The 144,179-nt window shown below is 41.8% G+C and overlaps 3 protein-coding genes across 8 annotated transcripts in view; 2 read left to right on the forward strand and 1 right to left on the reverse strand.

Moving 5' to 3' along the window:
• The first annotated feature begins 4,041 nt into the window (after window positions 1–4,041).
• LOC308113163 (metabotropic glutamate receptor 7-like) lies at window positions 4,042–87,757 on the forward strand. Of its 3 annotated transcripts, none has more exons than XM_080469196.1 (12): window positions 4,042–4,106; window positions 4,492–5,575; window positions 40,871–41,087; window positions 49,210–49,345; window positions 49,926–50,080; window positions 56,779–56,916; window positions 58,799–58,845; window positions 58,942–58,999; window positions 68,368–68,507; window positions 74,154–75,089; window positions 81,763–82,015; window positions 86,589–87,757. In XM_080469196.1, exons 2-12 carry the CDS (start codon window positions 5,072–5,074, stop codon window positions 86,636–86,638), a joined length of 2,634 nt encoding a protein of 877 aa, XP_080325322.1. In that variant the 5' UTR covers window positions 4,042–4,106; window positions 4,492–5,071; the 3' UTR covers window positions 86,639–87,757. The 3 variants fall into 3 exon arrangements, with proteins under 3 accessions (XP_080325322.1, XP_080325321.1, XP_080325320.1); XM_080469195.1 differs by having other exon boundaries at window positions 4,492–4,627; window positions 5,033–5,575; window positions 58,799–58,999; XM_080469194.1 differs by lacking the exon at window positions 4,042–4,106 and having other exon boundaries at window positions 4,304–4,627; window positions 5,033–5,575; window positions 58,799–58,999.
• An 11,571-nt stretch (window positions 87,758–99,328) lies between these two features.
• On the reverse strand, window positions 99,329–118,709 carry LOC308113874 (dystroglycan 1-like). Of its 2 annotated transcripts, none has more exons than XM_080470405.1 (3): window positions 118,578–118,709; window positions 105,121–105,699; window positions 99,329–103,245 (listed from the first exon to the last, which is right to left on the reverse strand). In XM_080470405.1, exons 2-3 carry the CDS (start codon window positions 105,553–105,555, stop codon window positions 100,936–100,938), a joined length of 2,745 nt encoding a protein of 914 aa, XP_080326531.1. In that variant the 5' UTR covers window positions 105,556–105,699; window positions 118,578–118,709; the 3' UTR covers window positions 99,329–100,935. The 2 variants fall into 2 exon arrangements, with proteins under 2 accessions (XP_080326531.1, XP_080326530.1); XM_080470404.1 differs by lacking the exon at window positions 118,578–118,709 and adding an exon at window positions 112,148–112,467.
• Window positions 118,710–132,225: 13,516 nt separating this feature from the next.
• The window catches only part of pcbp4 (poly(rC) binding protein 4), a 38,457-nt gene continuing 26,503 nt past the window's right edge, over window positions 132,226–144,179 (forward strand). The window contains exon 1 of one of the 3 annotated variants that reach the window (XM_080468929.1): window positions 132,226–132,575. The gene's annotated coding sequence lies outside the window, so the exon portion shown is untranslated. The remainder of the gene's footprint in view (window positions 132,576–144,179) is intronic. The other 2 variants (XM_080468927.1, XM_080468928.1) reach the window with 2 other exon arrangements.

The following is a 144,179-nucleotide window of genomic DNA, read 5'->3' on the forward strand; positions in this document are numbered from 1 at the left end:
CAAAAGGTCGGCTAATTAACAGACACAAGGCGGGAGGCATTTTCTATCACAATCAAATTTGTGGCCTAAGTCCTCCTGGCTAACAAACACAGCTGCACCCACTTATCATGTGTGCCCGGTGGAGCGTGAAGTTAGCCATCAAAACAAAGACCCAGTCACCCTCTAATAGGGTCTCTGGAAAATTCCAGGACTGTTGGGTAGGAGGTCAGCGCCGTTGGGTCCATTACTGTCATATATAATACCTCTAATCATTATCGGTACCCCAGTGGCTACCAATCAGGAGCAGGTACATGTCAAGTCCATCGGAAAGAAAACCAACAGTAGCTCGGAGGTAATATTTTCTGACATTTCTTTTTCCCTCTTGAACTTCTTTGTGTCTCAAAGGCCTCATCCCCCCGTAACTTATAATACAAGTGGACTCTTTGTCATCTAACCCATGCATTTCAAAGATAGCCCTGAGAGGAAAAACCTCTTGTTACCAGGCTCCCCTCTCCAGTTAGGTATTCCAGTGGTCACTCGTGCATTATCTATCTATCTTTCACATTTCAGAGTGTGAATGGGGACTGGGCTCACAGCAGCAGCTTTACAGAGACATAATTAGAAGGGAGAAGGTATGACAGATGGATTACAATCGTAATTGAGAGTGTGGAGAGTCTATCGTGGTAGCTGCAGTGCACCTGCTTTGTCTCTGGCATAAACAGCAGAAGAGGTAAGAATTTGTCTTCCCATACAAGCGTGCCCATGGAATTACAAATGCTTCTTTTTTCTCCTCCTCACAGACACGATTCTGCTTGCAGATAAAGAAAAGCTTAGATAGCTAATTTTATTATTCCAAAGCAGATGGTACAACATGAGACAAGGGGGCCCAGCAGCTCACTGACCTTCATGTTGCTAATCTAACATTGCCCCTACATTGATCCAACATTAACTCTTCACCTCTTGCAGAATATGCATGACTCCAAACAAGCTGGTGGCCTGTTTGGCTTCGAACAAATCACTTCGACATGCAATTACCTCCTGCTCCGAAGTTATTTCTTTGCGGCGGATACACCCACCCTTTCATTTAAGTCTGGGAATTAAACAGGTTTCCAGGTTAATTAATTTGACAGACAGAGCCTATTGTGCCCAGTGTCAGCCCAAAAGGAAACCTTATTGCCTCTTGTCCTGCAGGTCGACTTTTTATTGTTGGCTGATGTGTCGTTCTTTAAAGGAGCTCACAGTGCCAGCCCTGTAATTGACTTGAAGAAGACCGCATCGAGTAGACATGTTATTGAATGCTTGAAACAAAAGGTCTGGCTCTTTCATAGGAGACCATCATTTATCTAGCAGGGTGCTTTTAAATGCTGCACACCGCTGGCATATGGAAAATATGGCTGTATTTGGTTGTTTGGTCAACCTTATATCAAAAATAAACGTCTCGCCGGGTATGTCCTCACTCCTCCTTCTTCTGCTTCATCACATGATGAGATTGAAAGGGAATTTCTCCGACTGTGCGTGCGCACGCGTGCCTCCGTATCAGAGTGAAAGTGAGGGAGGAGGAGGAGAAAGAGAGAAGACCCAAACCAAAGTGTAATCTCAGTCTAAATCAAACCGCCTCCCTGGGGGAAAGGCCCCTCTTCCTGGGGTTAGTCAGTGAATTAAATCATGGTGAGGGCCCCATTTTTCAAAAGTAACCTTTCCGTTGACAGTGTAAGTGGGAGTCAGGCTCTCTCTGCAGTCCGAGAAGTGGAATTAGTGTTGTGCGTTGCGACACCAGTCTCTCAGGGTGTCATTTGTTGGGGGCTGTTGCTGCATTTTTCCAGGCCTGCCTGTCTCTCTCAGTGTGCTCACAGCGGAGGTGGCCATCTGCCTCCCTCTCCTCTCACGTCCCTGATTTCTCTCCTCAGCAGTCTCTTCCCAGCAGTTCCCTCACACTTTTCAACGTATTTTTAGAGCATCTCATGAATTCTGGCCCCAGTGTACAGTGTGTGCGCCCGAAACCACATTATCATGGTTTGAGTTGGACATGCACGATTCGCCTGTTGAAAGATATTCATGAACTCAGTGTGGCTAATGGAGATAAATACAGTACATGGTAGGATTAGGCTTGAATTAATCTCTATTCAACTTAATTAATTAGAAATTTGTCCATCCAAGCCTGTAATGTCAATAGGACAAGTTTCAATTAGAGCTGCATCGCCTTTTCTAATCTTTTAATTGAACAGAAACTAATGAAATGAACATGTTAATAAAACGGCATTTCTATGCCTCACAATCATTTTTATGATAAAACTACTTTCTGAGGCTGCTTTTATTCAACGATCAATCAACTCAGATAACGTACTAAAGTAATCCACGTTCTGTTGCCTGTTTGGCTTTTCCCAGGGTGCATCTTCAACAACTGCAGTGTTATGATTGCGATTGTTAGATGCATTGTTAGAGGATAAAACTCCTTTGGGACACAATCCTGCACGTTATCAAGACTTGGCCAAACCTAAAATCTCTAATCCAACAATAAAGAAAAGGTTAAAGTCCAGGTGATCTAAAGACAATGTAGTATTGCCAGTTGCCACTCACTTCAGCTGGTCTAATGGCCGACTGAGGGGGAAATAAAACATTGTGTTTGCTTTCAGGGATTGTATGAGCTGCTCTGCCTCTTTTGTGCTCGTGTTCAATCATAGTGGGCATATAGGCTTTCAGAAATAGGCGCTCTGAATCTGCCATTGAATGAAATGTAGCAACATTTAGCTTAAAACAGTTCTGCAGTTGTTTCTGGTGTTTATCTGTTGGTGTGGCACATTGTTCCCTGAAATTAGGTCAAAGCTTCCACAAACATTAATGTACCAGCGGCATAATTGTGGAGATGAAACAAGTGTGGGACGAATTCAATAACAGCAAACCTCTTTCAGAGCTGCGTCTGATCTGCAAAAGTTGAATATTAATAATTATTGTTGTGAGGCTCTGTGAGAAACATAGTTTGCTAGAAGTTAAACAACATACACAATACCTATCCAGCTGTCTATTTTTAAAAGACATTAAACATACACACAATTAACTTAAACCAAACATCCATACTGCTTGACCCAAATTAGGGTTGTGGGGTGCTCAAACCAATCCCAGTATACTGTGGGCATGAAGGCAGGCGGCAGCCTGGATTACTAACTGCAACTAAGTAACCTGTCAGGGCGATTTAAAACAAATTCCACTCCACAGGCAGGTGACATTAAGAAACACTGTAACAGCTGATTAGTGTGAGAGATTCTCACACAAAATACTTTGTCATTTGTATTTCTATGTGCATTCTTTAATTGTTTTAGAGGGGTTTTTTTTGTATAAATGGTCAGTTTCTAAGGATACATGAAAATTATGGCTTTCTCCTCATGAATTATGTATTCGCAGAAAGCTCAGCTGGTAGCTTTTTTCACACTGAAGCAAACCCACCAAACATGTACTCATTAGCACATTGACAATGATCATTGTTTCTTTATTGAATATGATCTTTAGTTTGCGTTACAAGCAAGAACTACCTTCTTAATTAATGCCTCAAATTGCCAAGTGAGTCCCTAGTTAATGCATGCCCAGGAATACAAATTATCATAATCTGCTTGTTTGTTAAAGAACCATCTGTGCAATTAAATAGTTTGGTGATGATGGTGTTTTGTTTGTGAGATGTGAGGACTCCCTGCTCCTACAGGTGTGGCTAATTCTCACCGCTGCGTGTGCGTGTGTGTGTGTGTGTGTGTGTGTGTGTGTGTGTGTGTGTGTGTTCTGAAGAAGGGTTGCCTGGGATACCAGTCTGGACCCCTCCAAACTAGTCTGCTCTGCTCCCTCCCTCAGTCTCTCTGGTTTAAAGGTGCATCAGTACTCAATCCAAAACTATTCCAGGGGGAAAAAAAGGCACTTCAGTCTTCATACCTGCAGCTCCTCTTGTGTTTGCATAATATATGTATGGGCAACTCTGCCACCACAAAAAGCACAAAAAAAGGGAAATACTAGACCCCCCCCCCCCCCCCTACTGTGCTTGTGTTTGAGGGGAATAAAGGAGGGAGGAGACATGAGATTATAGAGCTGAGATGCAGCACGCAGAGAGGCACTCAGAGGAACGATTGTCTTTATCATTCACGTCTGTAAGTGCATTTGTTCCTCTTGTTTACCTTCTCCCGTGTCTCCAGATAGAGTGATAACTTCCTGGAAACCTTGCCATGAAGTGGTGCTCATCTCTTCTCTCCTTCCTACCAGCTGAATGACGTCTGACTCTGGAAAAAAAGAAAAAAGAAAAAAAAACGGGGGGGCTGAAACTCGGCGCACACAGTGAATCCTCGCTGTGACTCATTCATTTTGTATAAATGCGACCGGTTGCGGAGGGAGAGAAAGAGCTGGGGATTTAATTAGCTGGCGTTTCTCAGCTCTCCGCTTAGTGGTCGCACATTTGCGTCCAGACTAATCGTTTTTTCTTTCTTCTATCTCTTTTTTTTCTCTCTTTGGGGACTGTGGAGATGATTTGCACCCCAGGGAGACAGACAGACGCCGTCCCTACGTGCGCTCCCCCGGAGTTGTTCTGGACCAGAAGAATGTCCCCCACTTCTGCTGGTCCTAACATCTGAGCTCTGTTCGGAGTCGTCCCTGTGATTTGCTTCGTGTTTTCTTGGTAGGTGATCGCGGTGTATACGGCTGTGAAGATATGCCAGTTCTCAGCAGCGGCTTCATTGTTTCCTCCCGCTCTTTGGATCGCGCTCTAAATGGACACAATTAGGCCAGTTCATCTGCGGCGGGTGTTCGTCTTTTCTTTCACTAATACTGTCTGACAAATGGATGTAGCCTCCCTTTTCCAGGGAGCCGAAATACCGTCAGGGGCTTCACTATTCAACAAGCTGCATCGCTCACTCCTGGCTGCAAGACGATGGGCGCAGTTTCCCTGATCCTTCTGCTGCGTCTCTGTTCTCCAGCCCCGCTTGTTGAATCTGCTCCCTGCTGACAAGAATGGGTTCGTTTTAAACTAACTTTGTCTTTTTATTTTTTATTTTTGTTTATTTTTGATTTTTCTACACTATAGGCGGATTGCACGTTTCCATCCTTCCTTTAAAACTTGAGCATGGCTCGTCCCGGTGGACGCGTAAAGCTGAGCTCCGTGTGGAGGCTGTTCTGGCTCATGAGGACTGTGGTGGATTTCGCGCTGCCTCAGGAGACTTATGCACCTCATTCAATACGGACAGAGGGACACCTGACCCTCGGTGGACTCTTCCCGGTGCACGCCAGAGGGGCGGACGGCACACCGTGCGGGGATCTGAAGAAGGAGAACGGCATCCAGCGGCTTGAGGCCATGATGTACGCTTTGGATCAGATTAACCAGGAAGAGCTACTCTTACCCAACATCACCCTCGGCGCCCGGGTGCTGGACACTTGTTCGAGGGATACGTACGCGCTGGAGCAATCGTTAACTTTCGTGCAAGCCCTGATCACGAAGGACACCTCCGACGTGAGGTGCACTAACGGGGAGCCGCCGGTGTTTGTCAAGCCTGAAAAAGTGGTGGGAGTCATCGGAGCCTCGGCGAGTTCAGTATCGATCATGGTTGCCAACATCCTACGCCTCTTTCAGGCAAGTGTTTGAGCCCCTGCGCGAGTTTGCGCTTTTAAAATAGGCACGACATTGTGTCGTGTATTTTCTTTCTTTCTTTTTTTTTACCTAAGCTCCCGTAAGAGCCAATAATCTGCTTTAGGGAAGAGTGAAAGTGTTGCGCCTCCTCATTGCTACCCACCCAGTGTCAGGAACCAGGCGCAAAGGGCTGCAAAGAGTAACCAGGGGCAAAAAAAACAAAAAAAAAAAAACGTAACTTGGCTCATATTCATTATTAGGGGCATGATCTATTTCCAGACGATGGAATTAGATTTCTTATGTGGATCCCTGTGTGTGTTTTCCCCAGACTTCTCTCCGTCTAAAGACATGCTGCATAAAAGAAAGGTGAAGTGAGTTTGGGTGTTTCTTTCCAATCCACTACACTATGTGGATGAGACAGCTCAGTGTGCTGTTGCTTGTCCCCGGTGGTGCTGAAAGAACAGCTCCCGTCTGTTCCAGTCTCAATCCGGAGTCTGGATGAGTGGGCACTGACAGCCTGACACAATCACACCCAAACTCAACAACCCCCTCCTGAGAATAACAGGCCTGTTCCATGTGATTGCACATGATTATATGAGCCTCTTGTATGGTGGAACTGCGGGCGATTTTCATGAATTGTTTCGAACCTGAAAGCCATGATTTATGGTCCAGTTGGCCTGCCTTCCTCTACAGGGGGCCCTCTCTGCAAAATCAAACTTGTTGAAAGTCTTTGTAACACAATTGAGCCTCGTGACTGCAAGTAAATGAAATCAATTTGCACTCCTTATATCAAAATGTCTGAATTTGGGGTTATGGGAACACTTTTCTATAGTCTTGCTGGCTGTGAGTCAACTGATACTGTTGGCCTACTGCTGGTGGTGCAGTGCAATAGGCAGGCAGGGCACCAATACAGCAGATTAATTATTTAAAACACATCTCCATAGCAAAATATCTAATGACTTGAAACACTGCGTGAATGTTTTTGTAAATGAGCAGTTTTCGGCACAGCGTCCTGTCATGTGAGGACAGTGGAGGATAACTTGAGCTGCACTGTGTTGCTGATAATGATTTGTGGTTTGCTTGTAAGTCACTGTCTTGTCATTAGTGTTCTGTTTCAGTTCAATTAGACGAACCATGGTCCTTGCTGTAAGTAGCTGTTTAACTGCAACTGGAAGACCATCAAAGTACTTAACAAGCTTTTAGCCTGCCCCATCTTCCCCCTCTTCCTTTTCTTTGCACTCACTAACACTTACACACCACACAATTGTTTATTTATTCATTTTTCTTTTTTACAACAGTTATGCTCTGGGGTTTTGTGGCTGCCTTGGCTCGAGAGTTATACTGATTGGTCCCCACCACAACCTTCAGCCTGGCTTTGGTTCCTATCCACACTTTGTAGGCTGAGTTAACATATAAAATTTTCATTAATCCAAGTTGGTAAAAAACCCCTCCAGTTATGCTTTGAAGCATCCTCACTACACTCATTATTTTGTTGCAGAACGCAAGCGTTCTAAGGCCTCCTCGTTTTCATGCAAGCCGTGTAACATTACCGTGTGTGCATTGACAAAATTTAGGAGGTTTAAAGAAGGTGAGATTAGCCCCCAATTCTCTTCATTCTCTCCTCCTCGCACCAGCTGTACCAGCGTGTCAATCTGTCAGAGTGTAGGTGTAGTTCACACACGGTGTGGTGCTGGAGCTCTGGCGTAATCAAGCTGGAGGAATCTGTGGATTGACAGCAGTTGTCATGCGGCTCTGTCCATCACTCTGAATTCCCTCTCATTTTCCCCCAAAGTGCAGAGAGATAGATTTAATCACCACTTTCAAATCTGCACACCTGAGAGCAGATAAATTCAGTCTTCATTTGAGCCTATTTGCCCCCCAGGCACACTCAAGGTTTTCAGTGATAGATGTGCTGATGGTATTACAGATAGTAAAATTACAAAATTAAATGTGAGGCCTCATGATAGCGTGTGATCAATACATATCAGAATCCAGTGCGCCCAGCCTATTCACCTCCATTAGTCTGACAAGATTTGATTGGTGTGCAGCGGCAATTACAAGTTTCTGAGGTTGTTTTCAGCTGCAATCTGTTAACTTTCAAACTGCTACAGTCAAACGCTTAAAGAGAACACCTGGTCGGATATAATTAAAGAGAGGAATCAGACTTTTCTTTTCCTCAAGTGAAAATGAATAGACATTCGAGGGCTTTTGGGCAGAGTGTTTAACTTCTTGTCATAGCCTATTATCGGATATGCTCCATAGTGAAGGAATTCAATGGCCATTGACGTTGAATCATTACACTTCAAGCCTGCAGACAGTGACCTCTCCCTGAGCTGTCCTCCTGGCCTACTTCCCACATTGTTCTCAGTGAATATCACCAGGTCATTTCGTGTCTCTCTCCTGTGATAAATGAATCATCAGGGAAGCTAAATAACGATTATAGCAGTTATTCCCAGATTCTAAATATCATGGCTGTCTATCGAAGACATGAGGAGCTGCTGAACTGTTAATGCTGGGAAATTGACACGAGGGATAGATTTTTCTGAGGACCCAGGAGAGTTGATCAATACTGTTGCCATGGTGAGGCCGATTTGCTGCTAAGATGTTTTTATTTCAGTGCCTCTCATGCTGTGTTGGAAATGAGAAGCAACAATGCCACAGGAGGAAAAAAAATCAATCAGCCCAAACTTTTTGAATAGTTATCTGGAGCCATGATCTGGTGCGTTGTTTTTGATGAAGCATCCAGTCGTCACCCTCCATTTATGAGCAGGACGAGGAGTAGGAGGAGGAGGAAAAGGAGGAAGCAGCTGCAAAGAAGATCGGGGAACTTTGTTCATTTGTACATTTGAGCTTTTAAAATGCATCATAAATTGATTTTTATCCAGATGACATTTATATCAGGGAGTGTAACCTGGTATACTCTGTCACGTCTCTTCTCCCAGAAGGCAAGGCAAAACTTTGTGTTGAATGCAGGTGAACTCCGTCTTGTCCTTCTGTCTGGGGAAGCGGCCCCCTCAGACTAGCTGTCTAAGTGAGGCATTGACGTCCTCTGCTCTCACAGCCCTGACAGGCTCCGGTCGGCTTTTTATCTCTCCTTTCTCACAGAATCATCACTGTGACTGATTTGAAGGAGATTGAAGCCTTGCCGTGTGATCTATTCAGCTGACAGTGGTAAAGATGGACCCCAAAGGAATATGAAGGCTGCGTGTGTGTGTGTGTGTGTGTGTGTGTGTGTGTGTGTGTGTGTGTGTGTGTGTGTGTGTGTGTGTGTGTGTGTGTGTGACAGAGCAAGCACTAAAAGTGACACCAAAAAGGGGTTGTCATTTGTACATAGATGCATGGAGCGGCTCAGGTCAATTTCTCACATCCCTATGACTGCACTCGGTGTGATCATAAAAGATGCAGTCGCTATGTCAAGTATGCCGCATATGGGTAAAATCACACACATATCCACATGAAACTATATATATATATGTATATATAATGTGTGCACACAAATAGCCCTATTAACATTGCTGAGAGAGTGAAAACACAACTGTCTTGCGGATACTTAATGATCCACACCAGTGGTTTCTGTGCCTGTATTTTCTTCTCTCCATCACTTGCTAATTGGCTTTTGTTCAGGCTGTGACATGGAAACCTAACTCACTGCATTTTAACTTTATAACAAGTAACTGAAACATGGATGACAAAAAACAAACAAAAAAACAGCACTTCGTTTCAAACTTAAGTTCAATATCTGAGTCACCTCTAAACCTTTCCAGACTACAAATAATAAGGCCAAACTTGTTCCTGTATGAATATCACTGAATAGGTCAGCCGAGTGAGTTTTGTTGTCTCATTACTGCACAGCTTGTTACACGTGCGGCAACTGAATATAAGATAGGAGACTGCAATTGTAAAAACAGATCTTTAAGAACATTTATAATTGCCGTTATCATTCAAGAACAGAAAGTAAAAAATATTGGACATTTTGAACAACAACATGTGGATACACTTCAAAAGTTTGTATTATTCCTGTTTAAGTGTTTCATCTGGCGAGTGCTTATTTTTGCTGACTCCCACATTTCATAATTCATTATTTCATGAGTAAACAACAATCAAAAGAATACATAAATAAATAAAGTACCCACAAAAGTGAGGAGATTTGTGTTGTAACAACATTTTGTGGCCATAAATCTTATATGATTTTTAAAGTCTGTTAATTTTCCTGCCAAATATTTAAGTAAGATGCAACTGTGGGATGAGGAGCATAATATCGTTGATGCTGTGGGATAGATCCCATTTTTCAGCCAGTATTTGTTGCCAGTCAGCCAACATGGAGGTGTTGGTCACCCTGGCACATCAGCACAACCAAGCTGATCCCGAAAGTGTTTAATGGAGTTGAGGTCAGAACTGCTGGCAGGACATTCATCCTTTTTCACTTCCAAATCCTACAGCTCGTCTGAAAACCTCTGCTCCGTAGGGGCGCGCGGCATCATCTCTGAGGAGAGAGTTTGATTGCTTAGGATGAAGATATTGGTTGCAAAAAATCCTCTTGATACTCCTCTGTATTGGGAGATAACAATCACTGTCAATATCTGCCGGCACCAGAAGCCTCAATCAAGAGAGAGACAGCAAGAGGAAAGAAAACCTGAATGAACCGCGTGGCTTTTCACCAACTTTGCTCTGGCTGAACATCTTATTCCCGCTTGAGTTCACCTGACTGATGCACTTTATTGAAAGGACTCATATTTAGGGTGTTTTGTGGAAATAAAGCATGCATATTATAGGACAGAAGGACCAAGTGATGCAGAGAATGATGCAATAGGACTGTAGAGCTTTTCTGGAAATCCAGTATGGAGAAAATTACACTTACAGAAAATCCCATTTGTGGAAAGTTGCAAATAAACCAAATGCAATAGTTGGGCTTTTCCATGCAAGTGCCTTGAGATGACTGTGTTGTATTTGGTGCTATATAAGTAAAATTGAATAGAATTAATGTTTCACACTCTATGAATAATTTTATTGTACATAAGAATGTCTTACAATGTTAATCATTTACCAATGCATCTTTAAATGTTCTCAAAAGTAGAAAAACATCCAGAGATCTTCTGAAGATGTATTTTATTTCCATTGGTAACACTACGGTTAATGCTCATGAAAAAAAAAAAAGATCTAGACAAGAAGGACAAAATTAGTTGGTTTTTAAAACTGGAAAAAAGTACCTGGATATAAACACGTTGTTCTGTTGTAGATACCGGGAGAAGTAGATGAAACTCAAACATCTAACGGGAAGTAAGAATGATGAATAGAAAATATGTTTCCTGAAAGAAGCAAAGAGGCCTGTCTTCAGAGGAGACAGGCATGATGATGGATAATACAGAAAGAAATGATCCAAAACACTGTGACTCTGCAACATCATTTTCAAATAAACTCAAAACCATAAATTAGTTTTCTTACAGCAAACTAAGAACTTTTCCAAAATCTCACCAACTCTTTTCAGTGCCTAAATCAAACTGAATAGCAGCTGTTGAGAATGTAATGAACATATCTATTCTTTGTTATTGACAAAAGTCCCATACAGCTGTCACTGTTATGCTCTGCCAGTCATTAGGTGTAATGACATGTTGGTGCTGAAATGGGCACATATGGTGATATATGTCATTTTGACATCTATTATAGTGGGTAGAAATCGATCTGTTTTGTCGTTTGTACATTTGGTTGTCTCAGAATAATGATCTGTGTCTCTTTTTCTCACAGAAATGTACCCTCATCTTATAAATGCTTGTAGGTTTTCACTAAATACAAATGCCATAAATATACAATTATAATTCCTGTCCTGTGTTCGTTCATCTGATGGACACAAGAAGCCTCAGCTTTCCCTGTGGAGTTCACCCACGGTGTGTGTGTGTGTGTGTGTGTGTGTGTGTGTGTGTGTGTGTGTGTGTGTGTGTGTGTGTGTGTGTGTGTGTGTGTGTGTGTGTGTGTGTGTGTGTGTGTGTGTGTGTGTGTGTGTGTGTGTGTGTGTGTGTGTGTGTGTGGGTGTGTGTGTGTGCGTGTGTCTCCGAGTGTGTTGAATATTGGATGAGGATTGGCTTTCAGGCAATGTGTGACTTCGTGAATCTGCTTCCAGACCCTTAAAAATGAGACTCGGCTCAGAGCTCAAATGTTCCTCCCTCTCAGCAGACGAATTTAAAATCGGCCTCCTACTTTTAAACTCAGCACAGTGAAGCTCAAACACTCAACCAGAGGAACAAGGAGAAAAACACATTTTTGAGTAGAAGCGGGAATTGGGGCTTGATCTCACATCCTCTCACCACCTTTTCATTGTTTATTGAATGTCGGAGTCGTTTGCAGTTGATGGTAATGTAAATTTCCATGGAAGACACGGTCGTATTTATAGATGAGGTGCTTGGACACATCAGACTTCATCTGTGAATTTAATCATTGATTAACTGCGTGTGAGGAGAGTGCATCTAATTATTCAGTCACTTGTCACACAGGTAGAAGTCACTACAAGTTGCCTCAGAAAAACACTTTGTAGGTAAATTGTACCATATATGTGAGGAAAAAAATATGGATTAGTTAAAAATTGAGGAAATATAGCCATACGTAGAATACATAAATATTCAGTATTGATCTAATTGTTTTCATTCAACACAAAGTCCTTCGGAAGAAGAGTGACTCTTCAGACATTTTCATTACATCATGATAATTTATTCTTACTATAATAGCATCCTTTAAAAATAATGTAAATTGCCCAGCAGACTGTAAAGCGTTGGTGAGTCATCACTTACACAAACACAATTATGCAGATTTTGTAGTAAAGTGCAAGTTATCCGGTTCATGATCTAAATTGTGAGTTTCTGTCTCACATAAAAACAATGGGGAAAAAAATCTAAATGCACCAAAATGCATCTGGAAGTAAGTAAATTAGTTTATGCAGCATTTTCTGATAAAACGATAAATATAAAGTATGCATGCATTTTATTTTAATTTCAGTGTTCAACAGCATCATTAGTACCAGCGACATTAACATATGCAGAGAGAGTTGTGTAACTTCAACTGATAATGGGACACATTTGATCCTTCCCCCCCCCCCCCCCGCGTGAACATAGTGAATATATTATCTATTGTGGAGTGAATGTCTCCTCTGGTCCTTGAATGAGAGGCCTGCTGGTTTTCATTCCAGCCATGTAATCACATGCTGACTTATGGCCGGTTCAGACCAGAATTGCCAGGGTGAAATTTACTCACACGCTGAGGCTTGTGGGACGGGAAATAACGTGGGCAGAGTTGCGAGCATCAGCTGTGGGTGTTAACGTCACTGAAGGGCTAACAATAGCATTCCACAAGTTGAGAATGATACACCTTTTTCCGTTTCTTTTTGGGGTTTTTTCCGTGTCCTCCGTTCTTGTACTCGTGACCAGCCGCACAACACAAACCTGTTTATTGCCCCTGTTCTTTTAGCATGTGGTTATACAAACAAGGATCCAAACGATCAATACTTACTCAAGGAGAGGTCAATCCTACCTGCCCTTTCAAATTGGCTGGAGATCGGTGAGCCTTGCCATTTCCCTCCCCGGGGTATCGAACACATTGACCTCTGGGAGAAGTGAGCAAGGCCTGGATCAATTTATGACAAGGACCCAGTGTGTCTCGTGTTTGTGACATGCCAGGCGATGACGCGCGGCGCAGGTGATTGCAGCCACCTGAAATGATTTGTTTGATTGGCAGCAGCTGGCGATGGAGAGCCGCTGCTTCCGCTGAGCGACACTGTGTGCAGATTTTCACGTTAAAGTTGTATTTTCCCGCTCATACTGTTGTGTTTACAAGAGGAACGTAGGGCTACTTTCGGAGAACGAGTCGTACTCGAGGAAAATGTGTCAAGCTGTTGTAAAGGCAGAAGTGAAAGTGATAACCACACAGAGGAATGTTGCCTAACAGTGTGATGTTCTTGAATCTCCAACTTTTTTTTTTTTGTTCCATTTGGAAGAAACAATGTTTTGAGGGAGCACTGTTCGGTGGAGCCGGTATATATTCAGACACACAAACACAACATAGCATGAGCTACTGATGCAATATTAATAAAAGGAATAAAATATCCCTGCGTGAGACAAGTCGCCATTGCTGTTGACATGGGGCCGTTAGGTCAGCTGCCTGCCACGGAGGGAATTTAAGAAGCCAGGCACGCCTGTCTCTGTTATTCCCTCAGGCCTGGAGCGATGGTGCACTTTATTATTCCCTGACATAATAGTTTGCTATACGCATAAATGTTTCTCAATGTAAACATAGATAACACATTCTTATTCCCTTCATAATTTGCTTCCAGACATTCGGCAGATTGCTGTTGTATTGTGATACAATATATAAGCGGCAAATGTTGATTTTGTCCTTAATGAGGTGCCGTCCTTCACCTAAACACATGTATGGCATGTCTGATCCACAGTTGCTGCAGCATGACTCTCCCAGTGGGTTTGTTATCTTTATTTTATCAGCCTTATAATGGTGGCGGGTGGAAAGGGCACCTGCTTAAAAGCTTAGCCCCGCTCATGTTGAGGTCACAGTCGTGTCTCCGGGACAGCTCATTGTCAGCATGACTGTAAAATGTGACAAGAATAGCACTCTTAGACTTTGCTGGAAGTTTTCTCCAGTTTATCTGGTGAGCAGAAGGAGGCATGGAAGAGGAAACCCCATTACGTCCGATCCTCTTACAGAGACGAGTGGAGAAGCATGAGGAGGTCTCTTCTGGTCGTTCTCTCACTCATCCCGACAAAATGGACAGAAATGTCCTCCAGACTTCAACAGAGAACGACTCAGATTGAACGGCGTCAAGACGGGGCTTCAGGACAGCGTTTTAGTTCGTTTCAACGCTGTGATCTGTGATCTGTCAGGTGTGATCTGGGACTTGTGATCTCTGATCTGGGATCCATGCAGCACTGCAGAGTCTGAGTCACAGAGTGAGCCAGCCACGGTGGACTTAAGTGCTGTTTGACTAAATAACATCTAAGCCGGTTTGTGCTTAAGAAAACTCACACAAGCTCAAAATGTCTGCAGAGATCAATAAGAAATTTGCCTTTTAAATATGATCTGTTTTTCCTCGGCACTTGTCTTGCAGTTCCTCAAATCCTGGTAAATGAGTTAAGTGAATTTGTTAAAAGGCTGCCTTCGGTGCTGCCTGTGAGAGTGTCTGCCGCTTCAAAAGGAGGCATGTGTTGTGGTTCCTCCCAGGCCTGGATTCAGTGCTTTGTTCTCTGTTTTATCGCTTTCTCAACACTTTCCCCCCATCCAGCCCTGAAATCACATGGCACCTTAGAAATTATATTGCACTTAAGACTAATGCCATGGATTTACTTGTCAGGGAGAATTCCCTCTCATCACACAGAGGATGCTCCATTTTAGGGAAACTAGTGCAAACCGAAGGTAGTGAGGGAGACACTTTTTCTCTAAGTATTTGCTATTCATAAGCAGCGTACAAAATCTTTAATATATGGTTTATAGCACTCTAAAATCAATGTACAGTGTTATAATTATGAATCTGTTCGTCAAAGTCTTCCTATGGTCGCCTATACGTGTAGGGTCATGCTGGCAGATAAAAAGAGAATAAATGACTGTAATAAGCACCTAAAATTGTCATTACATCTGCCCGCAGCGCATCTTATATAGTGTGTCATAAAGCATTTTTTTTTATGATGACTACAAATACCATAACACATCATTTAAAGTGGTAGCAGCTTCATAGTGCTGGGAGCAGATTTTAACCACGTTAACATGCAATCATTAAAATGAAAGCCCACTTCTACAGAAGTAAAAAAACCATTAATTCTATTTTATCATTTAATGCACGAGATGAAATCAAGTAGGATGAAAGGACTGTACCTAATGTTGTGCTACCGTGAGAAGTTTTAAAGGGGCAGGACTGATTAAGTGAGGTTTTTTTTTAAATATAAAAACAGAACTGCAACTTTGCTTTTAACTAATCTTGACCTCAACCATTCACATCCATCCAGAGTCGGATTCAAACAAGTGAACCTCCGGTCACAGGCTAGTTTCTTTCACTTCTGGACGTGTTGGTGGAAGAACTTATCAAACATCTCAGTGCTCCAGCAAATAAATCGGAATGTTGACAAAATACAAACACGACATGGGAGATGATCAGTCACAGAGTCGAAGCTGAAGGTAAAACTGAGAGCAAAGCAAACATTTTCAGACAGAGTAAGTCATAGTGTATATTTTCTCTTAGCATGAACTCCTTCCAGATATTCTACATGAAGGACAACTCTCTTAATCAATAGTGTGTGATATTTTATGATACATGTCCCTGGAATATCAAGGTTGTGTTTTTATAGGCCCTTAATCCCACATCATTTACATTAAACATAAATGAAGAATAGTCCACTTCCCTTTACTTCGTATACTTATACAAAACTTAAATAATTTATCATAATGTGCATTTGTTTTACAGTACACGACTTGGTTGCTTTATATTGCATGATCCATTCAAGTATAAATAAAGGATTCAATTAATTCTATCGACAATGTATTTTGTTCCTATTCTTTAATGTTTCATGTTACCCGTGTCAACTTCAAGGTAAATCCGGTATAACACTGAATATTATGGAGCCCACAAAAGCTTGAATAAAATATAAATGTTCTGAAACAAAGGTATGTATTTCCATAAATGTCTAAAAGAAAGATGGATGCAGAGGGAAGTTTAATAAAAGGCTCAAGAACACAGGTATTACAATATCTTTACCCTGACAATCAGTGAGGAGCTCAGCATCAGCATACATTGAACAGTGACCAAAATCAATATTTATTGGCTTTGATTTAAAAAGAAAATTCAGCAGTTTGCTGATGAGCAGTTTTATTTATACATCTTCTTTCTGTTGCGACCACTTCTCTCTGAGGGGAATCATCGTGTTGGTGGTGTGTGATGTGTGGTTGACACCCTCGTTTTGTATGCGGTGAGTGGACGTGAATTCTCTGAGCATTTTCACCACTTGAGAAGCCTCAAAGTGCTTTCATTCATTCATTCGTGCACACACACACACACACACACACACACACACACACACACACACACACACACACACACACACACACACACACACACACACACACACACACACACACACACACACACACACACACACACACACACACACAGTTGCTCGACCTCCATTGGGAGGACAAACTCAGGGTTCAGGGTCTTGCTCAAGGACACTCTAACATATGGGCCGGGGGAGATGGGGGATGGAACCGCTGATCTTGGGATTGGAATATGACTTGATCTACCAACTGAGTCACAACCACATTTATCATACTGGAAAAAATGGTGGTCCAGGAGAGAGAAGTCCAGGTACGTCACTTTAGGGACCAAGAAAATTTCATAAACTGCTTTAATGTTTTACCTTGAACCAAATCGGTCAACTGACCCAGATTAGATTCCTACAATAGGTCAACAAAATGTCATGAAATATGTTTTTCTGTCAGCACTGACAGAAAAACATATTGTTGGTGGTAACCCCCCTCCTGTCTCTGATCATAAAAGGTTGTTTTTGCTGATCTGATGTAGGCAAATATCATTAAAGTCTATTGCTGTCTTTTTACTGAACTAAAGGAGGCTCAACCAGCAGCCAAATGCATCGACACAGTTCTTACATTTGGCTTTTGCACATTTTCACACTCTCCATTTCACAGTTCACTCTCATTTATGCAGAAAAGCTAATGCAACAATACCCTTAAAGTAGAATACACTTTGTGCAGCATGCTTGAAACTTAAAAGGGGACAGGAGGTGCTGTGCTCACATGGCTGTCTCGCTGTCCCTGGAGGCTGGTGGCACGAGGCTCTGCTTAGACTGCTTGCCCATGTGAGGGCTCTAATGTAGGCATGCCACTGAAGAGCAGCAAGAAATAGACAGAGACACGCCACACGGCTGCTGGAGCTGCAAGAGAGGGGAGGAGGAAGCGCCGCGGCCTTTCTGCGCCAGTGTTTGTGTTATCTCCCGTTCCTCTGGTGATGTCGAGCTGTGCAGATACAGTGTGTTGTTTAATATTTGTGGAAACGACTGTTTGTTTGGGAACCTTTTTTTAGAAGCGTTTAAAGCAGTCACTCATTCTGTATTGGACTTGTTGGTCATTCATACTCTTTGTGTTGGGGCTGCACAGTGCTCAAAGCCCTTTCTCTGCAGAGATTGCATGTTCTCCCTGCGTGTATGTCTGTGTTTTAAGCTTCTCCCATAGTTAATTGACTTTTCAACAGCTCACAACAGTCTGTTTAACAGTAACCCAGCCATAAGTAAAACACACATAATCTATCAAAGTGTTCATTCATTTTGTTTACATAATTATTTATTCATGATACATACATGGCTACAGTTAATTATTCTAATTAAGTTATCACTTTGGTGCATTTATGAGTGAAATATTAAATGCTTCCTCACTTTAGTCTGGAACCAATTTTAACTACATAATGGACTCAATTTATGCACGTGTAATAGGCTGATGATATGTTTTGTATCGAACATTATTTATGTAACCAGCTGTTGAATAAACACAGCAAGGTAAATTTTCTTTGTGTAATGCGATAAAGTTGAACCATAAAGTAGCATAAAATGAACAATTGGTTCAAATTGTATTCAGTGCAGCGCTGCGAGTAATAATAATAATAATAATAATAATAACAGCAGCCGTGAATGTGCTCGGCTGGCTGTGACAGTGGATGTTTAAAAACTTGGGTCATCAAATCAAGCTGAGATATCCTCAACGAGCCCAAAAATATATAAATAATTGGACACCTGTGTTTGAGAGTGCCTGTGTGCTTTTTGCTGTGTGCGTAAGCTGTTTGTATCTGGGAGAGGTCGGGAGGCCAGTGTGCTCGCTCTCACAGTATACATAATAAACTGTCATCAGGATTCATTCCTTGTCCTTCAGTTGTGTTATTACAGAGGGGCCCGGGGGCGCATCACAACGTTCTCAAACAACAGGCAGTAATATACAACCATTATATCAGCCTGCACAGTGTGGACCTGTACAAGGAGACTAAATTATTAGAGTGCAGCTTGGGCCTCGGGTAGTTAAGCTAAAATACCTGTTGATTTTACATGTGAAAATGAAAGAGCGAAACTTCAGTCTTTCATTAGCTTCAATTTCATTTGGTCTGTATTTCCCTGGAGATAATGTTTGGTGAGACATTGTTTTTCTCTCTCTCCTTACATGTCTGACGCTTGTTGTGTGTGTGTGTGTGTGTGTGTGTGTGTGTGTGTGTGTGTGTGTGTGTGTGTGTGTGTGTGTGTGTGTGTGTGTGTGTGTGTGTGTGTGTGTGTGTGTGTGTGTGTGTGTGTGTGTGTGTGTGTGTGTGTGTGTGTGTTTGAGCTTGAAAAGTATTCTGAGCCTCACTCAGAGCATACATGAAGAATCAGCTGACAGGATTACTGTTTTCACATGCAAATCCACCGGGATTGCTGGAGCTCTCTGAAACGCCCGCGTGTGACAGTTACATTGATTTGGGGGAAGACCTCAATCACCGCTGACATTTTGCAAATGAGGGAAGCTCTTTTCCTCTCGAACAGGTTTGCTTAAACCACAATTGACTGCTGGACAAAAGCTATTGACGACACAATATAATGTTTTTTAACTGCCTTTATCAGTATGGGAGCACTCACGTCCTGCTCCTAATGAGAACAGGAGGATCAATCGCCGGGTGTTTATTAACAGATTGTGTCCAGTCTTGCTACCTGTAGTTTGAAGGCCAATGAGATATGATATTTTCCTGCAAATGTAGTTTGCCAATCAAAATTACCTGTGTGTTGCATCATCCAGTGGAACACAATTTTTGCTGCATTGCTGCCAGTGGGCACAATTAAAAAGTGTGTATAATATTGAATGGCTCTAACGGTATTTTACTTCAAGGTTACTATTGCAGAGAGATTTGTACAAATAGAATAATTGGATTGTTTCTGTAATTTCAGGGTTAAGCCTTTTTAAAGGTGTTGTATGTAGTAGTTAGGGTTGAGGTAACATGGAATGGCCTTGCAAGAAATTGAGAGCGTCAGTCACAGCATTTCCCGGTAATTACAGACACGATAGCGGCCTTGAAAATTCTCATTTGTGCTGCGTTAGTATTGCAATCAGGAGAAAATATCATTCCACTTCTGATAATAACATACAATTTTATGTTTTGCACGTGCACATTGTCACCTGCAAGCCTCCCCCGTCTGCATGTGCATGAACATGAACACACCTACACTATGCTGGACTGCCAAGTCAACACCATCCATTTACAACACTAATCTTTCTGTATCCGCTGTGGACATTTGTTGGTCTACACACAGTCATATCAATAACAAGCTAAGACTCATCCATCTATCTTCTATACAGCTTTATCCAATTAAGGTCTCAGCTGACTATGAGGGAAAGCAGGATGCACACTGAGCAGGACGGCTGTCGATCACAGGGAAAACATACACACACTTATGGACACTGTAGCGGAAGGGAAAACCCACCATAGGGAGGGCATGAAAACACAAAAGAGTCCTGAAATCCAAACAAGACTCAAATCGGGAGACCATCCTGCTGTGAGGTGAGAATGTTAACCACTAGGCTATTGTGGGGCAACTTATGGCTGCTTTCACACCAGAATAGTCCGGGACTCAGGACCAATCTTCAGTTGGTTGGGTTTGCTTTCACACTGCACTGCGGATCAAAGCGCCTGGATAACTCCATGCAATTGCAACGGTTGCTCGTTTGGGGGCGCTATCACCGGAAACAAACACTGACCAGAGGGGAAATAAAGCATGATGAAGGAACATGCCTCATTGATTGGTTCAGTTTGAAAGCAGAAAGCCCTCCCATTTAGTCGTTGGTTGCTACAGGGGCTGATTAACTCATGGCTAGTGGATAGCCACAAAGGATACAGTAGAAAGAATGGTTAAAATGTAGGCGGGGTTGTAAACGATGGAGGGACGTGTCAGCGAAGAACGAGGAAACAGCCAGCTTCACCCGGCCGTCCGAGTAAAGCCTTGAGCCTCGTTCTCTGTGACGCAGCATAAACTTTCTCATTGTAAACAGGAGCGTCCAGCTCCTGAAGAATCCCCTCTTCTCATTACTCTCGTTTCAACGAGGAGCGCCGTTGAAATACAGCGATGTTGTGTTGCGTGCCAATGTTTCAATAAACCCAGTTAACAAAACAATCCGTGAGAGCAAAGCGGCGTATCTAAACAACATCGGGAGGGTTTATGGCAACATGAAATATTTAAATATTGCTGTGCAAGTCAAGAGTGACGATCGTCACTACCAATCAGCAGAACCACGTGAGAACCCGTCCCTCACCGCCCCGTCCCGGCACAATAAGCGGTGGGACCACAGCTTGAGTAAAGTTTAAGTCATCGTACTGTCGTACACGGACTGGGGTGTTGAGTTGGCAACAATTGGTCTCTTGGATGGCTTTCACAGTTCTGGCTCCTGGGTCTTTGTTTTTGGTAGATACTGTATAGTAGTTGTAGATTTTAAGGAAAGTGTATGGTTTTAATTAATCCATGACTGATTCCTTCCATTAGTGACACACAGTAAACATGTTTAGTGACATCAGTTGGGCTGGGGTAAGTTGGATAATTAGTTAACTTGCTGACTTTGGTCGGTATATCAATGTTACATCACATAATTGTCTTTGTGATTATGACTGTAGCTTTTAAGCTTTTTGGCAGATTTCTTTTTATCTAGATAAAACTAATAATGTTATATATTGCACCTTTAAAACACTGTTGAATTTGTTGTATTTTTGCTCTTTTCAGGAAAGTCAACTAGAAATGCTGCTCACGCATCCTGTGGCGTGTTTATATCCCTCAAAATACAACTGCATGCTCCAAAGAGTGAATTATACTGCTGCCGTGAAATCAATGGTCAGGGAGTCTGACTGGAGTCCAGTAGGTCGTAGGCTCGATGTGCAATGCAGTGGATAAAAGTGTTTGCCAAATGAAATCCACTTTTACTGCTGCAGTTAGTTTTAAAAGTAATCGATGTGGAGTTGCAGCTTTAAGATAAACACAATTCTCCCTCTGGAGCCGGATGGGACTGCATTTTTATGACGCCATCATTTAAATGTTTTAATGTCCTCAGTAAGTAACAAAGCATTGGGGTGAGAAAACATAAAGTTCATTAGCATTTCCTTCTTTCCTTCTTCAGAGCAACAACGAAAGCACCAACAGTGTTTACTGTATATTTTTAGCATTGTTGAGATGCTCAAACCATTAAAACGTGAAGTCATGTTGCTTTCACCTCTCGAGAGGAAAGCAAAAAAAAAAAAAAAGGCTGCCACCTGTTATAAATAGATGCATGTTCTGCCTCAGGTCTCGATGGGTCAACAAAAGCCTCAAACCAAACTGAGTCTGGACTCTATTGGCTGTCCATCAGAAGCAAAGGGAAAAAAGTGTCTTTATTGTGACACAAAAAACACACACAAAAAGTCTCTCTTCTAATGACAGGAAGCCACAATTTTATGAACTCACGACTCAACAATGTTGTTAATTTAATTCAAATTTAAATGATTTAGTCTGTCCCTGTTACTCACAAAATATCAATGAACAAAAACCGTGTGGAATAGCACCTGGTGTTATTTTCAGAGTGTCGGATCTCTTAGTAAAGCTGTGAGTTATGGAGGATCATTAAAGATGCATCATGTTGTTTAATTTGGATGCTCAAATCTTTAAGAGGTCCATATATGTTGCCTTGAATTAATCAGGTTGTGGGAGGGGGTGCAGGTGTGCAGTTCCCCTCAGGGTCAGATTTATTTTTGGTCCAGGTTGGGGGTGAGGGCTACGGGTAGACATGTGGTAGTTAAAGTGAAGGTTGGGTTGTGTCTCCAGGGGAACCTGTGTACGTCAATGCCGCGTCTTTCTCGATGAAAAAGAAAAAGAAAAAGAAAAAACAAACAAAAGAAAAACGTATGTGGGAGTCAGTGTGTTTGTGTGGTTTACTCTCTTTGTGGGGTCCAAAACCTGAACAACGCTTGTGAACTTGAAATGCTTTTAATTCACTAAGAACTCGAGATTGGTTTCAAATCTAAGTTTACATAGATTAAGGTTTGGCTTATTTCAACAATGCTCTCCAAATGTGTGTGTGTGTGTGTGTGTGTGTGTGTGCGTGTGTGCGTGCGTGCGTGCGTGCGTGCGTGCGTGCGTGCGTGTCTGTGTGTTTCCGAGTGGCAATAATAAAAGTGTTTAAGCGATTTTCCAGTCCCTCTGCACAGTTGAAAACACATCACACCTTTTTTATTTGAAGAAACCATCCACACGGAGGTTATGATGGTGATGTGCTCGACCGAATATGAAGTGCATAAATAAATAAAGACTGAGCTCCTGAAGCGCTCGCTTTGCTGGTCATATATGTGCTACATGGTTTACCTCTATGCCTCGGATCTGTTTTTATGTTACCGCTCACCGGTAAAGGGAATATGTATGATTTCATGTCGGAGGCCATATACAGTTCATGTTATCCATTTCTTTCTCCAGTGCTGTTCTCACAGCTTCAACTTCAGAGAGAGTGACCCAGGGTTAGTTTCTGTAGGTGTGAAAGTCAAACATGAACTCGCAGGACAACACTTGGGTTTTGTGGGTGGGTTAAAACTCTTGTATATCCAGTCAAGGTGTTGCGTTTCTGTGATTACAGCTCATTTGACAGATAGTGTTATCAGCAGGGATTTTGGCGCTCCCGTTGAAGATAAAGATAACCCTTCAGTGGTGATGTGTGACACTTCCATTGTACTCGACTGGGCTCGCTCCCGTTTCGGCTGGTTAACTCGTCTGAGGGTAATTGTCTGATCTGGCGTCTGTTGTGCATCTTTGATTGTGGCTCTGAACTGCATGTCAGTGTGTAGCCCTCTGACACTTCGTCTCACTGCGAGTGGAAGCTATGTGAAATGTGAATGTCACCAAAACACATTCCACATAAATCTCCCCGCTCCATTAGGCGAGACACATTCCTTTGATGAATCATGATCTCAGTAAGAATGGGAGTCTGTTCACACTGAATAGCTCCGTCTGAAAGACTGTGTCCAGTCCTTCCAGAGCTGGCAGGTTATTCAGCGCAGCGCTGGAAAAAGCTTGTTGTGTTCACTGAGTAGACGATTGTCCATTGTTGTGGCTCTACAACGGAGGCAGTGTGTAGCTGACAGCACGGCACGGCGAGGTCAGATGCCCTCTGTGATTCACTACACCAGCAGCGGGGAGCCGAACAGGCAGGCCGCCGGCCGCCGGGTCACAAGTGGACACCCGATCAGTCTCATCAAAGTGTGCCGAAGGGCGCGGGACAGCAGACATGCAATTAATGAGTTGTACTTAAAAGTAATGCCTGTTGTTTTAAAGCTCCATCGACTCAAAGCACATGACAGCATCATCATCACTTTTTAAACATTTTACTTGAGTTTTACTAATCGTAGTGGCAGCAGCATCAGAATACTCTCAAAGGTTAAAGAAGCATCCTCACCGGGTTTTGTTTTTTTTCTGTCAAGATGTGACATTATCATCTTTAGTTCCTAAGGAGCTAATCGATTTGGAATATTTACTCTGTTTGAATCCTCAGTCAATCTTTCATCCGGAGGATATTCCACATCCAGAGTGATATTTAAAGTCCACTAATGAGCTGGCGGCCTGAATGAAGTGTGGCTGTGAGTGACATTTTGTTACCCGTTTAATCACACAACAAGCACAAGAATCTCACTCCTGTCATCGACATTTCTTGAAAAGTTAGATAAATATGAATACAATAAAACTTCAGTGCTTAAAATGTTTAACTTTTTTCCAACTCTATTCTGTAGATCCTTTCTCAGTGTCTTACACAGGTTTAGAGGAAATGTTTTACGGCCCATTTGTCATTAAAACCTCTCGGTGTGAGTGTTTGAAAGGTTGCAGACATAAAACTTTCTCTTCTCAGCTGGAGGATATTCAGAATCCCTCTCCACTCATAGATTTTACTTGTTCACTGCACACATATTGCAGGAATGCAAATGAGATGATTTTCCTCCCTGAAGTGTACTTCCCCTGGATTATGTTGTTCCTGTGTTTTTAAAGCTCTTTTGCCTTTGACTACAGGGGCCAACCCACATGGACAATTCGTTCAATCAGTTTTGTTTTTAGTTTCAGATTTTTACCCAGATGTTTGAGCAGCCTTGCACCTACATGTGATGTGCGCGTTAACCTTTTTCCATGCTCACATGATATGCGTGGCCTCGTGAATACCCTGTTAATACTTAGAATTAATAAGCAGGAAAAGCAGGTTAGAGCAGTGGGAGGGAAACTTACCATGCCTGTAAAAGAAAAGAGCAACACATGTACAATCCACCAAGCAAGAAGTGTTAACCACTGCCTGCAATTCCCTCCTGAGGCTGTACTCAAAGTAACTATGGTCTGGACAAGATGGGGTTCATGGAAATGTCATCAATATTGAACAAATTATTATAAAAGATTGACCTAATGGTGGCATGAGATAGTGTAGTCTAGTCAGGAGATCACCAAAGTCATTACATTTCATCCTGAGGGAGCCATGAATGTCCGTACAGAATTTAATGACAATCTATCCACAACATTTAATACAGATTTCAGCCGCTAGTGCTGCTCCAGGAAAAGTCTGTGAATCAGCAAAGTAAGGAAGACTCAACCTCTGAAACCACAAAAGTGCCCTTGCATTCATTGAGATTTTGTAGTCGTGAGCAGGATTTTGTACAGACAAACGAACAGACACGTGTCACAACTGTGACTAAGATTGAAGCTAATCTGGGATTATTTAGCTGTAAAGCATAAAGGGTAACACATAGTTTACGCATCATTTTGTTTTATAATTAATTATTATAATTTGACTATTCTTTGAATCAGATGTGTTTTTATAGTATTGCCACAAACTCAAGTAGATCCATCCATCCATCCATCCATCGGTTTGGCACTCTTTATGCAGGACCATAGTAAATCAGGCCCTGTGCTGAGTACTGAAAAGTTGAGTACAAAAGTAATGTACAATTAAATTAGAAAATTTTAAATTAGTGTTTTCCCTGCAATAAATGCATTCAAGTCCCAGACCTAATTCATCCTAATTTATATAAATAATAATCCAATATGAAACATAGTGGTTGGAATACTGATGAAGTGTGTGTGTGTGTGTGTGTGTGTGTATATATATATATATATATATATATATATATATATATATGTAAGCCATATTGCTGTTTTTTTCTAGTTTTGCCCAAACAGTTAGACACCTCTTGTCTTTCTGCTCTCTTCAATCATCCGAGCCATTAAAAAATCAGCAGGTATGTCTTTTAACCATTTAGAGAGAGTGCATCCTTTACTCCAGCTACTCAATGCCTCACAGGACTCAAGGATAATCTCTTATTGACATCTCAGTCACATTGAAAGCATATAGCCGCGGTCTGACTCCCAGCAGAATTTTTATTTCCTCATGAGTCACACGCAACCTGAGCTCCTTGGGCTGTTCTGACTGTCTCCTGTCTAGACAAGAAGGGAAAGGTGACTGGGGTTCTGCCATTATGACCCGGAGACTGCTGGAGAGAAGGGACTTTATTGACCTGAACCGAGCCTCCCAGGCAGCGGCTGTGTACCTGCACCAACAAGTCCTCCATTTAAATGCATGGTGTGATGGATGGTTAATGTGAAGAGGAATGTTATAGTCAGCCAGCCTCTGTGATAGAGGTGAGATTTGTACATGGAGCCCGGGTGAAAAGTCTTCATGTGCAACTAAACACTGGGCGATAATGTCCCTCAGTCAACCGTAAAATGCTGCCCCTTGAATACCAAACTCACTGTTGTACTTTAAATCACTTTTATTATCAGATTTATACTTAGATGTTTGGGGATTTTGTTCACTTTTAGTTTTATGCATCCATATTTTCAACTTTTTATCTGCATCTGTATTTGTTTGCTCATCTATTCCTTCGTTTGCTTTCCATTTTATTTTCACTGTGTTTCTTGTGTTTATGCATTTTTATTGCCTTTTCATAGATTTTAATGTTCACTGTTGTTTTGTGAAGCCTCCGGTCGATGGGTGCAAATATTTTGGTGTGAGTGGCAGTTTAAGAAGCTAATTCTGCCTATTTCCTGCAACACAACAGTATCAGCTCTGGGTAAATTACTCCACACACTACAACCGCTTGCATTTATCAGTGCACACCTCACTGTGCAAACCACGGCAGCTCCACAATGCACTGAATTATCTGTGAAAACAAAGTGGCAGGTATTACATCCGTTGGAGCTTCTTAAACATGTGAGAGAGACTTTTTGTAAGAAACTGCACTCGATTCCTGCTCACATAAGTAAATTCTCTGAAACCGACAGTAGATTCGGTGCGTGTTGTGAATATAGGTGTTGCAGATAAGATACTCTAATCTCAACTCTAGGATGGTTCAAGGCAGCACTGCAGGCAATGCCTATTAAAATGTTCGCTTCTGGATCTAAACCAGTATATATGTCTCAAGTGCATGGCATCAAGTAGAGACTCAGACATACCGACGGAAAGAATCCGATATATGTTAGTTTTTTTTCGTCTGCTGTGATCAGTCTGTAATTACATGGTCTTGCAAAGGAACATTTGTGAGGAACAGACAGGAGAGATACAATCGAGGAGGCTCACCAGCATTGTCTGCACTATTAGGGGAGAAATGGACCTGGTGATGATGCTCTGTCGAGTCTGAAGAGAGGCGAGATAGCAGAGAGAGAGCGAGAGAGCGAGAGAGAGAGAGAGAGTGAGAGCGAGAGCGCGAGTCATTGGGATGCAGGTCAGAGAGCTGCAGGTGCACAACTGACAATGCATGTGTCAGACCGGGCCTGCTCCAGGTGTAGGTGGGGAAAACATGCTCTTATACTCGTTGTTTGGTGGATAATATGTCAGAGCAAGATGTGAACTGGACACAGCTGAGAATCAGAGCACAGATCGACAATTCCCACATCCCAAGCACTAGTCTTCATATGTTTTTCCATGTTTTTCACCTCAGGCATGTATATTTTTTCTATTGAATTTTCATAATCTTCCAGAGAGAAAAAAAAAAAATAAAGTTATCACGCGGGCCATGAAGAACCCAGTAGAGAAAACAAAGCTGCGTCCAGCGCACTTTGCAGTCGGGAAAAATCAATACAGCCAACTGTAATGTGAGATCCTGTGGACTTAAAGGAATGCATTTGATAACTCTTAGTCATAAACCCGCAGGCTATGTTTTATTCTTACTGCAAGTGGAGCTTGTGTCACACCTGAAGGGTGCGTGCGGCACAGCCGCCATGATCAAGGTTGTTGTGCTGAACCTCATTGTTCTCTGCAGGGCTTTGCTCCATGTGAAGCCCAAGTCAAAAGCTTCAAGAATTGACTTGAAGAGACCCTGTACCTGTATAAAATAACTCAAATGAGTGACAGCATAAAAGCTCCACTCTTAAGCCAGCTTGAAAGGCGAGATCTTTAAGACGGTGGGTTCCATTTGTGACGTGTGTTTGTAACCTTCACACGAGCTGCGCAGACGTGCCGCCTGTCCTTGATGCATGCTCCGCTCTGATGAGGTTTCCAGATTCATTTGGTGTTGGGAAATGATAATTTCTTTGAAACACCAGTAGAGTTGAAATAGCAGTCTGTTTACCAGATGGGAAGATGGAGGTCGGTCGGGTTCCCTTTGTGAGCTATCCACACTTTCCTCCCACGCCTCGGCTTTACTCTACTGTGTGGCTCTCCTGGTCAAATATCTGATTTGTGAGTCATACCTAGCCTCTGTACCCATGGAGAAACATGCTGGTTGTCTTAAAATACACTCTGGCAGGGCGGCCATGCAGAGCTCGGGCCCGCCGCAGAGCGCGGGAGCTGCCCAAGGGACGGGCACGAGCGAGCGGGAGAGACAGAGGCTGAGGGAATCGACTGGGAAAAGAGAAGTGGGTGGAAAGAAGGAGACGGTGGAAGGTCGTGCCAGATAAAGAATTATAAAAGCCTAACTTTCTGTCATGTAACACCCAAGCTAGCTCAGCAGTGTGGGCAACTCTGATGGTGTTTGTGATTGCTGTACCACGAAAAGCAGCTGCAACAGTAAACATCCAGAACAAGTGCCTGGAAAAATGTCAGGAAGATGTAGTAGGAGAGTGATGTGCGGGTGGCCTTGGTGAGTGGAGAAGGGACAAAGTAGGAGGCAGTGGAAAGGACTAACCTACAAAACACAGCAAATCTCTAATTTTCTTTGGCAACTCTGATGTGGAGGAAGCAGGGCTGCGCTCAGCTCTTCTTCAGCGGTAACAAATCAGCGTATTCTTTCAAGCCAGAAGTGTGACGTATACAGCAGAGCGCGGAAGGACATTGGGGGAGGACATGTCTGGGTGTACAGAGCATGTAAATGAACTCCATAAAGGTCAGTGTGGAAGTTGTTCTGCTTCAGCAATAGTTAGTAATGCGACTGGGTTTGCTTGTGTCCTGCATTCAAGAGAAAAGAAGGTAAATCTGAACTCCTGCAGCTGCATGGTATATTATATCAGCAGTCAAGTTTTATTCAATATACTGCGATTTTTTTTTTTGATCTTGTTTAGCTTTTTCCCTTACTTCGCATCTAATTTCTACAGCTCAGATGTTTTGGTTTTAGGCAGGAGAAACTGCTGTGACAAATTACAGCTTTGAGTCAATATGAAAAAAAGTCAACAGAGGCTTTAAGTCAGAAGTGACTGTCAATATTTAACCATGGCTCTTATTTTCAGTGAATCTTAAGGCAGAAATAATCAATATTTTAATATTAACATTGGGTCAAATGACAGAGTGTATGTGAGGGGTGCTGCTGATGGTGATGAATCCACAGAGAAATAAAAACCGAGCCTCCGGTTCCACTTCAGCTCCACAGAGCATTTTAATATCTTTCAGCTCAATTTGGTTTTCTGGCCCACAAATTCACTATTCTGCTTTCATTGTTCTCATCAGCACAGAGCGCAGCCTCAGCAAGCACATTTTTGTGACAATAAATCTGCAAAAACCCACAGTGTGCACTGAACACCAGACAGGAAGCCGACAGTGAGCTGGTGAACATACACCTACTCACCAGCTGAAGAAACAAACTCCCCACTCAGGTGTTGGTCCAGACGAGAGCTCGAGCTGAGAGAATCAATAACAGACCGAGAGCTGTCAGATGACCAGTGTTACAAAATGGTAAAAATGAACTTCAAGAGGAGCATTTGCACTGCCTCAGCGGTCTCAGTTTTACATGATCAGTCACATTCATTCAGTCTCACACCTTCACACACCAAAGGTAGCGGCTGATATTTACGGTGCTCACACACCAAGGACATAACTGCAAATGGACAGGAAGAGATTGGGCATTGGACCGCCAAACTTGCAACTAAAGGACAACTTTTTACATCCTGCTTGGGTTGTCATGAAGGATTTTTGTACATTCATGGAAATGCCAGTTATAGTTGTGATTCATGTGCCCGTTCAGGTAGTATTTACATCTGGTGGCGCTTCACACAGAATAATTGCAGTACTGCATTTCATGTGGCATTAGCACTTCTATTACGGTCATGACCACCACACTTTCTAATTAGCCTTCAAATTGTTGGTCATACTATAATCTATGTGAAGCTACTTACTCTTATTTAGACTATTCCAAGTGTTATTTTAAGATATATATTTTGATGTCGGATTGTATAAAACAGAAGTTATTTAGAACATTATGAGACTTGTGTACAATTTTGAGTTTCTACACTGAGGGGTCCATTAAAATGATTTAATTACAGAGGTTTTCAAGGATTTTTATTTTGTATTTTGTTGTTATGCTTGATTGTGGAAGAAAAACCTCTTTAGGCATTCTGAATAACTTCTGAAAATTCGCTCAGACTTTGTTTTTGGTTAGAGACAGACATCATTTTCTGAGTTTTTCTGTCATACGGTGGAGGCATTCATTGAATATTGAAAGTATCATGGTGGTATTTGAGTACAATCTGAGTATCTTGTGGTAAGTCCAAGTGTCCTGTATTGGAAATTCCTATCATCTGATTATTTCATAAAACTCAGCTCTTCCAGAATCAGCTGATTTCAGAGCATCTTCCGTTAATAAGTTGATCAAAGTTTAACTGGACATTGCACATTAATCAGTCAACATCAATGTAGATGCAAAGAGCGACACTAAAATATGTGTTTTTGATTGATTCTCATGTTCAAATATCAATATTACGATAACTGTTTTTGAAAAAAATATGTTTTGACATTAAATATAAAGCTTACGATTGTATTTAAGTCATTCTTTAATGCGTGATCGGTGGTGTTCATACAGCTGTATAATGCTGTATAAATGCTTCACACTTACTGGGCATTCAAATCTTCACGTCAGAGGATGAGATGTGTTCATATGATCACTAACTGAGGAAAGAAAGAATGACAAACAACACTGTTTGCCTGGTGTCTTTTCAATAGCTATAATGAAAAAAAGAAAGTGTTTTTTGTTATTGCTACATAAGCTTATTGTTCCCGTCACATGTTTGGGTTTTGTACAGAGTAGCAGTGTCATAAAAGTATCAAAGATCATTGGTATACACAAGTGCTCAAACTTTGTTCAGTAATATTAATGTTCAAAAGACATTTAAGTGAGTCTTTAAGTGAAGAAGTTACTTCAAACTGCAGAAACCAATTGAGCAACTTGTAAAATGTCTGGCTAATAGCTCACAATATGTCACTGTTGTGTTTTTAGGTTTTATGCCAGGTTAACAAATTGCTCTTATAAAGTCATTATCATCTCTTAGTTGCCACAAATTGATATTGTTGCAAAAAAAAAAAAAATTTGAAGGCCAGCTGTCAGGGAAATGCTCCACACAAATGATTTTCCATCAGTAGCAAACAGTTTGCAGATGAATTTTCAATAAATAGTGCAAAAACATAATTTTGGCAAATCTATTTGCAAACACAAATCACTTGCATGTGGATGTTTGTTTTTTTTGTTTAGTTTTTTTTGGAACGAGTGTTGAAAAGGGAGAATAGGAAACAAAACAGGGAGAAAAGCGAGTGACAGCGAGGACAGAGAGACGGGGAAAGTTGGCCGGCATTTGAGAAAATGACTGAGGGCAGATTGTCTCGACTTGGGAGGAAACTGGCAGCCCGAGGACCTCTCTGGGCAGGAAGTGTCTGCTGATCATCTGTGTGGGCGTGTCTGCTTTCAAACAGATGACGGGGAGGGGGACGCATGCGGGGGGGGGGGGCACTTGTCTCTCGTCTCGGGGTCTGAAACACACAGAGGAGTAGACGGGCTGAAAGTCACAGGTTGTGTGAGGGCGCAGTGATGAAACGCAGCCTTCACAAAAAGAGAGTTTTGAGTGAGAATGAGAGACACAGATGGGCAGGAAGAGAAGGAGGGGGAAGAGTGACAGAAAGAGGGAGGGAAAGCTGTCGCCCCCTCCCTTGCCCTCCTCGCAGCATCCTCGGCTGTGTTGGCAGTGCAACGCTCTGGTAAAGAGAGATTACCAAAGCCCAGCCCGAGGTTGCATGTATGGACACAGTCATTACCTCTGCCCTGCTAACAAATGGCACTGCTGTCTGAATACAAAACCAAAGTCTGTCTGATCTCCGTCCCAACAGTGCTGCTGTGGCTCAGTTCAGCCGGAAAGATGTACAACTTGATAACAGCTCAATATCTTCATAGGCCAGTTTATTGTATTGTATTTTGTTTATAGGATATCGACCACCGCTGCTTTACAACGCCAGCAAGTGAAGCTGCAAATAAATCTTGTGACGAGAGATTTTTTTGGGGGGGAGCAGAATTTATTCTCCCGGGTGTTTGGTTTTTGAATTGCTCTCAACACCGGCTTCTTGGCCAGTGCGTGTGATCGTGCTTGCTGTGCGTGTGTCATGGTGCTGGTGTCATGTGGACAAGCTGTACACTGGCTTTCCGCCACAAACAGCGTGGGGTTGGAGCTGGGTCTGTCAGAGCCCGCTGTCATTTCTGCCATCGTGGTGGTGAACTGTTGCAAACAGCCGAATGGAGCTGACTGATGTCGAGATATACTTAGAAGCTAATCACGCTGCAAATAGAGGCACAGGGATTCCTGCAACAAGACCTGCCTGGCTGCCCTTGCTCCAGTTAGAGCCATTCATGGGAAACATTTCAGCTCTGCCACTAACAGTTCGTCTGGGGCTATGCTTTTCTGAGAGCTTCTCTGGGAATAATGGATAGAAAACCCAGTCTGGACCCCTCCAGTTTTTGGTGCCTTAGTTTTTGACACTGATTGACTCTTTTCTGAGCAGAGTTTTGTCAAGAAAAGCTTATTGTTTGAGCGACGGCCTTTGTTTTTAGTTGGAGACTTTGTCATTTCCCTCGGATTTGTATGGGGACAGCTCGCCTTTTCACATCGCCAGAGCTCACTCTTCTGAGATGGCGGGAATAGATGATTCCCATTACGCTGACTGAGAGTTGTGCTGTGCCATATGCTGAATATTTTTAATCAAAAAGCATTTCTTTTTAATCTGAAGCAAAGCTAAGGGAAGAGAAAGAGGAGCCGTACAGCTCGCTGCATCTGCAAGAATGCCTGCGAGCTCATCAGAATAATCACCGTCACATTAGCAGAGCAGACCGGTTAAAGCACAAACATACCAGTAACTCACCTTCCTCAGAGCTGCCCATGCAACCTGCCGGCTACTGCAGGTGGAAATCCAGCAGAAAGGCCAGGGCACTCTAATTAACTTCAGCTGGCATTCGCACTAACTGTGAACATGTCTGACCTTTGCACAACCTCTCTTAGTCACCTCTCCTCTTAAACGCCTAGGTTGAAATCCTCATTTAATGTCAGTAAGCAGATTACAACCCGCCCACCTCCACCTCCACCCCACCCACCCAGCCACCACCTCTGTCTTCTTTTTTTCACAGCCTTCTTCAGACTTCACCAACAGATTTTTATTCTAGGCGGCCGCAGCACTTTGCGGTGGTAAATCAATAGAACAGTGTCCCCTATAACAGACCTCTGTGTTTTCCCTCCATCGATCCTGTCAGTCCAGATACATTCAAGAGCAAGCCAGGCGATTACCCTCAGCAATCCTAACTTTGATCTATACTGTAGATGACAGGTGCCAGACATCAGCTTTTGGTAATTGCGATGCTGAAAGTGGGCATCGTAAATCATTTTCTTTGGTCGAGGCTTCAGTTGCTCATGATCAGCCCGTGTTTACTGTCCACATCATTGATGCTCTCAGGCGTCACTGTCACCATTTCACCTTGTTGCTGCTGCAGCAGAGACCATGTTGTTTCATGTAATGACATGTTTTGCATGTACTGGCTTGAAATGTCACATTGCAAAATGTAAATTGTAAGAAGCGTAAACAGATGAAAGCAATTTTGACGGAACGACTGAGAAAAAATTATTCTGTATTCATTCCAAGCTTGTTATTTGCAGAAAATGAATTGTAATTGTTGATAAAACATCTATTCTTCTCGCCCTATTATCTCTGCATTATGAACTGCTTCAAAGACATTAAAATCTGCTGCAATTTGTTGTAACAAGACATTATTCTGTTGATGGATCTGGGAATTAATCATGTTACTGTGACCAAAGTGGAAAAGTCAAACTTTGGTGCTTATAATCTAATTTACAGTTTGCAGAGAGCAAAGAGAGAGAGAGAGAGCGAGAGAAACACAAAGGTGTTGCAATCTAATCAGTTAGTCAGCATCTCCATATATCATAATTCTAGCAGGTTTAATCCTTGCACTGCAGCTTTTTCCTCTATCAAGGTTCAGCTCTGTTGCTACCTGGAGGTCAGTGTGGTAATTAGAAAAAAGCACAGCCAGAAAATGTGAATGTTTGCACTGCAGGAAGGTGAGGATTCATGCAGGAATAACGTGAGGAGGAATCATATTAGCAGGATACAAGCCAGGGACAATGTAAAAAGAAAGTGCCACCTTAAATGGTTCCCCGCGGCAAATAAGCTCCAGAGAGACAAATGTTGGAGCAGTTTTTTGTCCCAGCTGGGCGGAGGGAGGTGGTGATTCAACAAACCTACAACACCTTTTGACTCCACAGGATTACTCACAGCAGCTCTGATAGATAGACCCCCATCAAACATTTGAAATAGATGCTTAGGTTTTTTTGTAAGAAGGTGTTTATTTAGATTTAGCTCACTGTTACCATGTAACTTCATCACTTTGCCTCACTCCATCTCTGACTGTGTACATTGAATTTAGGCAGCGTAGAGGGATTTACCCATTCAACAAGCATCCTCACCTCCACATTAGCCTAATTGCTTCACCAATTGGGTGTGTGTTGATTAGTTGTAGATGTTATTTTTCCTCTCTTCGGTGAGTTGAAGCATATTGAGTTGTCTTGATTCTGACCTCCTCCACGGATCCTCTATTTGTCAGCTTTGTGCAGTTGACCCCCTTTGAGTTGTGGGTCAAAGCTATAACTCACACTCTGTGAGTTGAAGCGATCCCATCAGCAAGCCACGGTGTCCTCATTCCAGTGTTTCTCCAGTGTCCGACTGCTTTTGATCAGTCTAACAGAAATGGATGGCATTCATACAGTCCCTGTATTAGACTGTGAGATGGGGTTCTGTGCAGGGTTCAAGAGAAAATGATGTATGTCCCTGCTTGTGAATCCACTTGTCCAATGGGATGTGGACATTTTGAACCCTGATGTGCCACCAGGGGCAATAGCAGCTGGGCTGATGGGATGTTTACACTGTTGTGAGCAATCAAGTGCTCCATCTCTTTTTCGACAATTGACCATTTTTGAGAATGTATTTGTTACTACAAGTATTATAGAAAAGTGACATTGGAGCCACTAAGATAAATTCCACTTCTCTATTCCAAATTCACTGTTTCATCTGCACATAATCTGAGTGCACAGTGAACGGATCAAAGAGGTGGATTTTAGTGTTTTAGCTTATATCTTGCAGGTTAATATATTTTGTAACTTCGGCATCTCTGCACATATTTCTAATATTGACAGTGGACTTTTAGAATTTGTAAAAAAAAAATAAAATATGACACCATATTTGCTCAGATCCTACACATAACTCTGTGAAAAGTCACCTATTTGATCAATTTAAATGTATATTTGTTCTATTTCACTTTTGTCAGCATGTAAAACTTGAAATTATGTTAATTTCTACCAAGTTAAAAACAAAATGCACGAAAACAAAACAAGTCCGAAAAATATCCATCAATTAGTTTATGAAGGTTTTATGCCCTAATACAAAATTAACTTAGATTGGTGTCTTTGGTGTAATGCTGGTGAAACCTACCTGAGCACCATTACATATTCCCATTAATAGCCAGGTGCACATGTGCAATGAGACGCTTTTCTCTTAAGAGAGGAAATCTTTATAAAACTGCAGAGGTAACACATCGACTTGTCCATGGAGAGAAAGCAAGAGCTTATGTGGAGCGTAACTTTGAAGACATCTACCACGTAGTGAATAAGATGCCAGTGTGACTCCTCACCGTGCTGAAGAGAAGAAAACAAGACAATCTGAGCGGCTGTTGGATCCTGACCCATCCTGTGTTCCTGTCTTCAATCATTTCTAAGAAAATCATAAAGGTACCTCTGTTTTGCCTCATGGGCACAATCACGAAACAGCAATAACTGTATTATTTGCAAATAGAAATTTGGCAGTTATTTGTTGCTGCGGATATTTAATAACCTCAGAGTGAATTCTCTAACAAAGAGCTCAAAGCAACTGAACAAAAGCAACAATGATGATTTTGTATGAAGCCCTGGTGTGTATCCAGCAGATTGTAAACAAGTTATGTAGACACAGGCTACTCTGCAGCGTTAATGGAAAACACTTCACCAGTGACCTGTTTTAGTTGGTCAACATCGCAACCACTTTCGGCCGCCTAAAGATAGCAATTTTATTCCGACGCTTGTCATTTAACCAAGCGATCTCAGTTAGATGGAGTTCTCCTTTCCAGATGAGTGCAGGCCAAGATTGCAGCAACAGCCATTTTGAAAGTGATAATATTTACAAACATTGTATTACATGCGAACGATAGTCAAACCTGTTTATGTCAAACATTTACAGACAATTCATCTGTGAGATTCATCGCTTATATTGAAGTCAGTTGAGATGTATTTGGTGCTGCAAATCAACATATAAGGGCTTCAAGTATGAGTCTGGTAATGAACTACTAATAAGACAATAATCCACCTGACCACATTTAAGATCATCCATCAGCTCAGAGAGGGGAAAAAGTGCATTCGCTATTGAAACAGTGAAGATACTGGGCAGGAAAAAAAAAGAGAAAAAAAAGGAAATAACTGCATCATTGAGCGACTGGCAAAGACTCCCATCCTGCTCCTGCGCTGCTTTGTGCTGGACATAAGATAGAGTCCTTTGTCTGTGCAAGATTATCTGTCCCTCTGTCTCCCAATCTCCTTTCCCCTTAAAGCCTGGGGATACAGATGTGTCTTTCCATCAATTTGTGCCATCCGAGCCAACTACTTGACCATTTCTTTCCTTTGCCTTTTTTATTTTTTTTGCCACCACATTTCTTCTTAAAGTCATTTCAGTTTCTGTCTGAACAAAGAGGAAGGTGACTGCCATGTCTAAGACTGCAGCAGTGTGGGAGGATTTGGTTATAATAACATTACTGGAAACCTTAATCCCTCAATGATGAGACTCGATCAGTGGTGTCCAATTCTGGTCTTAGAGGGACACTGTCCCCTGGTTTTTAGATGTTTTCCTGCTTTAGCACACCTGATTGTGACAAGGAATCAGGCTTTCTGCCGAGCTCTGATGACTCATTCATCACATTCAAGTGTTTTCAGCCTTTATTTCTATCCTGTCACTCCTGATAGGTTTTGGCATGCGCACTGCTCATAACCATAACTCCTAGACTGATTATGATATCGAGAAAAAAAAGAAAGAAAGAAAGAAAAAGCAGAAACTACCAGAAAACGGACCGGTGTGATGGGCTTCAGCATTTAGTCAGTACCACTGTCCAATCAACAGCAAGTATGATTTACCAGGGTAAATTCGACAGAATCACTCGATCACGTCACGTTTCTGACACCTTATAATTAATCCAGTTGCTGGTGTAATAAAAATATATGAGCAAAAACTTGCAGCACAGCAGCTTTCCAACACTATTCGATTATCTCAAAGTCATCCTGAGAACGAATGCAGTTAATTCATTATAGTTGAAACAGTATTTGACAATAAGGGGAGCTGATATAACTCAGTTAGTAGTTGTGTATCTGATCACGAGCTGTGCTGAGACTGCTGCAGCGGTGAAACTTGCTCCATAAGTGGCTCCATTTACCATTTCCAATGATAGTGTGGACTTGTCAGTCAAAGGTCCCACAGCACAGGCTCAACCTCACGATCCTGTGAGACCAATCACCAGATCAGTAGGATTCACTGTCTGGGAAACATAAATGTCTGTCAGATATTTCATGGTAATTCATACAAGATTTTAGTTTGAATAATTCACTCTGGTCCAGAGCAGTGAGCTGACTGACAAATCAGCTTTCCATCTTCACAGCCATACTGCAAGCGTGAGTGAAACCCTGAACACCTTGAGAAAGGTTCAGAGGTCAGAGAACACCTGCAGCCTATTAACAGCCGTCCGACCGTTAGGAAAAGTGGCTATCTTGCATCTTTGAGAAGAGCATGACTGATAGAGTCTTTTTCTTTGTAGTCATAAGAGACACTCTTTTATCTTCCTTCATGCTTACAAAATTGCGGCATGATTGTAACACTGATAGTGATAATTAGGTGTGATTACTCCGCTTCCTTTATAGCGGGAGCGGAGCACACAGGTAGGGGTAAACAAATGCAAAGTCTTTTCAAACTCTTCCCACACAAAACGCCATTGCTGACCTTGGAAACTGTGCTCTGACTAAATAATCAAATCTTGCTTATTTTTGAAAAAAAAAAAGCACTTGATAGATTTAATTAATTCAGTTTTTTGCAATTCAGCTTTTATCTCCCACTGGGGTGCTTCATAGTAAGGTCAAGATCTTAGAGTAAAACAGAGAAACAAAAATTTCACTATTCCCACATGAGCTACGGCGGGAAGAGAAACTCCTTTAATAGGAAGAAACCTTCAGCGGAATCGGTTTCCGAAGTTTGACGGCTGTCTGCTTCCACCGATCGGTATGAGAGGAAAGATCAGCACATAGAAACAATCCACAGTCAGCAGGTTGGTGAGGCCAGTAGCCGCAGATCAGATACCTGCAGGAATGGAGAGAGCCGGAAGACAGAGGGGAAAAAAGCACAAACTACAGGAGAGAAAGGACAAAGTTAATGACCTGCAATGGTGGCACATAAATGCATGCAGGGTGGAAGTGAGGAGCGTGCAGGAGAGGTGCCCGGTGCATCATGGGAGATTCACCCAGCAGCCGCGACCCGCAGAAGCATAACTAAGGGACGTGTCAGGGTCACCCGAGCCGGTCCTCTCTACAAGCTTTATCAGAAAAGGAAAGATTAAAGTGTCCTTTGAAACCGATGGATGCTTTCAGCCTTTAGAACCCAGATTGGGAACCTTTTTCTCAGCTTTTAACCTTTTGTCATGCAAGTGACTATTTTGGATTATCTGCTCACATTTCTTCACATTTTGTCAATACCAATTATTACAAGTTAATAACAGTCACTGAATATATAATCGTTGCTTAATCGGTGCTTAACTTTCAGTTAGGTGTTATTCATGCAGAATTTCCAAAAATGTACAATACATGCTAACAAAGTGTGTTTTGCTCATTGCTTTGCCGAGGATCTCTTACCCTCAGTCAGTGCACAAGTGCATCAAAACGATGCTTTTTACTCAAATATAAAAAAAAATGAAACGAGAATCTATGATTTGCTGTAAAATTACTGTGAGGCAAAACTCTGGTGGATATACCCAGTCTTACCAACTTAAAAGACCAAGAACCTTGAAAAGAAAAAGCAGTTGGACATTTTCCAGGTCTGCTCTGGATTTAATCAGCGTCTTATTGTGCTTTGTTTTACATTTGCAAATCTAATTCAAGCCTTGGGCCCCCATTCCCCAAGAGGGTCCCAGACCCCAGCTTGAAACCAACTGGTGTAAAGATGTAGGTCAGGTTCCAGCCTATTTTATTTTATAGAAATATCATATACAGTATCATGGTATTTTTTTTTCTGACGTCCTCATTTCTTTCATGGGTTGCACACAATATTTCTTTTTCAAAATAGAACACTGTAGCTCAAAGTTCCTGCAAAGAACAACCTGAAAAATGAACACCTGAATTGAAACCTTGAGGATATTAACAAAAAAAAACCCATCATTGTAACATTTAAGTCATAGAAGCTGAACTGGATCCCATTAAGTTATATCTAAACACAATACAGGTGCAATGCAGGGCTCCTTTACTCGGATGTTTGCTGCGGGGCGATGGAAAGAGATTAGGTTCTCATCAGGTAGTAAGTCTAACCGAACACTTAAAACGATCTCTGGCTGCAAAAAAGTGATGCAAAAATGATTTTCTGCACTGACTACTAAAGAGTTTATGTGACAACACAAAATATTGCCTGGGTTAGAGACCCATTACAGACTGTGCGAAATATTGGATGCCTTAAAATATTCTGAGTTGACCAAGTGACAAGGTAATAAGAAATATGTGAGAAAAAAAAAATGTTGTGCTCATTTTGTCAACAGCAGCCAGTAATCTACCTGTGAGGCAGTGAGCAGCAGCCAGGAAGAAAAAAAAAACCAACAACCTAGTAATGTTTGTATATTACAAACATTCCCTCCTCTACTGCCACACTTTCGGGTTAATTTGATAGCTTTAAGGAGTAGTTTGACATTTTGGAAAGTGCGCTCACAACAGATAATGTGTTAAATAACCTGAGAGGTTGCTGCTAGGCAGATTGTGTTCGACGGAGCCAGGCCGGCCGTTTCCAAGCTTTTCCTGGTAAGCTGTGCTAACCAGCTGGAAGCTGCTTTGTGTTTAGCATTCAGACCTGAGAGTGCGGTATCAATCGTCAAACGTGTTTGAATTTCTTTAGCCCCAAAATATAGCTGATCCTGGTAAATGCTGTATCTAGCTGGTGCGGCACACCGCTTAGTGGAATTGGCAGGAAAAAGAAAAGAGGAGAAAAAAAAAAAAAAAAAACTGTTTCATTCCTCAGTGGGAATTTTTCAAAGCACTGAGCTGAGAGTATACGGAGCATAAATTTCACACTCAGAATACTAAATTGAGAACACTCAAGTAAAATGGCAGACAGTGAATGTAGTGCACAGTACAGTAAATAGGGAGCAATTTTGGACACAGCCATTCAAAAACATGCTTTTTCAGAGCTTGTGTTGCAGCTCAGGAAATAGCAACAACACATGAGTGAACTTTTCCATTCTTCTCTCTCAAGATCCCACAGATTAGCTACGCATCGACGGCACCCGAGCTGAGTGACGACCGGCGCTACGACTTCTTCTCTCGGGTGGTTCCTCCAGACTCGTTCCAGGCCCAGGCCATGGTGGACATTATCCGCGCCCTGGACTGGACCTACGTCTCCACCATCGCCTCCGAGGGCAGCTATGGGGAGAAGGGGGTGGAGGCCTTCACGCAACTCTCTAAAGAAGCAGGTGTGGACACCAAATTGAATTATAATTACCTTTTATATGGATTAAAAATACACTTGCACTTAGACACACACCAACACACCCAAGAGAAGATTAGTGTTGCATTTCCAATTCATGGTGAAATCTGTTTGGGGCGGATGAATTATTGATCTGTTTGGCATCTTGTGCTGTAGCTCCCCAGCGAGTTGCGGAGTGTTACTGGAAATGTAGACAGAGAAACAGCTTGTAGAGGAGATACCACGTCACAGTAATGAGCATATCTTGTACCCATGTTACTCTTTTTTTTTTCTTTTTTTTTTTTTTTAGACATAACCATTTAGTGGTTTTTAAATGCATGGCCAGACGCGGGGCTGTTTGAAAATGGATGTCTAATGTGTTCTCACTGTCCAAAACTGCTCATTTGGAGGAGGTTTGTTTTACATTCCGGCTTTTCTGTTTCAGTCAGCCTCACGTGTTGTCACAGGGAGCGAGAGTGCATCGCCGTGAGGATAATAATGATAGCCAGTCAGGTCAGGCTACCCTGGTCCGCATTGCAAGGCTGCAGCACCACTGTTTAAATACTTTATTTTTTTTTTTTGAAAATAAGCAACCTGCTTATTTGGTGAACATGACTCACATAAACAATAGGATTAAACAGAGAGAGTCGAACCAGTGGGAGCTCTTTAGGCAATCTGTTAAAATCAGCCTTGTTTGTGAGCTCTTATAATGCCACATTAATTGTGATTATTTAAAAGAGTGATGATGTTTTTTTTTTTATTCATCTGTTACCCTTGCAATTTAGGTAAGGAAGGTGAAGGTAAAAGTCTCGAAGAGCGCTTTAAAAAAAAAACGATTTGCACTCAAACAAGGTGTTCTGATTTTGCTCCCGGCTGAATATTGTGCACACGCCTGACTCACCTGTTTTCTTCCACGCTGATGCGGTTGCTGGCATGTAGCGGTACATGTGAATCAGCAGTCACTGCTGTCGCCAAGAGATGCTCGGTTGGTATACTGTACAATGGGTCACCAGTTTTATCAAATCATGTGGTGTGCTATGCTGTGCTACAGAAATTCAGTATAGATTTTTCACTGCAGTTTGTCTGCAACGAGGATTCATTATTCCAGCATGCTGTGTCATTAGACGAACATTGTTTGCAAGGAGGTTTTTAGAGCTAGGGTGAATAAAACACAAGCGAGATCTTAGTTTTACAAGCATCACAGCAAAAAAAAAAAGAAGAAATTTGGTGTGCCTGTAAAAACACACCTACATACATGATCTGCTTGACTAAAGCTGGAGAAACGGTGCCGGCAGACAGAACAGTTACTTCAACCAGTAACCAACTGTGTCTCAATCACATGTAAGAAGACCTCTTCAAAACAAAAGAAATAATTACCTGTGCATCAGAAAAAACAGCAAACTGGCTCAGTCCTTCTCCCTCAGTAGTTGCTGTCTTTAAAAAGGCTCTCTGATATCACCTCTGGTTTGACCTCCTGGTTCATTCAAACTGGATTAGCTCTGAGCTTCTTCCAGCTCATTTTTCCAGCTTTGCTGTTGTAGATTCAGGTGGAGATTGAAGTTTTCATTGCTTTCTCTGCCATTACCCAGTGAATAGCTGCCAGCTATAGCAATAATGAAATTCAGTGTCAGTGACACTAAACACCAGTTCTAAAATTAGTAATTATACTCACCAATTACGTCTTTTAATGGTAGCTGGAGTACATTTCTCGTAGTGTTGCTGTGAGCAGTCAGTCTAATGACAATCGCATCAGTCATTTTGAGGAAGTTGCTCTATAATCTCATTGTTAGGCAAAAAGAAGCAGCAGCATATACCGTATCAAGAAAACAGATGTGCTTAATACTGATCCCTGTGTAACACCACACAATAATTTATGATTATGAGAACAAGGTTTCGCTAAGCTTTCTGCCTTTAAGATATAAATAAAACCACTTAAAAACATTTCCACAGAGTTTCAAACCATCTGTACATTTGTTGTACATTCACAGTCAAAGGTGCTGACCATGAGTGCCTCAGACCACGGCTCCGTTCACACGACAATGTTTTCAAGTGAAAACCCAAAACCTTCGTTGCGATTTGGGAGTTCATTTAAATGATAACGGTGCTTGGAGCCACACAAAGCGCAAGCTTTTGAAAACGGTCTCAAGGTGGAACTTGGCCGGAGTAATTAGTTGTTCTGTACACGCGTGAGTAGATGGACAATAACAAGAATGGCGGCCTCCAGACAGTCATGACTACCAGTCAGTACCCTCCTGGTAGTTCAATCAATTCAATCAAGTGTAACACCAACCCCGACTTTGTGTTCTGTTCATACAAATGTCTTCCTACTCGCTATTGTTAATGTTTATAGTGTATTGTTCTCTGTTTGTAAGTGTGTGGTTTCATTCCAAAAACAACCAACAGTGAGAACACGTGGCCCTACATGAACAATACCGTGTTTTCAGGGTTTCTCCCATTTACATGTAAATGGACATAGTTTTGAAAATATAAGGTGAAAGTTTTCTGGCAAAAAAAATGATGCGTTTTCACTTGAAATGTTGTGTAAATGGGACTCCAATCTATTGCACTAATAATTCACATTTTAATGTCGACGCCACACAGCCAATGTCTATATATATCACTGTGTATATAGGCCAATATTAATGTTACTAGCAGTTGGAAATCTTTCAAGCTGCTGCCAGGAGGGCTTGTCTGCTTATTGTCCAGGAGTTTAGTGAAAGAATAACAAATTGCAGTTACAGTTACCTTGTGTGCACGAAAGCGACGGCAAGTTTTATTTCTGACACAAATAATGACTAACAAGCCTGCATAAACTTCAGTAATTGTAAATGCAATATTGATTTTATATTAGTAATGAAGTGATTACAATGCCAGGGATACAGGCAGGTCTGCCTTGCCGGCACTTCATCTGCACAGTGATTGTACAGGTTTATTGTAGCCCTGCCTTGGATTTATTATTTTTATTGTCACAGCGTTTGATTTATTGATGCCTTTTAGGATGTGAACAGAAATTCAAAGAGTGTCTCTAAAATGCATCGCCTACTTCAACTTTGATGCACGATGACAGAGAAAATCTTTTTTTTCTGAACCACAATGTCTTTTCCTCCTTTGTGCTGAGATCACTTTAAGAGGACTGTCACCTGGCCTGAAAAGAATTACCCTCTCTTCATGGCAAGAGCGATATTTCACTTCTCCTTTACCTTCATCTCAATGGATCCCGATACGTTTCCTGCGGGGAGTGATCTCTGTGTCTTCTGCAGATAGACTAATGTGCAAGGCACCTCCAAAATGAGGAAAGCTAATGAAATCCCACAGGCACTGATCAGAAGTCCAGTGTGCATGAATATTTTATCTGTGTGCATTCATGTCCACTGTGATCACTCATTAAAAGTTAAAAAAGCTGTTTGTGGCAGCGTAATTTGCATCGATAGATGGAGAGAGAGAGAGAGAGAGAGAGAGAGAGAGAGAGAGAGAGAGAGAGAGAGAGAGAGAGAGAGAGAGAGAGAGAGAGAGAGAGATTTGTCTGCGTAGGGAACAAATAAGAGAAAAAGTCCTGATTTAAGGGTTTTTGTGGAAGTTTCCATTCATCTTACATCCTGAGATAAATGCTGTTTCTTCCAGCTGGTTTTCTCATTTCCTACTGATGATCCTTTTTTTTTTTTTCTTGTGCAAAGAGCAATAAACACACTGATATTATTATGGCTCTCGAACAGCGACACAAAGGCTATAGAATTATAAGCCACTTTTGTCGCTCCCTCATCCTGTTGCCACTGAGCTCCAGTCACTTTGCGATATTTTGTATTTATTTACAAATGGGAATTATTTCCTCCAACGAAAAGCTCCCAGTTTGAGGGGCATCCTATCTTTGATAAACACATTAATTATGTAATAGCAGAGCTGTACAGTCGCAAGATTCATTGAAAGGCACTAATTCTGAGCCTAAGCCGACTGGAATGGGTAGAATAAGAAAAATGTTTGTGAATATGGAGCAAAGTTATGGCGTAAATACTGTAAGTGCGCAGTGTGGCAAAGGCTGGGATCACGGTTGCAGCGTGTGCAGCGGCTGGTTCGTGAGGCCTTGAGACGTTTCTCTCTGGCGTCCCTGTTCGGTTGCATTGAACTGTCAAATACATTAGCCAGATTCTCGCTTCCCCACTTCAAGGAGAACCATCTAGCGGACTAATGCAATATGGCTCCCCAATACCCCAAGCTGAGACTGGAAGGATGGTCAGCCCATATTGATCTGTTTTTTTTTTTTTTTTTTTTCTACATTTTCTTTATTTTTTATTTTTTGTTTCACTTTCTCTCCCGTTTAGGCACTATCCCATTGTGCACCTTCATCCTGGCTCCAGGTGAATCTGGCAGAGATAAATCTTGTTTATTCTTTTCTGTCTGTCTGGACTCGAGCCAGAGCGATGGAGTTCAGTTTTCCCATTTGATAAAAAGACTTGCATTTGAGGAAAACCTCCCACAACGTATCACTGTGGAATTGATTGCAGGAAGTTGCCAACACAATGCGTTCTCAGATGCGGTCGGAGCTGACAGAGGGGCGGGGGAGGGGGGGGGGGGGGGGGGGGGGGGCTGCTGGTAAAACGTAGCTCTTCTGTTCAGCAGCTACAGGGAACCGAGAATCGTGGATGGTGCATCTGCTAATGGCGTAAAATAATCCCAGCTACTTCCACAATGACCCCTTGACATTGCAAAGTCCCAGACCAGCGGTGGAGAGTGGGAGAGATGCACAAGGACACCCTGATGTCGAATTTGAATGTCAGCTGCATGTCAGCCTGTTTCGCTGCACTCCCACGTGTTCAGGCGTGAAGGCTGGCGAGGGCAGGTCCGCCTTTTTGACTGTTGAGGTGATAAATATAATTGCGGCATTATGGATCCCCTGGAGGGTCCTGTTTGGAGGGTGTTGAGTGGGCGGACGGGGGGTAGAAATCCATCAGGAGCCTCTAATTTAAAGGGATTTGTATTTCACAAAGCAAAATGGCAAAGCTGGATTGCTCGCCTCATGGTGCATTTTCAGAACCGAGGGCATTGAGGATGAATAATTGAAGCAGTTAATGCAGTGCGTGACCTATGGCACTCAGACAGATAAGTGGAGAACTTCCAGGGGCCTGATGAATTTGGCCATCATGATCATTAAGCTGCCTTCGACATATTAATCAAACGTGGAGCAGAGGGTACGAGTTCATGCTGCATATAGTTTTGATGTTGCGTTGTAAGATCGCACTTAAATGAAGAAGGTGCAGCTCCCAGTGTCTCAGCCCAGCTCATCTTACCTCTCCTTTAAGAACGCATTTGGCATTGTGAATATTTGAAAATATAGAGCCCACTTTCCATCTTCACTGACTTTCCTCACTGACTGTGACAGCTTGAAAGTGCTGCGTTACTATCCAGTTCCATTTCTTGGAGCGACTTCAAGAAGTTGGGATGAGGCACTTTCTTCTCCCAAAGCTTGACATTTATCTGTCTCACATCACAAATCTCCAACCAAGACAGACACCCAGCTCTCCTTTAAAGCCACAGTGCAGGTTGACGACTCTTTAAAGTCCACACAGAGCCTTCAAGTGACAGGTGAAGGCGGGCCAAATCCAAAAGCACACCGCTCAGGAAGAACTGATACAACACTTGCATTTTTATCATGTCCGCCTCCCCCACTAACTGACTGACCATGTGAGTGACAGACCGGCTTTTCTGCAGCCATTCAATAATTTAACCAGCAGTGCTGCCTGAGCACGTCCACTCCTCCTACTGCTGCCTGTCTGTCTCTCTGTCTGTCTGCCAGCCTCTCGCTCTCTCTCTCTTTCCCCCTCTCATCTTCATCAGTGGCTCCTGTGGTTTCAGTCTGTAGTATTGACTGTGTGACCTATAATACGTCTCTGTTCGAGACTCTTAAACCGCCGTAACTCTTCACACAAGCCCGCAGGGTTCGTGTCATAATGGAGTTCATGTATTTTCATGAGAAAATGAAAAGAAAAGAGTGCATTTCTCTCTCTCTTCCTTTGCTCTCCAGATTTAAACTATGCACGCCCCCTTGTAACAAAGAGGTGGTTCTAATATGAGTTCATCAGATTTTACACTACACTTTACTCTCTTTCAAATAGAAACCTGTATCGTACTGAAGCCATTGTGGCCTAAATTATCTGAAATCTCTGTGCTGAAACAGAGCTTTAGCCTCTTTCCTTAGAGACCTCCAGCTCTAGCTGCTCTGCACAAATGACACCAAGCACGTTTCACAGGATACCAGAAACCCTTAAGCAACAACTAGGCCATTGGCGGGATCTCCATTTTTATGTTTAGTCCACTTAGAGGCGGATAACGGCAGCCATCCCAGAGGTCTTTTGGCACACGCTGAATGTGATTCTCGCATCAAGAGAAATCCCCCATTCGGCTTGCTGATAGTAGAAAAATGGATAGTCAAGAGGAGGTTCAGCAGTCGTCATTTTTTTTTATTTTTTCGATCTTCTGCTTTTAGAAATGCCACAGTAAACCGTGACTGAAGACGTGTGATCTGCCAGCTAAACGCTGTTTGTATCAAAGTAATGAGCCTGGGGAGAGTGGCAATTAGGACATTCCTTCCATTTCTCCGTCTACTCCGGGAAACTTGAACCAAAAGGTTATTGGGAAGACTATTAAAATGCTTGAGTGGGAGAAATTTTAATTGGTTTGGGTAAAGCTTTGCTGTTGACTCGGGACACGGGCTGCGGCTTCCTTTTGGGTCTACAGTAGTTAGAATGTTCTCTCACGCAGGTGATCACATTAACTGTTTATTCAAAGTGTTTAAAAGGTTGGCTTGTCCTCTGCACCTGTAATTACCACTGCAGAGTAGAGCAAAGCGCTTTATTATTATTAGTATTACTATTAATATTGACTGGCTCACAAAAATATGATCATATTTCACCCGTCCTCTCTTCTCTGCACTGGCTCCCAGTGCAATTTAGAATTGATTTTAAAATTCTGTTATTTGTTTTTAAATGTCTTAATGACCTTGCCCCTCGTTACCTGTCCGACCTGCTCGTGTCGTACTCCCCAACACGTTCACTCAGGTCAGCTGATCAAGCGTTGCTTTCGGTCCCCCAGACGCATCGCAAACTCAGAGGAGACCGAGCGTTTTCTGTGGTTGGTCCCAAACTGTGGAATGAGCTTCCTCTGTTCATTAGACAGGCTGACTCCCTTCATGTTTTTAAATCACATCTTAAAACACGCATGTTCTCTTTGGCTTTTAACCAGTGTTGAAGTTGACTTTTACTGCTATAAGTGTATTCTGTGCTGCCACTGTATTGTTGTATTTATAATTGTATTTTTATATTGTTGTACAGCACTTTGGTCAACTGAGTTGTTTTTAATAGTGCTTTATAAATACATTGGATTGGATTGGATTGGATCATTATCTTACTTTTTCCTTTTGAAAAGAGGTAATTTTGCTTCTCTGTCCAATAATGAGCCGGTATATGAGAAAACAATGTCTGGTAATCTGACGAGTGATGATTTACTGCGGCAACCATGGTGTCTACCAACTATTTACTGACTGACTGATTGAAGCAATCAATACTGTTCATACTGTACAAACCCATTAGTAATGACCTGTCTCCATCTGATTTATTGTCAGTATTAATATCATCTTTGTTGTTTGTTATTGCCGGTTTGTGCAGTTTGATGAAAAATCAATCCGTAATACAAAATATGTAGCCCTATACCCAAGGTGCAGTGTGGATTATTGGATTTGTTAAATAGAGATGTTTATAACTTCCTCTCACTCTGTGAAGCGATGCTGCAGTTCAGTCAGAAAGGCGGCGTTCAAACGCTACATTGCACGCGGCTGTGGTTTGCACGTCATTGCCAAAATGTAAATGTATATCCTGTAAGACTATCATTTAGACTCCATAGCAGGCATGTCAGCTTCATCACAATCTCACTATTGTGTTCAGATGTGGGTTGTTTTGTTTTTTTATTTTAACCACTTCCATATGAGCTAGATTCTCGTAGAAAAAGAGAGAAAAAAGATCTATTGTGACCCGAGGCTTTGTTCTCAGTGTGTGTATGTGTGCATGCGTGTGTGCAGATTGAATGAATGAGCGAGATCATCCCCGAGGCCTCACCATTTCTCACTCCTCTCCCATTAAAAGGTGGAATCTGCATCGCCCAGTCTTTGAAAATTCCCCACAACCCCAAGCAGGAGGATTACGACAAAACCATCCAACAACTGCTGGAAACGCAGCACTCGCGGGCAGTCATCATCTTCGCCAGCGAAGAAGACATACGGTGAGGAACGCGCCACATTCTGGTTCCATCCATGTGGTTGGGGCGGGCTGATGACATGCCACGACGAGGTCTTTAATCTCTCAGTAGCAGCTCCTGAAGACAGGCTAGAGGCACAGATTTACCATCGGTACAGGCTGGGCCTGCTACACAAACACACCTATAACAACACAAACACAAGCATGCCTCGGAGGAGAAGTGGGAATACGGATCAGAACAAAGCAACGGAGATATTGTTTCATTTACAATACCCCATGGGTAATGTTTATGTAAAGAAATGCATCAAACATTTAGTGAGTGTAAATTCAGAGTGGGGATTCCAGAAGTGGATGAGCATTGCAATTTAAGATGAGGAAAAAGAGCGAGCTTGTTTTATTCAGATGCAGATAAAAGCAACATTGCTGAAGAATGTGAACATAGAAACGTCAACCGTCGCTCGTTTTTTCCCCTCATCACTGATGAGATGAACTGAAGAGCTGTACATGTGAATGCTGCACCGCGAGCTGTAGCTCTCTGTAATAGATATTAGATTGCACATACCTCCAGCCCTCTCTCCTAATAACACACACAAATGCCCTTGCAGGGGAGTTCTCAATGCAACCAAGAGGGCCAATCAGGTGGGTCATTTCCTGTGGATTGGATCTGACAGCTGGGGGGCCAAGAGCAGCCCCATCCACACGCTTGAGGATGTAGCCGTGGGAGCGGTCACCATTCTGCCCAAACGCTCCTCCATTAAAGGTACGCACACGCACAAAAAGCCTTAATACACCATCTGTTACACACCTCAAGGCTCTCCTGTTATTATTCATTTCTTTAGGTTCTCCTGATTGTTTGTTTATTCATCATCAAACCAAGAAACAATTTAAAAAGGATTCACCATTTCTGTGAGAACAAAACAATCAGCAATCGTGATTCCTGTGTCACTTGGGAGCAGTGAGGGGAGCTTTGAACACAGCGCGATCATTATCGTCCTTAAGTCGAAGATTCAAACTTGTTGGCAAGCAGTTTCTGTTTTATCCACAGAGCACAACATGGACAACAACAATGTTCCTTTAAAAGCTTTTTTTCTTTTGGCTTCCCAATCAAATTTAGATCCAGCATTTATTCTCTTTTATGTCATATTAATCAAACAGACCTTTAATTAAATGGTCTTAAAAAGACATTTAGTTAATGATTTCAGCCGGCCTGAAGACACAGTGTGTGTTGCGTGATGCAGACATGAGGCTTTTCCTTTTTTATATTTCAGAAAGATAAATTTGTTCTTTAGAAATGCTCATTTTAGCCCATTACCAGATATTTAAAGAGAAATATGAGAGGCGGATGACATTCAGCTGTCTGGGTGTCTAATTGTTTGATACTTAACTATGGCCTTTTGTCTGCACACTGAAGAGGACGTATTTCACATTTACGTCTGTCATCCTACCATCACCATAAATATCCATTCAAATTGTGAATTGCACTGCAGAGACCGGAGTTTCTCTGCAGGGAAACGAACACCAATATATGCAGATATTGATCTGAGCAGTGCGCCAAAAGAATTTCAAAGTGAACGTATATTGAATTTCTCTTTTTATTTATTCCTATTGTTTGTTGTTGTTTTTCTAATTAAAAAGGAACTGTAGCTCGACAGCCATCACCACCTTTACCCACTATAAATGAGCCCTGTTCCCATCTGCTGTCACTTAACACATGTACATCAACACTTTATGTGCCAAAGTATGATTGACATTCAGAGCAGCCTCATTTGAAATAGGATAAATATGATAAATGTTTTCATATCTTCACATATCTCACTTTCATCAGTTCCAACAAATATTTTAAAATTATTTTAACATAAACATGTAAAACGGAACTGTGATAATTAGAGACACAAAAATTGGAAACATTCTCCAGATTTAACTACACATCTTTGGTGCTTGCAGAAGTTTAGAATTGGTGCACAAATGTCAAGCAAAAGAAAATTCTTGGCCAGATGATTATGAGGTTTCTGCTCAGTTCAGCATCATTTTGAAGCTGACAGATGGAAACGTCCACCTTGACGAAGACCAGGTATTCTTTATTTCTCATTCTCTGCACTTGTGGGCACACACACACACACACACACACACACACACACACACACACACACACACACACACACACACACACACACACACACACACACACACACACACACACACACACACACACACACACACACACACACACACACAGAGGAATTTGTTGAAATGGAAATACATGTGAGACCCTGTGAAATTACTCAGTGAATTAGATGCTGTAGTTTTCTTTACTTTGAGGGCAGTGACAGGCTTCAAAGATTGGCCTTTCAAGACCTTGAATCACGGCTCAGAATGTTTTTGAACTTCACCATCAGTCACATAGATTATTGGCTCCTCTTCCAGCTCTGTGTCGGCCTCCATTAGCACCTTCATGTAAATGCATTTCTGTTGTGATCGCTGCTGACGCGAAACGCTCCACTCTTCTCATATTGATGTGAAAACAAAACCACAGAACCCGAATTAAAACCAAAGCTGGTCTGATGACAGCGAGATGACACTGAAACTTTATTCATAATATTAATGTGTGAAGATTTCAACAGATTAAACAGATTTAAAGGAAACATGTGGAGGGAGGATAATATTTATCCCCCCTCTCAGTGATTAAAGCCGCTCCACCTGCAGACAAGACAAAACATATGAAATGATTGAGTTTTGGAATAAAGGAAAGCATAAAGATGGACATATTGCATATAAAGTGAGACTTAAATTTGAAACTCTCAGATCTCCAGCTAACAAGAAACTCTTGTTTAATGTCAGACTTTCTAAAGATGTTCACTGTAAAAAAAAAAGCTTTCATTGTGGTGGAATATAAGCCTGTAATTGCTGGCTTCTACAATTGTGATTTTTGTCATTTTATTTGGTCCTTATCACATTCACTTTTAAAAATGTGGATTTCAAATATAAAAGAATTGATATTATATTCCACTTATTCCCTTTTCCATTGTGATTGGTAAAATTCCCAGGCTGTCTGAAACACATGTCTCTTTACTATAAAGCCTTCCAATGAATTGGCACAAACACATAAACTTCTTTCTGATTTTGATTCAAAGTATTTCGCTCTTTTAATATGACAGGCGGGAAAAGAAATACTTTGAAATCTAAGAAGGGATTCCAAAATCTGTGGAAATTCTGAAATGGAGAATCAATAATAAAATATACACGTTTCTGTATTGAATGTTTCTGTGAATCCATATCAAATCTACTCGCGTTGCCAAATTTGTTGTGCATGCAGTTGGATTGGTATGGAAGACAGGAAACTCCCACAGTGAAGAGCAGGAGCCGTGAAGCTGAAATAATTAAGTAAGCCTAAAGATGCTGAACAGAGCGGCGGAGCTCACTCATAACGCTGCGTGTGTTCATCACAATGAGCGGCATTAGCCATTTCATTCACTTTTAATAGGTAAAATGTATCAACGCATGGGCTGTAAAACCTGAAGAAAACCTGCTGTACCCTGGGTATTCTGTGGAAGGATCTGGGATGTTTCATGTATTTACCTTTTGTTGTACCCACTTCTCGTCCCTCTGCCTCGTGTATTTCTACGTCAGTAAGCAATTTCTTCCATTTCTCCGAATGACTTTTCCCGGTCCTCGGAGAGCCGGTATGACCTTGTTATTGTGTTCGGCTGTGCGTTGGACATGACCAGACTAAAGTCAAAGGCTTTTTTCTATGTTGTACAGTGAATGTAAATTATTTCACCTTCATCAGACATTTTAATCTAAAGCGCGGCTTTACTGGCTTGGAAATTGGAAAATCTCTTTTCTCTGTGTCGTCACTGGAAGAGGCACACAATGATGGGATGGAGAAAAGCTTTAATTTAGTTTTCTTATAATAAGCATTTGTGTTTTTGACAATCATTTATCTCTAAATGTGTCCCTTTAAAACTGGAGCTTGAAAAAGGGTGAGATAAAGAGGAAATTATACAGCCGCCTTTGCTGGGTCATGCAAAATTCACCACAGAAATAGTCTCAGCATGTTCCATCTATTTTAAGTTCTGTCCAGTGTCACAGTCCTAATAACCACACATCATCACAATCGAGGAAATTTCAAGTCTGGCTTTTATGAAGCTTTCCTTAATTAAGGGAGGTCCAGCCAAGACAAATGTACACTCGGGAGGCAGAGAGAATATTATTAATCCTCCATCTGTCGTTAATGGTCTTTTGTTAGGAAAATCAGCTGAGTCATTCAGCTCTGATTAGCCATTACCACCTTTACCCACCACTCAACAGATAGGTCTGCAAGACAAAGAGGAATTAAAATGTGAAGTTCAGATTATCCCGCAGACATAAAAGTGTCTGTTCCGAAATAAAAAATAGAGGATAAAGGAAACGCCGCTCCACTTGAATGCTGCAGAGGAGTTCTGTCCCAACACCCTCTGCTGACCCACACTGTGTGGTAAAGTTACAGGGGGAGAGAAAAAAAACAGAAGAAATACACAACACAGTTTTCTCTTCTTCTTCTTCTTCTTCTTCTTCTTTTTTTTTCCTTTTGGTTCTGTTCTTTGGTTATTTCTTGCGAAGCTTATGTTTCATACAGGCAGCTGACCCGCTTTGGAAACAAGCGTGAAGACCAACACGTGGCGCTTTGCTTGGATCGGAAGAAAACCTGTTCGGGACCTTGCAGCCTTAGGCAACAGGCTGTGGCACCACTTACGAACCCTTCGTTATTTATTATGCATCCTGTTTCTTAATTAATGTAATTTCCTAGATGAAAGAAGTGATTAAACTTCCATGGGGCTAGGGAGGAAGGAGAACCACCGTGGTCAAAGTTTGATGAGGTGGCAACTTGCTGGCGAGCTTCCCACAACTGGCGGCCGATTCTCCACCACCACACATTCACCATCACCTCAACTGTTTATGGTATCTAGACAATTCAAGAAAACCGACAATTCAAGCTTGGTGCACATTTACAATTCATCCCAGGACTTTTGTGGTATGCCCATCCAATCACTAAAAAAGATTGTCACATTTCTAACATGTCTAGACTGAATATCGAGGAGATGCAGTCATGCAAAGTTATTTCTAATAAGAATCCAGAAACACTCACTCGTTGCACATTTTGCTTTGACAATTTTACAATCAAAATAAATCCAGTCTTGTAAATAAGCATCTTGCAAAAAGCTCTTAAATGAGCCAACTACACGTGCAAGACAGCATATCAAGATTATTGCATGTTTTTTTTGTTTTTTTTTACAGTTATGACTAATGAGCAGGGGGACGCCTGTCAGACCCCTGAGGCACCTCCTCTGACTATCAGCACTACACTACCCGATGAACAACGTTTCAAAATGCTCATTTGTTTTGGCTCTTGCACAGATACCTGCAATGCTAATCACAATCTTATCACTGTCACTTAAAATGGGTATTTAGCGCTCGCTTGAACATTTTATAGTTGCTAATAACGTACTAGAGCTTCAAGCTATCCAAGCACGACAGTTGGTAAGAATTATATTCAATGAAGATTCCAGCTACTATTGTAAACTGGTGACACCACAGTCATGACTATAAGAACATTTTCAGAATATGTGACTTTGGAAAATGAGAATCAATTGTGTTAGTACTTGTTGATGTGGGTGGTTATCTGCATAGGCAAAACACATTTTAATTCTATTTATTGTGTTGAAATTCTTCTTTGATTTTAAGATTTTAAAAAACAACACACCACACCACACCACAACGCCACATTTTGTATATGCATTGTGCATATACAATAAAACATGTGCACCTGACCATATGTCCACTTTTAGCCTATATGGATAATATGTTGCTTCAGACATTCTGCTGCAAATTACACACTGTTTATCATTATTAGCATGACTCTCTCCAGCATATGCAATAAGGTTCATAAACAAGATTTTTGACCTTTAAAAACATTTTTTATCAATACTTTTTAAGCTGTCCGAGAATGCAGTCAAAGACTTTACTTTAAATTGCTTTGTGCATTTGTCTTGCTCCAAAACTCGACTAATGTGCCTGTTTGTTCTATAGATAATTATAGAAAGTTGTAAAAGGGTCATGTGTCTCAAAACTAATTTCCCCAGTTGTTGGTAATTTCTTTGGTGCTTGGAGGGAGAAGTGATAGTCACGGGTGTCCTTCCACCTCTCCAACTCTTTCTTTTCCACCTCCAGCACAACTCGAAGTGCTGCTGCTGCTGCTGCTGCACTTTGGTCAGAAGGAGAAAAGTTTTAGTTTGATGTCTTTTACTAGAAAAATCTGCAATAGTTGCAGTCTTATCACTGTCACTCAGGACCTGTTTCCATCCACTCGTCTTCCATATACATCAGCTCATATAATGCTGCTGGAGCAGCATGCACCTAAGAAGGTACAACGCAGAAAAAATCTTATAATAAAGATTTTAATAAAGGGTTTTTTTGGGGGGGGGGCTGAGGAAAAGCCTTTCACCACAATAACTGAGTGGATTTACACCTCCTCTTCAGACACCTTCAAAACGGACACAATCTTAAACAACTCAAATATTTTTAGATGTTGTGAACCACACTGCGCCTTGCATATTATTCTTTTATTATTATTCCCCCCGATGTGTGAGACCGATGTTCCACATTCATGAAAGCCTCCTCAATCCAGAGTTTGTGTCACTTTGTGGTCATGTAAAGCTAAGACACAATTTCTGATTTGGGAAAATGAATATAATTACTTGTGTTAATACTTCTAGTAATAAGACAATTGCTATTGTATTTTGACTCTCCATTCGCAAAGTACCTTTTAGTGTAATTTATTACATCTGTATTCTTCTCTAATTCAAGAAAATAATATAAACACCTCTGGAAAATCACAGTGTTGTATTTTACCTGCACTATGCACTTAAAACAGTTTCCATTTCTAACCATAAGCATAATGTGTTGAGTAGGTTACACTCTATTTGCCATTATTGGAACGACTTAGTCCTCAATTAAATATGCAGGAATACTCATGAACCCCCTGTAAAAAAATGCTGTCTCTTATTGGCTTTAAAATGTTCCCAAAGTATAGAATAACATGACTTTGTTCATGTATTTGCATTTTCAATTATGTGAATCTGAGGCCTGTATTGGTTAACCTCTGCATTGTTCTCCCACTTTCTCCAAACTGCTTTTGTGCTTTTAGCAGAGCCTCAGAAATCTAGTCATTTGACTCCTTGTTCAATAAATATCTGTCTAATTTAGTAGTGTCGCATTTGTTTGCTACTGGTTAAGGTCTTTGGGGATCAGGAGGAAGAAGTGGTGTACTTCCAACATCTAGCAGCCCACTCTTCTTCCTCCTCCCCCTCCTCCTCCTACACCTTGCTGCTGTGGCTGCAAGTTTCACTTCATTTCCTGCAGGTCTGGACTGGTTGATAATTGGTCCGGAACTGAGCCATTCTCCTCTTTCCTCTCTCGCAGGGTTTGATGAATACTTTACCGCTCTCACCCTGGAGAACAATCGCAGGAACGTGTGGTTTGCCGAGTTTTGGGAGGAAAACTTTGACTGCAGGCTGCTCAGCGCCTCCAAGAGAGAGGACACCAGCCGCAAGTGCACAGGTAACACAGGTTCCTCTGGCATGAACTAATTAGGAACATGTGTGCATTACACCAAAAGACGACGTGCACACAGTCTTGTGCCTGACTGATGCGAACGTGACCTTTCATTCCCATCAGAAGCTGCAGGGGGACCGCTGGGGTATAATACTACCCTGCCTGTCTGCGGCGCAGCCAGAAAGTCTAACACCAGGTGTTTGTACCCAGCGGGTGGAGGACAGGCAGGGTTTATTATTAGAATAATAATGCACCACGTGTCTTAGTCATATACTACAGTTACAGGCCGTCTGCTCCTGTAGCAAATGTCCTGTAACTCCGATGTCCCACGTTCCCCTCCGTCCCTTCTTGACCCAGTCACCTTGACAGCTCAGCACACTCGCCACACAGAGCCGGGAATATTTTATTCGTTACTGGCGAAAGAGAAAAAGCTAAAGCAAGTAGTGCTCATGCCCCCATTCTGCTTTAGCACCATCTTTGTTATAGTATTAATGACGGCAGCGTTGTTTCCCACAGTGATGCCTGCTCATGTTACCTAAACTCTGGCAAGTGACAGTGTGACAGGCATTGCGCTGCATTTATTATCTACGTGGCTGATGCCTGCGATGTGGGATGCTGTATTAATCGCGCTTGCATACGTGATGACGGTAATAACAGTGTGACACAAATTACTGTTTGCTGGAGGATTGTGTTTCCTTTATAATCTCCTGTTTGCCGTCTTTTATCATGCGTCAAAGACAGACGATGTTCCTCCTCTCGGTGAGCCCCACAAACCCACTGTAAAATGACTGTGAAGCATCTTTTATCTTTTCTTCGAATCCAACCAAAGTGGCTGTACGAGTGTCTCCACACCGTCTTCTTTTTTAAACCCAAGCTGATATTTCTGAATTCTAAATACTAACAGGAGGCTTTTGCATTCAGAGACTGTCCAATGACAGCAGCCCTGTTCGGAGCAGAGAGGTTGTGTGTGGGCTGAAAAGTGTGCTTCGTTCTGAGAAATGGGCTGAAATGTCAGCACAGATTGCGTTTGAGCTCCTTCAGTTTATGGTAGTCTGCCACTTTCTTAGATCTCTCCTATTAACATTATCACCGAGCTCTGCTGCAAACACATTAAAGCATCTTTCGGTGATGGGAGTTTATGTTCCGATGGCGAGGCTTTTTGTTGATTGGGAGACAGAATCTTATAATCATGATGATAATGATGATTATAATAGTTATCATTATTGTTGGTGGCGTCAAAGACAATAGTAGTATTTCTGTTATAATTCTCATCCACCCATTCGAAATGCAGCTTTTAGCTTCTGGGAGAACAAAACAAGCAATTCTGTTCATAAGAAAAACAAAAATCCAGCGGGGGCTGTGCATTAGGTATTCAAACAGTGTATCAGCAGAATGAAGCAAAACCTTTACTGCAGCCCCTAGTGAAAGGGCAGTGCACTGGGAGGATGATATAAAAGAGCAGGAAGCCACTGTAGGGGGGTGTGTTACTAAAGTTCACGGTGATCTTCATCACCTTTGAGATGGGACAAATGGGGTTCACCGTTAGAAGCCTATTACTTTGTAATACAGCACAGTAATTCAATCTGAGCCTGCTGTATTTGTCACAAACACTCCGTCTCTCAGCTCAGCTTGATATTTTCCACTTGGGAATTAAACGCATCTTCTTATTCTCCATGCCACGTTGTCAGTTTACGGGTAATTCCTTCAGAGAATCGCAACTGAACTAACAGCAGCAAAATGGAGGAACATAAAAAGAAAGAGAGAGAGAGAGAGAGAGAGAGAGAGAGAGAGAGAGAGAGAGAGAGAAAGAGGGAAAGAGAGAAGAGGAAATGTAATGTCTAATGGCTCATGATGCATTTGGCCATTAGTCCTCCTTTTCTTCCCTCAGGCCAGGAACGCATCGGGATTGACTCCAAGTACGAGCAGGAAGGAAAGGTGCAATTCGTGATTGACGCCGTCTACGCCATGGCCCACGCTCTTCACAACATGCACAGGGACTTGTGCCCTGATCATCCTGGCATTTGTCCACAGTTGGAGGCTGCAGAGGGAAAAACTCTGCTGAGGTACATCCGCAACACCAGTTTCAATGGTGAGTGACACTTTGTGAAGTTTTTACTTTCAATCAGACACGTTCTCCTTCTTTGAAGCCATTCGCAAAATTCCATATAAGATTGACAGACGCAGATATCGATTGTAAATACATCACTGTATTATGAACACATTATATTGAATTGATGGGTGTTGATTAATGTAAACTTAGAGACACACAGACAGTTGTTTTTAACACATATTTTAGTCTGAATCTCAGATATCTTTGTTATTAGTATGTTAGTAATCATCACTGATAAATTGGCCCTCTGGTAATGAGGAACTTCTCATCCTTGCTTTAAAAGCTTACTGATGACACGGAAAAACACAATTCAATATTCCAGGAGCATCTTGCAATTTGAACTGTATTCCAATTCTTTACATTCTTTACTCTTTATATTGTAACCAAAACAGAAATGGATTTCCAGCTACATGGATCACTGCCCTTCCTTCCGTTGTCTCATTTATTAGCATGAAACATATTTTCCTCACGATGTTTCAGGATCTATTTTGGAAGCCGAAGAAACTGGTTCATGGAGCAAATGAAAATTGAACATTTATTGAATGATAAATAAGCCTTTAATCACAATGCAGTCGTGGATGACTTCAGGTTTTCGCGCTGTCAGTCAGCGACTAACCAAGAGTAAAAGTTTAACTGGTGTTAATGTAATCAGACATCATTATTTCAGCTCGAGAGGGAATTCCATTAGTTATTATAACATGGCCACATCAAACTAGTTGTTTTCTTTTAAAACATCGTTTTATTACTGGAGTATACCTGTTTCCACAGTTCCCTTTTTATCTACCACCCAACCAATTTGTATTCATGTCACATTTTTCAGACAGATACCATATGTGCGTCCATGCGTGTGTCTGAAACTACTGAATACAAAAAAATAGATAAATGAAATTGTGAAAATCCATGAAAATAGCAGAAATATACATAACTGATGAACGAAAGTATAATAACATGTTTTAACAAATTCACCTCACAGCTCTTTGCATGATGGTAAAATACAGAGATGAAGAGTACTTCCCACATTGAGCATTAACATCGGTGAAGGTGGAGAAGACAGAGATTTTTACAAGCAGACAGACTCCCAGGAGCCGTGTGCCTCCACAGGTCAGGTTCAGACGTTAAAGAACAGGACAGCACTGACGAGATGTCGACTGATGGAGGGCATACAGGCGCAGATCAGGAACCTTCAGCTTTCAACACACGATCCGCCACACTTCTCATTGTATTTCTCAATTTGACACTGCGTTAACATCACTTATTCTCCCCAATGAAGTTTCCCGCTAAAGGAATGGAAATAGTTTTCATGCCAGATAAACTGATGAGAAGCAAACTCATTTCATAAAAAGCCAACAACAACCTCCGTCTATCAACAGCTCGAGGCCCTTCAATTCATTTTATTTAATCTGTTCAAAAACCAACTTGTAGTAATGACATGTTATTTCTCGTCCGAGAGCAGCGATTTCCTGAAGTCACCGATTGTTGCTTGGCAACAGCTCGCTATGGCCAATAAATAGCCTGCATATAACTTCGGTATAATGTGAAATAGTCACCAGGTTTTTATTTTTTTTTTTGGGGGGGGGGGGGGGGGGGGGGGTTTGCACTTACTTGATTGCATGAATTAAACAAACGGGATGTAAAGTGGTTATTAATTGGCTTCCCAGGTGCTGATAGGAGACACCAAACAACGTTGTTTTTTCCCCCGGTGTTGATATGAACCCGGACTAACTGACTCCGGTTATTTGTTTACGACACAGGCAGGATATCAGGTTTATCATGTGAGGATTATTCTACAAATGTCAAACTGTGCCTTTAACTCCAATTTTTCCCGGGAGTACTTTACTCATAGATGATGTGTGTCATGTCATTCAGAGAAAAACACAACCATCCACATAAAAGCCAGAGACATTTCAGAGTGCTAAAAAAATGAGAAACGGTAATAAATGTGCACCTCCTCCTTTGTTTTATCTGTCGTGTGCAAATTCACCTTGCGCTCCATTAATATGGCAAATTTGGAAAAAAGGGGTAACATGTTCAGTAAATATGACGGGTCTGTCTGCACTTGAACCTCTGCATAATTCAGCTCTGTACAGAAAGTGGGGGATAGTTAACAATTAATGGCAAACAGCTATTAATGACAACTGCTGTAAAATGCAGGCGGGAGTGGAGGCAGGGAGCCGGCTGCGAGACAACTTCAAAACATGAGAAACCTTTGTCCTCACAAAAGTGTCTGCATGTATGTCAGCAAATGATCGTTAAGAGGCTTTTCTGAAGAAGACTGTGTTTTCACAAAATGTTCTAGATAAGATTCAGGAAGATTCTGACTTCAGTGTCATCTCCTCATAAGATTCACCCACACTCTCATCGTGTCTCTTTATACTGACTATTAAAATACCATTCAACGCCACTTTTTTTTTTGCATGTAGGATGTGGAAAGTGTTTTTATCTCTGTACCTGATAATTGACATGAGATCAGTCTGTTTTATTTCATTTCCTTGTTTCTTACTGAACATATTTTCATTGCCAGCTACAATAGAAAATATAAAACTAATCGAACAAGCCTACCTAATGTTCCTCTTTGCAACAAACTAATAATAAATACATATTTTTTCCTCATTTCTGTCATTAAGGACATTCATTAGTCAGGAAAAGATAAAACCCATGGCAGCAGAGAGCAAGTCATGCTGATTTTTCCATCTTTAATGCCGTTATTAATTCATGTGGTGTAACTGGAGGAATTTGAACAATTACATTTTTACTGCAATAATCAGACTAAATTTCCATTTCGTTTCTCATCTCATTATTCAGTCAGAGATCCTGTTGTTCACGTTCGCTGCTCTCTGTCTGAGCGGGGTCGTTTGTTCTGTGGAAAGTGACATATCCATCCCGCCGCAGTCACTTTCAGTCACAACACAAGCAGTGGGAGCGGCTGCTCGGGATGAGCTCGCAGTTTTCACAACAATGCAATAATTATGCACTTTTATAAGTTGTTATTTAAGTTTCATTACATGAAGCCACGCAGCTCGTTATTCATGGGTTTGTTTGTTTTTTGTTTTTTTCTTATGAATTGAGCTTTTATTCTCTGGCTCTGGCATGGAGAAGTCCCCATTCTTAATCTTGCCGACAAAGCTCTGATTTGCCGTTTTAATCCAAACACGCCAGACATATTTGAATAGCTGAACAAAAACATGAGAGATGTGGGCTGTGGCTCAGAGGTCTGGAACCAGCCATTAAGATTTCCACCACACACCAAAACGCTCCACTATCAACAAGTTGATATATTCTCAATAAAGGTGCACATTTTTCAAAAGGGGTCATAATTAAATGTGCTCCCTTTCTCTTTGAGTAATTTGACAGCTGGTCATCGTCGTTTCGGAGAAACGGTTTCTCCACAGGAATAAATTGTGTAGTATTCAAGGACTATTATCAGTTGCAGATTAATTGTCATTTGCTGGTTTAGTGAGTATTTATGGCTGCAGGTTGGCAGCAGGCCCTTGTACGAGGATTAAGGTTCATCAAAATAACATATCCACTGCAGTAAAAATAGTTTTTGGACAGCATTGGATGCCTGTGGCACAGGGGATCAAATATATTATGGTATTAAATTTACGATTCCAGAGAGCACACACTGGTTTTGTGTGTGTGTGTGTGTGTGTGTGTGTGTGTGTGTGTGTGTGTGTGTGTGTGTGTGTGTGTGTGTGTGTGTGTGTGTGTGTGTGTGTGTGTGTGTGTGTTTTTAATGGGATTTGTTGACAATAAAAAAAAAGTATCACCAGAGATTTTGGGTACAGTGAGTAATAGAATCCCCAAATACGTATCTTGAGCCCCAGAGAGCCACTTCTTTCAGTGCATATTTGATATCTGTTGATAATAGAGCAGAAACAGAAAACTTTCCTCCATCGGCTCCCTGTGTGTTTTACAGCTTATTTTAAGATATTACTGATCAGTTTTGAAGCATTGTGGGATGTGTTACATCATAGATTTCAGAAGAGACGTGAGACCAGTGTGGAGTAAATAATGACCCTGTGTTGTTATCATAGACACACTTTCTAGTTCCGTTTCAATGTTTTGTCCTTGGTCTGTGTTCTTGTCTCCATGTGCAGTATTTATAATGTGTTTCTACCATTTGTGTGCTTTGTGTTGCCTCTTATTGTTATCTAAAATATTTTAGCCCAAAAGGAGCTTCTGTAGAATAAAGTGTATCGTATCATAACATCAGAGGTGGCAGAAAGCCTGACTGGACTACAGGTTCAGCGACTTATTTTTCCAACTGAGTAGACAGGAGATGTGAGGCACCAATCTGCTTAGATTACACAATCCAATGCAAACTTATTTAGCTTTCTCCCTCATTGTCCAGAATGTAATATTTGTAGACATTTTCTCTAAATGTCTTCACTTTCCAAAGAATGGTATTTCATTACAGTCAATAAGATAATTAAACTTGTTCATCCGACGTAAAACTGATATTTAAAACATTGAAAATCAATCTGTACCTCTGCCTCCCTGTTGGAGCTGAACACACAGATTTAATTAATTTACCAGTACACCTTAGATTAATAAGAATATGAAGCCAAATACTTGCAGTAAACTGAATTTAACACACATTAACTCGTCTCTGAACCTGACGATAGATTCGTATCGTCAGGTGGGGCTGAAATCTAATGCTGAATGAGGTTTGAATCACTTTCAGGCTTCAGGTTATTACTTTTTTGTTTTGTTTACCTCTATTGTCCATTGTACTTTCATGTAAACGGATTTGCTTTTCTGGCTTTTCTTTTCTTTATTTTTTTTTCCTTGCAAGTTCATTGATGTTTACTTTATTATAATTTCATTGTTGTTGTTTTTTTTACAATTAGATGTTGTTTGTATCATCGCTGTAGTATCTTGTTTCAAAGGGTAAGTTCCTCTGCACTCTGTTTCCATGTGAAAAAGTGTAAGATTGTGTCGGTGCAAGAACTGAGGCTCCAGCCGCTTGCATCTCTCTCACACTGTCGCTATGGCAGCAGTGCAGAGATCCAGCAGGCACCAAGCCCTCTGATTTTAAGGTGGAACTAAAACAACAGCGTGCATTCAGTCGCCTGAGCTGCGCAAATAACTGAAGGAGACCTTAACTAAGTACACATTTGTGCATTGGATCAAGGATCTGCTGTCCAATCTCAATAACCATCTGGGCCCGTGCTGACTTTTCACAATTTCCAGCTTTCAAAAAATATTTACCTCCTTGTACAAATGGCAGAGAGGGAGGTTCAAATCGCTGGAGACAAATACAAGATCTCCACCCACTCCAACTCATCTACCTCTCCCCGTGCTGCTGTCGTTTTCTCAGGCCTGCCCCCTCCTGCTCCATCAGGCTTATCTCACTGCCCCCTGATTGCATTCAGAGTGGTAGCACGTACATTATCTTGTGTATGTGCCGCTGCTAATGTATGTTTGAGAGTGAAGGAGTGTAAGCCTCCTTTGTTGATCTCCCCACTGTGCTGGAGTCACAGAGCTGTAGAGTGAGAGGCAAAGGGGAAAAAAAAAAGAAAAAGCAGGGAGAGAATAATGATGCGAGAGAAACGCAGCAGTGGATCCCTGGTCCACCCACACTGCTCAGCACAGCAGCAGTGCACTTTTGTCATGTCTTAGTTCAGAGCCACATGCAAATGCATAAATCTTTCATCTTAGACAGCGCTCCCACTAAGGAGTCTACACAGACCATTTTGTTCCCTTGAAAATATCAGGCAATAGAAGACAGAAATGAATTTTCTAATGCCTTTTTATCTGAACACACAGAAACACCACTTAATTATTTGTTCTAAAGCTGAGGAGAGCCAAGTGCCCAATCACTCATGTCACTTTTCCTGAATTACTTTAGTGTGTTGGATGAATTTGTGTTGATATTTTTGTGCTCGGGAGGAGAGTCGGGATGGTAACCCTGCCACAGTTTTTGCTCACAGGAGTCAATACCTTGTCAACATCTTTATACACTGTGTCAACAATTATGCACACTGTTTGGTGGAATCGGAAGTGACAGCACGATGACTGCCACCCACCGAGTCTTAGTTTGCTTTTCACATCCACAGGAATGGGCTTCACGACTACACTTGAATTCCTTCTGAATACCCGTCCTGCTTCATTTTCCACCCTGACACAAGAATACCTATAAATTAGTGTATTACTCTTAAATGGAAACACTGATGGCTCAAATATCCCCTTGTAGTGCCATTTCCATATTTTTAATGTGGAAGTTTCAAGATGTCACTTCACATAACAGCAGATTAGAGATTTGTAGCTCTTGATCAACATGTAAATGGGCACTTAATAGTCTTACAATCTGACATTTGAACCACACAATGGTGTCACAGTGTCAAAAATGGAAATTTAGGTGCTTGTCTACCGTGTTTTATGAAAAACGTCCCATATTCTGCTGTCTAAAATGAGCTTTTTCTCCTCTTTCCTCTACCTTCCTTGTTTTACAAGAGACTTTTGGCCTGAAACTTTTGTTGAATGCTCAATGACAAATGTCCTTGGAAAAAACTGGAGGGAGATGAATTCCCTTCTGGCTGCAAACTAAGGAGAAGGTGCAGTGGCCTTCCATCCAAGAGCCACAAGCTCTGTTCTAGATACAAAGACAACATGTTCCCAAAGTGTTGTGGACATATGCTCGTGGTCCTGTCTCTACACTTTTTATAGCCACAGCTATTAAAGTACTTAATTCCCATGCCTAGAGTCATCAGATTCCCCCCGTCCCATTTCAGAAATAGTGTCTCCAGTCGTGCATGTGAACCGCTGCATGCAGTGCCAAGGTGAATAGACTTGTAAAAGACAGCAGTTTTTCATTCTCTCGCCGAATAAAAATGACCTCATGAACAATGCACACCTCATGTATAAAATAAAGTACAATCGTTCTCTCCCATTAATGCAATCCAGCATTCGCCGGTACGAGGGGCTGACTGACATCTGCATTAACACACCAGCTTACGCACACTCATGAGGCTGAATTACCCAGTGACGTGCACAAATCCACACGAACACCGCTGCAGAGACGACTGACAGGGTGGAGAGCTCGCGCAAATAGACATTTGAAAAGAAAAAAAAATGTTTTTGTCATGCATAATATTTCAGGTGTCCGCGGCCTGCCAGAAGTTAATTAGTGAAATCTTCAGGGCTCTGCTTGAGACAGGCTGCGACACACTGAGAGCAGATGGGGACCACATGATGCTTTGGCTGACCTGTTTATCCTCCTTACATCTCCTGTTGATGACCGCCGTGCGATTGAAATGCATTACTTTTTACATTTAGAGGTGTTTCCAACAGCAGCCCGTCCCTGATATTACAGCAGAGATGAGTGTCCACGTGAGCGAGCGTGTTATGATTGTGCTGGTATGTTCCTCCGAGTGGCCGTGGAGCAGCCGTGATGATGCATAGGAAGCAGGGGAGGAGGCTTTATCGTGGTCAGCTCTCTGCAAGACCACCCCGGAGGTCACACTCCTCTTTCTTGTCTGTCATTTTGATGAACAGGGTTGTATAAATTCTGTCAGAATAGTTTGTTGTCTGCCACTTGTGTTTCTTTTTGATATTAAAAGGACAGTTTATGGGGCTCAGAAGAACCGGGGACCGTCACCATGTGTATCACATCCGAGGCGTTTTAATACCAGTGAGAATGCGAATGGTCCATTTATAGTATATATAGAGATGGGAACACGCCGAGTTAACGGCTTAGAAAATCCCAGCTAACGTGTCAGCTCACAAAAACCTGCAGATAAATGGCCGACAACATTCTCATCACAAGTCAACACAAAGATGAAATTGTGTTGTAAAATGAGTGTAAACAAAAGTTTTTACACATACAGAAATAAAGTGAAATGAAGTCTGGCTGTTTTCATATTCATTCATATTCATTTTCACGGCAGTAAGGTTTGTTTATTAAGAAGTACATTGCATCACTGGTACTATCTCTCATATATAATATGCACTCGTTCTACTGAAGCTCTCAGAAACTTCTCAGCTTACCGGTTGCAATTGTTTTTCACCTCCCAGTTTCTCATGACACCCCTCGGCATCTGCTCATAAACTTCTGATGACATCTATGTTTATTCAAGGATGTGAAATGGTGAAATGTGCAGTTAGACGTACTTTTCATGTTTTTTTTTCCAAATTTCTATTATCATTTTACATTGTAGTTTTATAATAAACCCATAGAAACTGTGAGCGAACACTTAGAAATCATGTTGTAAACATAGAAGTGTTAAAAAAAAATGGAATATATTTTATTTATAAGACTCTTTAAAGTAGAAAACCTTTTGCTTTAATGACAGTTCTTCACGAAGGAGGAACTTGAATGGTTTTCAGAGAACATTGAAGACTTGTCACAAGCTGATTTGTGGAATTTTTTGCTTCGTTAATCTGTAGAGGATGGTTGGTGCACAGTGAATAGTCCTTTAAGACAACTGCTCTAAATCATACCATGGCAAGAAAATCCTCATTATAATACATAAAGGTCAGTGATTCTGGAAAATATAATAGTGGAAGTATCCTCAAGTGCAATTGTAAAAACCATCCAACAATATGATGAACCTAAAGTGCCTATATGATAATGATACCAGGGTTTTTGCCCACATTTTTTTAAAAGTTATTATGGAAACATTCATGAGGAGGATAATATGAGGAGGTACTCTACTTCCATGTTCTGTGTGGTGGCTATAGGACAGTGTCACGACAAGTGAGGGATTTTGAGTTTAGGAGATTTCTTCCCACTAATTTCCTAATATGGTAATGCTTTTTTAATAGGGCAAGAGGCATGCATTTATGGGATTAGCAGTCCAGCTGAGTGTCTATGGTGTATCCAGAGAAAGTTTGCAAAACCTTCTCTGCAAATGCAAATTTGCATATTCTGCTGTTGACTCTTGTTTGGTGGATTTGAAGATTTAAGTCTGACAAAACAAGACACAAATTCACTGACATGATGTTTTGATGAGCCAACTGAGGGATCCACAGATGGAAAAAGATTTGAAGGATGACGACGCATAAACGATGGTCAAACTTCTCAATCTTGCGTCTTTGTTGAGAAGAAATAAAAAGAAGGTTTCTAATGGAAAATACAGTCAGAATATAGGTTAACGTGCTCTCTGTACTCCCCACGTCTGTGCAGGATTATCTTCAAAAGTTCAAGATACAGGTCATTGTCTTTGAGGTCTGATCTGGGAGGAAGCGACTCCCACACTCTGTGTTGTCCTTCGAAGCCACCGAGCATTCAGAAACAAGGGGTTAAGAGTTCACGTTTTTCTCTCGTTACACCAGGTCCCACCAGCGTCTGACACTTTTTTGATCCGTCTGCCCTCTCTCCTACACTTCCCCTCCTCTCTGCACAGGCAGTGCCGGCACGTCTGTGGTGTTTAACAAGAACGGCGATGCTCCAGGACGCTACGACCTGTTCCAGTTCCAGATGACCAACTCCTCCACCCCCGAGTATAAGATGGTGGGACAGTGGGTGGAAAGTCTCCAGCTCAGGGTACGATCACTTACCGACTCTCAAAGTACAAACTGCTGACATATGAGACGTCTTACTGCATATCCTGAACACTCTGTGGGTCTGATTTATTAGAATCCTCTCCAAAGCTGCTTAGTTGTTTTTTTTTTTTTCAGTTCTGTTTCGTTGGTGATCGACTCAGAATAACACCTCATGTGACATCACATGCAAACAGCCACATTCAAGCGAGGGTTTTGGGTGCATCGGTCCTGTTCACACAGGAACAATCTGCTGGAAAAAGTATTAGTTAAGAGGTTTTTTTGCTTGAGTTTGTCATGCAGGGATTTAATGGAGCACTGAGCATCCAAAAGCACAAAATATGGTGTGGTACTTTGGAGTTGGGTGAGGACAGTATCAAGCATACTAAAGAGTCACAGCAAAAAGAAAAAAAAATCAGCTAAAGAAAAGGAATTTAGCAAAGTAGATTAGAAATAAATGATAGGAAATGATCATTTATGAAGTCAAAGCATTTGAGAAAAGGAAAATAAAATGATATCGAAGACAGACAAATTGATATTTTAGCATCTGTACTTCTGCTACTGCAACATCGATTTCTCCATCATGGAATTATTGTAGGAATATTGAATCTCTTCTAGAAAGACAAAGCTTTTCATAATAAAAGACTGCATGTAAAAGCCATGAAAGGCCAGCTGATCAAATGCCTCCCACCACAATAACTGCAGCATCTCTGATCAAGTCTGAGCAGATCCAATCATAAACAATGTAAATGATTACAGACGCCGTAATCTTGCCAGTATTTTGGAACACACACCTGATAATCCATGTATTCATGACCGCATATGTGCAAATATGTGTTTTTTAGACATAAATCTCAATGTGTCAGTTAATAGAACAGCTTCCACTTGTACGTGAATGCACTATTTCTGCACTATCTTTCACCCAATTTTTTATCTGCAGACCTTTAGTAGATCAAGACCTTTATGTTTTCCTCAAAAACTGTCATGTGGCTCAGCTTAGATGTGTATTGTTTGGAGCATGGGTTTTTTTGCTTCTCCAAATTTGCCAAGAAGCATTTTTTTAGTTGAATGCCAGACTTACTAACACACCCTACAGTGGTTCGTTGTAAAAGAAAATATACAATTGTTGGCAGCTTCCAGGAGCTTGAGCCCTAGAGCCACAAACTGTCTTAATTACCGCTCGGGAGCCAAATTATGACCAAGCACTTCCACCGCTGGTGTTATGTCACTAAATTAAGTTTAATAAATCAACATGCAGGCATTCGTTACTGGGGTTTTTTTCTTCACAAAAGTGAATATTACGAATGATATTTGGTTAAAAATCAACTTTCTCACACCACTTTTGTAAGATCCTAACCCATAGCCCGCCTCCGAGTGGCACTGCGCTGTTGATCTGAAGCTGGTGTCCGTGGATGTCAGCGTGCACGCTCTGCACATCGAGCAGTGAGTGAAACCAGGTGGAGATGTGCTCCTTTCAGTCTCATTGGTGCGTTTTAGGTGCAGGAAATAAATCTGAAATAAACTCTTTAAGTGTTTACAGACTCTCAGCTGCTGTATTTTCCTTCAAAGGCGAGAGAAAAACACACACACACACACACACACACACACACACACACACACACACGCCTCAGTATAAGTTGTTAAACGAACTTAATAAACTTAAATAAGCACATGTTCGTATCGATAACTGAAGTATGGTCTCATCAAAGGTTATCAAATGTAGCCGCAGCCTCTGTTAAGAAGGAAAGAAACACATGCTGTGAAACAAGACGAGCCTGAAACCAGTGTGTGATGAAGGATGAAAGGATTTTAGGCGGTCACATACAGGATGTTATTAAAAGAAATTCTCATGTCTGGACGAGACTAATACATCAGAGGGGACTCGATTTTAGAGTTCAACATGAAAAGGAAGTAAAAGAAGTAAAAAGAAAACAGTGAGGTGAGCTCCGACTGTTGGTGGATATCATCATTATTCTACCACCGCGGCTGTTGGAGGACTGACGGTGAGGAGTGGGAGGAAGAGAAAGAACATGTTTTTTAACCCAAGTGTCGGTCCATATACCGAAACCATGTTCAGTCTTTGGCAGCAGAGGAGCTGTTGATGTTGTTGGAAACTGACACCTAAAATACACGTCTCCCCTGTTCCTCCTGGAGCTCGTTAGCTTTCCTGCAGGTTTTACCGCATATGATGGAAGTCTGTGATCACATTTTACCCCATGAAATTTTAGGATGAGGATGAAAACCTCAGGGTGCATCAGAGGGGAAAGTGAAGGATTTAAGTCTAAAAATATGTGAAATGGTAATTTATTCAAGAAGTTTTGACACATCCAAAACTGTAGCATCCCTTGTTATTGCAACAAGGATAAGCCATTTTTCTTTCCATTGGAGCTTTAAATAACTTTAATTTACCTACAAGAAACATTGTCTGCGATCAGTTTCAGGTGCAGAGCTGAAGACAGATGCTGCTTTGGTTTGTAGCCACTGTAATAGATTTCACTGTCACGGCACGAGAATGGGGCCGGGTGATTCATGTGGACAATAAAGAAACTGATGAATTTTGTTTTATTTCAGGGCAAACATGTCTCGGGATTGCCCTCGTGATGGGAAAGAAGCCTGAGCAGAAATTCTTGTGTATCTCTATGTAATTCAGATTACCAAAAAAACATGACATTTACATACAGATGAGGTAACATTTGCATAATGGCTCTCCGGATCACAAGAATTAAACTCCACCAAATGGATTTGATAGCACAGGTGGAACAGCGTCTGCTACTGGAGATTTGAGCTGCATTCTGTTTTAGTGTGATTACAAACCAAATGCTGTTGCTATATAATTATATTTCAATGCAAGGGGCATTATGTTGCTCAAAGCCACATAAAGACACATGTTAATTCAAAGGTTTCCCAGGAACAAGCATTCTTATAGCACATTGTGATCATCCAAGTTCCTTGTTATGCTGTTTAATCTCACAAAAGCTCAAATTGACTGTGAATTAACAACTAAAGCAAAAATCCCAAAAGGGAAGTACAACAGCGGCTTCGAGTCCACGGTGTCAAAATCTTGTTTCTGGTCTCCATGGCAACAGAGCTGTTGGTCTCATTACCGTTTCCACACTGTGTGTAATCGGGAGGTTTTCCAGAGAGCACCATTCATTGTCCAAATAACAAATGGCACCTTCATGCCCCCTGATAAATGGCAGATGATAATCTATCCAGACAGCACAGAAACAACACATTTGTCATACAGGTACACACATCACAAACGCACTGCAGATGTGTTTGTGTGCGTGCTGCAGGGGCGCAGCTCTGTATCTGCCATTATTGGCAGTTGCCACATGTGGAGGAGGTGAAGCTATCACCTGAGGTGATGCAGGACTCATGTGTGTGTGTGTGCATGCGTGCGTGCATGTGTGTGTGTGATGGTATTTGCACCTCACTGAGTCTTTTTATCCGCTCATGTTTATGATAAAACATGACTGTGAGCGTAACTACCAGTGGTAGAAGATGGTAAAATGGTGTTGAGTCTTTCTGTCAACTTCTATTTGAGACTAGATAAAAAAAATGTAGATATTTTCCTCTCTTGTTTCTTCAGATAAGTGTTTGAAATTCTCTGTGCAGACAGACGTGTGCGTGCGCACCTATAAGTGAAGGTGGTGTTCACATTCATCTGCTAAAAGAAGAAATGTTATCTGTGCTCACTGAAAATCTGAATTTAAGAACTACGAGAGTCATTTCTTTCAGGTCGAAATCAGCGAACACAAGCACGGCAGTGAGAATGAACTTTACCTGGAGTATCCAAATGAAACATTAGGAAATTGAATGTAGCATATTTAATGAATGAGAAAGCGTAGATGTCATTTTTGATATTATTACTCAGTCATTGAGACTAAAAAGTTTTATGGAAAATTCTCAGACTCAAAGATTCACTTTGGAGTATTTTTACATCTTAACAATGTCTGGGGAGCTGTCTCTAAATTACAGCCTATTGAATCTCACTAAACAACACCTTAGATCTGACTTGAATATTCAAATTATAAATACAATGCATTGCGTGCATCTATGCATGATTTTATTCTTCCAGTAGGTTAGAAATTACTTCTATTTTTAAATGTATTTTGGGTTGCAGCCTGTTGCTAGTTGATGAAAATACTTACATTACATTCTCTGCATAGAAATAGATAGATGTTCTATTTAAATTAGAATTAAAAAGTACATACCCGTGTTTCCATCCATCTTCAATACTTTCATTCAACTGTCTGAGACAAAGAGATGGACAATCACACACATTTAAAGCAGAATTTTCATGTCTTTGGCTCGTTAATGAAAGTCCATGTACCTGGAAAATCAAACGCACTAAAGGTATTTGTCTTTTCAAACATAACATTAGACATAGTATTTCATGTTTTGCATTGTTTTGTTAGCTTGTTATCTTCTTCTACCTCTCGATATGAAACGAAAGCGACGCCACCGGCCACACCGCAATATGCATTTGCATGTACATCCTCGCCAGCACACGCGAGACAAACAAAAAGGGGGAAGCACTGCACCACGGAGCGGGGAGAGGACGGAAACTCCACAGGGAGCCTTTAAGTCAGGAATCCACTTTACATCAAGGCACACTACAAGAATAATCACTAAAATCAACTCCTGTCCGTTTCCAGTGCAGTTTTACGCTTTGTCGCTTTGATTTTGATGCAGGTTGTTCCCTCATCGTCCACCCGAGCGTCCAGAGACTCATCCAGAGACGGAGGGGCTTCTGTGTGTTTTTTGTTTGTAGCAGCTCAATTGATTTAGCTTGGTTGTCTGATGCTGCAGATGATGCTGCAGATGATGCTGCAGATGATACTGCTGTGAAACCACGTTGGTGTATCTTTAATCTTCTGGTGCTTTTAAAGCAATGAATCACTACACTTTCATAATAAATCAAAAGATCTGCTCAGAGTACTATGGAAGTTTTTTTTTTTTTTTTTTTTTTTTTTTTACACCCTAACAAAATATGTAAGAGCCTTAGAAAATTCTGTTTCTTCATGGCTTTTATAGACTGACTTGTACGCTGAGACTATAGTTTGAGCTTGAATCGTAAACATCCTGGGGGTCTTTCTGGTTTGGACTTTCACATGGCGGGTGTGTGTACGGCACTTTTCATTTTCATGACAAGATCATAAATAGAAACAGCTCCGCCAAGTCAAACAGAGGCATTTTGCAATCCCAAATCCTATTCTCCTTCCCTCTCATCACGTATTTCATACCTCGCTGGCTCTTGTATTAAAACATAATGTCTTTTGCATTTCACATTTCTTCATTTTTATTTCACTGAACAAAGGTAGACTCTGTTGCCATGGCGATTTCTATTACTTTAACTATTAGAAGAGGCAATCCCTTGAAGAATTGGCACGAAAATCTACTGTATTAAGTTCCTGGTTTTTCTTCCAATTGTTTGCACTGCAGCACTGTACTTTTGTTTTTCGGGGAAAGCAACTTTAGGAGATTTGTGGAATGAAAACATGTGTGAAAGTATACTGAAGTTATAGTCTACCCCCAGGATTCTGAAGCTTGTTACCATCCATATGGTTTTTCATCTTTGGTCATGCTTCTTGCTTATCTCACTCGTGCTGTCTCTACTTCTGGTACTGTGTCACATCTCTTTCAGCTGGAGGAGCTTCAGTGGCCAGATGGGGAGCAGGAGGTGCCGATCTCTGTGTGCAGTCTGCCCTGCAAGATGGGAGAAAGGAAGAAGAAAGTAAAGGGCATGCCATGCTGCTGGCACTGTGAGCTGTGTGATGGGTACCAGTACCAGTACGACGAGACTTCCTGCAGACTGTGTGCCTACAACATGAGACCCAACTCCAACAGAACCGCCTGCCAGCCCATCCCCATTGTCAAGCTGGAGTGGCATTCCCCTTGGGCGATCATCCCCGTCTTCCTGGCCATGCTTGGCATCATCGCCACCATCTTTGTCATGGCAACGTTCGTGCGCTACAATGACACGCCTATCGTGCGGGCATCGGGCCGAGAGCTGAGCTACGTGCTGCTAACTGGCATCTTTCTGTGTTACATCATCACCTTCCTCATGATTGCCAAGCCAGATGTAGCTGTGTGTGCCTTCAGGAGGATCTTCCTGGGCCTGGGCATGTGCATCAGCTACGCCGCACTGCTCACCAAAACCAACCGTATCTACAGGATCTTTGAGCAGGGCAAGCAGACGGTCACAGCCCCTCGCTTCATCAGTCCCACGTCCCAAATCGCCATCACTTCCAGTCTGATCTGTGTGCAGCTGCTGGGGGTGCTGGTATGGTTTGCCGTTGACCCGCCGAACACCATTATCGATTATGATGAGCAGAAAACCATAAATCCCAAGCTGGCCCGCGGCGTGCTGAAGTGCGACATCACAGACCTCCAGATAATCTGCTCACTGGGCTACAGCATCCTGTTGATGGTGACCTGCACTATCTACGCTATCAAGACACGGGATGTACCAGAAGATTTCAATGAAGCCAAGCCCATTGGCTTCACTATGTACACCACTTGCATAGTCTGGCTGGCCTTCATCCCGATTTTCTTTGGCACAGCACAATCAGCAGAGAAGGTGAGTCATTTTTCTCCTTCTCTCTCATTGTCACCACCCTTTTCTTTGTCTGTCTCCCTCCCTCGCCTCACAAATTTCCCTTTTATTTCTTCTGCCCTGTTTTTATCTTGTCCAAACACATGCACGCATGCATATTTGTGCAAACACAAAAATGAAAACACAAACAGCACATAAAAGAGGAGGCCCAAATGCAAGCACGCTCACACACATTTGGGGACTACATAAGTTATGGATTGATTTCTTTTTTTTTTACAAGCCTCTGACGTGCATGGAAACCCATAACAGGACCGCCACAGACAGAAATAGGCATGTAAAGGAGGAGGAAGGGTTGGTGTTAAGCAGCAGAATCCCAAAATGCCGGAGGAGTGATATGGATGGGGGCAGCCAGTATCTCTAGATGACATTTATTTCAGCTCGAACACCTTGGGCTCAACATTGACTATTATGCCTTATTCTTGAGAGGGAGACAAGCAGGTTGAGGAGGTGGAAGGAGAGGATGATGAGGACCTAGTGGAGAACGAATGAGCAGAAAAATACAGGGAGTTTGATTCAACATATTCCATCTCTTGACAGCTGTGCTCTACTCAACAAAGCATTTGACATTGTGTGCTACTGGAGTTGATTGAGAATATGACATTCTGACCTTCTGTGCTAGTCATTGCTTATCGGGGTAGCGATGGGTAGAATACAGATGCATTCATCTGCCCAACTCGCGTGCTGCTTGGCAGCCCCGCGCATATAAGATGGAGCGAAGGGGAAGTTTTCCACTGACGGAATATCGATGCTGACAGGAAAGTGTTACTCCTAACCTTTTGTGAGGCACACCGTTCAATATCCTTCCCGCTAAGCTACGGCATGAGATGGATCAGAAACTGATTTTCCTCATCTCAATTTGCTGCTGATTTCATAGATGAATTACACCCTCAGCAGCGATTAGGAGTTCATTATGTTACTTGCGGCGACCAGCGAAGCAGTAATGTGTTTATCTTTCCCCTTTATGCAGTTAACTCTTTGTTCACACTCTCTGCCTCTCACACACTTGCGTAATGGCTTGGGTGCATTTCTGCATAGTCCCTGGTCGCTGCTGGTGAGAAGAGCCTTAGCATGTCTCGATAACATCCTTTGCAAATGCTGCAGTGAATCTTATTCATCATCTTGTCCTACTTACACTTTCATTACATTTTCAACATGCACTCATAGCATCTGCTTCTGTCGCTACCAAATCATAATAGCTCCACATCAGTAATTTGCTGGAATATAGGTAATGAAATACTAAAACAGTGTCAATAAGAGAAGAACTGGATTAATTCATCTGCACAGAAAATGACTGGAGGTTAAATGCATCGGGCTATGTTCTCATTTAATAAGTGCCTCGCCTTGTAGTGCTTATATGTGCAGATGTGGCCAAACACCGACTCAGATCCGAGTAATCTTGCTCACCCCAGGTTGTCCAATATCAAATGATTTATGAAAACACAGCGAGTTGACGCGATGCCAGCTGCCACTGATAATCCCCCCCAAAATTCAGCTGCTCCTGTTTGACCTGATGTTGTTTTGTTGTATTGTCTTGTAGCAGGGCGTTGGAGCAGCACTGAGTGGAATTTTCTTTAATGCAACACCACTTAGATGCCCTTATTTTCTACAACACCTGTGACTGCCCCCACCCCAACCCCCCATCCCCTCCCCACTCCCTCTGGTATGCCCATTGACACTCATATTGAAGGAAGTCATGCGAAAACAGTAACAAAAGATCACAGAGCATCTCTACGCCTCCTGTGCACCTGCATGTGCTCAGTCAACTACTCATCACTGTGAAGTTAATGGCTGCGAGAGGCACCAGCATCCAGATTCAGCCGTCCTCAGGTCCTGCAGATCAGCCGAAGCAAACGTCAGGCCTGTTTGTCACAAAAAAAAGGCAAACACTTCAAAATAAACATCAAAAAGAGCAAAGGAGTTTCAAAATGTGGTAATTTTTTTTTTCTGAGTGAAGAAAAAACCAAATGCACTGTGTTTGACCATAAAACAGACCATTTTTTCCAGCTCAGAGGAGCTGGATGGTGATACAATGAAACATTTTTCTAGTAAAACAACTGCAAGGTTCAGTCAAGCTTAAAAGAGAACTTAATGTCACGGAAGCTTACATACCTCAATACATGTCGGGAAACCACTTAGGCTCGTGTAAGATGTCACCTCTACCTCCGAAAATTTTCTGGAAGACAGATGGTGCTGACAAGCATCATTAGCAACGACTAACTATTCTTGGGAAAAACTTTTTCATTCCTGCTTTCAGCAGTTAAAATGAAATTTGCAACTTTTAATACTCCCACTGCACTTCACAGGATTTGGACATGACACTCGTTTCGAAGATGTCGAGTGGAGCCTTTTCAAAAATATTATGTGAAACTCCCCTGCCGATCACTTGTTTTATGCATGAAACCTTGACAACTTGCACCAAGAGGCGCACTGCAGGCTAAAGCTAAAACTGGTCAAGTGTAATGGAAACAAAGCAAGGTTGTAGTTTTAATTTAAACCTCAGCCGCTGTTTACTTATCACGGAAAAGCGAGTGTGACATCGGTTTTACACCACTCCGAGCTGCAAAGCAGAAATTATGATGACCTGCTGCAGTTTTCCTGACTGCTGCAGTCTGTAGTTTCAGACGAGTGGAAAAGCTGAAATCCAGAAAATGGCAGCACAAAAGGAAAATAATAACCCTTATATCTGCCAATAGTCAGTTCTCATACTCCACTTGAAGTTAATTTAGCGAGTCACTAGCCCCTAAAACATAAATGTATATGCAAATTAAAACAGAAGGTGCGGTGACCCAGTTGCATGAATCTTATCACATCTGCTTTGCAACCACATCTTATCACAACACCATTAAGTAATGTTCTATCATAGTTGCAACAGGACACAAGACTCATCGAACTGTCTGTTGAAACGGAGGCAGAGATTTGTGGCATGAGAATATGAACACATCTCTATCTGATCGCAGTTCTCCCGTGAATAAGATCAAATCTAAATCACAGCATCAGATTTTAGTATTTCAGTTGCGATAAGTAAGTCAGCATGCAGAGCGCGCCGCCTCACACTGAGGAACCTTGTTATGTGCGTTATCCTATGGTACATGATCAGAGTTTGATTGATTTGGTGGATGCTGCTGGTTCTGACAGAAGCATCACTCAGCGTCTGATTGAGAGGAGCTGTGGAGGATTGTGAGCTTCTCCTCTGCACCAGCACAAAGTCCGTCCCAAAAAACGGAGTCCTGTTTTTATGGTCAAAACAGTATCTTTTAATAGGCTTACTGTCTTCCAGCATTTCTCATTTCTCACTGATTGTTTCTGCTTTATCGCTTGTTGACTGCTGACTGTAGAAGACACCTCTGGAGCTCACTTAAATAATGGCCAAGGCTGAAGTAATTTCCTGAATGAAAAAGTTCGAAAAGGGACGTTAAATGTGTTACTTTGAATTGTTGCCTCATCAGGGCTGATTTTCTTCTCTGAGACACTTAATAAAGCTGAGTCCTAATTAGAACTGCATATCGACCAGTGTTAGCCGTTGCTGCATTAAAAAGTCTAAATATCCTCAACACCCCCTGATGGTTGTTATCGAAATCATAACGGTTGGAAAGCACCTGAAACATATTTTTCCATTAAATGCTTTTGGCATTTTTTTATCTTTATTAGAACTTTTAAGAATAATCAAATAAAAGGTCAAGGTAGACAATTGATCCGACTGTTTTTCTGTGAAGAAGTGAAAGTGTCTGGTCGGAATGACGATGGTGCAATCAATGCTTGTACTGACGACATTCGTATTGTGTCAGATATCGCCACATATCATCTGTGACACGATAAAGCCCAGAATGGGGACCTCCTGATACCAGTGACAGGGAAGGGAAGACCATCCCCACAGAAAGCCTAGTCTCCAATATGGAAGAGAGCTTTGCAGTAGAAAGCCAGACAGAGTTATTCATGATGGGAGCCGGGCTACAAAGTAGGCCACCCAAAACAACAAGAGACATCCAGGTAGTTGAGAGGAGACTGCAAATCCCCTAGATTCATTATTGAAGGCATTCTCTAACGGGGCAGAGAGCATCCTAATTGTCACTTACTGAATCAAATCCTTATCGCTGTGTGCATTTATAGTACTCAACCATACCCAGCTAAATTGTGTGTGCAGTAAGTATATCCCTGGTGGGTATAATTATGAGAATTACCCTCAACAGCTTTTTGTCTAAATGGAAGACACATAGTTTGTTGTGACTGGATGCTGGCATTTGGCTTGTCAATGAGATGTAAAATTCAACAGCAACCGTTTGATTCCTGATGAAGACTTTAATAAATTATTGCCACTGCTATAAATAGAGAGTTGCCAAGCATTTGTGAAAATGACTTCATGTATTTATTTATGTTAAAGCAACAGAAATTAATTATGAATGTTCAGTGACGGGCTACACGTTCAAGCGGTGGGTGAGAGGGGCTTTGAATTTGGGTCAAGCTCACAGAGAGGCACAATGAAATACCCTGTCTCGATAATTAGAGACAGTAAGGAAAAGGATTTGATCTTCTGTGTGTGTGTGTGTGTGTGTGTGTGTGTGTGTGTGTGTGTGTGTGTGTGTGTGTGTGTGTGTGTGTGTGTGTGTGTGTGTGTGTGTGTGTGTGTGTGTGTGTGTTAGACGGCGCAAAAGCCCAAATACCTCCACATAGTGAGCGTGTGATGAGTTTGAGCAAGCACCTAATGCTTTTTGTGAGCTCGTTCCCAAATCAAGTCTCCTGCATGGTCAATAAATCAGTGCTGATAGGGTCAGCATTGCAGAGTCTGAGGTATCAGAATCTCATTAAAAGCTTATTCCAGGCATGTTTAGCTGCTTGCACCAAACTCAGTAGTGTTGCTATGGATACCAGACAGGTTACCAACCACCAAACATGGAAGCACAGCGCAGAGGTGGAGATCCTCCGGTGATTATGTTTGATGCCATGTGTGCTCCCTGCAGTGCTTGGACTGCCTGCCCTAAAATCTAATGATAAACGCTGCAAAGTCACAGCACAGTCTTCCTCACTGCTCACAGTGACACAGAACAGAGTGCACCGAGAGTATTGTGATATTCATACAGTTATTAATGCATGGTGCACCAGCCAAATCACTGCGTCTGATGCTGCTCCACAGAGAAACAGGAGGGGATGGAGCGAGTTGAGCATATATTGGCATGTTGATGATATCAGGCATTGCAATGATTTTTTGAAGATTGGAAAACAAAGGCATGACTAGCATGTAAATGACGGTTGCGTGAAAGAGAAATTACCTGGTACCGATACTCACCAAGAAAGATTGTATGCAAATTGTGACATTTCTTCCTCTCGCTGATTCAGTGAGCATTTGGCTTCTCTGCAGATACACTGTGCTGGATAATGTGTTTACAATCGTTTCCTCTCTCCGGGTCCACATTACTAGTGACTGACTGAAAGGCAGCGTATAAGTGACATTTGATGCTTTGAAGTGCAGTAGATTAGTGAGGAAGCTCCGGCAATCCGTTCTTGAAACAATAATGTCCCCCGCTGAAGTGATTCTTTTTCCTCCAAGACCCTTAAACGAACACTCACTGAGTCTGCTATATCTGTGGGAAATCTGGACATTTTAATGAAGCCAATGTTTGAAATTGATAATCCTCACCACAATGTGGTTATATAAGCTCACAGCTACAACAGAAGAAAGTGAAAGGTGTTATGTAACCATCCCGAAGTGGGGGCCGCACAGCACGAGTTTAAGTGCACGTACCTGTGTTCATGTCACATGAATGGCCATCTTCTGAATGATCCGACCAGTTAAAGAAAGGATTCTTTCACGGGCTGCGGAAAAAAACAACAGTAGGTGCTGTGTTCTCGGTTCATGCTCACTACTCTACACTTAAAACCGCAGAAACTGTCAGCGGGTAAAGCACATTTGATATAAAGGGAGAGGCGAGTGTACCATGGCAGGAACAGATCCTCATCATCCGACGGCGCGGTCCATCAGTCTAGTCAAGAGTGAGCAGACGGGTAAGATGGAGGCCATGTGAGGACGTTTTGATGAAGTCCTGGTAAAGCTGTTGTCATTAGTACGCTTGAACCGTCTTTGACTTGAGTGAACGGCTGCAGGTCAGGCTTTAATAAATACTGCTGGATTCTGTTTCTGAACGCATGACTACTCCTTTGCCTAAAGCCACACATAATGAATGTCTGCGTCACCTACATATCTGATACGTAATCCCAGGTCGATTTGAATTGTAAGTTATTATCCATAAAGAACACTATGGTAATAAAAAACAGAAACATAGTTTCCCGATGAAGCGTTTCGCCATTTTGAAGGCTGAATAACGGACAGAACAATGAACTTTCTTTACAGACGCTCACATTGTGTCATCAGGCGGTGGTTATTTTTAGGCTTCGCCTCATCTCCACGCTTAACAGTGTAACTGCTCTGTAATTGGCCACAGATGTTTAGCCATCATTGCTGTCTTGTTTCTAATTTTTCTTTATAAAGGTTTAAACGCTACTCCTCCTAACATATTTATCTGCCTCATAGAGCAGCCAAATCAAAGCTCATCCTGCATTCAAAGGAGTCGCCCATTTTCATTATGCATGCCGCTGTTCTAGTCTTCATTAAAACGGCTCTTTACCTGCCTGTGCTTCCTTGCAGCTATACATCCAGACAACCACCCTGACCATCTCCATGAACCTCAGTGCCTCCGTAGCACTGGGCATGCTCTACATGCCCAAGGTGTACATCATTATCTTCCACCCTGAGCTCAACGTGCAGAAGAGGAAGCGCAGCTTCAAGGCTGTGGTCACAGCTGCCACAATGTCATCTCGTCTGTCCCAGAAGCCGAGCGAGAGGCCCAACGGAGAGGCGAAGACCGAGCTGTGTGAGAATCCTGCCGCTGACCCCATGAGTAAGTACCATCTTAGAGTCGCACGCAGCACACATCATCCATGAACCACGGTTTTCTGTAGGAGGAAAGCTCTTTAAATATACAAGATTGTCCCTTAAACACACTATTTAACTTTTATAAGCAGTGTACAGATACTTAATGAAAGCTTTATAAGACCCTGTAATGTCTATAGGCATTTTGAAGTGTTAGTTAATGCATACTATTTATGAGCAACAGTAATACCTCCTAGAAAACATATTCAATATTTATACAACTGTCTTTTACTGTATTGTCATTCTTTATGGCTTTATGCACAGATGTGCCCCCAGGACAGTTCTAGTTGTTGACAAATTCATTAATAGACACTTTCATCTTCATACAACTACATTATACCATGATAAATTATTAATTAGGTGTTTCTATACAGGCTGATTGTACAATGCTGAATAGGAAGGTTACACTTTAAAAAAGGAACAAATATGTGTATCTAATTATGTAATTTTTATTTTATCTAATTTGAACGGGATTATAACCAGTGAAATTTAAATGAAGCCGAATCCAGCGCTGTGTAAATTGTTTGAATGGGGCTGATGATTGAAAACAGTGGAAGAACATTTTACATATTTGCATTATTTAAACTAATTTGAATTAAATTCAGGGTGCAGTCATTCATCATATCATTACAATCATCACTAGTTTAGATGTTTGTTTGTTTTTTCACTTTTAGAGAGTCTTTCTGATGTGCCTTTATAAGAACTTGATGATGGTAAAGCCCACAAAGTGAGACTCAGGAGTGAGAATCTGTGTAATAGTTGTAGATCGTTCCAAGAAACAGCAACGGGATCTATTTTTCATTCTTTGTTGGAGCGTTCTCTTGGTTTCTTCATTGCACTTAAAAGTCCTTTCCATCAATTTAATTGGGTGGCCTCTTGGCGAAAATTATGTATAATGTCCTCTGCAAAGGACCCTGTTATCTTGTATCTTGATAAATGGTTAGCCCTTTAGCCCAAGTGCATGGCAGCCAGTGTGAAGAAGATGGGGGAACTCTGCCTGTGAAGGGATTTGACGAAACAGGGCTTTGTCGCTGTGAACGGAAGGAGCTAATCTGTCTCTGTTGCTCTGTGTTACTCATACCACCCCTCAACTCAATCTGTAAGCGTGATCCTGTTAGCAAAGATAATGCTGGGTATTAGTACGTGAGCGGGGAGCCTACAGTCTTGCATGGTTATGTGATAGAGTATTTTGTATTTGGTGGGAAAGGCAGAACGAGACAGAATTTCAGAGAGGAACAAACTGCACGAGCAGTATTTTAGAGCGACGTTGCCATGGAAGCTTTTTGCGCCTCTCGATCTGTCAGGACCAAAAAGATTGACAGCTCATGCAAATCACACATCACAGCTTCCAAAGACCTCCTCTCCCACAACGCCTCTAATCACATAGAGCGATCATGGCACCCACAGGTGCACCAGCCCCTCAACCCCTCCTTGAATTATAAGATGACAGATTTTCCTGGGAATTTCTCCAAACACCCAACAGTTGTCACACTCATCTGTCATGATCCGAATGAGCTTGTTTGTGTGTGTTTCTGTGTGTGTGTGTGTGCGTGCATGCGTGTCAGATTGTGCGAGCGAAGCATGTGTAAGTCTGAGAGCTGATGCAAGTGTATCAAGGGATGGAGGAACAGATCCTTGCCTGTCACACATGTGGCTCATTGAGCAAATGCACACGCTGCATGGAGGGTAAAACCTCAACATCTGTTCCAGCGGCACATCAGAAGTCCCCCAGCACGGCTCGCGGTCTCTGGGAGACCCTCCCAAAAGTGCAGCGAGTCATCTGTTCAGAGCGTCTCTCACCTTCTGTCTCCTACACGGATGTCTTCTCGCCTCGTCTCCCCTCTCCCCGCACGCTCTCTCCTCCCCTTGCCCTTCTTTTTTAGCAACAGTGGAAGTGACATTTATTAATGGCAAATTTATGTGCATGACCGCCCCGAAACCTGAACTGTGCCTCGACCATCCCCGGAGACTGTCCGTCAATTCCTGTAACCATCAGAGCGCCAAATACTCCCTTTCAGGCCCCGTCGGCCCTGTGTGAGATGACTCCCAGTGATTTATAGGATTAAGAGCATTAGCAATTTCGCAGATTTACACTGGTATTGATACGGTGTAATATCTTCATGATTACCCCTCTCAGACAAGGGGATTTGCCCTATATTTCATAGATGTGAAATTGATTCACTGTCTTGCACTGTTTTTTTCTCCCAATAGACATGCACATTAGACACCTTAATGCTGCTTTGATTGAATATATGTAATTAACAACAAGCGGTGAGGTCAAACTAAAAACAACATTACCCACAAACAGGAAGTAAAACGGGTATTCAGGTTTGTCTTTTTAAAATTATGATGAAAGTGAGAGAAAAAAAAAATAACTTTGATCTTTCAGAAGACTGTTTATGGTTACCAACGAGATTCTCTTGTACATTCACTAATGTTTTATTCATCGTACTTTCCGGCCAAGACTACAAAATGCAGCTGTAAAGAAATGGTGCCACTTTAATTGCAGAGCCCATGGGAGTTGGTCGCCATAGCAACATTAAAGCAGTTGAATGAGAATTTATAGCAATGTTGGTGCATTTACGTCGACTTTTTCCCACCATCCAGACAGAACAACATGGATGCAGATATACTTCATTTGTTCTGTACTGACTCCATTCATACCACCACCCTTCATGATATCACAAAGGGCACAACTATTCCCCCTACTGCATGTGGTACTTTCCCAGTCTCTGGTTCCCTGACCCACAACGGGGTCAATGAGAAATTAAAAAAACTGAATGAAAATGACATGGTGTCATCTTCGACAGCTCACTATCATTTCAAGCTCACATCAATAACATCACTCGGTCAGGCTACTTTCACCTCCGTAATATTAACTGCCTTCGCCCCTCCCTCTCACCCAGCACCGCCACACTAGTCAACGCCCTGGTCACCTCTCGCTTGGACTACTGTAACTCCCTTCATAAACTCCAGCTGGTCCAAAATGCTGCTGCCCGCATCATCACCCAAACTCTTTCCATTCATCACATAACATCAGTTCTTCATAGACTCCACTGGCTTCCTATCCAACAGCGCATCAATTTTAAAATCTTAATCCTGACATTCAAGGCCCTCCATAGCCTGGCTCCTCCATACCTCACTCACCTCCTCCACATCCACACACCCGGCTGCATGCTCAGATCTGCCTCCTCTCTCACTCTCACTGTCCCTCCGGCCCGCATGGCCACCATGGATCCTGAGCCTTCAGCCGCTCTGCAATTTTAACATGGAATGTAAAGTGGCCTTGGGTGTGTGAAAGGCGCTAACAAATAAAATGTATTATTATTATCTATTGTTATGGCGCATGGAATCCAAAACGCTGAAAGGCTTAGGGAGAAACACTTAGAGTCACCATTACAAGTTTTTTGCAATGCTGATGAGTAAATATACTAACTTGGCATTATCTCTATCAAAAGCTCACATTGTGGATGTATTTCGAGGTGAAAAATCTTGAAACAGCAGACACAATAACGACTATGCTTTTCACAGCAGGAAGGTTTCTGTCCTTGACTCATACTCCACCACACAATAAAAAAAATAGACAAATTGAAAAATATCTTTACCAAAAGAATAACAGACGTGAATGCAGTGCCACACTTGTGGTGATCAAACCTATCATTCAGTGAAGCATGACTTTTTTCTGGTTTGCACTGAATTATATGTCTGATCACAGATTTATCAGAAGGAGATTGCGTAACCCATTCTATTAATTATTGTAACTCCAAACACACAGAGGCTGATTAGTTCGAGGACTCTGTGTTGTGTTGGCCACTAGTTTTATGAATGACCCACAGTAAGATAAATCACAGTTGTTGGCTACTTAGTAATCTTTTGAAAGGTGCCAGATTTGACCCTCAGGTGGGACAGTTTTCACCCACAGACCATATGTTTCACACTTTTTATATTTGCACTTTTGTGCATAAAATGAGGCCCCGAGCACAAAGTGTGTCCCTACAAACAGCACATGTTTCCAGAGGGGCCGTCCTGCTCGAGATGTAACTCCTGCCATAAAACAGCCTTTCAAAGAAGTCATGACAAGCCAGAATGACCTCAGCTCAGAAAAAAATGCTTTCACTCCGAAGGTTTGAAAGTGAAATGGGCTTTTATATCCAGAGATATACAGCAGGACACATAAACACACCCAGGCACTCAGCCACGTCCTGATATGTTTCCATGGCAATCCAGACTGGGATCGCATTGCATGCCCTAGCATTTGTTCGGTGCCCACTTGTGTGATGTTTGTGGGGTTTTTTTTATCACTAGTTACCATCTGAAAATAGAAACTAAGCCTTTACACTAGGGTATAGTGAGCTGAAATGATACACTAGGCCAAAAAATATTGCTGCTGATTGCACACCGCTGGTGATAAGAATGCGGGGCACGGTGGGAAGACTTCTCCCGAGCAGATGATGCCTGTTTACCTTCCTAAGATACTGTCTTTTCTTTCTTTGTTTCAGCAATGCTCAAAGTAATCCCAAATGTTTTTCCTCTGTTTTCAGGTCAGGCAACCAAGAAAACATATGTGAGTTACAACAACCTCAGGATCTGATCTGCTTGGAAACCAGTGCTGTTTGTCCTTCATCTGTGATTGCTGAAAAAAATAAAATAAAATAAAGGGAACGGAGCTGTAGAGGATCAGAGAAAGCCGGAGACAGGAGGGAGACTGCTGGCACCCCAGCACCACCTGCAGTACCTATGCACTCCAGGACTGTGGATAGCATCCAACCTTCATCCACACATGATGCATGAGTCCTGACAGAGACTAGCTTTAGGCCAGCGTGGTCAGGGCGGCCTCCCGAACCCTACTGTAGGTTTTAACGTCGTGTTGTGGCCCCTTTGTCTCTCTGCCAGAGAACAACTTGCCTGCTGAAAGGGGGTCACTGTGAACGAAGACAAAGACTTAAAAAAAAATTATAATTAAATAAAAAAAAAAAAGGACAGTGGATCTGCTTTTCAAGATATTTTCTTTTGAAATGTCATTAAAGCCATATTCTCTTGGGGTTCCCATTATCCGATTTCTGTTTTGTATTGTTTAGAAGTGATTTTCTTCTGTGCCTCTTTTTTTTTTTTTTCCTCTAAGTTCATTTAATTAACTTGAACAGCAAGCTCTGCCACATACAGTATTTTGTTTTAAAGAAATCAACTCAAATCAGTCCCAGATGATTATTGCGTTAGAGTGGGCATTGTAAGTATATTTTTTTTGTAAATATTTGAGAGTATTTTCATGTTTGGAGTACAAAAAAAATAAAAAATAGATATCCAGTCTTTGTTCAATTGGATTTGGATGGTTATGAAAAGCACCACAAAGTGTTCACTTTGCATGTGCCAATGTATGTCTGTTCTATTTGATGTAAACTTAAAAAAAGAGAAAAAAAAAACAACAAGAGAAATAAATTCTGAAAATGATACTGAGCTTCAGCATCCTTCTGCAGTTTGTTTTCTTTACTGGAACTGAACTTCACTGAATGACAGAATATGGCTTTAATCTGTTGTTGAACTGACCTCCCTTGTATCTGCAAGCATGTTTGTTTTATATAGTTTCGTACTGGGTATATTCTGCCTAATTATGGTGTGGAAAGCATTAATATTCAGAGCAATCATGCAAGTATGTTGTGATGTCTGTCAAATTATGATCATGTAATAAAAATCATTTTGTTATCTTTTATACAATTAAACCAGACAGCATATCATAGTTATTTATGTGCATGTGCATGTGCATGTGCATGTGCATGTGCATGTGCACGTGCATTTGCATGTGCATGTGCATGTGCATGTGCATGTGTGGTTCTGTTTTTGTGTGACTGGGCATGTTCATGCTTGGGAGCAGGAGAGAGGACAGCATGTTTAAGCTGTTGCATGAATAAGTAGAATTAATTCCGATGTAGTTTTTGGGCTCCTGTGAGCTCATGGAGATGGCCGGTGCTGGTTTTCTGCCTCATCCCATGACGGAGCATATTAGCGAGCTCACTGAGCAGTGCTGTTGCAGAGGAGATGAGACCCGGCAGAGGAGAGGATTTCCACTTGCTGACTCCTTTACTCACCCTTTGCTCTTTCTGTCTCATCCATTGTTTCTCTCGCTCGCTCGCTGTTGCCCCTTCCGAGCCTCCACCACCAATACCCTACATGAATAATATAACATGTCAGATCAATTTGTCCTGCTGATGACCAAGCCTTTACGAGCTAACCGCTCTTTATTCCTGTGCCTGCCTACGAGCATAATGTTACTATTTTCAATATTGATTATTATATAAAAACATGAGTAGGCCATGCATGAGAGAATTCTGCTTCTACACCCGTTAAGCGTCTCCCCCCAGGCTCTTACACGGGCAAATGATATATGGCCAGGAGATGCCGATTCCTCTTTTCTGCATGCGTTTTTTTTGTGCGTGAGAGAAAAGGGGGAAACGAGGCAATGATATCCTTCCCCACACAGGTTTTCTGTTGTTTCTCTTTCCATTTGTCTGGCATCCCTCTCTGCTCCTGTGGGACCAGATGGTCTTTACTTCTCATACACACAGTCTGTCATTTTGTGTTGCACACAGCCAAGAAAAATCCCACTTATACCCAATTAAGACTAGCCTCTCCCCACCAAATTAATTGCCTGTGTCAGTGTCTGTGTGCAAGTAATCAGGAGGGGCTGAACAGAGTTTAGATTTGCAGCTCAGCAAAAAAGAAAAGAAATACCAAACAGCTCAAGGAAAGGCTTTTTGGATCTTCATATGAGGCGGAAAGAAGATCACAGACCTTTGAAATGCAGAAGGGAGTTAAAAAGCAAGGCATGTCCAGGAATGTTTTTTTTACCTACCAAAAATAGTAAGCGGTATGGAGTGCTCCATATCAGAGCTCTCAAGACTCCTACGTAAGGGCCCACCTGCTCAGTATGCACCTGTTCTGTAGGCAGCACTTTCCTGCGAGAATCAAATGGAAAAACATCAAAGGGGGGGGAGACTAATCACAGTGGACTGAGAGCGCAGCACACTCCACCCACAGGGCTTCAATGTTTCAGACTTTAAGGACCCATCGGTCGCAGATTATTAGGCGTGGAACACTCGAAGCCGAACAATAGTTTTTATAGGCTCTTTAAAAATGTACACAGCCTTGCCAAGAGCTCTGGCTCCTAAGAGCTGTCTTCTACAAAGTTGTCAAAACTGTCCCCAGCATCTGAGAATTACAAGATCGCGTGACCCAATTTGGATGACAAGGTGACATAGCAGCTCAGTAAAATGTGCATTTCACTGCCGCATCTCGTGTGACATGTAAAAGTCGAAGCACCAAAAGACTCAGGCTTTCTACTATCTGAGTTTTCGTGTCACTTTGGTCCAGCTCCGCCTTTGAGGAAAGCCTTCTTTATCTTGTCAGAACTCCTGATGCGCTCTTTCACAGACAATTTACTGATGCTGAGTCTAGATTAGCTCTGTTTCATGGCTCCTGGGCCCTGGGCTCTCCTATCTCTCCATAAATGTCCAATTATCCAACTCCAGCCAGAGTGAAACCTTATCTGCTTCCAGTCACTGACCAACGGAGGTCTGATATAACATAGGACCAATGAAGACACCCTTCACTCTTCTGATTTTTGCCCTGCTGCTTCTCCAGCCTCTCTTCTGTATTTACAAGCATCTTGCACTCCCTCTGCTTCCCTGTTGTTCTCAAGAAAGCAGGTCAGTTACTGTTAACGGTGCTGTGTGACACAGAGATTTCATAATTAGTGGTACAGTAAGATAGCCACTGGTAAGACATGAATCACGACACCCACCCTCCGCACACAGGCACTAATTATCTTCTGAGGGAAGAGCATGTGCATGAATTTTGTGGCTCCACAGCTGAAGCATTATTTGTTTTCTCGCGAGTGTTACAAAGGAAAGATACAGTGCGTCTTATTCTGCTTGAATAAATTAGTCCGGGGTCAGTGGATGCCATTTCTTATCTGTGGGTCCACACAGCAACCCCTAGCCCCGTTCAGGCTGCAGTGTGTGTGTGTGTGTGTGTGTGTGTGTGTGTGCGTGTGCGTGTGCGTGTGCGTGTGCGTGTGCGTGTGCGTGTGCCACAGAATTATTGCATTTTTAATCAGCGGAAGAGACCAGGCATCATTCTCATCACATTAGTGTCTCCTGGTATTTATTCCCCTCCCTTTCTCTCTTTCTCTCGCTCGCTCTCTGCACTTTTACCCCTGGGGGGGAGTTGGGTGGGTGGAGAGAATACATTTGAAATTTGCTCCTATGACAGTTGTTAGAGATATGGATTCTGACAGTACACAATTAGCTCAGTCCCGTCCTTCATCTTCACTCGTGTTTGGCTCTGGGATTCAGTCTATGTTGTCTCTGTTGTACTTTCTGTTACCTTTTCCCTGTGAGCTCCACCCATCTCCTCGATACCGAGCCTTCTAATTCCAGCTAATGATTATTTGAAAATTTCATATCTGACTCCCTGGATTTAATTGGCGGCTGTGTTGTTAAGACGGCTGAGTGAGACGAATGCTCTTCAGAATTTGCAGCTGAGTAGGTGCACTAATCTGCCGCTTTTCCCCGATTTCCCCTGTCATAAGGAGGCATTCATGGAGAAAAGATGTATGAGAGCTGGCATACATCTTGTGAATATGTTGCATATTTGTTCTGCCGTGAATGTGTGAAAGATGCATCTCACTTTTAGACGCTCGCGTACTTGTACGGAAGAAAGTGGCACCGTTTTTTTCGCCTCTGAATCACAGCTCAGGTGGAGGGCACAAACAAAAGCCAGCAGCAGTTAAACCAAGGCAGATCATCTGAGCCTTAAACAGGAGTTGACAGAGATAAGAGTGCTGGCTGGCTGTGAAATTTATCTGGAGAGCTGAGCCCTTGATTTCAAGGCGCATGGCGTCAACAATGCACTTCCACATCCCACACATACCGCAGCTATTTCAAACAAAAGTCGACACTTAAACAGAAACAAAATACAAAGATGGAATTGAAGAATCGGAGAAGAATGATAGAAATCCAACTCAAACAATAAGGAATGGAGAACCCAAGAGTGACAAAGGCTGTTCTTTTTGTAATTTTATTAGCTCTTTCTTCTTGAGCCTCATCCTCATTCAAGAACATAAATCTCTCATGAGTCCACCTTTAAACGCATAAAACCCACAAGTTGTTCTTTGGTTATTGTGCAAGAACTGAACAGTGAAATGATTATAAATCAATCCAAAGACTGAATTAGAGTCTTACCTCATGAACTACATAACTGAGGATTGTGTGTCTCATTTTTCAGTTGGCGGTGGAGTGTGGAGCACTCTCCATTTGATTAAACTCTACCCAAAGGCTGCATCAATTATGTATCTTCACAATGGAGTTAATGGACTGCAATAGCAGTTGAAGATGACTTGACTAAATTTCCACATGACGTGGCAAGAAAAATATCACTTCAGTAATATAACCCTCCTGAACAGCTTGTCTGGAATGATAAAAGATCAGGTCTGCTTCTGGCATATTTAATAAAAACCACAGTTTCTTTTGTTAATTCTTCTGTGAATGGGTAAAACAATGTGCCCTGTGACAGAACCGTCTCCTCCAGGAGAGTGTGGAATATCCAACACACGCAGGCGAGCATGCAGCGGCACTCACACGTGCACCTGTGTGAGGTTTGCGAGTCTGCCGACTGTGCGTGTGCGCGATGAATGTCTCAGCTCAGCTTGCAATCCATCTACCTTATGATCCAGCTCCTATAATTCTGTTCTCTGGGGTTTCGGTCCCAGGAGTGGACCCTTACAGAGAACAGAAGGGGCCCGCCAAGCCCCAACTACACAGTCACTGACCCATCTGGCCATCAGGCCAGCGGGGAGGCCAAAGCTCTGCACACATCCTGTGCTAACATGAGCCTGGCAGATCACACAATGTGTGTAAACGCTAGAGATGGTGCATAGCAAGCGCATACTGTGCCTTCCTCATGTTTTATTTTGAGGTGTTGTGTGTTGTCTGGGCTGCATGTAATAACACGGGGCACAGGGTTTCCAGCTAAATGCATACCGCAGGCAGGAAAGTGCTGCCCGGAGCAGAAAGTGACAGCGATCCTGCTGCTGTGTCCTGTATAATTCAGAGCTGAAACAACATGTTGATTCTTATGTGATCTTCACAAGTGAGGCGGAGGGTTGCTCCGACACGACAACACACAGAGCAGGGGGTTTCAACCCTGACCTTAATGCTGCTGCTTCTCCTCTATGCTTAAATGCACAACCATGTAAATGTTTCTAAATGACCCCTCACACGACAAGTGTCTGCTGCTGCCCTCAGCCCCTGCAGTAAGCCGAGGCTTAACATGCTGCTCACACCATTAACGCTGTGCAAGGGGAAAATCTGTCATGTTTTCTCCCCTAGTTGGTTGTAAAACTTTACCTCCAACTTCTTAGCTTTGTCATGCCTCTACAAAATCCTCAGCGGCTGGGAAAGTGGTTCCTTCCATGACTGAAGACGAGGATTTCCAGCCCAGCACGGGAATGGATCCAATTTTTGAGATAAGGGGCGAAATGCAATTACTCCGCACTGTCTAAATCTGTGACTGAAGGATGGAGACTCATAGTTGTCCTAAGTTATCTCACTTTCTAATTATGAGTGTGACTTAAGTGAAAGCCAGGATGGATTTTTTTTTATTTTATTATTATTTTAGAGAGAATAAACCGAGGATCTCCTCTTTGCTGATGCACGGTTTGATATACTGGATCAAATGCATTAGTGATACTTTCATTGATTCAGATGAGCCCTCTCTCTCTCGCTCTCTCTCGCTCTCTCACACAAGATAATGAATTGAAACAAAAACAAATATCTAATAATAAGATCTTGTTGCTTGTACACGCACTATCTGATAAATGATAATTGCAGTTTGTTTTCCGTTTTCCACAGCTTAAGGCTACTTGTTATTTCTCTACAAAAGATATGACGGTCTCATGCAAAGGGCAATAATCAGACCCTGTGCCAAGGTGTGATGCTACTGCCATCTATTGATGCTGCAGGGACATCTGTCGTCTCCACGAGCTCGGCATGCAACAGAGGCTCAAAGCCTCACCGGTCGCTCTCAAAATGTAAGATCTGCACAGCGAGTCTACACATGACACAGTGCAGTTGTGAACAGATTTGGTGCTCGGTGCTCAGGATGAGGAGGAAGCTCACCGTCCCACTGCTGAACAGCCACTCGCGTGGACTTACTCCAGTCTCTCACAAGATGGCGCTGCATGCATTGTGGATGGGAGGAGAAGCTGCAGCTGGGAGCTGAGGTGGAGGAGCAGACTTCACTACACAAGGAGTGCACCAGTCGCAGACACACTGTACAGCATGTTTTCCTTCACGGCTTCAAGATTTTCCGAGGAGGATACAAGGGCATGCACATCATTAATACAAAACCCCTACCTGCTGAGTCATTACATATAGGTTGCTACTGTTGTTACAGTAAAGGTTTGCAAAACATATTTTATGATTTTCATAATTCTCCATTACACCTACAACGAATTGAGTTTTTTTTTTTTTTTTTAAGTGTTTGAATAAAGTTATTCATAGTTTTACCCTTCAATTGTTTTGTTTTATTAAGATTTCTAATCAAAAACGTTCGTGAATAAATGATTATTTTGGGTTGTGAAAGGAAAACAACCCACACATGCACAGGGAGCACATGCAAACTCCTCCTAGAAAAAAAGACCTTCAAACCTAAACTCAAACCTGCAATCTTTTGTCATTTGAGTTGATGGTGAGATTAGGAACCATCCATCCATCTTTACCGTCTCTTCCACTTTAGGCCATTTTCAACCAGTTTAGGGCAAAAAGTATAGATCTCAAACTGACATTGACCTACATGATCCATCAAAATTCATTGTGATTGCAAGGAGAAACACATGCAGGCACAGAGGGAACATGCAAACTCCACATAAAAAAAAAAGTGTGGGGAAACTGAAATGATATTAATAATGGTGACATAAGCAACTATGTCTGTACTGCAACAATAACATTGACGATAATAGCAAATCTCTAAAATACAACTACAGTCTACAGCAGGACTGTCAAACACACTTTAGTTCAGGGGCAACATGCAGCACAATTGAATCATGTATGGGCTGGACCGGTAATATAGTGGCATACTAACCTTTGCAGTTAAACTTTAAAGTTATTCTGTGCTGTAGCGCAGAGTATAACTGATGAAAACGTCTATTGTTTAGAGAAACCCCAAAAATGACTACAATCTCAACATAAATTCATTGTTAAAATCTTCTGATGCAAAATACAGACTAATCTCCAGAATGTAGCTGTTGCATTATGGGTGTTTTTAGAAGCTCGCCCTGACTGACCCCTGAGGCCGTCTTTCATGGCAGCATCATCGACATCTCAGCTCGGGTCTCGGTGTTGCGCTATTCTTAAGACGTTTGTTAAAAAAATTCTACAATTTGTTTGGTGGTTTGGCGGCCGGATTGGAGCCTCTTATGTTTGACACCCCTGGTCTACAGGAAGACGTCTAATTTATAATGCATTAAAACTGTTAATGTGCATTTAAAAGTGGAATAAATGAAACAGATTGCTGGTATAGTCGTTTTACAGGGTCTTTAAAGTAGAATTAAAAAGTAGATGAACTGACATAAATTTCACAGTTGAATAATCCATTATCACTGAATATGAAAAGGTGTTTTTGTTACTCACTACAGGACCTCATTTTTCTGTGGAAAATAAGCTGGAAAAAGGCCTGTCTACAATAATAGTTAAGAAAATAAAAGAGCATCTGACAGACGCACTATAGCCACAAGAGAGCCGTCAGTCTGAACCCAGCTAGCCACAAGCACTTACATTTCATTAATCACAGAAAAAAGGTTGCCGTTTCCATTTTGCATAATGTTTTCAGAAAAAAAATTGGTTTTTTGATTCTTTTTTTTTGTTCTATTATGAATTTAAAAGATAGTGGTGGTAACAATGAAGTGATGTCCCAGCACACCCGGTAGAATCTAATATCTTAATATGCAAAAAAAAATTTTAATAGATCACCTGTAATAAAACATTAAACATATTCCCCTGAAAATGATCCTCCGCCGTTGTATGCATTTGTCTTTGTGCTTTTAGCTCAGGGGTCTGTAACCTTCATGACCAAAAGAGCCATTTTTGTGAATTTCCACCAAATCAAATTTACGCGGAGCAGCAAAACACATTTAACCTTTAAAGCGAGGCCGACACAGCTTCTAAAGATTCATATATTCTGCAGTTTTGACACACATACACAAACAGTGTCTGATGTTGCATTGATGACGTTTCAGTCACAATTTTAGGATGGTAAACGTTTCTTTCCATTTTCTGCTATTTTTATACCGGATTTTAGTGGTTTCATCCTTCTTTTCCTCCATTTTTCATACAATTTGGATAATTAGAATAGAATAGGAATACTTTATTAATCCCAGAGAAATTCCTTTAACCTCTGCTTCACACAGACTAAATAGAAATAAAGTGGAATATCAAATAAATTAAACTGGATAAAAATGAAATAAGTAAATTCAAATAACATGTACACGCTTAAACAGTGACTAAGAACAGAAAAGATTAAATTAACTAAAATACAACCAACACTGTTTAAAGGAAGGAGGACATTTCAACCGTTTGATCTCTTTTCTAAACAGTTTTGCTTGTTTTGTTTTTTTCCCCATTTTTAAGCTGATTTTCCAGTTTAGAAATTCAAGTCATTTTGGCTTTTTTGTTTCCCCCCCCCCATTTTCATTATTGTGCCTTTTTTATGGCCTTTTTTTTATCCAAGAGATAAAAGCCATTTTGAATATATCTGCGGTATTTAAATATAATAAGAATAAGAAGAAATGTTTATTGAGGCATAATTAAGTGAAAGCTTCATGGAGCTCCAACAAATGGACCAAAGAGCCACGTGTGGCGCCAGAGCCGCAGGTTTCAGACCTCTGCTTTAGCCTAATGAGAACGAGTGCCACATTTCTCTGGCGATCTAATGAGGCCCATTACTGAATACTGATCTGTCCACATCGTCACCTCGCTGCCTCCTCCAGCATTAGAGCGCACACGATCATTTGTGTCTTTAACAATAAGCAGAAAACTTTGTCAATAATACAGTGGAAATAATTTGCCTCCTGTCGGCAATAAGAGCCCAGCCTGGCATGACTACAAGTCTAATTAGAATTAGTTATGACCCCAGGAACTGTAAAGACACTTACAAAACACCAGTTTTGATTAGTGTATTCTGGACGTGGTTGGAATAGCAGAGCGATGGCAGGTGCTGCTGAAATACTGAACGTGCTCACGGTGAAATAATCATACAGCAAAGCACTGGCATGGCGCCGCATCCCTGTTTAGTATGCTCATGTATATCAGGAAAGAAGATTATGTTTTCATTGTGGATTGTTTGTCATGAGGATTATTTGCCCTCCAAAAAAATAATAATAAAGAGTGGAGGGGTGTCGCATGGGAACAAAGGAGTTAATACTTCCCAGAGGACAGATTTTAACCTTCATCAATTCTGTGGGGTCTGTTAAAAGTCCATCCATCCATCTCCTATGTTGTTTTCATCAACCACTGCACTCGACATGCAACACTGTGCAAACTTGCGCCGCACCGCTGTGAACTTGTTCCAGCTAACAGGTTTCCAGCCCATCACAGAAGTGAAGTCCTGAATGCACGGGGCATGGAAACAGGATTTCTCTGGTGGGGCGATTTATGTCATGAGGATAAAGACGTAAAATATGGTGCAGCCCTTCTGCAAACCACATAAAAGTAAACTTTGCAGAAGTCAGTGCTGTGTTTATGGTAGACACAGAGTTGGAAAGGTTTTCAAACGTCCATCAGACACATCAGCAGCTGAAAGGTCAGTTCTTCTCACCGAGCCCCACAAGGTTATACATTTTTCATCATCACATACATTAACTTTCTCTTTCAATACATTATTAATAAGCACAAGGAGGGGCAGGTTGGTGAAGTGAGAGATTGGCAGGGCATAAAATAGCCTCAGCTCCACCTCCCGATGCACCATCACACTAACTGCTCGCTGTTATTGATCAGCAAAGCTCCATTTGGAGATTCAAACTACTTAACTGCTGGTATGGCATTTGGAGAAAACTTCCCTGGGTATTTATAGCAAACACATGGCTCACAACAGTGTGCCAGACTCTACACAACTTTTGCAGCAAGATTCTGATGCATTCAGTGGTTTTGTGCAATTTAGCAAATACACTCCATGCATTTTTTTTTTTTCCCCAAAGTTTACAGAAGATCACGACCTGGAACGAGCACACATGAAACCTGGAATTTTAAAGCTACACATGGACGCTTTTATTCAGACTTTAAACTTGGGAGTTTAGTGGCTACCTGGATACTCTTAGATCTGAGCAACACTCTTGGAAACATACCCGGCTCTTTACCAACAGACCCAGATTCTTCAATCCAGACCTGGAAGTAGGAGATTTAATATTTAAACAAAACTTTTGAACTTTAAATCCAAAACCTGGATTATTTCAGAGACACTCACACTCTTTGATATGGACATTAACTCTTTTTTTTTTTTTTTTTTTACAGCAACCTGGGCTGTTGGAAGCAGTCTCAGACTATTCAAGGTGCAGGTCGACTCTCTGAAGTGACCACATACTCTTGAAAATAAGCCTCAACTTTAAAGAAGTCCAAAGGTTGTATTAAAAACACAAAACGTAACCTACTAAATGTTTTAGCGGCACGTTAAAGGGTTAAGTAGTTTTCTAGTATATGTACTTGCATATCTATTTGTCAGACATTCCTCACATTCCCAGAACCCATTCTTTGTTTCCTTTTACAGATAACGACTGTGAGAGTCAACCATGACGTACTGTCAAGATGTGAGATCTCTTTGTGACCCATTTAGATTCCCCCATGAACAGGAGATCATTAGCAAAAACAGAAGGAAATCTATTTTTCTTCTTGCTAGAATCAGCGGACTGTAACAGTCGTGAAGATTTTGATAGGAACCTGCCGGTTTCTGATCTGGGACCTTCTCACCAAGAGGCCATTGTGCTGCCTGATTTCCCATCTACAATCTCATTGGCCCAGATAGGGGGCATCTCAAACCAAACTGAATCAGGTCAGCTGGACTTGGTCATGTGATAAAAGGGCAAAACGTCCGACACCAAGTCCGGATGGCATGATTTAATTTGCTTCTTTAAAATAATTCAAAAGGTTTGAGCCAATCTGCCGCTGCCTTGAATGTCATACCTCCCAGTGTTACAGCTGTTTAGTCAACATTAGATCTCACATGTAGGCAGCGGCTGGCAGGTAACAATGGCCTCAGGTCAATAACAGTCTGGGGTTACGTCACATATTTACCCAACAGAGGGGGAAATGTCTGCAGTCTGTCTACACACAAACAATCGGTGCTGTTTTTAATCACAGTCGACGTTTGTGCAAAACACTGATTTGATAAGCGGTGTCACTAATATCCTCTGTAAATGAGTCAAGACGCCCACAGTTGGATGGTTATTTGCTAGCTGATAAACAATTATTAGCTCCAATCTGCAACATAGCCCACTTCATAATTACCAATTACGAGGTATAATAAAGACCGAGACAAGGGCAACGTGGATAACAAAGTTAGAGCTCTGCCAATAAGGGATTTCAAAATGTAGTTGTTGGTATTCACATGTGCTCGACAGAAACTGATACTTTGACTTTCATGGACTCTGAAATCTTACAGTCGAAGAGTTAGGGCTTCTTTTTTTTTTTCCCCCCTTCGCACAGAAGCTCAAAGATTTTTATTTCCTGGGACTGTGTGAAAACAAATCAAATACCTAGTTTAGTCATTTGAAGGGAGGATTTTATGAGCTCTGCAAGATGTCACCAAATGAAAGTGAGTTTGACCTTTCTTGAATATGCCATTATAAGAAGCTCAGAGCAGATATTCGTCACACTTATTGATATTTCTCCAAAAGATGTAGGAGTGTAGAGCCAAGGGAAAAAAGAAAAGAAAAAAGAAGTGCCCATCTAAACGGTAAAGAAGGCAGTTCTCTTATTAGAGCACCCATTTGCCCGAAACAGGGCTGCCTGCAGTGGATCTTGTGTACCGCAAGTGTGGCAGACTGTTCAAATCAGGTGGTACAATAAAAGAAACATAGTTCAGGACACCTTAAAATAATAATTAAAAAAAAACAAAAAAAAACAGGCCATCCAGATCTTGTAATCCCATCCGACACATCGCATTTACTGTAGTGTGTATTCCAATTTCTCCAGCTCATGTGTTGTTTTAATAAATGAGACTTTACACCATTGTTGAGGCTTTACAAATAGTATTACATTTTATTAATATATTTTCATAAAACAAGTTTAAGACTGTATCAAAAACTCAGTAAAAACATTAGATTTTTAACCATTTTTTCTTATGGTGATAGATATGAAATGTACATAATTCACATGTTGTGGTTTATTTGTTCCCCCATCACATTGAGATAATGCTTTCATTTGTTGTGATGGGCAAGTAAATGTTCTTTTATACCCTCACAAACTATAAACTCTTTTTTTTTCTTTTTTCTTTTTTTTTTTTAAATGATTGTGATCATAAATCTAGACATACAATTAAAAAATAAAATCATTTCCCACTCTGGCCCTCCCTTTCCACCCCGACTGGTTTTACTGATAAAACACTAACATTATGGAGTCATTTAATTTCACAGGCACACAATTATGTACATCCCCTCGTCCCCATGCCTCATGTGAACTGACAACAGACGGTGCACTGAAAACGGCAGTGCAGCCGCTGGAGGCAGAGCAGTGATGATACAGTACCAAGCCCACCCACCCATCAGACCAAGAAAACCACCCCAACATAAGACAGTGGATCCACCTTATTGGCAATGTCTCCGTTCCTCAGCCTGCTGTGAACCACAACACTCTAATGGCCTCTTTGTTATTGTTGCATCAACCTAAGGTTACCCCCTGACCCCGGACATCACCTTGGCCAAAGCAAAACCAGACATCTCACAGGCAGGTTTTAGTGGCACGCATTAACCAAAAGAAAAGAGAAACAAAACAAAAAAACTCAATTAGGCTACATCTACAACAGGCGTGGTCAGTGTAATGTCCTTTGTGATCAAGTACCAGAGGAATTTCAGTCATGTGGTGAGTTCAAGGATACAAAATATTTTTTTTTTCCCCGTTACCTCCTTATTGGACTACCACTTAATGCTTTCAATTCTGCGCAAGACACATAGTGCAAGGTTTAACAAGAATTTGCATAAGTGCAAGGTTTGCATGTTATTGTCGAGGGGGAGCAAAGCATAGAAGAGAACAGAGAAAGATCAATGTCTAAGAAACAAACTGATTTCTGTGTAAATAAAATGCTCCATGCTCAGTTTGGCATTTGTATTTCATTCCCCTCTAGAAATAACAGGTGCAAAATCTTAGTAAACCTAGCCGAAGGACAGATAAGAGTGATATAGAACTCATAAAGATTAACACTGTGAGGGAGAGCCTCGAGTCTGTTGTCATGGTGACATCTGCTCGAAGGCCCTGTGGGCTCCAGTCTTTCCTGCTTCGTTATTATTTTCTATACAATAGAAATAGTACATCGTTGAAGATAAAATTGACTCCTCGTGGCAAAAACAGACAAAAAAAAGGAATATGCAAGAAGTCAAAAGCAGATCTGAAGGACAGAAAAATAAGAGTGCTGGAATCACAAAATGTTTTTTTTATCCATTTGCTCTGTGCCAGTAGTAGAGTTGTACGATAGTCTTATCCATGATGGTCAAATATATGTGTATGGTTGCCTGCTCCTCTATAAAGTCAAAGCCGTTTCATTGAACACATGTAAAATTACTCCTGTAGTGTAGTTTGTGACAAGCATCCCTACATTGCACCTGCTTTCCAATCTGAAAAGCACCAGTGTGCGTTAGGGAGGCACGTAGGGGGGTGGTGACCGGTACGAGGTCATGTTCTTGGGGCGAGAGCCCTTCCCTTCAATGGGGACAGTAAATGGTGGTGGGGGCTGGTAAGGGGGAGCATTTGGATCGTCATCTTGATAAACCGAGTACTCCTCCAGCAGATCCTGGTTGAGCAGGGTACTGTGGGGGCCGGCCATGTTAGGGTACTCTGGAGGGGGGAGAGGGGGCTTCTCTTCCTGAAGGATAAGAGGGATGCTGGAGGATGGGGGCGATTTCGAGTCATCCAACTCATCAGCAAATATTATAGGAACTCCTTTCTTGATGAAGGTGGCTTGCTCCTCAATGGTCATTTTACCTTTGCGCTTCTTGCGGTAGCAGACCATAGCGATGATCCCAGCTATGAGCAGCAGGGCGGCGACCACAACAGCAGGAATGACCGTGTGCAAATAAACATCATCACTGCTACTGCGGCCCGTCCCAGGTGAAGGTGTAACTGTGGGAAGGACAGGTGGTGGTACCTCTCCAGGTGGGATGAAGATGTAGCTCTGGCATTTATTAGTACCACGGATCATAATGTTAATAGGCTTAAATTCAGGCTCCATGGCTTTGATGAAGGCTAGTTTAGGTGTTCCTTGTGGATCTGAGATCCTGTTGCTCATAGCTGTTATCTGTTCTTTAGGACAGGGACTCTGCTGCAGACTGTTATTGGTCCATTCCACTATGATGGAGCCCTTTGTGATGCTTCTCAGCGTCACTGTGCTGCTGTTGCGATCCCCAAGAGCATAAGCCAACTTTTTGGTCAATAGAATCTTCTTATGAACATCGTTGCTTAAAGTTTTAGGGTCACCATGGAAACGAGCAGTAAATATAACTGATGGCTTGTCATTTGTAGACCAGCGGTTGACTCGAACCTCAAATGCGTCCATGATGCTCTTTCCACCCTTATCAGTAGCCAACATGAAGTACTCGTGATTCCCCTCATGCTCCTCATCTGGAAGGCCGTACAAAAGCTGGATAGTGCTGTTGAATTGAATCCACGATGTTTCACTCACTGCTTCTTTGGGGGTTCTCTTCAAAGTCAAACGCAGCTTGTCTGTGGTTCCATCCTCTTTGTCGTAGAAGGCGTCAGATGCAATTTTCACCTCAAAGTAGGTGCCAACCCATGCAGTCACCTGATCGATCGGGTTACGAATCTCTGGATTCTGATTCAAATCTGGAGCCAGGGACAGAGGAGTTGTACGCTTTGTTGGCTTAGCAGTGGTGGACTTTGGTTCCCGAGGAGATGGGGTGGTAGTTCTGGTTTTCTTGGGTTTCCTAGTGGAAGTCGGTCTGGGTCTCTTGGTGGTGCTTGGTGGCGTTGGCACAGCAGTTGCCTCCACAAATGTAGGACGAGTCATAGTAGGCTGAATAGGGATGGTACTTGTAGTTCCGAGTACTCTGGTAGGTTGAGGAGGTCCCAAGACAGGTGTGTGGGCAATCTGATCCCTGACCCTCATTGTGGGCTTTACTGGAAGAGGCAGAGGACCTCTGACAGGGGGAGCAGAGTGGTCGGTTGCTGGGGCAATAGAGGGTGAAGTTGGAGTGGGAACAATACGTGAATGGGGCTCTTGGTGGACAGTTGGAGGAAGCAGGGAGGGAACTGGGGTAGGAGTATTATACAACTGCCGTCTGACTCGTTTCACTCCATGAGGTTTCTTATTGACAATGTGCCAGCCAACCACAGGGTATCCCAGCCTGGCTGACATGTTCCCATCCTTCGCAGAGGTCTGGACGCTGCTAATGTCGGGGATGCTGCCCTGATCGAGTGCACATCCAACTTTCCATGACAATAGTGCCCCGTTCTCCACTACCTTCTTAGCATTTCCAGGTCCCGCCATGAAAGCAGACATGTCAAATAGACGGTTGTTGACAACTGGGACCACCCTCATATGTTCCAGGGGCACATGGGAGAATTTTGTCATAATACTCAGTAACCTGACCCGCTGTTCTGCATCCATCTTTGTCAAGTCGGCATCCAGGATGACAGTGAGGACAGTGACAGGCTCCTCAGAGCCACAGGTAAAAGGCTGTAGGCCATTGATGTCAGATTGTAGAGAGAGCAGGGCCGGCTCAGTATCTGCTCGTTCTTCTGGGTATACTTCAATAGAGAAGACTGTACTGGGGAGCGCTTGGCTGCCGGTCTTCTCAGTTATCCCTTCACCTGACACCATTATATGATACACGCCTTTATCTTGCTCCAGAGCCAAACCTCTGAGAATGCAGTTTTCTCTATCCCAGTACAGCCAGGATGGTAAAGTCTCCTTTCCCATTTCGGTGAGCTTGAGAGAGGAAAGAGAGAAACACCATTACTGCTTTAAACTAGACAGATAAGATTAAAGTAGTAACAAAATGACTGATCTGAAGACAAATGGTGACAAGACATGTTGCAACAAGTTAGAGAGACTTCAGTGAAGCACTCCGTGAAGTGTATGACACCCAGAATTTATGACTTAAAATGCAGAATCACAGGTACATCTTCAAATATGAACGAGAAGAAAATTGGTTCGTTTGAATCAATTATACATTTAACCTTATTCATTTTCTGTCTTGGAGAGCAAGTGCAAGATTGCCTCGAAAAACCTCGCACAATAAATAAGAATTCAAAGCATGAACACATGAAATATCTTGAGAAAGCACAGCAATGCTTTCACTATCTCCCCTACCCTCCTTCCCCCACCCCCACCCCTCCCAAATCCATTCAGTTTATCAAATCTTGCCAAATATGAACAGGAAGCAGAGTGAGCTTCTATTCATAATAACGACTGTGCGAGTCATCACTCATCATTTTGAGTTATTACTGTATGACAGGATATCATTCTGCATCACCACTTGGGCCAATAATAATCTCATCTCATTCATAAGTCTGACTGGAACAAATTGCAACACAGTCAGCTTCTATCAGCAGTGATACAGTGATCAAAACTGAGCAGATAAATACAACATATGATGTATTTCTGCAGTAATAGACGATAGTTTGGCTCTCGCCTTCACCGTGGCCTACAGAGGAGACAAAACAAAAGTTTTTTTTTTATATATATACCTTCTCAGGACTGATTCTGTCAAGAATTGTTTTTTGAATTCTGTAGAGTTTTAAATGCGGGATGTATTTCCTTGAACCCACATTATATCTACAACAGAGACAACACATCAGATCCAAAAGGAAAAAACATTTTACCATATCATGAAACAATATTACCTCATTTTAGATTTGCTCACAATAACACATCTCAAAGTTGAGACTGTTTTATCACTATGTATCAGTTTCTCCTTTAATAGAAAATATTCTGAGGGCCAATAATTGTCTAGTTTTACTCCTGTATGACGGAGGATTCCTGCGGCTAAAGTTTGTTTTATGACGAGTTGAATGCTGTAATCACTCTTTCCACTGTAAAGCCATGCTGTTGTGACATCTATATGACATATAAAGTACATCTTCCTGCACCGTCTCGTTGAAGTATGTAAAGCCTATATTTTGACGGCGCCTCTCCAGATGTTTACGAGGCCTTCCCCTTCATCTCCACTGACGCAACCCGACATCAGAGATGCTAGTCTTTGACATGTGTGTTAACAGTAATGCAGTATGGCCGCTCTCCTCTTTCAGAACGGTTTATTATTTAGCCTTGGTCAATTTCAAATGAGCATTTGCCCGGTAAAGACTCAGTTGAATTGTGCCTACATACAGCTTCTTCTTTGCTACAGGCTGAATTTGTATTTGTGGATTGAAATGCAAACTGTATAATGATTTTTGGAAGTGATCTTGAGCTCATACAGGAGTTTCTGTATAATATTGTGTCTCTGTTTGAGACAGTTTAACCACTGCGAGCACCTAAATGTTAACTTTGGTTTTGCCACTTGTACATAATAGTTAGAAAAGTATTTACAAACTAATGTTAAAGAGCATTTTTTCCATATGTTGTATCACAATATTTGGACATAGTTATATGGATATTTGTGAGTGTCTGTGCACTCTGACACACTGTTTTTATGTTACAGACTTATTTTCTTATTCCATCACTATATCTTGAGTTTTGTTTGTGTTGCTTCAACTTTTCTTGAGGACATAGCATCAAATTAGAAACAAGCCAATATTTCTAAATGATAAAATGTCAACCAGTTCAGCCTAGTAATTGTTTGGTTGTGTCAAATTTACTTACATGAAAATGACAACCCATATGCGCAGGCCCGTGAGGAACCTTTAACTGGAACACCTGGCCCACGATCGCAGAGGAGTCAGGGATGCCAGTGTGCACTCCCCCATTCTTTGCAGAGCTATCTGGGACAACTGCAGGCGGCCCTTCGCCAACTGAGGATGCTGCGGCGTGGAGCTCAGAGAGCACAGAGGACTGCATGGAGGCCTCCAGCTCCACAGGTAGCATCTCGGGTATCATCTCCACCAGCGTCTCTTGCTGCTCCGGCATAGCACCATGCACCAGGGCAGCAAGCAGTCCTATTACTAAAGGGACAGTCCTGCATGAAAGAAGCCGGCTTCTTCCAGGATTCCCACCCCTCATGTCTCTCGGTTTACAGTGCATAGCAGTAGGCCTTTGGGCTGCCCAGCAGATGTCGATGAACAACTGGAGAGGCCTCATGCACTTAAGTCAGTCTGATAATATGCTTGTGGGTCAGACCCCCTAATGATTGGCTATGCTCACAAATGCACCGGTTTCTCTTTGTTGTCCTCTGCGATCCATGAAGAGATGTCTGGCAGCCTGTTAGACAGCCATGTCAGCCCGCTGTGGGAGGAACAGAAAAAGAAACAAACAAGTGTCACTCACAGTTCTACATATCAGCTCAAACATGCAAGCAGTGCTGCTGAGAACATTCCCGTCACTGCAGCCAGTTCATACTCAGCGGCTTCCTCAACTCTCTCCACCGTAGTACTATCACTGGGTACTATACATTACGCTCTAACTGGAGACTGCATTACGCAACTAACATCATAATATGGGAGTGTATGGCACTACAACAGGATATGAAGCAGCATTATAGTGAGGCATTTAAACTTCCTTTGCCTTTTCCAGACCTGATACTGAAACACACTGTTCGTAAGGGTAAAACTAACCTTAATTTATGAAACAACACAGACATTTTACTGACATGAATATCCAAATCTGATAAATACAATTATTTTCCCAAGGGGCTAAAATTATTCACATCATATATCTTTGTTTGACTCATAGAGCAACACAACAGCCTACATGTCTCATTCAATCTGCTGTCCCCAGAGGACCTGTTTGAAATGAAACTTAAAATTAACGACATATTACAGAGCAAATGTACAACAAAACAAATGCACACAAACTACCTCAGCAAATTTCTGCCAATCAAATCATTCAGTTTGTGCCAACAAGCCTAAAATGTGGTTTCCTGATTTTTATAGACATTAAATATACAGCCAAGCACCACTAAAGCTGTCAGTGATGATGCAAATTGACAATAATTTACAAGTTTGTATAAATCATTGTCTTGAGATATTAAGTGCCTGACATCTCAATTTACGACTCAATCCTGAGTAAACTATTATCATACGGGGGGGGGGGGGGGGGGGGGGGGGCTCAGACAGGAAAAGGGGCTTGTTTGTAAGAACTAATAATGAAACACCAGCTCCCAAAACACAAATACAATTTTCTAAATGTTAAACAGCAAAGCATCACCTGCAAACACATATTACTGCTTAGTTATGCCAACGCCATTAAACATTTCATCTCCTGTTTTGATTGCAAGCTGTTTTGAACGTTTAATCGAATAAACATTGTTTGGAAACACAAAGGAAGAAAGGGCACAATGATTGCCGACTGATTTCCATTTTTTTTGTCGTGGCATTTGGAGTTGTAGTGATTCTCATGAGATGCGGCAGTGTTGGGGGTTGTTAGTCCTGGTTGTAAGTTTTAATTAGGTGCCCTGGGGGTTGGATTAGAGTATCCATTGTGCTGACCTAGCCAACCCCAATCCTGTAGCACTCAAACGGGCATCAGTGGGTCGGCCATTTGCCTGGAATCCAAATGCCCGGCTGCTACGAGGCTGTGACGTCAACCAAGCGCTCTAAAAAGATGTCATTCACGAGAAAGCCTGTAGCTCGATCTCTGCCATGAAATCAGCCTATTTAGACTGAAACTGTCCATCTAAGAATGTTTTATGCCGTTTGAAGTAACCCTTGTAATATTTGGACGATTCATGAGAGAGACGGACAGTTAAAAACTGCAACGGAGAGGAGATCTCTGAGGAACCGACACAAATAACAAGACAGACATGAATATTGTTTAGTTCACATAGGTGCGAACACACACTTAGCCCTGGAGTTTTAGAGTAAGCCGTTAATTTTAATGAATGTAATCAGAGCGAGTCATTAAAGAAATCCATCATGCATGAAACTATATAGTTCACCGGTAAACTGTACGTCTCCAAATGCGCCGGCAAATAAATCTCTCAGCGACTCATTCTCTCTTTAACTGCTGCCACAATTAATTCCATAAACTTTGTTTAAGCCTGGACAACATCAAGAAAAATTACCATTCCAATCTAAATCCTAACAATAACACAATCGCTGCAGCTCTGACGTCTGACATTCAAACATCTGCTTTATCTCTGCACCAATGGGGAAATTACATCAAGTAGCTGAAAAACCAGGACACAATCCAAAAACGGCTCGATTCACTTTGACTTCCTACTGCATGAGGCTGTTTTTGTCAACTGCTGAAATCTATTTAATAAGGCTTGTTTGCGATTGGGGTATTCTGAGGGAGCGTATTAAAACAGCTGAATGACTGGATTTTCCCTGCTGGAAAGATCCTCAATAGATAACAGTGTTTGCAGGTGGGAGTCATCAGTATCTCTGTGGGCACTCAAAGAGTAATTCCTGCTGATTATGTGCAGACCTACATTCAGCAATTCATATGGGTGTATAGTTGTATGTAGTTGATCTTATTTTTTCTAAATCAGAACATCCCAAAAACACCACAAATCATCCACAATTTCTATTTACAGTGATGAAACATCTGTTCCCAAATTATGTTGTAAATAACAAGGAGGAAGCCTAAATTAGATGTAATCCTTGTATTGGCCAATGGCTATATTTGGCAACTTCCTCATTTTATTCCCATTGCTTCGAAATTAACCACAAGTCAATAACAATCACTGAATACATGATTAAAAAGCTTTGCAGTACACCGAGAAAGATGGTGGGTTTGAGAATTTATGAAAATGTCTGTTAATCACAAAAACACTTATGTTAAGTATCTCTTGACCGCTTTAGAATAGAATAGAAGTACTTTATCAATCCCAGAGGGAGATTCTTTGTCGCATTGCTCCACACTGAATAAATAAAATAGAAAGTTACCTATCAAATGAGACTGGCTGAAAATTAAACAAGTTATATTAAATATCAATATGTACAGGTTTAAGGGGTGTTATAGTCTATATGGAAACAGTTTCAATACTATTAAAAATTGATACTTAAATAATTACATCTGTAGGACTTCAGTAGTGTCTTACCTTTCAAAAAAATTCAACAAGAATCGCATCATCTGACAAGTCATAATAGTGAGGGGGAAAAAATAATTATCTTTCCATAAAACCAGAGGGTTGATTATCTCAATAAATGCTGTATAAAAAATGTAATCTTGGGAGAGTGGCAACAATTGTGTGTTGACTTGACAATATCTCCCTTTAAAGAAAAGTCAATAGCACTGTAGCGGTTTACGTCACCGTATTGCTCCATCTCAATGATTTCTGTGGGCTTTCCAGCAAAGCGTTAACAAGACTTCTGTTAACCTATAATTGCTACCACCGACTGACTTCTGTTAGGTTTCAGTACACTCCCAACAATAAGCACATATTACTTAATATGGTGTTTGTAAAAGCTCTGCAGTCATGTACAGCTCAGCCGGAGATGCTGAGACAGGCTGGCCCATTCCTCTCTCACAAAAACATGATTCATCCCTGCCCATAGTTCCACATACAAAAGGCAGTTTGAGTTCATTACTAGTCTGCCAGGAAACTCTGTGCTGCAACACCTCATGTCGGTGACTAATGAAACATGGAGGCTACAGTCTTCGGGGCAACACAAACAAGTATTCTGCATATACATTTTGTTCTCCTCACACAGTAAATCTCAGTGTAACTAGACTGCACGCTGGAGGAAACAATGATACAAACTATTCAGGACGACGATTCAATGAAACAACGCATGGAAATGTAAGGAGGTTTCAACTATAAATAAACTTTAGTCTCAACAATAATGACACAAAAGGATCTGCCTTTGTAATTTAATGTGTGCCACCCACTCACACAACGCACAAAGAGTATACTGACTCACGTCTCACCTATCCTATTAACTAGAGCGAGACAGGAACCCTATCTAGGATTTTCATCTGGTGAGTCGGTTCACTGGGATTTCTACCCCCATGCCCCCTTCGCACTGAAAAATATCTTGCAAGACACACGCATCTTCAAAAACCAACAATATGCAAGCTGAACAAATCCGTTGTTCGATTCATGTAGTCTCGTGTTTAAATGTAGAACATTAACATGAAAATAGGTTTTTAGCCATAAGCGTGATTTCATTGAGGAGCAGTAGCACTCACCTCAGGCTGTTGCCACACACACGAGAAAAAAACAACAACATCCCAGCATCAAAGTCAGCTCTCCACAATGTGGCCTAGATTTTATCATGTTCTCGTTTCGCCGTGTGAGTAATTCAAGTCAAACAACATCTCATTAAGAAACATAAAAAGCTTTCAATATGTTGACACGCTCCAACATGTACAAAACACAATGGAATCATTTGAAAGTGGGACTTGATAAGGTGTTTGAGCAGCAGTAATGAAGTTACGTGTCATCTGAGGAGAAGCCCAACCATCAACCAGCAGTTTAACAAACGGAAGAAATCTGTTTGATGCAAAGAGAATCGACCTTAAACTCCTTGCTTGAAACTAAACTTCATCACAAGCGCTCAGTCAAAAGCAAGTTCCTTGAAAAACACTGTGCATTAATGACATTTCAAAGTGCTCACAGGGGGAATTATTTCCCGTCATAGTTACTGACAAAAAAAGTTCCCTGGCATCAGCGTAGGGGCCGTGCTGTATGCCACTCTTTAAAATCTTAAGATGTGGGAGTTTCAAAGATCTCAGGATGACACCAAGACTTGTATCGAGTTGTTCTTTTTGATATACTTTGGAGATTTAAATCCATACTGATCTGTTCATTTTCCATCTAAAGATTCATCAAAACCTCAAGAGTTTCACTGAAAAAACCCTTTCTGTGGGTGGTAAACAGTACAAGGACGCAGGCTGGCGTGAGGGTGATTTCTGCTCATTTCACACCGAGGCCTGCACAATGGGGGGGGGGGGACAAAAGCGATTTACAACCACGGCACCCATACAGTCTGCAGTTCAACAGTAGTTAAAACTTGAAAACCATCAAAAATAATTAGGGCTCGGATGCACAGTGGCACTCAGGGCCAATTGAATTGACGTACCACATCCAGCAGCCTCTAGATAGTGCATGAGCTGAATAACAAACATATCCACAAGACAAGCTTGCTTTGCAGTTGGATGTTTCCCTTGCGTTGCCCTCCACTCTGTGCAACAAAGTAATGAAAAATGTGGAGAGAAAACACAAAATCGGTCTCGGCCGAGTGAGAGTCTAACCTGGCATGGTGACCTGAGAGCAACTCGTTTTACGCTACAGGGAAACTACTGTCTGCTGTCAAAGCCCAGAGCTCAGAGTCAAGACATCATTTTGTATAGTGTTTTTTTTTTTTGGGGGGGGGGGGGATTGAGAGCCTATCACACACCAAGGAAAAGTGGAGCTTTAAATTTAATCGATCTTTCCTTATCAATAGTGTTACAGACACACACACACCCAAAAAAAAACACTTTGACTTTGGCCAGTGACTAATAATCAATATATACAGACTGATAACACTTAAGAAGCTTTTGTAGAGTAAAAACAGTAAAAACAGGACAAACCACAAGGAGGCTGTAATTCCCTAAAAAAGCTAAAGGCTTATCGGTATTGTAAACTTTAGGTGTAGAAATTAAACTAATCTAAGATGATAAGAAACTTAGGCTAGACACAGATCCTCTGAATAATCCCAGTGTGTTGCAAAATAAAGTGAATTATATGAAGATTATTAGCCAGCGTGTATGAAGATACCAAGGCTGTGCAGGCACGGTTGATTCACTGTTTGGATAAATACAGTTTAATCTAAAATCCACCAGCTGTTCTTTGACTTCATTTAGTCGTGTGAGCTGATTTACAGCTGCAGCTGCTCATGTTTGTGAGATTAGGGGTTTTTGTTTACTCCCTAATACAACACCAGATTACAAGCAGAGCTAATGAACTGCTGCAGCATCTAAATGCGTTTCTATACTCACCACAATTAGCTTTAATAGGAAAAGAAAAAAAAAGCCTAAACAACCCTCCCTTTTAAAACAATGCATCGACACACAACCTGCAGTAGTAGATGGACACAAAGTGTGGAGATGGATGTGATAAAGAAGCTTGAGATGATCGAGATTAGTCGTTTTTTTTGAGGGGGAGACAATAGCGAGCAGTTTGTTCCCCTCTCGCTGGTTTACAGCTGGCGTTAGCTCCAGCGTTAGCCACCGGGCCCGCTTCACATGCCCCGGTTTTGTTGGACTCGGTGACGGAGGCCTTTGAAAATGATGGAAATCAACCTTGATAGAACATCCAGCCCCGCACTGACGATAAACTCCAGTTTTATGGAGGTTCCGTTGCATAAGGCGGAGGAGTGGATGCAGAGAGAGGCTGGTTGCTATCCGACCATCGCAGAGATGCACCTGTTTTATTCTAGGCGGAAACAAGCGGCGAGCTCCCGCTGCTGGGGCTTCGACACCAAAATGCTCCCCCGGCTCTCGTAAAATATCCGCCAAGAGTTCACACATCCGAGCTGTAATGTCGAATAAAACGGGAGTTAATGTGACTGGGCTCGGTGTCAAGCAGCGGCGTTCGCCGGAGCCGCCGAGCGGGGCTAACTAAACGAGCTAACGGCGGCGGCGGGGCAGGCTGCAGACAAATCCGCCTCTTTACCTGTCCTGTCCGCGGAGGAATGCCCCGAGACTACTCCTCCAAACCTGTCCGCACCGCGCGGGGGCCGAGGGGGGCATTTTTACTGAGAGCAGCCATGAGAGAGCGACAGGAGCGAAAATCCAAACTGACCTTGTTAGCGAGCTAACGTTAGCTAACCGCGCCGTGATGTCTCCTCTCGTAGCCCGGAGAGCGCAGCCGAGGCTTCCCATCCAACACCCGCTGCTGCCCCCTCAGAGCCGCACACACATGTGGGGATGGGGAGGAAGGGGAGGAAGAGGAGGAGGGCACCTGGGCTCAGGAAGCGGGGCAACCGGAGTGTCCCCGGTCCGGTTCATGTACAGGTGGTCCACTCCGCTGATGCTGGCTGCTGGGCTGTGTGTGTGTGTGTGTGTGGGGGGGAGTGTGCGTGTATGTGTGTCTGTGTGCGTGTTCTCCCCGCACACAGGTCTACAGGTTGAGGCCAGTCCTGTGAGCTCTGTGCGGGGTAGGATGACTCCTCCTCTTTCGTTTAGACACATGCAGGTGAAAACATCCACCTACATACCTGCTTTCGTCATTACACATTCAAACCCCGACTGCAGCACTTTGTCTAAACCAGGGTTCTGCAACCTTCAAGACCAAAAGAGCCGTTTTTGTCCGAGAAATCAAATTTATCTGGAGCAGCAAAGCACATTTAACCTATAAAATGACGCTGAAACAGATTCTAAAGTGGCTTACAAAGTTTTGATATATGAGCATAAACTGTGTCTTATGTAGCATCTATGAAGTTTCAATTACGATTTAGGATGGCGAACACTTCATTACAAATGCAGCTGTTTGTGTAACTGATTTTAGAGGTTTCAAGCTTCCTTTTCAGTAATTTTGAGACAATTCTGACTTTTTAACAATTTCAACCATTTTGGCAATCTTTGTTGCAGATTTGTGTGTTTTTTCCTCCTAATTTATAGCCTTTTTTCTTTCAAAAATCCTAGTAATTTTAGGGTTTTATATTAAAGCAACTCCCCCCCGCCCATTTCTTGTGGCTTTAGCTATTTCCCCACTTCTAACCATATTAGTTGTGCGTTATTTCAAAGCCCCTTTTTAGCCGAGAGTTCAAAGTCATTTTGAAAATGATTTTGCGTGTGTAAATAAAATGAAAACAAGATGCAATGTTTTTGTAGGTATCATTTTGTTGACAGGTCCAGGGAGCCACTACAGACGGGCCAAAGAGCAACATGTGGCTCCGGGGCAGCTGGTTGCAGACCCCTGGTCTGTATTGATGGGAGGATGAATGAGATACTCCCTGAAACACATCTTACATCTATTGGTTTGGATGAGGGAAATCTATTTGAGTATTCCTGTAAGGCGTCCAGCACCCCACTTCATCTTATTTAGGAGAACATTCAAAACCATTTAGCAGCCCTTAAGTTTTATATTTAAAAACCTTCAGATCACTGGAATAATTCATTACAGGTTTTAAAAATCAGTTACGTTTTGAAATCTCAAAAAAAAAAAAAAAAGGACAGTCTCTTTTATGTTTGACATTTTGTAAGAAAACTCATTGGCTGTCTTATGCTGGGCACCATATCTGTTATTTATTCAGGAGGTATTAAAGGGAGACGACAAACATACAGAAAAATACACACCGAGTAATATCTCTGCTGTCTCTCGGGGCTCTAAGCCAACAGATTCTCACACAACCTTTATCTCCTACCATACAGACAGATTATTTTAGTTTGGAGTTTTACAGTAAGTATTGCAAGAAATATAAATGAGGTAATTCATGTGTTGTTGTTTGTTTAGTGGTGAGCACTCTCACCTCATCCCTGCTGTCTGTGCTGTTTGCATGGTCACCCTATGCACAAGTGTTGGTTTTTTATAGGGTGCTTTGCTTATCTCCAACAACCTATATTGTCCCTGATTGCTGTTGTTCTGTGATGGACAGGTGACCTGTCCACAGTGTACTTAATAATGATAAAGCAGTATAGATGTAAAGGTTTACCCCATCATGTTATCAACAGAATAAGGAATATTACAATGTGTGAATGTTTCTTTATTTAATTATGTAAAAGAAAACCTCTGCGTTTGCTTCACATCCTCCCTTTTACTGGATCCTTGTGCACCCGAGTGGATTGTACATCCATTTACTGTTTCTTCCAAACGCAATGAAATGATGCGGGGCAGTATGCCACAAAAGAAATTTGTTATGGGAAAGTTGTTTGTCTTATCAAGAATAATGTGCAATGTTTGCAGTCTGTGTTTCAAGGATGACCTGTGCCACCACTTTTGTAACCTTCAGTGTCTGGAGAACAGACATGCACCGGGCATTTCAAAACAATTCAAACCTTTAAAAAGCCGCTCTCCAACTTTTATTTCAGGCAAATCTCACAGACATCCGTTAAGGTTGGACTGTGGCCTTTTTGCAAAAATAAACTGTTGAAGTTTGCTTCCAGTCTGATTCTGAGTTTTTTTCTGAGGAAATTCTGCTAACAGAAATCCAGCTCCACAAATGTCCATAGGGTGTCCTCTTACCTAACAGCACAGTCAAACTGGACAACGCACTGCAAAGGTTGTTTGAGTTTAATAGAAGTGTGTATTTTTGATAAGTGCACTCACTTTACTTTCCAGTAGATTTGCTGTGTGAAAGCATAATATACATGAATCAGGTTAGCAGATTAGTGAAATCAGGTTAACGGCTGCTTGTTTAACAAAGCAGAAAGTCTTGTAAAGGGGCTTGAGAAGGGCTCACGGTCTAAAGGTTACATTTTTCCAAAGGAAAGATTACCAACGAGCAGTTGTTTTCTGTTTGCACAGATTGTAGAAATGGTTTCACTTCACAACACATTTCCGCCTGTTCCAAAACAATGAACCCGTCAATATGTATTTTGGTATTTGGAAAAAGGATATCGCAGGTGCAAATCAAATTTCAGAGGAAACCAACGTCGGCTGCTGGGTATGTTGTGGAGCTGTATTAGTGTTTGCAGCAATGTGCATCTGCGTCAATGCATTGGAGAAGCTCAGGGATGTTAGTCACAAGATGCAAGCATGTGGTTGTTTGAGGTCAGATGTTGAAAGATGAAACGCTGTCTGGTCAAGTCTGAAGTGTGTTTACCCAGGAAGCTCATCAATGCATCAATATGTCAAATCATCAGAAAAAAATCTTGAGTAAAATTGAATGCAGTCGCTGCCTGTTACTCAAACTATTGTCATCGCAGGCCGGGAAAAGTCCATATTGATTTTGTGTAGCTGCCATTGATATCACGTCTGGATTTCTGTCATTGCGATTGATTCCTGGAGATCATTTTTCTTCACCTTGACAACATCTGATTCTCCTCTTTAAAGGTGCTAAAGGCAGGTACAAAGAAGGTGACGCTCCCTGGTTAGAGAATGACTGCTTACATTCGCCTGCATTATTAAAGTTTTAAATAGGGCAGGAGTCCTGTTGGGGAAAATACACGAAAGAGGAAGGAAAACTTTAAAAGAAGAGCACGTCTCCTCGACTGACAGCCAGTGGTGAAGAGAAGACAAGCAGCACAAAACAAAGCAACAATCACACACTGCCAAGTAAAACCGACAAATAAAACAATGAAAAAAGGCATTATTGTCATACGCTTTGCCAACAAACGATCAGACATCCTTTACATCCCACAAAAAGGTTTGTTTGAAAGATCTGTTGCCATTTATACGATGTCATCATCACATATAATCACGAACAATAAAGTGTGTAAATATCTTGGAGCAAAAATTGATGTGCTGTTCGTGGCAACAAAGACCGGTCCTTCATTTACCAATAAAACCTTTGGCAGGCATGGGTGGGATTTTAAAACAGAGAAATGGAGCCTGTCGGTAACAGTTCACAGAGCTGTCAATCATTCCAATCTCTCTGACTCCTTGTTCACCCCTACAAGCCAACAGTACGGAAAAAAGGAGCATGCATGTTTTATTGACATGTAAAGCTGAGAGGGTGTATCGGAAATTGAGTATCTGAATATGTGAAAGTGGGGCAGTGAAGAAAAAAAAAAAGAGCTTAGGAATTGGCTTCTGAATATGTGTAAATAAATGTTCCAAATGTTTGGGGTTTTTTTTAACTGCGGGCTGCATTTACTCATTACATAACACATTCAGGCTAATTCTCTATTTTTTTCCTGTAATTATGTTACACCTAATTGTCTTTAAATTGAATGAATACAACCATCTGCACAGGAATCATATGTAAATTATAGATCTGTGCCGGTTGAGAAAAAAATAAATGCATTTAAAAGCTGTCGCTGTCCTCTCATGCTTTTGTTTACACTTCAGACAAATGAGGGATTTTTATTGCAAATACATCGCTCACCTTTCATTTTGACAAACGCATATATACAAGAACGCTTGCAGGTCCACTAGACCATGATCGCCCCACCGCAGAGAGGCTTTCATGTGATTGCACATATCAGCCTGACTCTTGATGTGTGAGCACACAGAAAGAAGAGAGGATTAGGAATCAGCTGACTCCCCACATTTTCTTCCAAGTGACTTATTAGAAGGGTTATTCTGAGCGGTCTGCTGGACTGCTGAGGGGCTCGGCTGAGTAGTGAGACCCTCAGTGAAGCCAATCTCTCTCGCAATAGTAGATTACTTCAGACAATCCTTCCCGGCTTCAGCTAGTAACAAGTGGAAACACCTTCTGTTATTCTCATCACAGGTCTCCCTTTTCCACCCACAGTTTTCTTTCCACAAACATAATTCAGTGTCTGTATGAGTTTTTGTCGTCTTCAGTCAGTACTTCAGTCTTTTCAGGGATCATTTATTTAAGATCAGCAGCGAAACGCTTCAAACATTGTTTCAGGAAGACTACTTTTACCTGTTAAAGGTTATGTTTTTGGTCTGCGGTGGGCGTATGCCTTCTCGGTAACTTGTCGTTTTCAGCTGATAATAGAACAGAAAGAAGGAGGGTTTTCTAAACCTCAGTTCTTTTCCTGTGTGTACCTGCCCCTGGTTATCTGTTCTTGCTGTTCAGCGCAAATTTGATTTTTCAAGAGGTACCATCATCACTTGTGCATGTTTACTCTAAAACAGATTGCCAGCGAGCCACCACTCTGTGAAAACATGCTCCTGATGTAGGAGGAAAACTAATTATTTACCGGATGCTTTGTCTTGTTCAAAAGCTATCTGAGACTTGATGGTTCAGCTTGTCATATTCACATGTATCGAGTGTAAATTAATCCCATTCTGGCCCTGTTGAGGCAAGTTAGCTGATAATCTGTAAATTACACTGCGTAATTAAACTCCCATCAGAGATCCCGAAGGCAATTACAGGAGACTGGACAGTTGTGCACATTGGACCAGAGGCAAATCAAACTACTCCATTACAGGGCAAGCGTCAGCTCTTGAAAAGACCTCCAGCTAAATGATAGTGTGAAAAGCCCCCTAATGACCACTGTGACTGGGGTAATAGCTTTGTTATCAGGGACAAACAGACCTAATGACTCAGAAACACATCAAGAAAACATCAGCAAATATAGAAATCATCAAATGAAATGGCCACAAATTGACCCCAATAAAGAAGAGGGGGGAAAAAAATTAAAGGCTGAAAGGCCCTCAATGGCACTTAAATGCACACTGCAGTTACCTGAAACACCCACAAAGCAATCACACAGGTCCCTAACATGGTTATAATCTTAAACACAACTCCAAATCAGCCTTTAATGCTTTCTAACTACAATGGTGTGTTCCTCTCATATCAACTCACACACACACAGGAGGAATATGCAAACTCCACATGGAGAACCGATTTATCTAGTCCAGTGCTGTCGTTAGGATTTTGTCTTTCGCCAAAGAAATAACATCGACTACCAAGTCCAACAAAGTTTGTTGGTTTCGTTGTTGTACAGACAGACAATACCAAGAGGGCAATTCGTAAAACTCAGGAAGTTAATTTGTTTGTTGTCTTACAAAAATTATACTAACGCAAATAACCCTAAACAGTTGGGTAAAAATAGCTGCCCTTGTGACAGCTTAATCCCAGATCATGTTCCAGCGTGTGAACTTTTGGTGACATTTCTGCTAAAAATCACAATCAGACAAGTTTTTTGTTTTACTGGCTATTTTGACAGCAGGAATAAATGCAGTGCTGTTTCTACTTCTACATTTACACATGTTCTTTCGAGTATGAGTATATTCAGGCTGTAAACCAACAGAGCTTTAGGTAGCTGGGCGATGCAACTCATAATGTTCTGAACGATGAGCCCAAAGCACTGAAAACTTTTTGCAATAGTCCCCATCTTGGCTACGCAGTGCACACACCTCAGAATACAAAGAGCAGCTATTCACTGGCACCAATCCTCCATTTTCACTTTGCTCGGGACATAAAAGCCTTAATTTTTTTCATGAAGCCGAGCAAACAAAGCCAGAAGATAATTTAGTGTGTGAGGGGGTCAAATATCACAGTCTTCATTTCCAGGAAGCGCTTAGCTGCATTATCTGATTTAAAGCACTAATACACAGCTGATTTATGCACCATGCAAGAGGTGCACAGTGTGAGGCAGAGCTTTATTCTTGTTTTTTTGTCCCTGTAGGTAACCTTAGATGTCAGACTTACCTATAGTGTGTGTTCTCTGTATCTGGAATAGTCCAATCCCTGTGAGAGTGACAAGCCTGTTCAGTGTAACCTGAGTCTGTGTCCTCTTCTGTTACCGCTCTGGTCTAGATAATCATCACCTTCCTGTGTTTTCTGTTCTCAGTGGGCTAAGAGATTTATTAACTAGCAAGAGCGCGTCAGGTCTCAGGAATGTGCTCCAGTTTTCTCCATTGGACCCGACGGTGACTGGCACTCACACCTAACGTGGCAGGCAGCTCCGTCTCTCTAAGTCTATGTGGGCTGCCAAGTGTGTGGTGCAGCGCTCCTGCTTAATATCTGTCTGAGGCCCTCGGCATGGGGAGGATGGAAATGGGGGGGAAAGTGAGGAGACCCAAGACTGGGTCCCAGGTGTGCACTTAACACTACCTATCAATTCCGGCCTGGGGTGAGCGAGACTACAAGACAGATCAAATCATGACTCAGAGCTGGAGGATGCATTTCACCCTGCCTTATTGCCTGGCTGGTCACATGGTAACAGTTCAGACTGAGATGGAATGAGTCAACTGCTATGGGAATCACAGCCACACATCCATCCAGGTGATATGTGGGAGAGTGTGAATTGAATCGAGACTCCAGGGCATCACTCACTATCCCGTACTGCGGTCACACAGCTGAATGCCATGGTTTGGTTACCAGCTGAACGATTCTTCAATTATGGAGTGGAGTCTCTACAGATGTTTTTCTTTAACCAATAATAACCAGATAATGCTCATTCTAGTGCATACCAAAGATTAAATATTCAGTTCAATCAGGACACACTGAGCCATATCACAAACAAAAGTTTTGGTTTACAACTAAAAGTCCCTCCATTCATTCTCATTGCACTTCCATGCAGATCATTTCGGTAGATATTTTAGGACTGCGTTGCAGGCACAGCATGTTAAAGATCTGCCCACATATTTTCTGCCCAGTTGTAGAAACTAGCCACTTCTAGGTTTTAGGTTTCTTGACCGACTGCATGACATTGGTGCAGGATGAGTTTTTGTTCCCACAATGTGCTGATTTTCAGCGGACTCAATTTCTCCATTTGATTGATTTGTGCAGTACATCCTGTACGACTGGCTGCCACGGAAATCAAAGCAAAAATATTTCCACCCACATACTTGACAGGTGACAAGTTTCTTTTTTTTCTTCCCCTTTTTCATTAGTTGTGCTTCTTTCTTCTCCTCCGACCATGTCTTTGTTGAGGAAGCAGAGTTCTATTTTACCTTTAACTTCAGACACCTGTGACAGAGATCCAGGACAGTTTGATTTCGGAGGAGCTTTCCATTGGTCCTGTTTGTGCGAGTCTTGCTGTTTGGTGAAACACTGCACCACCAGAGCCATTTCTGTGCTTCCATTCCTTAACACGGGTCTTTTGAAGTAAAACTGATGTGCAGTTTTGGCTTTCTGCACAGCAGACACAGTTTTATTTGAACGCTTTCTTGTTCTTCCAGGTCCTGCCTTGACATGGCATTTTGGACAAGAGGAATTACAAGCTGGAAGTGCCTTGATATCTGTTTTGGAGTCTTCCTCTACTTTGAAGGATTTCATATCCCCAGACTGAGGCTCAGAGTAACTCAGGATGTTGGACAGTGCCACAAAGTTTAAAAGCTGTTGAACCAACATTACTTCACTGTTTCTGAAGAAAGTGTAGGACTAGTATTAATGAAAGTCCATTGTAGCATGAATTTATAGATTCGCAAACATCATGGTTAGAAAAATGGGTTCGTATTTCTTGAAATAAAAATATACTGTATTTGGAAAAAGGCAGAATTTGCCCATTTGAAATACTGTTTGATGTTTTATTTAGCTTTTTACTTCTTTTTACTTGGACGTAAAAAACAACAAACGTAATGTGCCCAGGAGTGGCCAAAACTCTGCATACATATATCTTTGATCAGAGGCAGTAAGAAAGAATTGCAGCATGTGAGGCTGCCTATTATGTGTCTCCCCATATCCACCCACTGCTTGGTCCAAGGCTGTCTGTGCTGCTGAGCTTTTGCACAGGGACCCTCTGTGATACGGCAGAGCTCACAGTGCAGGGAGCATGGTGCCGATGCCAAAGTCCTGTTATCCAAATCCGTCGGCACTGTCTCATTTACCAGATAAGAGGCTAATCTACAGGGTGGGCAGGAGATAGACCCTGAAATACAAGGCCTTTCTTGTCGCTTGCTCGCCATTCTACGCATTCCTGGGATGTGTACAGGCATGTGCAGACAAACAAAGCCTTGAGGATCTTTACCCTTTATCCCTCCAGGCTCAGACATACTGTTATGGATTGTAAATCACAATGTATTTGTTCTATTTATCTGTTGAATTGCTTTTGTTCTCACAGATATGAAGCACAGCTGCCACTGAGGCACGTTCTCTCTCTTTTTAATTTTTTGATGTTAGTAAACAAAGTATAGCAATGCAGAACATTACAATGTGTAAAGACTGACCTTAATAAAACAAATATGTGAGTGAAGACATATGAACCCATACTCCAATTGATAGAAAATATTCTATGCTGTGAGTGTACCTGAATAAACATGATGATCTGATGATCTGCAACCGGGTTTGTCAAGACAAAGGAGTTCTACCATGAAAACCTAAACAATAAGTCTTTCGGCACCTTACTGTCAGACACAAACTAATATTTTCTGCAATTTCAATTGACAGTAAAAAGGCCAAAGTCATCCACATGTCCACAAAACAAACGTACATCAATATCTCTTCAGTGTTGGCAACTGAAGTGGGTCTCCCTGATGAAAAAGCAAGCAACATGGGAGCACCTGGCTTGTTTTTGATTCTAAATGCTGAGAGATTTCAGTAATTATCAGAAAGTTTAAGGTTTAATGCGGAGCTTTAATATCCAGCTGAGCCTTTCTGCTGCCAGCAGCAGAACATTAACCTCCAATATAAATGCATGCAACTGAATTGTGCCCACCAAAAGCACTGAATGGGACAACAAATGGTTAAAAGTGATGAATAAACAATGGTTTCAATAATTGAAGCCCAGGGGCACAAAAGTAGGCCCAAACTGGCACGCTAACCAGCTCTGTTGCAGAGTGTTTCTTGCACATTGTTTTTGTCCCTTTGTTATTTGCACATTAGTCTCTGTTCTGTATGTCAGGTCTTTGTCACTGCAGATCATCAACACAGATGAAGGCCCAGCTCAGGACAAAAACATTTATACCCTGTCAATAAATGAAGTGCTTGTTAATCGGGAGCTGAAGTCAGAATTGGTGCCTATGTTTTTAATACCAATGTCAGCAGCACACACAAGATCTCTGATGGGTCAACCACTAACCTTCACAACTCATCAAAGCTACACAAACACATCCAAACAGCTGCTGGTGGTGCACTGTTGAGGAATTGTGCCCAAAAACATCATTGTGCACAAGCACAGATCTCATTACCTGTTTTTCCCCTTCAGTGCACGTTCAAGATCAAAAGCTGTTTGAAGGTGCTTTTCAAACCTGACACATGAAACTCAGCAGATAGTTTCTCTCTGAAGTTACACTCGAAAGCTTTGATGGGGTCCTGAGATAGGAAATTATCAGCAAGTTATGTTAAAAGTTTCTTTTTTATGTTTCGGTCTCCCAAATGAGCTACAGCGGGTGGCTGTCAGATGGTGGACTGGTCATCCCCCACTCACATGGTTGGAGGTTCGAGTCATCATCTTGCCCTGTTCATAAATCAACAACCCCAGTGTGTGTGTGTGTGTGTGTGTGTGTGTGTGTGTGTGTGTGTGTGTGTGTGTGTGTGTGTGTGTGTGTGTGTGTGTGTGTGTGTGAATAGCTGAAAGTGGCTTATGGTGTAAAAGCACTTTGAGACTGTGAACGAAAAAAATATATTTTTACCAATTTGAAAATGCAAATTCAAGTTTTACTTAATGCAGTCTGCATTTTGTTGACAGTAATTAGAGACATTTCTGGGGCTTTCATAATCTATGAATTGTAGGATAAGTTATTTCCAAGTCTTATTCCTCCTTCCACTTTTGCAGTTTTGTGTTTTCTTTGCTTTCTTCACACTTCTATGTAACGAATGCCAGAACTTCCCACACTTTTAACCATACTTATCAGATTGGGTTCCTGCCTACAGGCTGTTTCCAGCCACAACACTAGAAACTGTATCATCATAATGTTGCCTGCACTGCACAAGTGTGCACCTGCAGATGACACATTATACTTTGGCCTGTTGAAGACATAGCCTGAAGGCCCAGTTCCGCTCACATCTGCCATGAGGTCAACTTCTTTTTGAATTTTTTTCCACTGACCAAGGGACTTTCAGACTTTGATTATAAGCTTGTCACTGGGACACCAGGAGAGAGTCAGAAGACCTGCATGCTGCATGCAATATCTAAAGAGGTTTTAATGAAATGGGTACACGTTTTGGGTCAAAGCATCAATCTAGGCGCAGGAGACTCTTATCATCAAATGAAGGGGAAACATGATAATAATTTGTCTCGTCTATAAAACAATGGAGGGTGTAACAGACCACAAAGCTTTATAATAGAGCTTTTCAAGTCGAGTTTCTGGAAACCAAAAGAACATGGTTTAAACACTGAGCAGTGTAATACTGAGCTGTTTGGTTTCCAATCATAGGATAAAGAAAATCTTTGTCAATTTACAATAAACAATGCCACCTTTTCTCTGTGAACCGTGGGTCTATAAGTGGTGGGCTGCGCAGTGCTTGGCCCACTAGTCTCATAGTTGGGAGGTCGTGGGCACATATCTTGGCAAGGCATTATATGTGTGGAGTTCGCATGTTTACCCCATGCATGCATTCTCCATGAACATGTATGTAAAGGTTGATTTGTGACCTCAAATTGCTTCTAGGTGTAAATGTGAGTGTGTGTGGTTGTCTGTCTGTGTTTGCCCTTTGATGGGCTGGTGACGTGTCCAGGGTGTGGCCTGCCTTCGCCCATAGTTAGCTGGGATGGATGGATGGACGGATGGATGGATGGATGGATGGATGGATGGATGGATGGATGGATGGATGGATGGATGGATGGATGGATGGATGGATGGATAAAGCAATTAAAAAACATTAATGGAAGGATGTATGAGACTGGGTTACCTCTCTATAAATGGAGGAATTTATAAGTTCCCCTTAGCCAACAGCCCTCATTGTGTCAGATCAGGTGAATAATATGGACAACTCTTAACATCAAACCCACCTGGTAATGAAATTTGAGTTCACTCAGTTTCCAGTCACTCCAGTCATGTCCTGTTTGCTTCCGATTTAGTTTTCATTTTTATCTTCTGTCAGTTGTGAACGCTGCTCAGTCAACATCCCTGATCCCTGACCGAGCGCTTAACAAATCTAGGAGAAAAAAAACTTAGATATTTACATTGGCTTTCAAATTGTAGTATTTGTTTTCTCTTATGTATTTTAGTGTATTAGTAGAGATCTGATAAATGCCCTTCATATTTCCATGTATTTGTATTTTTATGCACTTGAATTTTTGTGTGTTCTTGGTTTTTGTGCAGCTGTATTTTTGGTCCCGTTTGGTTGGATCAATTGATTGGATAAAATGTCCTCGAGGAAGACTTCAAAGCCTGAAATGGTCCAAGTGGAAAACATGGCATCTATTACCATTGGTGTGTGAGGATGAGTGAATATGACAGTGTAAAGCATTTTGAGATCACTAAAGCAGTGAAAAATGCACTATTTAAGTTTGGTCCATTTGCCATTATAACCACAGGAGCTTTGCCACATGACGGACATCCTTTCTACCCTACGAGCAATGAGCCGCGAGACATGCAGGAAATGTCTGTAGCGTGGATAATTGCTCTGCATTTGTTCACAAAATGAGGCCCCAAGCGTGACGTGAGGCCCAACGCGTAGCGCGTATTCTGCATATATGGAGAAGCGGTCCTAATAAGTGGCATTAAGAAAATCCCATATACACTGGTAAAGGTGTACATAGTTTATTCTGCACAGGTAAATGCCTGAAATGTTTATTTGCTCTGTCAGGTGGGAGCTCTCTGGTTGCTGCATACCTTGTAATTTAACTAAATAATATGGTAGCTGTCTATTCAAAGTGCAGGTAGTTGTATACACACCTTCAAGCTGTTTTCGTGCAGTGATGAGTGACTGAGCTTTATTCAAGGACACGTCGATGATGAGCTGAGAGCAGAGAGCATTTATAATTCACTCTGCAACCCATATTTTACTGACATCTTCCTGAGATGTGAACTTTGGTCCCACTACCTCTGTAACCACCATCACCATCAATGCTGCACATAAATCAGATGACATGAGGACTTGTGTATAATAAGGCTGACATATTTAATCTCATACTTTTTCTGTGCTCAATCGCTTCACTTATTTTTACCACCAGTGCTCGGAGGGCAGGAGAAGACAAATTGAGGGTTTTTATTTTCTTTCTCTCGTTTGTGTAGGTTTCAGACTATTGTGTAGGTTCACCATAGATAGATAGATAGATAGATGGATAGATAGATAGATAGATAGATAGATAGATAGATAGATAGATAGATAGATAGATAGATAGATAGATAGATAGATAGATAGATAGATAGATAGATAGATAGATAGATAGATAGATAGATAGATAGATAGATAGATAGATAGATAGATAGATAGATAGATAGATAGATAGATAGATAGATAGATAGATAGATAGATAGATAGATAGATAGATCAAATGCTACATTACTAAAAAAAATAAGATTAATACAATGGTATTGGAAACAAACCAACAACATGGCATTAAGGTTAAAGTAAGTCCCACTTTGAGATATTCAATCAGCAATAACAGATTTATTGGCTTCTTATCACAGTCTGACTGACATATTATCATAATTTAGGCTTAAAATCACAGTTACTTATTTTTCTCAACACCTGCAGTTCCACGTCCAGTGCTGTTATTCCTTTCAAGGCATGTTTTTTTTGCCACTTGATGAATGTAAGTCCAATATTTACTTTCTTTGAGCACAAATATTCTCTTTAACCAACTCCCAAGAGAAATATCTGTGTGGTTAGCTGCTAAAGGCTCTGCTTGTTCAGCACAAACTTTGTCTATTGAGTAGTGGGCAGATATTCTGCACAAACAAAGCGTTGGCCTGACAACAAACAATAACCCCACACTGGAGCTATAACACTCCGTAAAGCAGATAGAACCTGCATATCCCTGTCGGTTCATCTTTGTCTGGATACGCTGTTATATTGTCATGCTGTTTTTATGTTGTTGCTTGATATAAACATCGATTATAACCACAAGTGACCAAGCAGAGCGCTTCAAAACAATAGAGTTGACAAAACAGACTGCTGTGAGGAATATGAAATCTTTTTTGTTCCCCAAGCTTTGCTTTGATATAAATATCAAAACACTGGTAAAAGTGGCTGCAATCAGCTGGAACAGCTCTCCTGTGGATCAGAGAGGCAGCTCATCCAGCCCTTTTCTTTAAACACTGCTTTAACATAGTCCTGCTTTCTCTTTGGTCCTAAGTCGCCGTTTAACTTCTGTTATTTCATCTGATCTTTCATTTCATGTCGTATTGTGTCTTTGCAGGACCCCAGTTACTTTTTGTACATGATTCTTGTTCAGGATGTTTTAATTCTGAAAAGCATAAATTAAGATAACAGGTAGAAGCAGTAAATTAAATATTATGTCACACTGTGAGATAATGTGTAAATGTGGACATACAGGGTGGCTTATCGTCATGAGAGGAACCCAAGCATGATATCTCGTGATAGCTCACTTTGTATATAAAACAGAGAGCACTACAGATGATATATAATCCTGACTGTAAAAGTTATTTAATACTTATTGTACTTGTTACTTTTCCAGCTCCAGCCTGTTCTGGACATTGTCTCCCTCACCCCCATTATTGAAAGGAATATGCTCTCTTCTATCAAAGGAGCATGCCGCACACGAAAATGTGCTCTCAAATGCACATCTCAGTCACGCCCCTAAATGCAAATCAGTCTGACGATGGTAAACACTTCATGAGATTCAACTGCGTCTGTGGAGGTGCACACAGCTCACTTGCGGGCTTTGTCTCTTCTTTGGAAAGTCACAGCAGACGTTGAATCACCTTTCACTTCTCTAGCCTTGTCATGTAGGTTATAAAGTATTTTACCATCAGGTTTTCACAAGAAGCTTCTTTTATGTTTGCTAAGCAAACATCATAAAAGAAATGTCAAGCCATTGCTCTGTGCTGAAGACTGAATCAAAAGAAGATTTCAGCTTTCAAAAAAGATCGAGCTGCTGCAGAAGTTGTTCTAATGAAAGGCAGAGTTACAGTGAGCACTGGAAGCAGACAAAGAGGGACACCTTTTGCCCTCCGAGCAGTCAGGCCACTGTTGGGGGGAAAAAATGCCTTGAAATCCAATCCAAAGAATATTAAACCAGGTTTCTGTGTGCCTGACAGGAGCAGGGAAAAAGAAGAGGGATGTTTCACATTTGAGTAATTGTAGCTGTTGCCCCAGTGTCGTCTCGTGTTGTTTCACTGCCATTTAGTATGAGAGGTATTTGTTAAGCGTGAACGCTCCCAGACAAGCAGGGATGATATACATTGTGTTTGGCAAAGCAAATGGGGGGTCCGTATACCACGGATGATTAAAGCGCGAGCGGTGCTATTGTGAATTTTGATCACCATCTAATTTCCTGCTCAATTTGATTACAGATATTATGATGCAACAAAGAAAAGCACATGCAAGCAGTTCAGGTTTAACCAAAGTAAATTAGTAATTGTCCAAATGCAGATGCTTATTCTCTGTGTGTACCGTAGAATTACTAAACATTAACTCAAATTGTGAAATTAAACCAGAATTAGCATGTAATTACCTCTCACTCTCTGTCCCACTGCAGTGTCTGACAGATAAACAGCGTCTCCACTCGCAGCAGAAAGGATTTATGAGCCTTTTTCAAAGAAATCCCATATGCACCTGGTGCAGCTGTCACTGTTTATTATACCTCTACATTATAAGTGCCTAGTGCATTAATGCAATCACACTTCCTTCACTTGGTTTGATGTCTGTGTCATATCCAAGAGTGCATTTCAACTGCATCACCATGACTGATGGCCAGTGGTGGCCTGACCCACACTCCCCAAGTGGTGGTTTGATTTCTAATGGACAAAGAAACAAAGCAGCCTGTCTCTGCAAGATGGATTTAAAATCACACAGCACCTCCTACTGTTTGAAAAACAACATCTCGCCCTGTCAGTGGTCCAGATGGACCACAGTAAGTTGTTCAGTGGAGTTTTTATAAGGCTAAGTGCTTTATTAATAGTGCTGCTGTGCAGAAACTCCCATCCGGTTACTTTTGTCAGACTAACAGCTCTGATGTAAGAAGTTAGCGATGCTTGTTTCAAAGTTATGTTCAACTGATGAGATGTGACTTCCTACCGTCTTTAATAGGTCTGCAGAGGGACCACACTGAACAGGGCTGACCTGGACGACATAAGGCGTGCGGGCCCTTATACGACCTTTCGCCTGTCCATGACAGGATCTGGAGAGGTCAATAGGAAGGTTTGAATCAAATTAATATTTTGGTTGATTTTTTTAAAGCTCTTTTTTTACTCAGTGTTTGTTATTAATGTTATTTGCCTTTTCCTGCCTTTAATTGCTTATTTCCTGAGATAACTGTAAAAGGTACAAATAGTTACTTCTGTACTATTGCAGTTTATCCGGTAATGGAGAAAAACTGAGAAATAAATAATCTATCTATCTATCTATCTATCTATCTATCTATCTATCTATCTATCTATCTATCTATCTATCTATCTATCTATCTATCTATCTATCTATCTATCTATCAGTGGTGAACCTACACAATATAGTGAAAATATAAACATTGTTTAGGTCGATAAAGTGGATTTTTCACTTTGTGGAAAAGCAATATATCTGCTCTTAGAATTCTCTTTGAATAATCATTAAACACAAGAACTTGACAGATGCAGAGCACAAACTGTCAGATTCATGTGACATACTGCTTTTTATAAGGAGACGTTCTGATAGTGAACAGTAAAACGTACTGCTTGGCTTTTCACTGTGGTTTTAAGTTATTAATGTGGAATTAAAAGCGCAGCTGTGGAATCATGGACCTGCTATGGTAGTCACCGACTGATCAATCTTTAAAACCTGTTTTATCCTGAGCTGGAGATGCATACGATGGGCTATACACAGATCAGATCACAGAGCTAATCAGGACATTACAATGACTCACATGCAGTCATTGTACTACTCTGAATGGTGTAGGCCCAATATTATTATCTGATTGTGTTATGTGACAAATGACTTATCGACTTTATTACTTATCCACAAAGATAACAAATTTCCATAGCATAGACACATTTAAACTGAGCCACTTATCTGGACAAGCTCCTCGTCCACGGTGTTGGGGTTTGATGTGAAATCGATCCATCAGCTCCACCACCTAAGCCCCAGCTAACACTCATAGGCAACATGATACCTTGAGTTTAGATTTCATTTTGTTAACACAACAAGAATGATTTCAAAATGATTTCCCTGAAACAAATGAATTGACTATGATGCAGCTGGAAGTTGTCACATGTAAAATGGTTTAAGGTAGGGCTGTCTAACAAGGGACTTGTGGACCAGAATTGGGGTCCAAGGATGGAGTTCTAAGTTTTAAAGACCTTGACTTGAAGACCTTGAATCTTTCAATCAAAGAAACTCTTGATTCACAATCGTTTACTGTGTTATGCAGTGTTTCAATAGGAGTAGGGTACATAACAGCACACGTACGCACGCACGTACGTACACACTCACAGACAAAATAGATGTGTTTTTTTATTTTGGGATTTGCATTTCTTTTGACAACATTTGAAGTTTTCCATACATGTCTCTACTAACATTTTTTGTGGCTATGTTGGAGGATATCATAACTCAAATTCAACAATTTTCTATAATAAATTTTGGGGTAACTGCAGATAAAAAAAACTATTTTATTATAGGTTACTCTATAGCTTGCTTTAATAATATTTCATCTTTATTTGGCAGTCATTGAAATACTTGGAAATTGACCTCCTCAATATTCCAGTTGATGGTGATAAACGTTTTTGCAATGTGTAACTCTGAATAAAAATCCTTCATTTTAAGTAAATCGTTGGGCAAATGTTAGAAATGAACCCTCGTCATTTGAACTAGTTTTGCGTGCATGCTGCATTTAATCAAATATGGCCTCAAACGACTTCATTACTTCCACATTTTAAACTTTATAAATGGAATGCATGTTTTCAGTCAAATATTGAACCAAAAGGTTATGGCAACATTACAATACCACATGACATGTGACAATTTAAGTCAATATGAGTGTTTGCTGTGTAGATTTCCTTTCTTTTTTCTTTTTTTTTTCAAAGAGACTTTGAAAGATTTTGATGTTAAAGGTTCCCAGTTTGGGAATCCCAATTTTATTGACTGATGTTGAAATGTAGAGTAAATTCACCCTTAATTTACCAATAAAACACTTTTAGCACCTTAAATTGACATTGCAACATACAGCAATTATCCCACCGGTCACAAATGTGACCATTCATAAATAATCGTTTTTCTTGTACTTTTCCAGAATTTTCTTTATAAATTATTATTGATTTTGTTTTAAGGTGGCGGGTTTACTCAGAATATTTATGCAGAACTAACTTATCAGTCTGGAGCTTTTCTAGCTCCATGTTACTTTCTGTCTCAGTCCTTTAAGATGCAGTTATGACTTCTCCTGTTTACTATTCCTCTCCTTCTCACTCATCATGTCTATGCTCGTCTCTGCTGCTTGTAACCTTAAGGGCTTGTATTTTGATTCTTAATAATAAGGATTTAATATCATACACCAACAGGTCTGTTTCTTTACTTCAGTTTACTTTCTTCTTTTTTTTTGGTCTGTGCCTACTTTAACAATAACAACACATCTTTCATCACAATGGCTGACAGTGTAAATCTGCAAAAGTTAAAAATCATCACCATAAACACAATAAACTTAACAAACTGTGACGATGTATCGACATGTTTGACTGCGCCCGGCCTTGTTTTCTTTGTTCCATCTGACACCAGATCAAAACGAAATGTCACCGCGAAACAGACGAAGCAGAGAAAATTAACTGTTTACAGAGACACCAGTAAAAAAAAAATGTCAAGAGCGACGTGAACAGGTCTGCTGTTTAGGAAAATAAACAGCAGATCTTCATCTATCCTCTCAGGGGCCTCTGCTTCGTGTGTGTGAATGAGAGGCACCTGAGATAATTTGGGGAATAGATGGAGATGTCATGCTCAAATTACTCAGACGGCTCGTCCCTCACACAGGAGCCGTGGGAGCTGTCGAGGTGTCTCGCTTCAGTGTTTTTAAATTAATGAGCCATTTTGTCAAGTGAAAATTCAATGTGGCTGCATGTTGCTTTGGTGAAAAACACAAATTCATGTCATTCTGTCACTTAGTGTTGTTGTTGTTGTTGTTGCTGTTGAACATGAAGAAAAGAAAATCCACAAAAGATACCTGCACTTTATAATGTTACTGGCAAACCGGCTTAATTTAAAGTGATACTACAGGAACATTGATTAACTGAGGATGAATGATATTACAACTTATTATGATGAACGAGCCGTATGGTGGTGAGGTGGATAGCACTCTCCCCACAGTGAGAAAATCTAGCGTACGAATCTGTTCTCACTATTTCTTCCCACATCTAAAGACAGAACTATTGTAAATCTCTCAATTGACCGTGGAAGTGTGTGTGATTGTCTCTGTGTGTTGTCCCTGTGATGGAAGCTCACTTGTACAGTGTATATTTAGTTTTCAGTCAAGCTGGGGGTCAGCTGCAGAACCCTGAAACATAGATGGATGGATGGATGGATGGATGGATGGATGGATGGATGGATGGATGGATGGATGGATGGATGGATGGATGGATGGATGGGAATCTGTGACTGAAACTACACTGAAAGAAAAACGTTGCGACATCAATAAAAATGCACTAGATGGCGCCATGTGAGAAAAAGTCGATGACAACTGTGGACCAAAGACTAGATATAGAAGGCTAAGATAGATAGATAGATAGATAGATAGATAGATAGATAGATAGATAGATAGATAGATGGATAGATCCCGAGGGAACTTCAAGCAAGACATCTGATTGGTTGATTAATGGATGGATGGATGGATGGATTTAAGTCGATTCATATTGACTTTAACCTAAAACAATTGTCAGTCTTTGAACCATTCTATAGAGCAAAGTCTAATGTAACTATTGGAGGGGACATAAACACAAAATTATTGTGGCTAAAAAATAAGATATGATGGTATTTTATAGTTTTCTTTCAACACCTGGAAGTTCAGAATCGCGGTTATGTCTAATGGGGGTAAAAAAGGCTTAATATAAAAGTGACTATGGAATCAAACTGCTCCCTTAAGTGTCCTCTTTTAAAAACACGTGGTGAGACATTGTCCAGGTGGAGCTGGCCGAAACTTCTCGCGGGGAATCTAGTTTTCACCTCGACGTGACTGAATGGGGGTGAAGCGTCCAGTTTGTTCACAGACGATGGAGATGTTAATGTCCCGGTCATGTTGTGGTTCCACCTGGTTCCACCTGACCCAGGTTCAGTCATCCAGCACGTGTCGATGTGCGCTGTGACGCGCGCTGGGGGGACGCACGGTGCTCCCACCCTGCGGGGGTCCTGTGGGGACAGAGGGGGACTCTCTCCTCGGTCAGTGGTGATCAGTCTTAACGGGCGTGTGTGTGCGTGTGTGTGTGCGTGTGCGTGTGTGTGTGTGTGTGTGTGTGTGTGTGTGTGCGTGTGTGTGTGTGTGCGCGCGCGCCTGTGCGCGCGCCTCCTCTCCCCTCCTCAGCGCACAGGCGCCCTGCGCTCCAGTCTGCTGACACACCGGGAGGACAGTCCGCGCTACGGCTCCGTGTCATTGGACTCTATGTGGATACAAAGCCTGGTCAACACTCATCCATGGGGATAGTTTAGTGGGAGCTGCAGCCTGCGAGAGCCTATACATGAAAACAGGTAAGTGGCTCATTCGAAACGGCACATTTTTCTTTCTTTTTGTGTGAACAGCGTGTTCTCAATTTTACAACTTGAAACAGCTCTAACACTGAAGGTGACGGTTGTTTTGTTTTTTGTCGCTTTTTGCTGCTTAAATATAGTGAGTCATAACTCGGATTACACCCAACAGAGAGGCATGTATTTCCAGTTCAGCCAATAAAGTGCTCCAAATGAGCGACCACTGAATATAACCGACTGGAAGCCTTTGACAGTGTAATTCTCATCGTGCGTCCATACGAGCACAGTCCATGTTTTCAATTGGATTCACTCATACAGAACAGTGTGGGATGAAATCATGAGGATTAATGAAGCCATAAAGTGGCTGAGCTTGTAAGATAGAGCATATGGCACAACGTCGCCAGATGATCACGGGGGATGGGGGGCAAAAGCAGGACAGAGGAGACAATTGGTCTCTTGTGTGTGGATGGTTTTATGATAATGAAAGTGGACCCCGTTGGCCAGTCCTGAAACACAAAGATCATTCTCAACAAGTCCTGGACTGTGGGCGCCTGCTTGGTGCTGAGGCAGCGAGTGTGTGTGACAGCACCATTATTCACCAAGATGCCTAATTGCTTTACACTGGAAAGAAGAGCTGTGTTGTTAAACTGACCCAAATGTACTATAAACTGTGGTGCGAATGTCATTCTGATGAAGATGTTTTGGTATAAATAAAATTTGAATTGTCTGGTTACATTTAGTTTCCTGTAAGAGTGGCTCAGTTGGGAAGCACTACCACAGATTCACACATTTGCCCTCCTCTTCATCATACAGTCTCAAGACAGTTCCTGTTGGTTGTTTCCTTCTGGTATTCGATTTACAGCCAATAAGCCGTGCTTCTTTTATGAATTACTTTCATTTAGCACAAACATCTCCATTCTCCACTCTGCTGGCTCCAATGCACAGTAGCCTTGACATTTCTCTCAGCTGAAATCACAACGTCCAATGTCCACTTCCACATTTACTAGTGAACATTGTGCATGCTTTGACTAGAACCTGACCACTTTACCCTCACAGATGTCCTCGCAACGCACTCATGAAATCAAAGCGCCTGATTATATTCTGACTACTTAGTACAATGGAATCAATAGGAGCACATTTGAGTCTGGACCTGCTGATTGATTCAGGAAATGATGGCTCCTGCTGCCTGGAGATGCTCATGAATCATGCATGCGCATCTCTAGTGTCTATCTGTTTATAACAAATTGTAGAATTATGGGGCACAATTAGAGAACTGCAGATCACTTTGGGGTGTAGCTGCTTGTGTGAGGATTTATTAGGGTGTAATGCATTGTGTGGCTGTTGTTTTACGAAAGAAGTTGGTGAACATGATTCAGATTTATCTTCCCGAGCACAAAGCAGAAATCAATAAGAGATAGCATTTCTTTCTCTGTGTGTGTGTGTGTGTGTGTGTGTGTGTGTGTGTGTGTGTGTGTGTGTGTGTGTGTGTGTGTGTGTGTGTGTGTGTGTGTGTGTGTGTGTGTGTGTGTGTGTGTGTGTGTGTGTGTGTGTGTGTGTGTGTGTGTTGGAGGAGGTGTCTGCTTGAGTACAAAATACACTATTTATTCCTGGAAAAGGAGCCGGACAAATTATTTGGCACACATATCTTTTAGAGGGACTCCAGGGGCCACAGCGTCAGACCATCATGTATTGCTGATTCTCTGTCCAGATGCAATTCCTTAATGCACTCTGAGAGTCAGAGATCTAATAAGAAGTGGAAGAGCATCTTCAATAATGAAACCCCACCTGCTTCCCTGCTGCAGAGTGCGGGCTGGGGCCGAGCGGCTTCATAAATAACAGAAGCCAGACCTGACACGTGCTGCTCCAACGTCTGGGAACTGCCAATAATCCCCCTCATCTCGTAAGATGCTGCTCTAGCAGAGTGAGGGCAGAGAGAAAACAGGCCCAACATTTAGTTTTTGTTTCGCAGTCATCAAGTAAATGCAGCCCAGTGCAGCTGCTTTACTGTATTAAACAGATCTGCAGAGAGAGGTCGTGGATATTCAATCACATTTTACTGACGACGAGAATACAGGAGGAGCTTTTGTGGATAATTTCGCTATTAACAACACAGGGGATCGCTGTGGCCTCCACTCCCAAAGCAATCTGAATTGTATGCATATTTCTATTTAGTTTCATTGATTTCCTTCAGCAGTATAACATTAGTCCCAAATTGTTTCAGTTCTTCACATCCACTTAAATCCCGTAATCGCTGGTAGTGCTTTTGGACTCCACACTTTATGAGGCAAATCAGTATCATCATTTCGACTCAGGCACTAATTTAGATGTTGTTGTCACAAGAGCATTGTTGTGATACAAATTAATTTCCTCTCCAATATTTGAGATAAATCCCCTGTAGCAATTAACCTGAATTTGAATAATTAACCTGTGCTTGTCGCTGTCTAATAACTACACACTCTCCGGGCTCGGCTCTTTATATTTTTTTCTGCTTTTCTACTTTGTGTTCATTATCCTTACATTTGGCCATGAGCTGACGACAGTGTTGTACAAGCAGCTAAATCACATGAAGGCCTTGTTGATTTGTGATTTGGCTGCCTCAGTGTAGCTAAACAGCGTAGCTTCCTTTGTTCTGGACCTTCTTGTTTTCTCTATGAAGAGAGCCTTTCTTCTGGAGCACAACGTGACCTCCGCTGCTGCTCTTAACACGGAGCCAGTGGCTGACAGAGCTTCGGGCTGTCCTCGCCATGAAAAGATAGCACTGTGCTGAGCTCCAAAGATTGACCCGGCAGGCCTCGTGACTCCCCTGTTGTGTCTCGCAGAGAGTCTCATGAGCGTGATTTATTTAGTTCAGAAGCTGCCCTCAAAGAGAAGCTTTCATGCTGTCCGCAGAGAGCAGACTGACTGGAGAAGTGACATTAGGTGTATCCAATGTGCGCCCTACAGCCAGCGAGTCTTGTATGTTAAAGGCTGCCTTTGCAACAGTAAGCCGCTTTTCTTTACAGTACACTCAATGGAGGTTTTTCTTTCAATTGGCCATCTGCATCTGTGTGTGTGTGTGTGTGTGTGTGTGTGTGTGTTTGTGTTGCGAGCGAGAAGGAGAGAAGCTTTTTATCCCCCTTCAGCTGCCGAGTGCCTGAAATATTTAACAGGGACTGCACTATTTTTGGGTTTGTGCTCAGTTTGTTGTGGGGCTTATGTAATATGTAGTTTTAGCTCAGCGCGCATGCTGATGTTTTCTACCAAAGAGCATACCGTCGACGCCGCTAACTTAAGTGTAGCGGCACGGCGAACATTTTGCAAGCCAGCCTGTACAACCCTGTAAAGGACATTGTACAGTCAAGATTTATGAAGAGATTGGAGCAAGGACTCCAGCGCCATCTGTGCGCTGATGAATTTAATTGCCGTGGTTGATACAGTATCTTGTACATCAAGGAAGCAGGGACAGTCCAGATCGTCTCAGGTTTCATGTCTCTCAGAGATATCGATCTGCTCGTCTCTCTTTCCTCCAAGCTGCCTCCATCCCTCGCTCTTTCTCTCTCTCGTGCGCTCAGTTTGTCTCCCACCTCTCTCTGTTCTCCTCCCTCTCTTCTCCTCTCTGTGGTGTCAGATTCTCTGACTCATGCTCTGGTGTGGAGGATGGGAGGAAGGCAGGGATGAAAGAGAAGAGAGAAAAGTCATTTTGCAGATAGAGAGTGTGACCTTCATCCAGTAAGAGGGATGGGATAAAAGCTGGAGTTAATACCCTGCCAAAGTGTATTCTCCACCATGCCAAAAACACCATTCAGAATGATATATGGTCCTAATAGGAGCTCTCTGATAATAAGAGGCATGCCATTGTAAGGCAAGGCAAGGCAAATGATCAGAAAATCCCAGTGTTGTATCCAGAGGGATAAACACTCTGGAGAAGTCAAGTTGTAGATTCAAGCTTTTCTGTTTTTAGATTCAGCTTGGTCACCAAAATCTGAATGATAACTGTACAGAATATAGTCCCGGGCCTCTTTGTCCCTGTGCTAACTAAAGCCAGTGTAAATACAGGCTCAGACGGTGTCACTCTGTGTCTGGAACCAGCGGCCGCTCGGGAGACAACAATTGACAGTCCAGAAGCACCATCCTCTAAGGTTCATTATCAGTAGGTTTGTGTTGTTTTATAATGAGAACGAGGAAGGGACCCAGGTTCAGCTAACGAGAAGACGGGAGACGCTTTGTAAAAAGTGCTGCATCAAACCCTGATCAATGTACGCTCCTCACAAAGTGGCCCAGTTCTTTTTACGGGTAATAATCGTCACTGAGTGAGAGCGGACTAAATACTGCTCCATCACGACAGTCTCAGAAACTGAAGGCTCGCTGTAGACTGCCATCACGGAGAGTCAATTAAGCCGCTGTTCATTACCCGCCGGAGTTGCTCGTAAATATGCAGATTCTGCCACAGAATGCAGCGTCTGAGCTGTATAGACGAACTGACATGATCGTAAGTTACCGCGACAAGAAGAAGCCTCGACACTATTGATTCACGCCACTTATGAGGTTTGACAGACTTCGCAAATGCAGCTGTTTCTGATGTCAATAATTCACGGAAAGTGAAGCTCCTGATGTGGTGAGCGTTTGCCAAGTGGAACGGCGAGTGAGAAATAAAATGGTTTTTGTGTCGTGATAAAAGACGCTTAGCTCTGTTATTAGCAAAAATGTGTTTTGCGAAGTGAATTTGATCAGATTTTCTTTTCATAACCGACCTGGCAGCGCTTCACATTTGTTGTTCCGGCCTTCAAACTCACAAAGTTGTTAAGACTTTAAACTAAAATCTCTCATTGCGATGACAACTTCTCATCAGATGCATTGAAATTGTGTGGCTTTAATCTTCTTTTTTTTGTTGTTGTTTTTAAACGCCTGATGTTGAGGAGTAAAACCACCCCACCGTAGTTGAAACTTATCAGTGCCAGCTCCTGTTTCGCTGCAGACGTGGCTGCCTGCCTGGCTCCAGCGGGCAGCTCGGGGCTCTGATAACCCTCTCTGGGGCCTTGTGGTTGACAGGCGACTCGCACTGCAGGCTGACACGGTTCTGCTTTAACACCAGATGAGGCCGGGGGCAGATAGGAGAGGACAGTACCCTCTGCGCCGGGGGCCGACCCCTCCCATTATATGTGACAGAGCCGAGACAGACATGCTGAGAGATGAAACACTGCTCTTTAATTTCAAGCCTCTCCTCTTTCACTGCTAAAGCCCCCTTCTCCTGCCTCTCCTCTTCCTCTCAGTGAGGAAATTGTGGTAGGAGGGCTTTATTGGTTGAAAGCCTTTCACACTAAAATCAAGTGCTTGTTAGGCTTTTAAATTGTGATCTTTTCCTGTTAGAATACCATATAATAAAACAGTATATTGAGCTGTACAGGGGCATATTTCCCTAATCAGCTGTCTTACAGAATTCTCAGGTTTCTATTTTTAGACCAGTTTTGATTATTTCCCATGTAAGATCCATGTGCTTCTTTCGTTGTTGTTCTCAATAGACTAAATTCATACCTTTCCTCGCACCTCTCAGGGTTTAACAACATTTGAATGGAAATGAGAAGAAAGCAGAAGGCCCTCGATGGAGTTTCCAGCTCTGTCAGTCAAATCTGTGTTCAAACCACAACCAATAAATGTCGGGGATTCTATGTTTATTGCAGAAAAATATTGAATAAAGAGCACTTATTGTAAACAAGACAAGATTCATGTCTACTAAAATAATGCAACAGATTATCCGCAATATTGCTGACTGTGTCTGATGTTGAGTGAATTAAGCATTAATAGATTTATACATCAGAGTTTGAGGAGATCCAACAGTAAAGAAAAACAAATAATTCCCAAGTGAATGCATAATGACGAGGCAGGATCAGGTATTAAAAAAGATGAGTGCATCTGTAAATATGTAATAACCATTGACACGAGGCTGCCTCACAGTGTGACTACTCCAGTTTCCAGCCACAGTCCAGAATTTGAGGTTGATTTGTGACTCTTAATTAGTTTTTCATGTATGCTTGCGTATGAAGGCCGTATAGAAGATGGATGGATAATCATATTCTCAATTTATTGGTACTTCTATGTTCAGTTGGCTTAGATCTTCAATTGCACTCGCGGCAACTGGACATGTGAGGTTGTTCAACTCAATGGCAACCTTGAGAGGAGAAAACCTTTTGCCCTTGAAGAAATGTACATTCTTTTTATGATATCCATGATTAGAAGTCTATGTATCCGCTGAATCAATCATCACAGGGTGGATTTCTTTGTCCAGAGTTTTTTATGTGGCAGATGCAGCCTTCAGTCACTTGTGTTAAGATCACTCCGCTACAGAGCTCATGAAGCAGCACCAGTGATGAGTTGTGCCGTCCCCTCTTGTAATATTTTCTTATATTCATGTAACCCAAAGGCCACTGCAGGACGTTGAAACTCTGCTAAAAATGTTAGTATACAGTATTCATTCTTGAGAGCTTCTACATACTTTCTTTTTTTTTTTTCTACACTAGAGAATGAGATGTAGACATGGAAACTCTAAATGACAGGACGCTTTGTTTACACTCAAGTGCCCTTGTGTGGATAAGCACACGTTTATTCCCTGAGCTTCTCATTTAAATTTAGAGGAGACTGACTAACCACAAGTGAAGAGGAGCCCAGAGAAACATTTCTTCCCCCGCTTGTATTTTTCATCATTGTGTGTGGAGATGACGCTCTCATTGTGTCATCTCATGCACTCAGACATTCAGACATGACTGAGTTTGGAGTTTCTTCATGACAGATGGATGCATAAACTTCTCTGGAACTTCTCCGCAGATCAAAGCCTGTCTGCTCCCGTGTGTGTGTGTGTGTGTGTGTGTGTGTGTGTGTGTGTGTGTGTGTGTGTGTGTGTGTGTGTGTGTGTGTGTGTGTGTGTGTGTGTGTGTGTGTGTGTGTGTGTGTGTGTGTGTGTGTGTGTGTGTGTGTGTGTGTGTGTGTGTGTGAGACTAGATGGCCCCTTTCATCCCAGCAGCTGGAAGCGGGTTTGTTTGACTTTTGTTTTGGTACACACACATCTATGAATGTTGCTGTCTGAACATGTGTGTGTGATGGCGGGGTGGGGGGTTGCTGGATTGCATATATGGATGGTCTTTCACCTCTTGGCACCACCGTGCAAGCGTACACACTTTGACACCCTCTCACTTACTGGTCCATACGTGCCCACCCGGGGGACACCCGACCTCCTCTAAGTCTGTGTATGTTTATCAAGCAGACCCTCCTCCGTTTGAACTGTGTGCAGAGGGGAGTCCTGTTTCCCCAGCTCACCACGGAGACCAGGCATGTCCCCCCCTCATTTCCCGCGAGACCTCCCCGAGCCGTCTGCTTGCCGGTTGTGTGAGGGACATGATTGTCTCAGAACAGGTGTCCAGTCCTCGAGACAAGCGGGTTGTACAACATCCTTTTCATCCTGACAGTCTCTCTGGAGTGGAAGCTTGAAAAGATGGCAAGAAAATTGGAAGAAAAAAAAAAAGCCATTGCTGGCAGCTGTCATGAGATGTATGCTGGCTGCTTTTATCTGTAAGATCTTTGAGGTATGATTTATGAAGGATAGACCAAAAGCATCCATCTCGGATACTTCATTAGCTCTTCTGGTGGTAATTATGCTGTATAATGATTCCCAAACTGTAATTATAACATTGCATGAGACAGTCCTGCATTTTTATATCTGTCCATTTCCTGCACCTGCTTTACCAAGAGCAGAGTAAGAGGGGACCATTTTTGTACATCATATATTTATACCACCTGTACACTGATCATCTGATTTTTTCATTTACACTGATGCAATGTGTCCTAAAACAACAGCTGTGTCATTAAGTTTACTTTTACAATCAATAGGTTGGGTTTTCCTTTTTTACTTTCTTTCATACTTGATTAACTATCTATTTTATCTTTTTTCTTCATGACTTCAACACTCATATTTGGAGGCTGATGAATCGTATTGTGTGTGTTTTGAAGTTATTCAGAAGCTCATATTAGAGACGTAAACCTTGACCGGGATTGGAGTGAAAGGGTTACCTATCATAGCGGCACATACAGTTTATAATAATCTGGCTGCTAATGTATGGAGATAGGGCAGAAAGCCAAAAAGAAAAAAGTTTAATCTGGGTTCATCTGAAATATATATGAAATGTTATATAAAGGTCATTTTATTGTAGTTGGGATTGACTACAGCACCCTCCAGCATCCAGCAGTGTAGAAGAAGGATGGATAGTGTTTTTCATATCGTATGACTGTCATATTTTATTATTTAAAGCAGATAATAGTATCTGCAAATGTATCAAATTACCCAAAAAAACCTTAAATGCTAGTTAAAATATAAACAGATCTGCAAAAGCGACTATGTGTAAAAGTAAAGCTATATTTGGAGAACAGTGCAATGAACTTCTGATGATAGCAAAGCTAAAAGTGGCACTTCACTTGATTCCTGCTGCTATATGAAGCAGATCTAATGCGCGAAAGTGATCTTTGCTATCTGAGTTTCTCGTAACAACTTGTAAACTGACGGTAATTATCAATAAACACCAACTCTATAAGAATCGGATTAGTTTGGAAGGCATGAGATCAATCACAAAGCCAATAAATACACAAAACGATCGATGTCTGCACAGCATTTAAAGCCTATCTATTGAACGTATTTCCTGTAAATAATACCATTTCTTCCCCCAAGCAGCCTTCAATCTCTGGGTGCTCCTCATGTTTATTCTAGTTTGTACTGTTTCACAGTCCTCTCTATATTGACCTATATCTATTCCTGTATTTATTTATTCATGTATATGGTGTTTTTCTGTGCTTATTTTGCACAGCCAACTACACAACATTGTAAAATGTCTTGTTTTATTGAAGCAATGTCAAATAATATTTATTTCATACAATTCTATACCACACATGGGCTCCGTGGCTGTGCAGGAAGAAAAAAAAACCCTGTGAACATTCAGAGCATGTACAGAAATCTGTTGCAACTGGCTATTCATCCGGTTCATATTTGAGTCCTGGAAAGCTAAATATGCCACCGAGGAGCAAGAAGACGCTACAGCCTCCGTGGATGTTTAGAGATGTGGTTTCTGACTTTCCCTGAGCCACTTTTAAAATGACTACCCAAACAGCAATCATGATTCAGGGCTCCACAATAGGTTGCAAATTTATCAGAATTGTTATGTCGATAAGCTTAATATCCATGTGGCGAAAGAGTGACTGAATTGTGATGAATTCTGTTTCCATGCACTGTGCATTCGTGCTCCGCAAATTCAAAATGATAGCATTTTAAACGAGGAAGAAAAGTGCGATCAATTGATAAAAGAAAATGTGTGATTTACTAGATGAAAAAATTGAAATCGATAGATACCGGTTATTATTTCATATTTGGTTGCCACAGGGGAAAAGTCGGCAGCAGAAAAATGAAGGGGAAAAAACAACCAAGTGTTTTTTAAATGGCTGCTGCTGGGAACAGTGGGTCAAATTAGAGGTGAGAGAAAGAGCACTGTTTGGAAGAACAAACCTCAAAGCACTGAAACAATACCATGATATCACTGTTTGTATTTACAGCATCATGGAAACACACATGATTACATATCATGCAGCACCACTATAATGACATATTGACAGTTCAACATGTCATTTCATCCATGTTTAATTGCATTGTTTACTGTAAACTGCATGATTATCTTATGGCTGTTTCAAGCCGCACCTTACTTCAAACAGCCAAACATTTGAAACAAATGAGTAAGTAGCAAACCTAAATTGCCCTTTAATGCTCTTTAAGCCAAGCTATTTTCACTTTTTTCGGCTGCAGATTTCTGCTTTGACGGCCATTTGTTTATGCGTCGGTCTTTTGGTTCCACCAAGTCATGCGTAATTCAGTGTACATTAAGATGAATACAAGCAGTGACTCATGTGCGAGTCTCTTGCGGGCTGCAGTCGGGCGGAGAGACACCAAGGTTACAGAATCACTGAGCGTGGACGGATAGTGGACGGGCTCTCGGCCCCTCTCCTCCTCCTCCGACTGCGCTTTGGCAGCCCAGTTCTGCAGTTCACGCATTGCTAATTCCCTGTTCTGAGTTAGAGGCTCTAATTTAGAACAGAGGGTCTCTGTTCATCCTGGAACGCCGCTGCTTGGGATTCTGAAAATGAGGAGTTCAGAGGCTCACCGCCCTCACGCAGACAGAGCACATGCCTTGTTATCAACCCACAGAGACGCACATAATGATCTCTTCAACCATTAACTCCAAATGCAATAACGTGCTAACATCTTGGCCATGCCTTTTAGTGCCTGCACATAATGAAGTTAGCCTATGGGTTACACAAATGTGCCTTTTGATAACATGTGTTCAAGACGCATCGATCAAGCTTAAGACTCACGAGTACAGCGCCTCACATCTGTAGCTGACGGCAGCCGAAACGCTCCAGTTTTTGTTTATCTTCACTCAGCCCCCTGGGTTTTTGTTCGATATTTATGGAAATTGTATGGAGATGAGCTTCTAACTGATAGTTTTGTGTGGCAATCTGATGAGCATCGCTTTGAAAAAAGCAAGGGGTAAGTTTGACTTGATGCAATATAATCCAGCTAAATGACACTTTGCCTCACAACGGTTTGAGCGGCTGGCATGTCAGACCGGGGCCATGGCCGTGGTAGAAATATAAAACAGTCAAGCTCTATGACATCTTAAGAAATGTGTGTGTACGCATGCGTGTGTGTGTGTGTGTGTGTGTGTGTGTGTGTGTGTGTGTGTGTGTGTGTGTGTGTGTGTGTGTGTGTGTGTGTGTGTGTGTGTGTGTGTGTGTGTGTGTGTGTGTGTGTGTGTGTGTGTGGGTGTGTGTGAGCACCTCAATGTGTCTTTGCAAGCATGCAGGACATAAATAAATCAGCCAAGCAGTGATGGCCTTGTGCACTAAGTAAAAGCAATAAACCTGCCTCCAACAAGTCTCTCAGGAATTGGATCTCATCTAAAATAACGCCCATTTATTAAACATGATCTCCTCACACAGCTCACCAAATCTACAGATGGCATGCTGATTAAAAACAAACCACACGCACACACACACATGTGTCTGTAGGTCTGTACTGTGGGCTGGCTGGAATTCATTCGGCAGACAAAACAGGCCTTGATGAGTCCAAGAAGAGGCAATCATTTGTTTCTGTGTTGATAATAAATACAGGTTTTGAACATGAACAGGACAATAAACAATTCCTCTGCCACGTGTGGACTTCCTCACAAATCTGAGACTAATGTATTTGAGTATATTATAGAAAAGCGATGACGTAAGTCATTAACTGAAGTCATTTTTCTCTAAGCAGAGGTTCAACTTTCAGGGTATCAGCTCACAATGATACCAGTTAGAATGTCCCCAACAATTAAACACTAAAATATAATGACATTTCACTTAAGATTAGTGGTCATTTGTGATCTTGCGTTATCTCATGATATAGGAGTACTGTGATTAGATTTACAAAAAAGAGAAAACTTAAATGTTTCTTTAAAGAGGCCTTATGATTTTTAAATATTCAAAGTATGACTCCTCAGTATGGATAGAAAATCCTTTAATATAACAAAGTGAGGATCTTCATAAACAAACGTCAAATAATTTTAA

This window comes from Lipophrys pholis, assembly GCF_963383615.2.
Source record: "Lipophrys pholis genome assembly, chromosome: 8".
Classification (NCBI taxonomy): domain Eukaryota; kingdom Metazoa; phylum Chordata; class Actinopteri; order Blenniiformes; family Blenniidae; genus Lipophrys; species Lipophrys pholis.

Coding starts and splice junctions, on each gene's coding strand:
- LOC308113163 (XM_080469195.1), top strand. CDS start 5,072: ATGGCTCGTCCCGGTGGACGCGTAAAGCTGAGCTCCGTGTGGAGGCTG. Junction 56,917..58,798: donor CACCAGCCGCAAGTGCACAG/GTAACACAGGTT, acceptor TTCTTCCCTCAG/GCCAGGAACGCATCGGGATT. Junction 82,016..86,588: donor TCCTGCCGCTGACCCCATGA/GTAAGTACCATC, acceptor CTCTGTTTTCAG/GTCAGGCAACCAAGAAAACA.
- LOC308113874 (XM_080470405.1), bottom strand. CDS start 105,555: ATGAGGCCTCTCCAGTTGTTCATCGACATCTGCTGGGCAGCCCAAAGG. Junction 103,246..105,120: donor ATATGGGTTGTCATTTTCAT/GTAAGTAAATTT, acceptor TCCTCTCTCAAG/CTCACCGAAATGGGAAAGGA.